Source organism: Thamnophis sirtalis, unplaced genomic scaffold (genome assembly GCF_051295495.1).
Source record: "Thamnophis sirtalis isolate CommonGarterSnake01/CBP01778 unplaced genomic scaffold, rThaSir2_p1.2 scaffold_3, whole genome shotgun sequence".
Taxonomy (NCBI): domain Eukaryota; kingdom Metazoa; phylum Chordata; class Lepidosauria; order Squamata; family Natricidae; genus Thamnophis; species Thamnophis sirtalis.
In genome coordinates this window covers 17,586,964-17,700,759 of record NW_028261383.1, presented here as the reverse complement: position 1 = coordinate 17,700,759, position 113,796 = coordinate 17,586,964, and the positions used below count along the sequence as shown (strand labels likewise).

The 113,796-nt window shown below is 44.6% G+C and overlaps 7 protein-coding genes across 12 annotated transcripts in view; 2 read left to right on the top strand and 5 right to left on the bottom strand.

Moving 5' to 3' along the window:
* Nucleotides 1–706: 706 nt before the first annotated feature.
* LOC148047323 (uncharacterized) lies at nt 707–8,871 on the bottom strand. Its single transcript, XM_087711591.1, has 6 exons — nt 8,737–8,871; nt 6,971–7,433; nt 5,805–5,913; nt 5,226–5,308; nt 5,000–5,126; nt 707–3,226 (listed from the first exon to the last, which is right to left on the bottom strand). The coding sequence occupies exons 2-6, from the start codon at nt 7,355–7,357 to the stop codon at nt 1,500–1,502; spliced, it is 2,433 nt and encodes an 810-aa protein (XP_087567717.1). The 5' UTR covers nt 7,358–7,433; nt 8,737–8,871; the 3' UTR covers nt 707–1,499.
* A 1,435-nt stretch (nt 8,872–10,306) lies between these two features.
* LOC106544321 (uncharacterized) lies at nt 10,307–18,169 on the top strand. Its single transcript, XM_087711599.1, has 6 exons — nt 10,307–10,389; nt 11,382–11,945; nt 12,416–12,536; nt 13,232–13,314; nt 13,626–13,755; nt 14,976–18,169. The coding sequence occupies exons 2-6, from the start codon at nt 11,499–11,501 to the stop codon at nt 16,298–16,300; spliced, it is 2,106 nt and encodes a 701-aa protein (XP_087567725.1). The 5' UTR covers nt 10,307–10,389; nt 11,382–11,498; the 3' UTR covers nt 16,301–18,169.
* A 2,325-nt stretch (nt 18,170–20,494) lies between these two features.
* LOC106544315 (E3 SUMO-protein ligase KIAA1586) lies at nt 20,495–31,750 on the bottom strand. The gene is made up of 6 exons (XM_087711375.1): nt 31,633–31,750; nt 28,219–28,803; nt 26,921–27,047; nt 25,943–26,025; nt 24,438–24,564; nt 20,495–24,086 (listed from the first exon to the last, which is right to left on the bottom strand). The coding sequence occupies exons 2-6, from the start codon at nt 28,624–28,626 to the stop codon at nt 21,925–21,927; spliced, it is 2,907 nt and encodes a 968-aa protein (XP_087567501.1). The 5' UTR covers nt 28,627–28,803; nt 31,633–31,750; the 3' UTR covers nt 20,495–21,924.
* A 3,808-nt stretch (nt 31,751–35,558) lies between these two features.
* Nucleotides 35,559–53,422, bottom strand: LOC148047322 (class I histocompatibility antigen, F10 alpha chain-like). Of its 2 annotated transcripts, XM_087711550.1 has the most exons (8): nt 53,249–53,422; nt 50,399–50,665; nt 49,236–49,511; nt 45,187–45,471; nt 43,512–43,601; nt 41,173–41,205; nt 39,885–39,917; nt 35,559–36,505 (listed from the first exon to the last, which is right to left on the bottom strand). In XM_087711550.1, exons 1-8 carry the CDS (start codon nt 53,313–53,315, stop codon nt 36,492–36,494), a joined length of 1,065 nt encoding a protein of 354 aa, XP_087567676.1. In that variant the 5' UTR covers nt 53,316–53,422; the 3' UTR covers nt 35,559–36,491. The 2 variants fall into 2 exon arrangements, with proteins under 2 accessions (XP_087567676.1, XP_087567677.1); XM_087711551.1 differs by lacking the exons at nt 35,559–36,505; nt 39,885–39,917; nt 41,173–41,205 and having other exon boundaries at nt 43,504–43,601.
* Nucleotides 53,423–63,321: 9,899 nt separating this feature from the next.
* LOC148047321 (uncharacterized) lies at nt 63,322–87,444 on the top strand. Of its 4 annotated transcripts, XM_087711399.1 has the most exons (6): nt 75,748–75,807; nt 76,257–76,855; nt 77,100–77,217; nt 77,334–77,401; nt 82,101–82,230; nt 83,773–87,444. In XM_087711399.1, the coding sequence occupies exons 2-6, from the start codon at nt 76,442–76,444 to the stop codon at nt 85,599–85,601; spliced, it is 2,559 nt and encodes an 852-aa protein (XP_087567525.1). In that variant the 5' UTR covers nt 75,748–75,807; nt 76,257–76,441; the 3' UTR covers nt 85,602–87,444. The 4 variants fall into 4 exon arrangements, with proteins under 4 accessions (XP_087567528.1, XP_087567527.1, XP_087567526.1 ...); XM_087711402.1 differs by lacking the exons at nt 75,748–75,807; nt 76,257–76,855; nt 77,100–77,217; nt 77,334–77,401; nt 82,101–82,230 and adding exons at nt 63,322–64,351; nt 64,606–64,720; nt 66,618–66,685; nt 67,956–68,085; XM_087711401.1 differs by lacking the exons at nt 75,748–75,807; nt 76,257–76,855; nt 77,100–77,217; nt 77,334–77,401 and adding exons at nt 63,322–64,351; nt 64,603–64,720; nt 66,618–66,685.
* Nucleotides 87,445–95,278: 7,834 nt separating this feature from the next.
* Nucleotides 95,279–103,289, bottom strand: LOC106539492 (uncharacterized). The gene is made up of 5 exons (XM_087711589.1): nt 102,764–103,289; nt 102,390–102,507; nt 102,208–102,275; nt 99,463–99,592; nt 95,279–97,870 (listed from the first exon to the last, which is right to left on the bottom strand). Exons 1-5 carry the CDS (start codon nt 103,166–103,168, stop codon nt 96,210–96,212), a joined length of 2,382 nt encoding a protein of 793 aa, XP_087567715.1. The 5' UTR covers nt 103,169–103,289; the 3' UTR covers nt 95,279–96,209.
* Nucleotides 103,290–105,973: 2,684 nt separating this feature from the next.
* Nucleotides 105,974–113,796, bottom strand: part of LOC106545240 (uncharacterized) — a 27,462-nt gene continuing 19,639 nt past the window's right edge. Inside the window, exon 6 of one of the 2 annotated variants that reach the window (XM_087711582.1) lies at nt 105,974–110,605. In XM_087711582.1, coding sequence (XP_087567708.1) covers nt 108,948–110,605 — 1,658 coding nt within the window. In that variant the 3' untranslated portion in view covers nt 105,974–108,947. The remainder of the gene's footprint in view (nt 110,606–113,796) is intronic. The other variant, XM_087711581.1, reaches the window with a different exon arrangement.

The window sequence follows — 113,796 nt, the reverse complement described above, 5'->3', positions numbered from 1 at the left end:
GCAATCTCAAAGGACCAAAAATGGGGGCCCCACTCCCCACACATGCACACGTGTCTCCCGTATGCGTCCCGCCCCCCATACACGGCAGAGACCCCAAAACAAGCTGGCCAGCGGGAGGAACACATGCATGTGCGCTGGAGATGAGCTGGGGCGATGGCTCCCATGCCTGCAGAGAGGGCTCTGCGTTCCACATTTATTATTATTTATTTATTAATAAAATTCATAGGCCGCCCAATCCCGAAGGACACATGTGGCACACGTGCCATAGGTTTGCCATCACAGGGATTGGTTCTCTTGCTTGAGGAGGGGACTGGACTGCAAGACCTCTAAGGTCCCTTCTAGCTCATTCATTCTGTTCTGTTCTAAGATCAAATTGTTGAAAGTGACTCTGGATCTATGGAGTGGTTTGTGCGTTAGTAGAAATCTTGACGTAACTCAATGTTATAGGGATGAATCAGAGCTACATTCATCCGATGTTACTACTTGAAGTGGTTGGAGAAGCTGAACCTGTTAAATGTCTGTCTGGACCCCGTGCTTCCAAACTCAGGTCAGATGAAACAAATTCAGGGTATCTTACAGCACACTTGTAAAACCATAATATGGCAAGTCCGAACACCCAAAACGAAATAGTCCAGAATTTGAGATGCTTAAAAAGGCAATTCTCTTGTTCTTTTAAACCACCAGAGGAAATTGTGAGCATCTCATCTTAGTGAAGTCAAAATCATTTCTCTTTATTTCATTCAATTTGTACGCCACCCAAAGATTCGGCTGGGATTGCAAGAAAACATAAAATTATAGAACAATAAAAACAAGGCAACAATAAAGCAAAAGATGGCAACAAAAACACACCCACAGCTGAACAAATAGCCAGATCTTAGGGCTTTTAGAAACACTAATGGGGTGAGAGTTACGACACCACCTTTCCTTATTCTGCAACTGGACTGGTCCCGGAGAGGATGAAATACTCAAAATTTGAATAAATGAGCAGGATTCTGTTCTAAGGTTTTCTTCAAGAAATCAAATCTTTCTGTATGGGCTACTATCAAGTTTACAAGCGTTTGGACGAATGCATGTTACAGTTGCATTGTCTTTATTGTTTTATTATTTTGATTTCCTGAGAATCTTGCCGAGTTGGGCAGTGTATAAATTGAATTCAAGAGTCAGAGGAAGAGCTTTGCATAGTTCAGGCCAAGAACAGACATAAGGATGGAACCAGTGGTGGGATTCAAATTTTTTTTACTACCGGTTCTGTGGGCATGGCTTTATAGGCATGGCAGAGGAAGGATACTGCAAAATCCCCATTCCCTCCCCACCCCACCCCACTAAACTGCTTTCCAGCTCTGTTCTTATGATCAGGGCAACAAAAGAAGATCAGCTGGGAGGAAGCAGCCTATTTGCCAGTTCTACAAACTACTCAAAATTTCACCTACCAGTTCTCTAGAACCAGTCAGAACTGGCTGAATATCACCTCTGGATGGAACCAAGTAAAACTAATATTTCTAGGAGTTCTCATCTGAGTGGATACTTTGATGAGAAACAAGGGAATTGCTCTTTCTAAAGCTGTTCCTATGGTCCAAGCAATCATATGGTTTTTCTCCTGCGTGGATCAGTTTATGAGAACGAAGAGATCTCTTTTCACGGAAGTGCTTTCCACACTCTGTACATTTATGTGGTTTCTCCCCAGTGTGGATCAGTTTGTGGGAATGAAGATATCGCTTGTCACGGAAGCTCTTTCCACACTCTGTGCATTTATAGGGTTTCTCCCCAGTGTGAATCCTCTCATGGAGAGTCAGGGAACTGTTTTGGCTGAAGCTCTTTCCACATGCCGCACATTTATATGGTTTCTCCCCCGTATGGGTCCTCTTGTGAGAAGTCAGATGACTGATGTCGCTGAAGGTCTTCCCGCAGTCTGCGCATTTATATGGTTTCTCCCCCGTGTGGAGACTTCTGTGCGATGTAAGCTGACCATTCCACATAAAGCTCTCCCCGCATTCCATACATTTATACGGTTTCTCACCCGAGTGGCTCCTTTTGTGGGAAATCAGGTTACCACTTTGCCTAAAGCTCTTCCCACACTCCGCACATTTATAGGGTTTCTCCCCTCGGTGAATCCTTTTGTGAGAAGTCAGTGATCCATTTTCCCGGAAGTTCTTACCACACTCCAAGCATTTGTACGGTTTCTCTCCTGTGTGGATGCTTCGGTGGGAAGCAAGGGAACCGCTCTTTCGGAATATTTTCCCACACTCCATGCACTTGTACGGCTTCTCCCCAGTGTGGATCCTTTTGTGAGACACGAAGGCGCTGCTACCCCGGAAGCTCTTTCCACATTCCAGGCATTCGTAGGGTTTCTCATCGGAGTGGCACATTTTATGGGAAGTGAGGCTGCTGCTTGTGCTGAAGCCCTTCCCGTACTCCATGTATTCGTAGGGTTTCTCCCCTGTGTGGATCCTTTTATGGTAAGTCAGCTGACTGTGCCACTGGAAGCTCTTTCCACATTCCAGACATCGATATGGCTTCTCCCCCGAATGGCTCCTGGTATGGGAAGTCAGGGAACTGTTCCTGCTGAAGGTCTTTCCACACTCGACACATTTAAAGGGCTTCTCTCCCGTGTGGATCCTCCTATGGTAAGTAAGGGAAATGTTCTTGCTGAAGCTCTTCCCGCACTCTGTACATTGGAAGGGTTTCTCCCCTGTGTGGATTCTTCGGTGACAAGTAAGATAACTGCTTTTTCTGAAGTTCTTTCCACACTCTGTGCATTTATAGGGTTTCACTTCTGCGTGGGTTATTTGGTGGGAACTGAGGGAACTGTTGCTGCCGAAGCTTTCTCCACCTTCCCTGCACCTATATAATAGCTTTTCTTCCACATTAATGCTTCCGCGGGTAGAGAAGGTCTGATTTGAATATTTTTTCATCTCCTTGCGGGGATATTTTTCTCCCATCGCGTGGCTCCTGTAAGGTTTGCTTACATCAAATCTGTCTTTGTAGGTTTTCAAGCTGTTCCCTGCACATTTTCTCTTCTTTTTTTCTCGATGTGTTTGCTCATCGAGAAAGTTTTGAGTGGGAGTACACTGGAAAATGGATTTTTTCTTTATTCCCTTGGTGAGTTGCTTCCTCTCCAAACATTTTGATCCCGTTTCATTGGCCAACTTCTTTTTATCTTCTTCTTCTGGATGATATGCATGGGATTGTTGGTTGTACTTTCTCCTCTCTCCTCTATGAGCTCTTTCTGAAGAGAAAATAGAATGAAAATATACTAAGAAAAGGTTAGAAAGATTAAACCGCAAACTATGGCTTAGCATTTTTCAAGGTTATTTCATGGACCAACATGAGGTAACCACTAAGGAAAACCAAATGCGCACAAGTTCTCGGGTATAAAATTGCACAGCAGGGACATGAGTAATTTCTATTTTTGAGTATGGTAGCAGAAAACATTTTTTAAAATTGCAATCTCATATAAACCAACACAGCTATGTCTGTTTGGCCAGTTCTAATCTCAATAAATGGGGACTGGAGGCAAAAACATACGAAGAATGGTTGTAGGAACTGGGTATGTCTAGTTTAATAGAAAGAAGGACCAGGGGTGACATGATAACAGTGTTCCAATATCTCAGGGGTTGCAAAAATTTTGTGCACTGCCAATAAAAAGGTCTGTGCATGTGCAAAACCTTAAAAATGAAAAATAATTTTTGCAATGAAAACGAAAAAGAAGATGGCGCCGTTGTAGGAAAACCGGCTCAGGGGCGTGGCAGGCCTGGGTCGCTGCCGGTTCCAGCAACCCAGGCCGCCAAGTTACTACCTGTTCGGCCAAACTGGTCCAAACTGGTAGGAACCCACCTCTGCATAATAATATATATGAATCTCAGCAAGTACAAATACAAAGTGCAGGTACTCCTCAACTTAAGACCATTTAGCAACTGTTCAAAGTTATGACAGACCCACCCCCCCCCCCAAAAAAGATATTTATAGCCTAGTTTCAAAGTTCCAATAGCCAGGCCTTCCCCTCAAGGCCATCTGAACGCATTTTGGGTGCTTGGTAACTTGTCCAGATTTACGGCCATTTGTGGTGTCCCACAGTCACATGACTGCAATTTACATTTTTGCTGAAAAACAAATTTCAGTGTTTTGGCCAAAAAAAATGCTCCATTGTAAACAATGGCTTCACTAAATGACTGCTGCTTAATGACTGCGGATTTATATCAATTTTAAACTGAATCTGTCAGAAGCCATTTGCCTAGTTCATGGCTGCCACCCAGTACAGAAGGGGGTGGAGAAAGGTAGAATGCCTTACTAGACACAACATAGAACTTTCTCCTGGGAACCAAGGGCAAATTGCTGGGAAGCAGAGGCAGATTTTTTCCCCTTGTTTTCCTCCGCGAAAGCTAGGTGTATCTTATACTCTGAAAAATGTGGTAAATATATTCTCCTCTTTGAATAAAATAATCGATTTAACCATTTCTGCGTTATCTTCCTTACTGTGGAAATAATAATAATATTATAATATAATAATAATAATAATAATGTATTTCTATTCACACCTAATAATCTTTATAAACCAGTTATATTAACAACGTCTGCTGTATTCTTTCAGATTGTTTGACCTGACAAGAAAAGAGACTCTCTTGGCCAGCCGGTCTCTATTCATGCTACAATCTCTTGGTTGTAGAGATGAAAAATTGAGTAGTGGGTTATTTTAAGCCCCAATTCTGGGCTTCCATAGAGAAAACCAGTACAGTTTCACCCATAATCTCAAAGCTCCCCATTAGTTGTGTGGAGAGGAATCATACAATGCACCCTTCTCCAGTGCGGCGGCAGCCAAAAAAGCCGACGCAATCCTAAGTTGCATTAACAGAGGGATTCAATCAAGATCAAGTGAGGTACTAATACCACTCCAGTTGTGTTCCAGAACATCAGCAAGCCCATAAGAGGCAGGTTGGCTCAATAGATGGTATCCAGAAATAATGAGTTGTGGGGATAAGGATATGGAGCAAAAAGTCCTTACCTAGAGAGGTGATGTTCTTTGAATTCTCCAGCATGACCTCCCCATGGAGGGCTTTCTGGTCAGCATCCAGGTAGGACCATTCCTCCTCAGAGAAATACACAGCCACCTCCTCAAAGGTTACGAGACCCTGAACATAGAAATGAAATGTCCCCATTAAAGGGCAGGCCAAGGAAAGAGGTTCAACGCTAAGAGTGGGAGGTCTTCAAAGGGCCAATCTCTCTCCTACCTGACTTGAAGATTCACCTGCTCTTTCAAAGATGGTGGAAAAAGGAGCAGATCCTACATACACCGTGGATGTCATTCCACTGTCTGTAAAGGAGACAAAAGCAGTGAAGACTTCAGAAAATATGGGGAGATTGTCAGGGTTCCAAGTAGCATCCCCACAGCAAACAAAACTCCGAGGCAGGCGATTTCCTCGAAGAATAGATTTATTGGATATGTCATATTGGCACAGGCTGGTGAAAACCGACTCCGATTATTCCCGCAGTTTTCACCCAATTAAAAGTAAAAATGTGTCACTTTCTCAAAACAATCATTCACATGGTCCAATCAGGATGCTGTCCAGTTGCTAGGTGACTCCAGTCCCTTCTTTCCGAGCTCCTGCAGGAATGCCCTTGATTCCCAAGAGAAAGTGTTGTGTTTTGACTAAAAACCCCTAACTATCTCTATTCCTGCCTCCCTATCCCTCTTCTCCAGTTTGTCAGCACTGAAGTCTCAAAATGGCTACAGTCAGACCAACTTCAGGTATATTGCACCAAAGAGTCCACGAAGAATGAAAGACGGAGTTTTGAAGGACTTTCCTCACCTGCTAAAGGGTCATCACAATGCTGATCTTCCCTGGGGAGGCCTCTGAGAAGCAGCCCTTTTCCTTCCTCTGGATTTTCCATGATGGTCTCCAGGAAGCTTCCCTGGACCTGTTGTATCCCATGACACAAATAATGAACCAGCGCACAAAATGAACCGGATTCTTCCATGCTCTGTCCTTAACTTTGTAACTTGATCTCTCGATATTCATCAATGAAGATGAAGGAAATAATGATCCCAAATATTTCTGGAATGAGATACGTTGCCTAAACAGTTAAACACCTCACATTACTTATGCTCAGAATCATGAGGTATAGTCCAGTGGTGGGATTCAGCCAGTTCGCACCTATTCAGGAGAACTGGTTGGTAACTTTCTAAGCAGTTCGGAGAACCGGTTGTTGGAAGAAATCTCATTTTGTTTTTTTCCACTTTACAGGGCTAATCCTGTAAGGAAGGCAGGAAGGAAGCATTCTGGTATTGTTTCTAGCCTCATCTTTATTGCCCTGCTTACAGAAACTGCCTCTCTGGTTAACCCTTATTACATTGTAACAGCTAAGGTGAAGCGCCCATCAACGTGAGTGATGTTGAGTTGGCCACGCCCACCCAATCACATGACCACCAAGCCCCACCTGCCCTGCTGGTCATTAGGGCTGAGAACCAGTTGTTAAATTATTTGAATCCCATCACTGGTATAGTCATACACTTAGGAGAAGCAACCTAGAAATAAGGAGAAATTTTCTGACAGAACAATTAACCAGCGGAACAACTTGCCTCCAGAAGTTGTAAATTATCCAACACTGGAAGTTTTTAAGAAGAATTGGACAACCAATTGTCTAAAATGGTATAGGGTTTTCTGCCTGAGAGAGGGTTGGACTAGAAGACCTCCAAGGTCCCTTCCAATTCTGTTATTCTATTTTATTCTATTCTATTCTCTATTCTATTCTCTATTTTATTCTATTCTCTATTCTATTCTATTCTCTATTCTACTCTATTCTCTATGCTGATCTACTCTATTCTATTATCTATTTATTCTCTATTCTACTCTGTTCTATTTATTCTACTATTCTATTGTATTCTACTCTATGCTGTGCTATGCTACGCTACTCTACTCTATTCTACTTCATGAACTGAACATCTCTGAAAGCTGAAAAGATGAAGTTCTCTCACCTGTGGTTCTTCCTGCTTCTCCTCCTCTGCCTGGCTTAAGAGGAAGCCTTCTGCCAGGGCCACCGCCTGGGGACTCGTCTCTGCTCCACACTCCCGGACCCAGCCCTCCATCTGCAGGGGCAGAAGGGCCAGGAGCTGCTCCAGGATCACTAGGTCCAAAACCTGAGCCTTTGTGCGTCTTTCGGGCTGCAGCCACTGACGGCAAAGGTGGTGGAGGTGGCTGCAAATCTCTCGTGGACCTTTGGACTCTTGGTACTGGATGCTCCTGAAGTGCCAGCACTGGACCTCTGAGCTGATGCTTTCCTTCTCCAGGATCTTCTGTCCAGTTCTTGCCCAGGTCTCCCCACCCTTTCCAGCTTCTTGATCTTCTGGGTGTTGTCCCTCCATTTTTCCCCCTCTTTCCCAGATCCAAATGTAGCCAACAGATCTCTTGGTTCTCCAAAGGCCTTTTCCTTCATGCCACCTGGATTTATGAAGAGAAGGAAGACAAGGTGCTTCAGATGCTACACCTGAGTGGAACCCAAAAGTCATTTCTAGACATTTCCACACTGGTTGGGGCTTTGACTCTGTAAAAACCCAGGGAGGTAATATCAGAAATATTACGAGGAAAGAAAAGATAATTTGGAGCCAGTCAGGAAGGATGACAGGTAGTCCTTGAAGCAATGGATGGAAATTAATCAAGGAGAGAAGTAAGGAGAAATTTCCTGACAGTGAGAACAATTAATCAATGGAACAACTTGCCTCCAGATGTTGTGAATGCTCCAACATAGGGTTTCCTGCCTGACCAGGAGGTTGGACTAGAAGACCTACAATAACTAAACTAAACTAAACTAAACAACTAAACTAAACAACTAAACTAAACAACTAAACTAAACAACTAAACTAAACAGCTAAACAGCTAAACAGCTAAACAACTAAACTAAACTGTCAGGATTCCAAATAACATCCAAAAGTAAATCAGAGTCCAAGGCAAAGTATTGCTCAAAGTTCCAATTTATTAAGAGAGCCATGTTGGCACATCTGGGAAAACCCAAATCTGAAAGCTTCCCGGTTTTCCTCACCCAATTGAAAGTTCAAGATCTTGCCCCCACACCCACAAGTCCACCCCATGGTCCAATCTCCCACTGCCATACCGGCAATTTCACCCATCCAGTTCCGCTCAGGTGCAGAAGAAACTGACCCATTGCTTCTTGTCCTGCCCTCAGGTGCCTTGGAGACTAGTTTGACTCCCTCTTCTTTGTGGCAACTCCTGAGATATTGGAAGACTGCGATCATGTCTCCTCTAGTGCTTCTGTTCATTAAACTAGACATACCCAGTTCCTGCAATTGTTCTTCATAGGTTTTAGCCTCCAGTCCCCTGATCGTCTTTGTTGCTTGACAACTTGAAAAAGTTGATGTTTGGGAAGCTTCCCACGACACCAACTGTGTGTGTGTTTACTGCAGTCCAAAGACCATTCTGAGTTTTTCCTGGTTGGGTGTTGCCATGCGAATCCCTTCCTCCTCATGGACTTTTCTCGGGAAATGGGGAAGGGATAGTGTGAACGGGTTCACCTCTTTCTGCATCCCCATCTCCGGAGATCTGAATATCCTTCCTGGTGGGATTCTTTTCTCTTCCCCCTTCTCATGTTCCCCTGCCTGGCTCCTGCCTGAAAAGGGGTGGTAGGGGAACCTGGAACCTAGGCTCTTCCCCTCCCGAGGTTCAGCAGAAGAATGAAGGGTTGGCACCTCTCCATCTCCTTCCCAGGCAGAGTTCCAACCACACTCACCCAGAGTCGTTTCTGCTGGTCCACCCCTGCTTGCCTCCGGCCTCTGTGGATGAGGTGAGAGAGAGCGCAGAGTCCTAGAGAGGCCAGACTCTCCCTGATATCACTCACTTCCTGTCTTGCTCTGACACATCTCAGGATGCAAAAGAAAGATCCTCTCACCTGGCGCAAAGGATCTGCACAGGCTCAGTTTCTTCTCTGAAGCTGGAGACAGCCAATCCCTGCCAGTGCTTGCAGAAGGAGCCCCCTGGTGGGCTCTCCTGGCAACGCAGAGGACCTCTTGCCATAGGGGAGTGCGCTTGGGGGGCTGGAGCAGGATGACGGAGTTGGGTAGAAAGAAAGTGAGAATAGAAAGCAACTTTCAAAAATCCCCAAAGTGCTTTTTTTTCAAGAAGCAACTGGACTTTCTGGTTTTTCGTTTAGCTTTTCATCCCCAGAAGCTCTTCAGCTCAGAGCTCTGAGCTCCTCGCTTCTTCATCTCTTCTCATCTCCCTTCCCTTCCCTCCCCTTCATCTCCTCTCCCTTGCCTCTCCTCTTCTTCATCTCTTCTATTCTCCCCTCCCTTCCCTCCCCTCCCCTCTTCCTCATCTCTTCTATTCCCTCTTCCCTTCCTTCCCCTCTTCTTCATCTCTTCTCCTCTCTCCTCCCCTCCCTTCCTCTCCTTCCTCTTCATCTTATCTCCTCTCCCTTCCCCTCCCTTCCTCTCCTCTTCCTCTCTTCTCCCCTTCCCTCCCACCCCTTCATCTCTTCTCATCTCTCCTCCTCTTCATAGCTTCTCCTCAATCTTCCCCTCCACTTCATCTTCAATTCCTTTCTCCTTCCTTCCCTCCTCTCTTCTCCCCTCCCTTTTTTCCTCCCCTCTTCCTCTCTTCTCCTCTCCTCTTCCCTCCCTCCCCTTATCTCTTCTCATCTCCCCTCCTCTTCATATCTCCTCCTCAACCTTCCCCTCCCCTTCATCTCCAATCCCTCTCTCCTTCCTTCCCTCTTCTCTTCTCCTCTCTCTTCCCTTTTTCCTCCCCTCTTCCTTTCTTCTCCTTTCCTCTCCCTTCCCTCCTCTTCATCTCTTCTCTTCAACCTTCCCCTTCCCTCCGTCTCCTCCCCTCTCCCCTCCCTCCCCTTCATCTCTTCTCATCTCCCCTCCCTCCCTTCCCTTCCCTTCCCTCCTCTTCATCTCTTCTCCTCAACCTTCCCCTCCCCTCCCCTCCGTCTCCTCTCCCCTCCCCTGCCTTCCCTTCCCTCCCGTTCTCTCCTCCCGTTCTCCTCTTTGCGTGCCTGAATGCTCCCCCTCCCTCTTTAAACAGTCCAATGCAATTATTTTGAGTTGGCATCTTTGTATGACGGCAGCGAATCCCTCTTTATCCTCCATCTCGCCGTCTGTTTCCCACCCATCCCACCATCCTGCGCCCCGGGTTGCAAGAGGTCCTTTGCGTTGCCTAGAGAGCCCACCAGGGGGCTCCCTCCCTGCCAGCATGAGGGTGGACCCTCTCCTACTTCAGAAAAGGAACTGAGCATGCGCTGGGAGGGAGTTGAGTGACATCAGGAGGAGCCTAGCCTCTCTAGGACTCGGCACTCTGCACTCCCTCTCGCTGGCCAGCAGGCGAAAAGGCTGCACGAAAGTCTTGCGGGGGGAGAAGAGATTCAGACGTGACTCCCAGGGTGAGTGCGGGGTGGGGGCTTTCCCTCCCCCCCAAACTTGGAAGCCCCCCAGGGGCCTCGCGCTGCACAAGGGAAGGAGACCCTGGCGGCCCCTCCTCCTCCTCCAAGGGCAGCCTTTGCAAGTCCAGGCAAGAGGGAAGTTCCCCTGCCGCCCCCCTTTCCATGCACGAATAGAGGATAGAATGGAGAATAGAATAGAAAAAAGAATAGAAAGAATTAGAATAGAAATAGCATAGTACAATAGAAATAGTATAGAATAGAGAAGAGTAGAGAATAGAATTAGAATAGAAACAGCATAGTAGACTAGAAATAGAATAGAATAGGGAATAGAGAATAGACTAGAATAAAGAATAGAGTAGACAATAGAATAGAGAATAGAATAGAGAATAGAATAGAATTAGAATAGAAAAAGAATAGAAAGTATTCAAATAGAAATAGCATAGAAGTAGAATAGAATAGAAATAGCATAGAAGTAAAATTAGAATAGAAATAGCATAGAAGTAGAATAGAAAAAAGAATAGAAAGAATTAGAATAGAAATAGCATAGAAGCAGAATAGAAATAGCATAGGGAATAGAGACTAGAGTAGAGAATAGAATAGAATGGAGAATAGAGAAGAATAGAGAATAGAATTAGAATAGAAAAAGAATAGAAAGAATTAGAATAGAAATAGCATAGTACAATAGAAATAGTATAGATTAGAGATAGATTAGAGTAGAGAATAGAATTAGAATAGAAATCTCATAGACGTAGAATAGAAATAAAATAGAATAGGGAATAGAGAATAGACTAGAATAGAGAATAGAATAAAATTAGAATAGAAATAGCATAGAAGTAGAATAGAAAGAATTAGAATAGAAATAGCATAGAAATAGAATAGAAGTAGAATAGAAATAGCATAGAAGTAGAATAGAATAGAATAGAATAGAATAGTGGTTTGATGTCAATCTTGGCAGATTTTAGTAATTTTGGAACCTTTTCTTCCTCCCCTAGATCTAGAAGCTGAAAGCCACTTGATGTTCCTTGTCTGGAGACCAAAAGACCTCCTAACCAAAAAGGGTGAATGGGCTTGAAGAATTTCTCCAGGGCTTTGTCGACGGTCCAGATCGTATGAATGAAAAGATCGTTGGAGTTCCTCAACCTCCATTGGCCCCATTGGGAACAATGCTGGAGTATGGAGAAGAAATGGAGGGACATTACTCAGTGGGCAAGGACTTCCGGGCAGGAGCTGGGCAGAAGACCCTGGAGGTGAAAGCCATTGGTTCAGAGGTCCGGTGCAGGCTCTTCAGGAGCATCCATTACCAAGAGGCCAAGGGACCCCGTGAGATTTGCAGCCACCTTCACCACCTTTGCCATCAATGGCTGCAACCATTGAGGAACACCAAAGGGCAGATGATGGACCTGGTGGTTCTGGAACAATTCCTGGCCATCCTGCCCGCAGAGATGCAGAGTTGGATCCGGGAGTGTGGAGCAGAGACCAGCTCCCAGGCAGTGGCCCTGGCAGAAGGCTTCCTCCTCAGTCAGGTGGAGGAGCAGAAGGGCCACGTAGAGTTGAAGGTGAGAACCTCATTTGGAGCAAACGTTCTCTCAGGGTTCCAAAAAGCACCCGAAATTAAACCAGAGTTCCAATTTATGAAGAGAGCCATGTTGGCATAGCTGGGAAAACCCGAATCTGAAAAGCTTCCAGGTTTTCCCCACCCAGTTGAAAGTTCTGCCCCAACACCCACAAGTTCATCACCTGGTCCAGTCTCCCACTGCCATGAAGACAGATTCCTCCCATCCAGTTCCTGCCAGGTGCAGAGACAAAGATGACCTTGAGTTTCTAAAGGGATGTTGTTATGGCTACATATCACCCAACTCCATATAATTCCCCTCTCCCATTTTCCCACAGTAGAAAGTAGACAGTAGAAAGTGTGGCAGAAAAGGTGGCTTGCAGGCATGACACGTTCCATTACTCGTTCCATCCCCATGGAAGCTTCAACATTGTGATCTGAAAGCAAGAAACCCTTAATTTCCTTTTGCTTCAGGTCCAGGCACCATCTGTAGAGGTCATTGAACAGCACAGGGAATGCAGGGATTTGTCAAATCCTCTTCAGGAGCTGCTTTTGGGAGGCGTCTCTAAAAATCGATGTCAGGACACTTCAAAAGGTAAAAGGAAGGTCCTTTAAGGCAGGGCTGTCAAACTCGATTTCATTGAGGGCCGCATTAGGGTTGTGTTTGACCAAAGGAGTGGGGTGGGGGGAATGGCCGGGGGGCGTGGCCAGCTCGATGCCACACGGGTCAAGGGCGCCGGTGGTGGCCCGAGCGCTTTGCCAGTGAAAATGGGTTCCCAAGCTCCATTTTCGGCTGCGACTGCCTCCTGCAACGCTCTTCCAGCTAAAACAAAGATTGAGAGAGCTGCACGCAGCTCTCGCAAGCTCCATTTTCGGCTGCGACTGCCTCCTGCAACGCTCTTCCAGCTAAAACAAAGATTGAGAGAGCTGCACGCAGCTCTCGCAAGCTCCGTTTTTGGCTGCGACGGCCTGCTCTCGCAAGCTCTGTTTTCGGCTGCGAAGGCCTCCTGCAACCCTCTTCCAGCAAAAACAAAGATTGAGAGGGCTGCATGCAGCTCTCGCGAGCTCCGTTTTTGGCTGCGACAGTCTCCTGCAACCCTCTGTCAGTGAAAATGGAGCTCGGGAGGGCGGCCTTGAGTTTGACACCCCTGCTTTAAGGCGTATGGTGTTGTCGGAAAAATCCAGCTCCCTCTCATTCTTCTACTCCTCTTGCTTATAATTTCTCCCTATCTTTTATTTAACTACTACCGTAATTTAAAAGCCTGCTTCCAATTTTTGTTTCTGTTACAGGGAACAGATCAACGCCACCAGCATTTTTAGGATCATCTCCTTTTTCTGGGGTATCCAAAAGAGCAGCTGGAATTTCAGCACAGGTATGGGGGGGGGTAAACATCAGGGGTGATGTGGTGGGGCAACACTGATTCAGGAAGGTTCAGATCTTAAGCAGGATGCACGCTAATCTACTCCACGAGAAAAAAAACAGCACTGAAAGTTCTACAGAATTCAGTCAACTGTATGAAACTTGCCCCAACTGTGAGAAGCTATAAGCTTGCTCCATTACCTTGCACATTTTTTTTAATACCCACTAGAAAATATTTTTAAAAATGAGCCCAATGAAGATTTCTTCTTTCATCGTTTGTCTTCTTGGGACTGCAAGATCATGGCAACCTCTTTCCTTCAGCAGGGCGCTGTGTCCTTCAAGGAGGTGGCTGTGTACTTCTCAAAAGATGAGTGGTCTCGGCTGGATGCCCACCAAAAAGCCCTCCATGAGGAAGTCATGCTGGAGAATTCTCGGAATGTGGCCTCCCTGGGTAAAGACCTTGCTTGGTCCTTAAATATTGCCTTGTATGTGTATGGAAATTCTCAAATTGTCCAGGCCATAGAATACAATAGAATACAACAGAAGTTGGAAGGGACCTTGGAGGTCTTCTAGTCCAAGCTCCTGCTTAGGCATGATATCCTACATCACTTCAGACCAGCGGCTGTCTAATCCTTCCTCCTTAAATGCTTCCAGAGTTGGAGCATTTACAACTTCTGAAGGCAAGTTGTTTTACTGATTACCGTATTTTTTGGAGTATAAGATGCTTGGAAGTATAAGACACACCTAGCTTTTGGGGAGAAAAACAAGAAAAAAAATTTGCCTCCCAGCAATTTGCCTCCTTGCAGCAAACAGCCAGTTTCAATTTCAGCACAGCCTGATTAGCACAAGCAGCTGATTGTCTGTTCGCCTCCCAACAATCAGCTGTTTCAGGCTGCAAGGTTTGCCCTAGCCTATTGCCGCCTCCGTGCACCCCTTTTTTGGCTTCCGCACACCCCATTGTCCACCCATTCCAGATGGCGGTTATCAGAATGGGTGGAAAATGGGGTGCGCGGAGGCCAAAAACATGGCACGCAAAGCCAAAAATGGAATGCAGAGGCCAAAAATGGGGCACGCAGAGGCAGCAATAGGCAATGGCAATCCCTGCAGCCTGAAACAGCTGATGGTTGGAAGGTCAATCCAACCGACAATCAGCTGCTTGTGCTAATCAGGCTATGTTGAAACTGAAACATGTTGTTTGCTGCAAGGAGGCAAATTGCTGGGAGGCAGAGGCTGATGGCGGGGCTACATTTGGTGTATAAGACGCACCCAAATTTTCACCCTCTTAGGAGGAAAACGGACATCTTATACTCTGAAAAATACAGTAATTGTTCTAACTGTCAGGATAAACTGATTCTGTTTAAGCTGTGGCTTTCCTTTTTCTGCTCTTCAAATACAGGTACAACAACAGTGGAAATTTCTTTACGAAGAAATCATGAAGATAAGCAGATTTTTTTTGAAGTTTCTATCCACTGATATAATAGACACTGTCCATTTCAATATTACATGTTAACTTAGTAATAACCAAGAATAAATCAAACTATTATATTTCGACCTGGGTTGAGAAACAAAGCTAAATTTCCAGCAGGAAATTCACAGTCAATTTCTATAGTTGCTCTTTATTTCCTTTCTCTGGCTTTATTACAATTGTCTTTCTCTCTTTTTTTCCTCCACGGCGTAAAGGGCAAGGGAATAAAAACTGCAAGGAAACCCTCCAAACTTGGATGCTGGAAGAGGGAAAGGAACTGTTTGCAAATCAAATGGAACCAAAAACGTCCGTGGACAGTTGCTTCAAAAACGGAAGGAGGCGGGGCTCTTCTTTTCCGTGGCCTCAAATTCAAGATTCGTTTGTCCAACCAAACCGCCATCTTAAAAGCAAGGGGAAATGTTTCGGGAAAGGGGGAGAAATATTGCAGGATACATCCGACGTAAATAAAGCTTGCAGAACCCCAGTCAAAGAACAGAAGAGTCAGTTCAAGGGGAACACGAAAGGTTGCCACCGTACTTTTGCCCTGTCCCTGCGCGAAAGAGTCAGCATGGGGGAAAAACCCTATAAATGCACGGAATGTGGAAAACACTTCAGCAATAGCAGTTCCCTGACGTGCCACAGAAGGATCCACACCGGAGAGAAACCCTATAAATGCTCGGAGTGTGGAAAGAGCTTCAGTAGCAGCAGCAACCTCACGGCTCATAAAAGGAGCCACTCGGGAGAGAAACCGTATCACTGTCTGGAGTGTGGGAAAAGCTTCAGCACGAGCAGCAGCCTGACGTCCCATAAAAGGAGCCACTCGGGAGAAAAACCGTACAAATGCCCGGAGTGTGAAAAGAGCTTCAGCACAAGCAGCAGCCTAACGTCCCATAAGAGGAGCCACTCGGGAGAAAAACCCTACAAATGCCCGGAGTGCGGAAAGAGCTTCAGTACAAGCAGCTACCTGACTTCTCACAAAAGGATCCACACAGGAGAGAAACCCTATATATGCACGGAGTGCGGGAAAAGCTTCAGCAACAGCAGTAGCCTCACTTCCCACAGAAGGAGCCACACAGGGGAGAAACCCTACAAATGCCTGGTCTGTGGGAAAAGCTTCCGGAAGAGCAGTAATTTCTCCTCGCACAAAAGGATCCACACAGGGGAGAAACCTTATAAATGCAGGGAATGTGGGAAGAGCTTTAGTCAGAGCAGTGACCTCATATCCCATAAAAGGATTCACACTGGGGAGAAACCCTACAAATGCATGGAGTGTGGGAAAAGCTTCAATACCAGCAGTAACCGTGCTTCGCATAAAAGGACCCACACAAGGGAGAAAATCTACAAATGGATGAAGGTACACGTTCACAAAAGCACAAGCATTTCTAAACGTAGAAGGATCCATACCGGAGAGAAACCATATAAGTGCACGGACTGCGGGAAAAACTTTAGGAAGACCACGGCTTTCATTTGCCACAAAAGGATTCATGCGGTGGAGAAACATTATAAACTCATAGAAGGTGAAATTGGAATATAAGACAATAGACGTTCTATTTTTTCCCCCTTTAGAAGAGATTTTAAGAACCTCAAGAGCCCTTTTCACAATAGAATTGCATATAATCCCTTGAAAATATATAAATAGCTTGTTGAAAATTCCTTTGGGAATTTGAGGTAAAATGAACATAATCACGTACATGTTTAAACCTAATATTTATTTAGATTTGGGGAAGACATTCCCTCATTTCTTTAATCGCATTCATTTAAATGAATTTCTGGGACGTTGAATGTTGTCTTTTGCAAGCCACCCTGTGAAACTTTGTAACACAAAACGTATTGATTCTAGGGAAGGTGGATTTAATTCAGCTCCTTTGTGTAATTGTCTTAAGAGTTACTATCCGAGTCCATTATACTGGCAGTAATAAGGTAACGGTTCCCCTCGCACATATGTGATAGTCGTACCCAACTCTAGGTGGCGGTGCTCATCTCCCTTCAAAGCCAAAGAGTCAGCACTGTCCGAAGACGTCGCCGTAGTCATGGGGCCGGCATGACTAAACAACAAAGGCACACGGAACGCTGTTACCTTTCCACCAAAGTGGTCCCTATTTTTCTACTTGCATGATTACATGCTTTCGAACTGCCAGGCTGGCAGAAGCTGGGACAAATAACTGGAGCTCACTTTGTTACCCAGCGCTAGGGATTTGATCCACCGAACTTCCGACCTTTCTGATCAACAAACTCAGCGTCTTAGCCCCTGAGCCACTGCATCCCTTGCATAAATATTGCACTGGCACAAATAGAAAACCCTATTGGTATGGAGACCTCGTTCTCTTAATGCTGAAAGACCTACTGGAAATACTAACTTGCAAATATAATGTTGAGTCATTTCTGAAAAGGGGAAGTTCAAATAACTGCAGTTAAAAATAGTGTTGTTTTGAGGGTGTATTAGCTTTCTCGGATATCACTTTAAGCCAATTCAGCAATAAGATGTTTAATATAATTTCAGATCAACCACTTGTGTTCTTGTCTGTACTCCCCAGTATTAGGCCAAGAGTATCTGCCAAGAAACCAAAAGCTAAAATTTTTCAGACATTGGGACAGGTTAAAAGAATCTTCATACCCAAACTAGAAGGAGAAATCCATAGCTAACTTGTAGCAGTTGCTTGTTACCTGCCTACATTTCAATTCGTGTCTGTTTCCTGAGCAAAAGCTCAAGGAAAGAGACTTTAGAGGACAGTGCCAAATATTTTTGGAATTGATTCTATTCCTAACATCATTTGTGGTTTAAAATTATGATCAAGTTTGAAGTCATATTCCGGTATAAGTAACATTTGTGTGTCTTTGGTTCACTAGTGGCAAAGAATAACATTTTAACAGTTGCATTTTATTTACAATTTGGATTTCTAACACCATCCAACCTTACAGCAACTCCAGGGGGCATATAGATAAGAATATATATTTTCATTTGTTATTAATCCTTTTTACTAACTTGTAACTTCTGTGTTGGGGAAGTCTCCTTTGAATTAAGGCTCATCACCCTTAGTCCAATATTCTTATTCGAAGAGTTCAAATGCACATTATATATACGGGGTTTGTTTTGTAATTATTTGTAGCAGAGTATTTGTAAGTATCAAACTTGACAACTTTAAGACTTGTGGACTTCCAACTCCCAGAATTCTCCAGCCAGATGGCTGGAGAATTCTGGGAGTTGGAAGTCCACCAGTCTTAAAGTTGCAAAGTTTGAAGACCTCTGTCCTAGATGGACCTAAGTGTTATTACCGTTCAAGTGTTTAATAAATGTGATCCCTATACTTTGTTTGAATTTATGTGGGTCCTATTTGATTCATTGAAAGAGGGAAAAATACAGATGCTGTTTTGGATCACCTGAGGAAGAGGGGAGATATGAAACTAACAAACATAAGAATTCATGTTTTTAAAAAGGATAAATAAAGGATAAAGAAAGTCCTATGATGTGTACAGAACTCAAAATGGGCAGGCTTGGTCAGTTTATCTTTTTCGCATTCAAAGAGTTCTTTGATAAGGTAAAGGTTCCCTTCGCACATATGTGCTAGTCGTTCCCGACTCTAGGGGGCGGTGCTTATCTCCGTTTCAAAGCGAAAGAGCCAGCGCTGTCCAAAGACGTCTCCGTGGTCATGTGGCCAGCATGACTAAATGCTAAAGACGCATGGATCGCTGTGAATAGGTGGTCCCTATTTTTCTTCTTTCATTTTTACGTGCTTTCGAACTGCTAAGTTGGCAGAAGCTGGAACAAGTGACAGGAGCTCACACGGCGCTAGGGATTCAAACCACCGAACAGCTGACCTTTCTGATCGACAAGCTCCGTGTTTAGTCACTGTGTCCCTATTTCTTTGATATTGCCTTCCAAAGCCCTGAACCTCAACACTGACCTTTTCAAAAAAAAAGATTATGTTGTATGTGTAAGGCACCTCCCACCCAATAGAGTGAAGTGACAGCACGAGGCTATTCTCAGTGCCTAAAAATTATGGTGGGAAATGAATACCAGTATCAGGTATCCAATAATATACTTAGACAACTTTTTTTCTCATGCTTTTTTAAAAATTACTTTTACCAATCTATTGTCCATATCGTTCTTCCACCTTCACTAATTGCTCTTATAATAACAATGATCTGTTCATAATTAGCATTCCTTTGCACCGAAACTTCTTGTGTCAGCGTTCCAAGTATCATGTAGAATTAAATCGGAGTCCAAGGCAAAACGATCCTTAAAGTTCCAACTTAATAAATCAGACATCTTAGCACATCTGTGAAATCCCAATTCTGGAAATTACATCAGAATCCCACCCAGTTAAAAGTTCATGATCTTGTCCCCAGATCCACAAATCCATCACATGGTCCAATCGTCTTCTTCCATGCTGGCATCTCCATCCAGCTGCTTCCGGTCAGGTGCCAAGGTACGGAGACAAAAGATGACCTTGGTCTTCTAGAAAAGAATGACGACAATACATTCCACAATCCTACTCCTTTCTATTCCCCCCTCCCAACTACTACACTAATGAAAAAGCATAATGAATTAAGAAAAAGTGTGGCAGGCCAAAGATCCTAACAGGAATATATTTGCAGGTCTGACATCTTGATTAATAGAATAGCAAAGTTTTTGTGAATTCCTGCCTATATCAAAGAGAGAGCGCAGACACTCTGTGTGTGTATGTGTGTTTCTTTCCATGAAGACACCCATGCAAGAATCCTTATAAATTGATGCTGCATAGAAAGAGCTTAAATAGGGATGCAGTAGCTCAGGGGCTAAGACACTGAGCTTGTTGATCAAAAAGGTTGGCAGTTCGAATCATTAGCGCTGCATAACGGAGTGAGCTCCTGTTACTCATCCCAGCTTCTGCCAACCTAGCAGTTTGTAAGCATGTATAAATGCAAGTAGAAAAATGAGAACAACCTTTGGTGGGAAGGTAACGGCATACTGGGTGGCTTTGGTCTTTCTCTGTAGCTGCCCCAGCCCTGTGGAATGATCTACCCGCAGAGATCCGGACCTTCCCACTCTCTCGGCCTTCCGGAAAGCCATTAAAACCTGGCTGTTCTGGCAGGCCTGGGGCTGTTGACACCAAAATACGGTCCAGCCCCATTCAGAATGGAGTGCATGATGTATTGTATTTTATATCTATTTTTCTTCCCTGTATTTTACTTTATTTTCTTTTTTTTTATTATTTTTGTATTGTAAGCCGCCCGGAGTCCTACGGGATCAGGCGGCATATAAATGTTATTAAACTTTAAACTTTTGGCATTTAGCCATGCGGCTACATGACCACGGAGACATCTTCAGACAGCGCTGGCTCTTCGGCTTTGAAATAGAGATGAGCACTGCCCTCTAGAGTCGAGAATGACTAGCACATACGTGCGAGGGGAACCTTTACCTTTTTAGAAAGAGCTTCAGATGGAGAAATAACTCTTGTGGTCCCATTTGCCACACTCATCACACTAAATGGACCCAGCTAAATGGTCATTCTCCTCCCACCACAACTAGTGATGGGATTCAAATAATTTAACGACAGGTTCTCTGCCCTAATGACGCGCTGAGTAGGCATGGCTGGGTGGGATGCCACACATCATCGAGAAGTACCTCGCCCAGCCCCTCCTCACCTCACTGCCTCGCCATATTTCGTGCATTTAATATTAAATGTCAGCATTCCAAGTAGTGCACCCATAGAAATTAGAACTCCAAGGCAGGCAATTTCCTCAAAAAACAATTTTATTGAATACATCATATTGGCACAACTGGTGGAAGCTGACTCAGTTTCCACGGCTTCCACCTAATTAACCTTATCACCCTTTCACCCAAGTCACTGATCACATTGTCCAATACAAGAGCTGGCCGATTGCTTGATTAAGTTCTTCCTCCTCTGGCCAACTACCTGTGAGAATGTCCTTGGGTTCCCACAGGAAAGCTTGGTTATTTTGGCTACAAAATCCCTTCTATTCTGGCTGACCACCCACACTCAACGTGTAGTCCTCAATGGAACTGCATCTACAGGGAGGGAAGCATTCAGTGGAATACCCAAGGCTCTGTTTTAGGCCCAGTACTCTTCAACATCTTCATCAATGATTTGGGTGAGGGAATAAATGGGGAACTCAGCAAATTTGCAGATGACACTAAGCTGGCAGGAATAGCCAACACTCCAGAAGACAGGCTTAAGATACAGAAGGATCTTGACAAACTTGAACATTGGGCACTATCTAACAAAATGAAATTCAATGGTGAAAAGAGTAAGGTTCTACACTTAGGCAACAAAAACGAAATGCACAGGTACAGTATAGGTGGTACCTTGCTCAACAGTAGTAACTGTGAGAGGGATCTTGGAATCCTAGTGGACAACCATTTAAATATGAGCCAGCAGTGTGCAGCAGCTGCCAAAAAAGCCAACACAGTTCTAGGCTGCATCAACAGAGGGATAGAATCAAGATCACATGAAGGGTTAATACCACTTTATAATGCCTTGGTAAGGCCACACTTGGAATACTGCATTCAATTTTGGTCGCCACGATGTAGAAAAGATGTGGAGACTCTAGAAAGAGTGCAGAGAAGAGCAAGGAAGAGGATTAGGGGACTGGAGACTAAAACATATGAAGAACGGTTGCAGGAATTGGGTATGTCTGGTTTAATGGAAGGAAGGACTAGGGGAGACATGATAGCAGTGTTCCAATACCTCAGGGGCTGCCACAAAGAAGAGGGAGTCAAAGTATTCTCCAAGGCACCTGAGGGCAGAACAAGAAACAATGGGTGGGAAACTAATCAAGGAGAGAAGCAACTTAGAACTGAGGAGAAATTTCCTGACAGTGGGAACAATCAGTGGAACAGAAGTTGCCTCCAGAAGTTTTGAATGCCCCAACACTGGAAGTCTTTAAGAAGATGTTGATTTGTCTGAAACGGTATAGGGTTTCCTGCCTAGGCAGGGGGTTGGACTAGAAGACCTCCAAGGTCCCTTTCAACTCTGCTATTGTATTGTATTCCACCTCTCTCCCTGTTCTGTGTCAACCCTGAAGCCTCCAAAATGGCCTCAGCTATGTTCACTTCAGGGTTGACATTTAAATAAGAATAAAAGAGGTACAGAAAACTAGATTTTAAATATTCATGAAAAACTAATACATAATACCTGACAAAAACTAATAAAACTGTTACGTCAGGTATTTCCATATTGCTTTTCGATTGGTGTCATTTGCAATTTTTACTCCATAATCAGCCATGTGATTTTCCCTTAACCATCTTTTCACCGTAGAAGTAGGATCCCATTCCTTTAGAGGTAGGCCGATTAGACTAATAGTCATTACGTTTGATATATCAGAAACAGTTAGCGAACTTCTCTTCTCTGAACAAATTATGTTCATGTTTGAAAAACACATTTCTGCTTCTATTGAACTTACAGCAACTGTCCTGACAATATTTTTAGCTCTTTGAACACTTTTAGGAATTGCGTAGTTCTGGGAATTTTCTAAAACGTTTTCCACAAAATCTCGATAATCATTAATATCAATTTGGTAATTAAAAATGTCATTAAATTCAAGCAATTGTTCTTCACCTGCTTTCCATGGGACTGCTACTTCTTCAATATTCCAGGATTCTGGTTCCAAAAATTTGAGAAACTGCAATTTAGTCCTGTCTTGAAACGGGCTGCAATCTGTTTTTAAATGTTCACAATCCATTCGTCTTTTCTTCAAATTTATTACGATGTTTTCTAGAAGTCTTTCCCGAGGAAGCCCAACAAACCGGTGATTTTTTACAAATTGTATATTTTTGAAGGTTTCCGAAGTAATTAATTCATCAACTTTTCTTTCGAAGGGACCCTTTTCCTTTCGGAGTACCTGAAATGCTGTAATAGAACTTCTCACAATTTTTTCAGCCTTTGTTATGTCCACATCTTTTGCTTGCAGTTCATTTGAAAGACGAGAAATTTCACTCAGAATATCAATCATCAATGCCAAATCGGTTATAAAATATATATTTTCAAGACGGGCAGCCATACCAAAGTACTTTTCATTTGAATGAAAACAGCGATGTAACGCTGGATAAGCGTGCCACACAGCTAGGGTTGACCTTAAACTACAGGCAGCCCATCTTGGTCCCAAAATACTACCAATTTTTATAATTTCAGTTCCAAGTTGTTCAGATATTTTGGTAAGTTCAATTTGGTTCCTATTGGATTGATGAAAAATAGTATACATCTTATCAATAAATATTTTAAAATGATTGACTTGCTTTATTTCCTTTATCGAATCATCTAACACAAGTTGGAGGCGGTGGTTTAAACAGTGCCAAATTACTATGTTTGGAAACTTTTTGGTTATCCTAGTGCTCACTTCAGATTTCCTCCCAAGCATAAGGCTGGCACCATCGGAGCAAAATCCTACTAAATTTTGTATAAGATAGTTCTCAGTAAGCCTAACTTTATTTAAACTTTCCATAATTGAAGAACATATTGTCTCTGCGTCTTGTTTTTCCAATTCAACGAGCTCAAGGAAAATAGTTGGTGATGTAACTGAATCCTCAACTTTTAAGAAAAGTATAAGAACTGGTTTGCAAGATATTGTTGAGGCTTCGTCAATAATCAAACATATTTTCAGATTATTTTCAATAATTTTAGCAAATAATTGTTTTTTAATTTCTTTTGCAATGAAACCAACTATGTTCACTGCAGTTTTACATGAATGTAATCCTATTCCCATATCTAATCCGTTTTTAATTTGCACTTCTATCTCACCTTCTATGTCTGAAATTGGTTTACATCTTTGTGCCAAGCTGTAAACTGTATTAAATACTCTACAAGCAGCTTGTACATTTTTTTCATTCGTCTTACATTTTGCCTCTGAAGCCTGCTCCATTTCTATTATCTTCTCTTTACAAATATTATGAGCTTTTGATGAAAAATGTTCTTTCATTTTTTTCCTTAGAGAAGCTTGTTTTACCTCTTTAGTTCTCCCTGCTGCCTCGATCTGAAAATATTTCCATTCTTTTGACACATGAATACTTCGCATTTTTAGGAAGTCATGTTTTGCACAATACTTGCAGCCCAACTTTTTGTTGGAAATTTCCATACCGTCATATTTCCCTTTGAAACTGTTATATTGTTGCATTGTCCAGCATTCAGGAAGACTGTTTTCAATTTTGGAGGTATCGTTATTTATTTCCGTAACTGACGGGCTGCTTTTTGCAAGTTGAAGGGGCTGCGCTTGTGACTGTTTTGTATCATCCAAGGCCAATTCTGATACAACTTCTTCCCTTCTTGGTTTCTTACTGATTTTTACTGAAAAATTCTGTGGCCTTTTCATCCTGTTGAAGTCAACTGCAAAAAAATTAAAAAATGTTTTAGTTTGGACTCGATTGTGCTTACCTGTAGTCCCTGTACATCTGAGACAGCGCAACTAGGCAAGCAGCCAAAGCGAGAAAAGGAGTGGCTGGGAAGGTTGGGGCGTGGCCAGCCAGTGGTGGGATCAGCTGTAAACCAATTAGAGAGGGCTGTAAAGCACTATGAAGTGGTATATACTGCATTTTTCGGAGTATAAGACTCATCTTTCCCCCCAACAGTGTGGAAATCTTGGTGCATCTTATACACTGGTGCAACTTATTGTCCAAAATATGTTAATTATACGCTGTTACTATTCTTGGTGTCTCAGCTACTAACAGGGAATCTTACCCACAGAAGTCACATTTCTGTAGTTTTCCAGCATGACTTCTTTATGAAGGGCTTTCTGTTCTGGATCTAGTTGAGACCATTCCTCTTTGGAAAAATACACAGCGACTTCTTCAAAGGTCACAAGATCCTGAGAAAGGAAGAAAAGCAACTTTCATTATTAACAGACGAGCCTCTTATGTTATTTTCTTTGGTTGACCTATTCCCAAAAGTTCACAGTGAAAAAGGGGGCTCTTTCTTTGCCAGATTCAAAATTGGGCAAGAATGAAGTTGATTTCCTACCGGTAGTAAGAAATTTTCAGTATACATACTGTATTTTTCAGAGAATAAGACACACCCTTTTCCCTCAAAAAAGAGGCTGAAAATCTGGTGTGTTTTATACAGAGTATAGCATTTTTTTGCCTCCAGAAACACCTCCCCCTTCACCAAAATGGCCGTGCATAGCCTTCAGGAGGCTTTCAGAGGGCTCCTGGAGGCTGGGGAGGGCAGAAATGAGCGAAAAACAAGCCATTTTGTGCTCAATTTCCCCCCAGAAGCTCCTGGGAGTTCCCAGGAGCATTCTATAAGCCTCCTGAAAAAGGGCTATGCATGCCCTTTTTTTGAAAAAACAAAAAACAGGCCCATTTTCACAAAAAAAACAGGCTGTTTTTGGGAGGTCTGCAGAGTGCAAAAACTTTTTTAAAAATTTGTCTCTTCAAAATCTTGGTGTGTCTTATAATCCATTGCATCTTATACTGCGAAAAATACGGTATTTTATGTATCACACCTCAATCATTTTGAGACGAAGGCTAAGCTTTTTTATTATTATTAAAAAGTTTTTTATTAAACATAAATCAAAACATTGGACAGTGTAAACCGTCCAGGCAGAATCTATGGCATATATGCTAAGATGTTCAGTTATACATTATAGCCACCCTGATTTTTTAAAACATTTGATCCATACCATATTTACAAAAAGGAAAAAAGTAACCTATTTCCAGCCCTGTTGGTTTGTGTTTATCTTGTACATTCTCGCATTTATCATTTCATACATAATTCTAGTCTCCATTCTATCAATCTTAGTCATTGTTATTTGAAGTCTTTCCTTTTTTGTTCCAACTATCGATAAAATTTATCCCAGATCTTATAATATTCTGATTCATCTTTATTCTTCAATTCCCATGTCAGTTTACCCATTTCAGCGCAGATCAAAACTTTCCTAATTATTTCCTCCTTCATGTGGAATTTCCCTGTTTTTCCAATTTTGGGCAAAGACCATTCTTGCTGCTGTGACAATATGTATAGTTAAAAAGATAACCCCCCTTGTTGTATTTCTTGTTGATAATTCCCAAGAGAAATAAGAGAAGAAGAAGGCTAAGCTGTGTGCCACATGTCAATCATATCAACCTAAATTTCTATATTTCATGATGCTGGTGGAAACGAGTGTAAAATCCCAGCTTCCCTAACAAAATGAAAACTCGGCAAACAGCCTCCTCTATCTCTTTTTTTGTTGATGTTCTTCTTCCTACCTGAACTGGAGGCTCAGTTGCTTTTTTGGGTTCACCAGAAAAGGGAGTGTGCCCCCTGGATTCCAATGACTTCTTGATATTCTCTGTGTAGGAGACAAAAGCAATGAAAGGATATTTTTTTAAAAGCACATCTCATTCAAAGAACAATACCCATGATGGTGAGCCTATGGCACCCGTAGCCATTTCTTAAGGGCACACAAGGCGTTACCCTGTCAGCTCCAGCGAAATGATTTCGGCCTTCATTTTCGGCTGTTTTTTGCCCTCCAGAGGGCAACATCCCAATGCGCAAACTGGAAGTTCAGGAATGGACTTCCGGTTTGCGCGTTGGGCCAATTCTCTCCCTCCAGAGGCTTCAGGGAAGCCTCCAGAGTCCGGAAGGAGAAAAACGGCCCCACGGGCAACCCAGAAGTCAGAAAACGGGCCGTTTCTGGTCTCCGGAGGGCCTGCGGGGAGGGGGGAGAGAACGGCCCAGAAAGCCCCTGGAAACTGGGGATGAAAAACGGGTCTACCGGGCCATTATGTGTCAAAAGTGGGTGGGTGGGGGGAGGTCACACGTGCATATACACATGGGGGTGTCACATAGCAATAGCAGTAGACTTATATACCGCTTCATAGGCCTTTCAGGCCTCTCTAAGCAGTTTACAGAGAGTCAGCATATTGCCCCCAACAATCTGGGTCCTCATTTTACCCACCTCGGAAGGATGGAGGGCTGAGTCAACCCTGAGCCAGTGAGATTTGAACCGCTGACCTGCTGATCTAGCAGTAGCCTGCAGTGCTGCATTTAACCACTGCACCACCTTGGCTCTTGCACATGCACATATGCGCACAGGGGTGTCACTCACACATACATGCACGGGTTTCCATGCACGCATTCGTGCAGGGGGGGGATGGACGCGTGCGCAAAATGGTTAGCCATCACTGTGCTATGCCCAGAAGGTTCCAAACAACTTCATGCAGCTTAGGAGCAGCTTCTCTTACCTGGTGAGATGAGCAAACTTGGCTTTTCCTGGGAGTTCTTCCAAATAGGCCGTTCCTGGGAAAGATTTGAGGGGTTGCTCTTTCCATCCAGATGTTGAGGAATGGCTCCCGAGAGAGGCCTCTGGGCCTGATAAGAAACACAGAGGGGGAAATAAGATAGAGCACCCAAAGAAATGAATTATTATTCTTTGCTCTTAGTTTATGAGGTGGAAAATGTCAAAGGATCAATTGTTCCAAATATGTCACAACTGGACATCTTCAAAAGAAAATCCCTTGTGTTAACAATGCCAAAAAGTTAAGAACATCAACATATAATCAATGTCCCAAAGATGCTTTTTCCGCAAGGACTTTCTTGGATTTTTGCCTTTGAAAATGTTCTGCAGATGGCGAGAATAGCTAAAATGTTTCCAAACTGTTCACCGGATTTTTGGAAATGTAGCCAGGCCCACGGAACATTCTACCATATGTGGTGGACATGTAAAACAGCAAAAATAAAATTTGCACAAGAATAATTAAAAAAAAAACCTGGCTGGAAGAGATAACTACACAATCAATAGAGCTAAAACCAGAATTATTTTTACTAGGGATAATTACAGGGAACTATGAGGAAAAAAATTCAATACTTATTATTATATGTAACCACTGCAGCAAGTATCACGTACAGACAAAATTGGAAGAACAAAAATATACCAACAGAGGAAAATGTGATTTAAAAAAATATTAAGAGTGCGCCGAGATGGACAGATTTACAAAAGAAATAAAAGATAAAGGAGAAACGGATTATTACTTAGTATGGAATTTATGGTACAAATAGCTAGAGGAAAGATGCGAAGAATAACAAAACATAAAGGGAAAAAAGATTAAGAAATCAGAAAACAATTATAAATCCGCATAAATAAATAAGGGCTCTCCGGTTCGCGGACAAATGCGCAATAGACATATGTGTGCCAACAAAACCGCGATGGACAAATGAGCGCCATCAAAATCGCTAATTGATTTTCAACAAAAGTGCGCTGACAAATGCGCACCAACAAAATCGTGTCATCAACAAATTGCGTCATCAACCCTAACCCTAATTTTTTTTCAATTTTATTGTGCTTGTCATCGCGCTTTTGAGGGCGTGATTTTGATGTCGCGAATTTGTGGGCACGATTTTGACGTCGCGTTTTAATCGGCGCTATTTTGTCGGCGTGCATATGTCTATCGCGCAGTTGTTGGGTCATGGGGCTCTCCATAGATGACATATATTAAGATGCATGTAAGACCCCCTTTGAGCTCTGAAGATGAAGTCCTCTCACCTGAAGCTTGACCTGCTCCTTCAGCTCCTCCGAAGGGCTCAGGAGGAAGCCTTCAGCCATGGCCAGCGCCTCGGAGCTGGTCTCTGCTCCACCATTCCGCACCCAACTCTCCATCTCTGGAGGCAGAAGAGCCAGGAACTGCTCCAGAACCACCAGGTCCAGCATCTCTGCCTTTGTATGTCTTTCTGGCTTCAACCACTGATGGCAAAGACAATGGAGTTGGCTGAAGAGACCTCGGGGACCCCCGGCCTCCTGGTAAGACACTTTCCTGAAGTTTTTACGCTGGATCTCCGAGCTGATAAAGTCTTTGGCTGGGTCCTTTGGCTCAGTTTTTATCCTGATCTGCCCAAACGGAGCAAAAGGAGGGCTTTGTCCAGCTTCTGCATCTAATGGGTGTTGTCTCTCCATTTCTTTCCTCTATTATCTAATCCAAGTGCAAAAAGATGCCAACAGCTCCTTGGATCTCCAAGACTGAGGATATGAAACGGGCCAATGGACTTAAATTGCACGAAGAGCCCTGGAGAAATCTCGGTGCGCAATCTGGCCTTCCTTACTTATGAGATAGTTTGATCCACAAACTTCTACCTGCGAGTTTGAAAAGAAAACAAGATTTCAGAATCAATGTTGTATTTTCAGCTGTTTTGTACCTCTTTTTCATTTCCGGGTGGCACGCAGAGCCATTTCTGAAGGCATGCGAGGCGTTGCCCTGTCAGCTCCAGCATGCTGTGTGCATGCTGGCAAGCTTATTTTTGGCTTTTTCTACCCTCCGGAGGCTTTCCTGAAGCCTCCGGAGAGCAAAAAACCATCCAATGCGCAAACCGGAAGTTCGGGAACAGACTTCAGATTTGCACATTGGGCCGTTCTTCACCCTCTGAAGCCTCCAGAGGCCTCCGGAGGGAGAAAAATGGCCCAATGGGCAACCCGGAAGTCCATTCGCGAACTTCTGGTTTCTGTATTGAGCCATTTTTCACCCTCCCCAGGCTTCAGGAGGCTTCCCTGAAGCCTGGGTAGTGTAAAAAATGGCTGAACGGGCCTACCAGAAATTCGGGAACAAACTTCCAGGTTGCCCTTTGGCCTATATTTTCCTGAAGCCTGAGGAGGGTGAAAAATGGCCCAACGCACCTCCCAGATGTCCAGAGGCTTCAGTGAGGCCTGTGCGAATCTGTGTGTGTGCGTCCGCGTATGCATGGTGGAGATTATTGCATTATGGTTGTGGGGCAGACGTGTGCCCTGCTCCCCCCGCTTTTGGCACACACACACCAATAAAAAGGTTAGCCATCACTGTTCTACTTGTTCCCAACTCTAGGGGGCGCGGTGCTCTTCTCCATTTCAAAGCCGAAGAGCCAGCGCTGTCAAAAGACGTCTCCGTGGTCATGTGGCCAGCATGACTAAATGCCGAAGGCTCACAGAATGCTGTTACTTTCCCACCAAAGGTGGTCCCTATTTTTCTACTTGCATTTTTATATCCTTTCGAACTGCTAAGTTGGCAGAAGCTGGCACAAGTAACAGAAGCTCACTCCATTACGCGGTGCTAGGGATTCGAACCACCGAACTGCTGACCTTTCTGATTGACAAGCTCAGCATCTTAGCCACTGAGCCACCGTGTCCCCTAATACATAACTAGATAACATCAACAATGCTAAAGGGATTCCCTGGTCGGTCTCCAGAAATACCTGTGCGGCTCCCCCCTGCCCCTCCCCCCTTGGAGTGGAATCCAGCATTTTGAGGGAAAGAGGGGGGTCCTTTCCACTCCCCCACACTCCCATTCAGGGACTGGGCAGGGGGAGATGGAGGGCTCCCCCAGAGCCCCTCCTCCTTCCTGGGAATGATGCTGTTTCTTCCAGGGAGGGGGCAAAGGAACACATCTGCTCTGAAACTGTTCTCTCTACACCACATACACGCAAAGGGACAGTAGGGAAATATGGGGCCAGGATTTCCCCTGCCTCTTGCTAGGAATCCAAGGACTGGATGAGACCCCCTTGCAGATCCTATTAGGAGGGTCCACCCCCAGAGAAGATCCTCCCCACTCAGCAGGCAGCAAGTCCTAGAGAGGCCAGAGATTAACCTTCTCCCTTCCAAACAAAACTGAAAATGGAAAATGATCCCATCAATAAACACCGAATTAAACGTCACAAAAACAAAAACAAAAAAAAAACCGTTTTAGACCCTAGAAAGACAAAGAGATTCTCCCAGAACAAGAAATAATAAAGAAGATACTGACAGTGTGTAGAAATGAATAGGCTGACTGTTGAGCTCAAAGAGAAGGGTGAGACGGAATATCACGAAATCTGGGACAGGTTAGACGAGGGAAAAAGGTCGGAACAGAAAAACACAGATAAGAATTGCAGAATATGGCATTGATATTGTACGATAGGTAGGAATTGGATATGAATATGTACTGATAGTAACTATATAATGAAAGGGATTCATAGGTAGGTAATAAATTGTTATTGCTGTAAGATCAAAAAACTCTACGACTATGCCAGAAATGTCGCACTATTAATGTTTATCTAATAAAAACCTTTTAAAAAAAACAGTTTTAGACCAAAACTCAGAAAGGGTGTATAAAATCACATGTTTGAATGTCAATCTTTCTAGCTAGCCAAGAAGTCCTGCTGAATGTCACTCATCTCGGTCCCCTCTCATTAAAAGCTTCTTTCTGGCAGCTCTGCTTAATTATTCAATTTATTCTTCCAAGTATCGGATCATTGAGAAACCTGAAAGAAATCCAGCAGGGGAGAATTTTCTCCCAACACTGGGGAGGCCTTTGGTGCCTCTACACTCTCTCTCTCTTTCTTTCTTTCTCTCTCTCTCTCTCTGAGTGCCCCTCCCCCAATCACGTGGGGTTACTGTCCTGTCCATCCCTCCCAAATCTTCTGCCTTTTGATTCCTTCCTGGCAAAGAGGCTGTGGTTTTCTGACCCACCACAAATAGCAGAAATACCTGTGTGGCGGGCTCCTCCCTCTCGCTCCCAGCATTTAGGGGGCAGGGAGGAGTCTTGCTTGCCTTTTGTAATGCAACCCTTCCCTCCCCCCTTACTCCCATTCAGGGTCTTTCTCAGGGAGGGGGGAGATGGAGGGCTCCTTCAGAGCCCATCAATCCTTCTTTCAAGGGGGGACGCAACACAGCTGGTCTTAGCTCTTAAACTTTCCACCCACACCAGGTGGCACGTCAGGGGAACATGGGGCCAGAGCCTTCCCCGTCCCTTACCAGGATTCCAAAGACTGGGTGAAGCCTTTGCAAGACCCCCTTGTGAGTCCCAGCATGTGGCTTTCCACCCCTATCCCCAGAAATGCCCCGCCCATTCACATTACCTGCAAGGCTTTCCTGCATGCAGGTTGTAGCGGAAGAGCCCAAGAGGGGGAGGGAGGGTCAAAGTCCTAGAGAGGCCTCCTTTTCAGCGACTTCACCCACCTGAAAAATCCCAAGGTCCAAGGTTTGAAACCGCTCACCCAACTGATCAGAAGTTCCCGCGAATGCTCCTTAAAGTTTCTTCCTCAAAACCTCTTAGGCCACCTTTGGCTTCCTCCCCCCTCCACCCCATTTCTTTCTTTCTGCACCTCCTGGCAGAGAGGAACTCCTTGCAAAACGGGTGGGAGGAAGGAGGCGGGAGGGCTCAGGAGGATGGGAGGAGGAGGAGCAGGGGTGAGATTCAGCCAGTTCAAACCGGTTCGGAAGAACCAGTTGCTAAACTTGTTCTGGACTTCGTGCAACCGCCTTCCTCCGCCATCCCTCTCCACCTACCACTTTCCAAATTGCATTGATAAGGGGGGGGGGGGCTAAGTGAGGGGCAGGAAGCTCTCCCATGGTTGCGGGGGGGGGGGGGGAGAAAGCAAGAGGAGCCCCTTTCTCCCCTCACTTCCCCCAGGAGCACTTAGGGACCCTCCTACACACACTTCCTCAGTGGGACTGCCCCTCCCCCAACCACGTGGAGGTCACTGTTCTGGCTGCCCTTCAGGAAAGCTTCTGTCTTTTGAGCCCTTCCTTTCTGGCTTCCCCCACCCCACCCCCCTCCAGCATTTTGGGGGCAGGGAAGAGTCCTGCTTGCTTTTGCAATGCAACCCACCCAGCACCTTCCCCCACTCCCATTCAGGGGCTTTCTCAAGAAATGGGGAGGGGGAGATGGAGATCTTCTCCCCACAGTCCTGCTTGTATTTTGCAACGCAAGCTGCCCCCCCTCCCACTCCCCCCAGGAAAGGGGATATGGAGGACTCCGCCTGAGCCCTCTCCCGTCCTGGGGATGATACTGTTTCTTCCAGAAACAATACGGCTGGTCTGAAACCCTGTTGCCTCCCAAATCCCCCTCCCCCCACCTTCTAGCACGTGCAGGGGAACATGGAACCAGGATCCTTCCCCTGCCCCTTGCTACGATTCCAAAGACTGGATGAGGCCTCCGCAAGACCCCCTCGCAAGTCCTGGCACGAAGCTTTCTCTCCCCTCTCCCAGAAGTGCCCCTCGGCTTCTCCCGGCAGCGGCCCATTTCCTGCAAGGCTCCCCTCCATTTCTGTCCTCTGCAGCGAAAGCGCCCAAGAGGGGGGGGAAGAGATGGCGAGGAGAGCCCGGTCTGCTCCACGCGCTCCAGTGAAAGGCAGCCCCCCACCCAACGCCACCCCCGCTCGCACACGTGCGCAGCCCCGGTGAGGGAGTCCAGGCATGGGAGGGGCGCCGCGGAAAGAGGCAGAGCCCACTTCCTTACCCGGGGTCTCCTTCCCCACTTCGCTTCTAGAGATCCGGACCAGTATTCTCAACCGCAGAGCCGGTGGATGCTTCCCCGCAAGCGCCCCCAAAGAGAGAGGGGAGAGAGACGCGGATGCTCCGAGCCGCAGAGACGGAATCGGTGGATCTGGATTGGGGCGGGGGGGAAGTTTTCTTAGAACTTTGGGATTGGGAGGGGCCCAGAAAAGCGGAAGGACCAATGAGAATTCTCCCTTCTGCCGCGTCATCGGTCTCTGGGAGGAGTCCCCCTTGTCCTCACCCACTGCAGGAGAGTTCCGCGCAGAGAGAGAAGCGGGGAAAGTGGGAGGGGGCGTCCCTTCAGTCTTTTGGGGGAGAGAACAAAGATAAAAAGGGGGTGGGTGTTGTTCATGGCTGCCCCGGAGGAGAGTGTGGACTTCCTTTTTGCCCCCGCCGGATCCTACCTGGAGTGGGGGGTGTCCCTCCCCCAATCACGTGGGCTCACTCTCCTGCTCGCCCCTCCCAACTCTCGTGGCTTTGGCAAAGGGGCTGCCGGAGGGGAGGTTTCACCCCACGCCCACTATTAGGCAAAAAGCAGAAATACCTTTGTGGCTCACCCCCACCCCTTATCCAGCAATGGGGGCGGGGGGGCAGGGAGAAGTCCTGCTTGTATTTTGCGATGCAAGCCTCCCCCCAGCTCCCCCTCAACGTGGGGGGGGGAGATGGAGGGCTCCCCCCCAATCCTGTTTTATATTGAAACGCAAGCCTTCCCCCTCCCCCCACTCCCATTCAGGAGTTCCCCCCAGGAAATGGGGAGAGGAGAATAAGGAAGGCTCCCCCAGAGCCCCTCCTCCTTCCTGGGGGATGATGCTGGTTCTTCCAGGGTCTGAAATTCTTGCCCCCCCCCCTACAAACACACGCACGCAAAGGGACAGCAGGGGAATATGGGGCCAGGGCCTTCCCCCGCCCCTTGCTAGCATGAGGACTCTGCAAGACCCCCTTGTAAGCACGAGGCATTCCCCCCCCCCGCGCGCGCCCCAGAAGTGTCCCTCGCCCTCACCCGGCAGCGGCTCATTTCCTGCAAGACTTTCCTGCACTTCTGTATGCTGCAGCGAAAGAGCCCAAGAGGGGAAGGAGAGCCCGATCTGCTCCACCCGCTCTAATGAAAGGCAGCCCCTCACCCGCGCTCGCACACGTGCACTTTATCCAAGGGCAGGGAGGGCACCTTAGGGAGCCAGTCCTCACTTCCCGTGTGTCTGCCCTTCCCGTGAGTTCTGCCCTTCCCCAAAGAGGGCTGATGGCCCCCTCCCAACCCGTCTCCTCCCGCCCTCCCGGGCCCCCACGAGGTCGCTCCTTACCGGGGATCTCCTTTGCTTCCAGAGATCCGGACCAGCGCCCCCACCAGCAGTATCAGGGGGAGCCCAGCAGAGTCCGCGGATGCTGCCCCCCAAGCGCCCCCAAAGAGAGTGGGGAGAAAGACACGGGTGCTTCCAGCCCCAGAGACAGAATCGGTGGGTCTGGATTGGGAGGGGGGGGGAGTTTTCTTAGAACTTGGGAATTGGGAGGGGCCCAGAAAAGCGGAAGGACCAATTAGAATTCTCCCTTCTGCAGCGTCATCGGTCTCTGGGCGGAGTGGACTTCTTTTTGCCTCCGCCGGATCCTACCTGGAATGGGAATGCCCCCCTCCCCCCAACAATCAGGTGGGATCACTGACCTGCCCACCCCTCCCAAATCTTCAGGTTTCACCCCCAGCGCTGTGGGGTTTTCTGACCCACCACAAATAGCAGAAATACCTGCGGTTCCTCTCCCCCCCACTTGGAGTGGTATCTTTTGTAATGGAAGCCTCCCCCCACCCATTCAGGGTTTTTCTCAGGAAATGGGGAGGGGGGAGATGAAGGGATTCCCCCACCCCTAGTTCTGCTTGTATTTTGCAATGCAAGCCCTCTCTCTCTCCCTCCAATCCCATTCAGGGGCCTTCACAGGAAATGGGATGGGTGGGGGGAGATGGAGGGCTCCCCCAGAGCTCTCTCCCAACCCCTCCCCGACTGTGGGGCTGCTGCCCGCTGCCTCTGGGGGATGCTGACCTTCCCCTCCCATCACCTAAGAGCGTGACCCGTCAAAAGCGCGTTCCACAAAAGCGCGGTCGACGAAATCGCGTATGTGACGTCATCACAACGCTAAGAGGCCCTCCTTCCCGAGTAGCCTCAGTCTGTACTCTCCTCACCTTTCCCTCCCCCAAAGGGAGCTCAGAGGCCCCTTTCAGGAACTCAATCAAATCACTATAGAGCTGGAAGGGACCTTGGAGGTCCTCAAGTCTGACCCCCTGCTCAGGTAGGACACAGGAGGAGGAAAGTGGGCAGGCAGATTTTGTCCTGAACCACAGGGATTATCTGTGGCTTGGTCTTCAGGTCCAACAAGTCCAATCCTAGAAAACCTCTTGGCCAGACAAATTCGGTGAATCTGTTTTATGTTTTATTTATTGACGAATTGGTTGCCTATCCAGTGCAGATACATATATTTGTTTCTCTTTTCGGCTGGATCATCATGCAAGCAGGATTAATCCAATAAAATCCATATAAATCCAATAAACTTAAATCTAATTCACTTGCATGAGCTGGTAGGTAATCTCCAATGACCAATAAATGCAAACAGACACCTCTTGTTTTCCCAGTAAAAACTGGATTTATTAAGAAATAAATAGATCACTTCTATCTAAACCGTATCTTGAAGTAAGAGAAGAACCTAAAATTCTTTCATCTTTTTCTTAAATACTGAGGTATAAGAATAGACCAATTCTCTCTCCCCCCTTTCTCTCCTTCCCCACCGCCAGAGGTGGGTAGCTCCCAGTTCGGTCTGGTTCCACCGAACTGGTGGGGGCGGCGGCGGGAGGCTACACCCATCCGCCCGGACGCTTTTGCGCATGTGCAGAAGCATTGCACGCGGACATAAGCACAGGCGCAAACATGAGCAAACCATTAGTAAACCGGTTAGCAACCCACCACATTCTCCCTCCCCCTCACACACACATACACACACATTTATTTTACATTATTTGTTCAAGGACCAGAGGTGGAAGGAAAGAACCCATGCTGCAGTCTCAACTCTTATATACAGTTTCCGTACAATTTTCATACAAGTTCCCCCTGAATTTGATATTCTTATTTTCCAATGCAGCACTTGTTAAAATGGAAGAGGAATTGACCTGAAAAACAGGGCTAAACCTGTTAAAGACGTATTTCTAATAACAGCCAAGTTACTCCTGGAGGTGGTCACAGGGATCTGGGTCAGAATAAGATTACAGAAGATTATATATGTTGCTTGAAAACTGGTAGGTATTCTCAAAAATCAAGGATAATCCAGGCTGTAACCTTTATCACACTTTTATGCTGATTCTTACGCCATCAAAACCAAAACCGACAGAAATTGAATCCAGCACCAGTGAAATACCCCCCCAGGGGATCACCAGAATCACAGAAGTAGAAGGAAGAAAATGAAGATGCACAGATCCACATCTAACCAGCCAGTCCAGAATCTTCCTGGGTTTCAATTGTGGCCTCCGCACAGCTGATGAGTTTCCAACCCAGGTAACCATTCACAAGTCATTCCACTATATCTGAAATTATAAATGATCCAGAAAAAGATAAGCTAGAAATAGGCAAACTACCAGGAAGAGGAATGAAAAGGGATCTAGAATAGAGTTGGAAGTCCCTTTAAAGATCATGTAGAAACACACACACCCAGCCCCCTTGTTCCGTACAGGTTCCACTAAAGCAGCTGTGAATATAATTGTCTAATAGTACTTCTCAACCTTAGCAACTTTTAAGATGTGTGGACTTCAACTCCCAGGATTTCTCAGCCAGCCATGGGGATTCCCGGGAGTTGAAGTCCACAAATCTTAAAAGTTGCTAAGGTTGCGAAACATTGACTTGCCCCACTGGCTGAAGGCTCATATAGTTAGGAGGATCTTGAGACCTAACTTCAATCTCCTTACATGTAGTTTTGACCCACAGGTCTTACCAACTGGGGCAAGAGAGAAAGTGTCTGTGTATCTCTCTCTGTATATCTTCCCCCCTCTTTCTCTCCATCCCTCCCGCCACCCTCTTCTATCTATTTAACTTTTCTTGCCCCAGTTTTTTTCTTTCTTCTTTCTTTCTTTCTTTCTTTCTTTCTTTCTTTCTTTCTTTCTTTCTTTCTTTCTTTCTTTCTTTCTTCTTATCTATCTATCTATCTATCTATCTATCTATCTATCTATCTATCTATCTATCATCTATCATCCGTCAGTCTATATCTATCATCTATATCTATCCATCCATCCATCATCTATCTATCCTCGTCTGTCTGTCTACATCTATCTATCTATCTATCTATCTATCTATCTATCTATCTATCTATCTATCTATCTATCTATCTATCATCTGTCTGTCTATATCTATCATCTATATCTATCTATCCATCCATCCATCTATCCATCCATCCATCTATCTATCCTCGTCTGCCTGTCTACATATCTATCTATCTATCTATCTATCTATCTATCTATCTATCTATCTATCTATCTATCTATCTATCTATCTATCTAGATTTGGATTTATTGGACATTTATAGGCCGCCCTTTTCCCTGAGGGGACTCAGGGCAGCTTACAATCACAAAGGAAAGGGAGTGTAGGACAGTACAAAAAGAAATGTGAACAAAAGTAAATTAAACAATAAGACTCAACATTCACTCAACATTCGGGAGGGGCGAAAATAGACTTATCCCCAGGCCTGACGGGCTAGCCAGTTCTTGAGGGCTGTGCGGAAGGCCTGGACGGTGGTGAGGGTACAAATCTCCACGGGGAGATTGTTCCATAGTGTCGGAGCCGCAACAGAGAAGGCTCTCCTCCGGGTAGTCGCCAGTCGGCACTGACTGGCGGATGGAATACGGAGGAGGCCAACTCTATCTATCTATCTATCTATCTATCTATCTATCTATCTATCTATCTATCTATCTATCTATCATCCATCCATCCATCCATCCATCTATCTATCATCCATCTATCTTTCTATCTATCTATATCTATCTATATCTATCTATCTATCTATCTATCTATCTATCTATCTATCTATCTATCTATCTATCTATCTATCTATCTATCTATCAGCCTATAGGCTACATCAATGTACAGGTTCAAACATATATTACCAATAAAATTCTAAACACACAATTTAAAATGAGAGTAGGTTAAAATACAATAAGGTAATACATCAATAGGTAAAATAGAATAAAATGACATGAAATTATATTTCTGTATCACCCCTACAATCTACCCCAATCCAGTCCACATATGCTGATCTCAGTCCGGCCATTTTAGTCAGAAATGGTGCTGTATTAAATGTCATTTTCAGATTATGGCCACACATGAGGTGGCAAGAGAATATAGGTTTGTTAGGATATTAAATTTAGAGGCTACAAATTTAATAGTAGCTGTAAAGTGTACAATGGGTCAGGACACACAGTTGCTGTCGATCGATTGGAGAATGCTGGCTCATGCATGAGACTATACGCTACGATTGGTTGCTGTGAGTGTAAAAGGGGAGTTTCCCTTTTCCCTCCGGCCTTTTTTCTTCTGTGTGTTCTGTATGCTGCTTGATTTACCTCACGATATTCCTGTGTAACTGACTATCTTATCTGCTGTAGATCTGAGTGTAAAATATATTTATTTGTATAAAACTACAAGTTGGGGACAGTGTCTCCGATTTCCTTTGGACGGCTGCTACGCAATTCTTTGACACTCGATAACCCCAATATCCTTTCTTCCCTCAGTTGATCGGATGGTTAAAATGGTGGTTTTCAGACCTACAGGATAGATGTCGGTCTCCCCACAGGAAACACGACTGGATGAAGTAATTCTACTACGGTATATTTTAAGGCTTGCAGATCGTTGCAAGTCTGAACCTACACATTTCCTGACTCTGCTTTTGACAGTTTGATCCATCAGGATGCATTTCTCCTTATTCCCCCCCCCCCGGCAATTAGGTGGCTGGGGGCTCCTGCATTTCTCCTTGCCTGATTGTTTCATCAGCAGCATCTCTTCCCCTCCTTCCATTACATTACATTAAAAAAAAATGGGCAGTCTGCAGCAGTTTTTCACCCGGCCGTTGATAATAGGATAGGAAGGTGTTGTGGCCCAGCAGGAGCCATTGGAGCTGCCACCAGACTCTGAAAGCGAGGGGCCCTATGAGTCGGCTCTGGAGGATGTGGAGGACCCTGTACAGGGTTCCGATTCCGAGCAGGGCGCAGAGAGGCTGGTTGGCCACCAGGAGGCGCCTGAGCCTTGGACCACTGGGGAGGAGACAAGGGAGAGTGATCCAGACGCCAGCAGTGAATTGTTCCTGGATGCCCGGCACCGAAGAGCTAATAGGCGTCAGGAACAGTTGCGCAAGTACAGGGGGTAATTGCACTCAGCTGGTGGTCATTAGGCTCCTCTCCAGACTATAAAGGACTGCTTGTGCACACGCCCCTCTTGCAGAAGTCAACGCATTGACTAAAAGTTGGAGAACTTTTGTAACTAGCTTGGCAGGCTGGATTGCTGCCAAGGCTTGTCTGAGTTGCTGCCAAGGTCCTTATCTGTTTGTTATGCTTGGCTTTCAGCCACCGAGGTTTTGGTTTCTTGCTAATAAAGTGCATTCCAGTTAAGCTTGTCTCGGCATTCGTTACTGGATGGAGGAGGGGGTCAGAACAGAAGGCTAACATGATTGCCAACATCCGATGACAGATATGGCACAAGAAGAAGAAAAAGGGCAATTTCTTTCTAACAGTGAGGACAATTAACCAGTAGAACAGCTTGCTGTCAGAAGTTGTGAATGCTCCAAGACAAGACTGGGCATTTTTTAAAAGAGATTGGAGCACCGTTTGCCTGAAATGGTATAGGGCCTCCTGCTTGAGCAGCGGATTGGACTAGAAGACCTCCAAGGTCCCTTCCAGCTCTATTCTGATTCTGATTCTTACATACCATTGCCAGAAGAGGAACATTCTTGGCTGTTCCCTGAAAATCAAAGAAGGAAGAATGTTAAAATGGTCAAAAGGAAGTAGTCTCCACTCTTTCTGACCCATCTTCTCCTATTTGCGTAGGAGAACACATTAGCTATTCTAATCTTGTCCTGTTTCTCCTAGGTCATCTTTTCTGGAGACCAAACTTCTCCAGATACTTTTAACTATCAGTATTCCCCCTACAAATTTTATTTTGGAGGACCAACTTGAGGGAGATCATTCTATAGTTTTTTCTTACTCCAGACACAACTTGAAATCCCATATCTTAAATACGGTAAAAATTAGCTGTTTCTCCCCCAGATTCAAGTATGGAACCTCTGTGGCTACATCACTAGCATTGATACATTGTGGGAGCTTAACTTGAAGAAGACAATTCTTCACTGAGTCCACCCACTGGAAGTTCTCATTGGTCTACAAATGGGGCAGTCTTCAATGGGACAAGAGCTCCTTTATGGGCTGGGAAGCTTATGATTCCTTCCCACAGAGTTAGTCATTTTTCTCTTTGGTTATATAGCATGCTCCCATTCTGCAGAAGGTAGACAGAACCAATCAGGTCACCTGGCCAAACTTCCTGCCCAGCATAGAATCCACTAAAAAATGATCACCCAACCTCTCTTAGAAGGCCGCTGGCAAAGGACTCACAATAACTTGTGGCAGCCGGTTCCACTGAGTGACAGTTTTTATAATCAGGAATTTCCTATGATTTAAATCCAGATCTTCCTTCCCAGTAGTTTTAATCTACTCTTTCTGCATGCTGGAGCAACAGAGAATAAACACATTCCTTCTCCTAGGGGCCACCCTCCCTTCAGAGATTTGAACACTGCTAACCCATTTCTCCTTGGTCGTCCTTTCTGGAGGCCAAACATCTCCAGATAACTTTAACTACCATATTTTTCAGAGTATAAGATGCACCTTCCCCCCCAAAAAGAGCATGGAAATGTTGGTGTATCTTATACACCAAATACAGTCATCTTTGGCTCCCAAAGCCCTGCCCCACATCCCATTTTTGCAAAAAAAACCAAAACAACAACAGTGTTGCAATGTAACTTCCCCCCCCCACTCCCAATTTGTGACTATGTGTCCAATTCTATACAGGTACAGCAGTATGCATTGTGATGCTTTGTCTGCCATCTTGGCCGATATGGCTCCCTCCCAATGGGGAAGGGCTTCCTGGGTATTTCCACGTTCATTTCCCAATCCTTGAGTACCGCGAATAGGCATTCCATGTCAGAGAGGCTGTGTTCACTTACTTGATGCAACTAGGTACCCCTTCCGCCGTATTTCTGAAAACACAAACAAAAAGTTACACCCAAATATTTTTAAGCCTTTACAAAGGGCTGTGTAAGTCAACTGTAAGGCCTGCAATGATATTCCTTTTAGAATTTGGTCTGCTACACTTTCTCTTATTTCATTATGCTGTTTCATTAGCATAGTTGATGGGAGGGGGGAATAGACAGGAGTAGGATTGTGGAATGTATTGTTTTCATTATTTTTTATAAGCCAAGTCATCTTTTGTTTCCGCACTTTTACACCTGACCGGAAACAGTTGGGTGAAGACGCCAGCATGGAAGAAGATGGTTGGACCATGTGATGGATTGTGGGTGTGGTGACAAGATCATGAACTTTTAACTGGGTGGAATTCTGATGTAATTTCCAGAATTGGGATGTGCTAAGATGTCTGTTTTATTAAATTGGAACTTTAAGGATCTTTTTGCCTTGGACTCTGATTTAATTCTACATGATACTTGGAATGCTGACATTAACATTTTATCTAAGCCTTAGAGCAGTGATGGCTAGCCTTTTTGTCCTCGCATGCCGAAATTGAGTGCGCGCCTGCTTCCACCCATAATGCAATGCCCCCTGCCTCCCTGCGCATGCATGCATGCACCCGGCGCTCCCCTACGAGACTACCCCATGTCCCGTTTTGGGCCTAGCAGGCCTCATTGAAGTCTCCTGGGACCAATAACAGGGCGTGAGGGGCACACCGCACCCCCCCATGCTCCTCCACCCCCCTGCCTGCCCGTGTGATGTGTGAGTCCTGGAAGCAGTTCATGACTGTGTACAAGCATATTCGGGTAACTCCTACAACGCAGCTAGAACCAACTATATTGGACTATTTCAATGACATGGAGAGGGGGGGATCTGCCGCTTGGGTAACAGTCTATCCTCCACATTAATCTACCCAAGCCACATGCTCTGGAGAGGACACTCCAGCTTTACCTCTTCCAGAGCACAGTCTTTTGAGACTGAAGGATGCCAATGCAATTATAAGTCATTGTACCTGACAATCAGTAAAAATCCACAGACAGTAAACCAATTAACTAATTAATTGGTTAGTTAAGCACTCAGCAGGCACTAATTACTTAGTTAAGCACTCAGAAGGCTAAGAACCATCAATCCAACTCTTAGCAGAACCAGAAGCTTAGAAGGCCAAGAGGTTGAGAGCATGCCTTCACTTGGAGAGGCCAGAAGGCTCATCGGATATGAGACAATCACTACGAAGGTGAGCCTTGCTTACAGCTTGTGGGCTGTCACCAACTGGAGCATCTCTTCAATTTTGCACTGGGTGGACCACGTCCAGGTGGGAGAGATGGTCCTGGAGGTACCTGGATGCCTTTTGGATCCAGAAGAAGCTTTGACAACTGCCCTGTTCTTCTACATCGCGGTTGTCAAACTCGTGGCATTACATTGCCGTCACATGATGTTTCACAAATTTTTTTCCCTTTGTGGAGCTGGGGTGGGCATGGCCTATGCGTTACGCATTTGGCCCATGTGCCGCCAGTTTGACACCCCTGTTCCAGTGGTGGGTTACAGTGAGTACGCCCCAGAACGGGCGTACTGGTGTCTGCTGGGAACACCAGGTACCGTTCCACTACGGTGCTCTGCAGGGCCCACCTGCCCTCCTTACCTGTATTTGGCCCAATCGGGCCATTTGCACATGCGCACGGAGCATACCATGCTTGCGCAACACTCTGCTGAGCAGCTGGAGCATCACAGGCAGTGGGTGCGCACTTGCGCACAGCGCATGTGGTAGACACCCAACCCCGTTGCAGCGTACCAGTTGCAACGTGATCCACCATTGCCCTATTCCAGATGCAAAACCAAACTGGTAGCAGAAGAGCTTTCACCATTGAGCAATGTCGGACCGGGGTACACAATCCCCAGGCTGTGGCCAGGTAGTGGGTAGCGGCCTGTTCAGAATCGGGCCATGCAAACAGCAGGCAAATTTATGCACCTGCCACTTGCATAGAACTATTTCTTCTATGCCACATCTCCCGGGCTGGTCCACAAAGCCAGAAAAATTGGAGACCACTAGTGTAGGAAACTCGGACAGAGATAAAACTGTATTACCGCTTGCTTGACCCTTTCTACTTAGGACTTCCAGGACTAATCCATGGGCAGATGCCATTCTCATGATTGATGGGGATTGCTCTGCTCATTAATCCATATTTAGAAAATGTTGGGTTAGATGTCATGATTTTCAGGCACTGCCCATTATAAGATAAGTGTTTTTCTCAGAGAGTAGGAGAAAGGCTGAAACTGCCACCGAGAAGCTTCTACCAACAGGAAGAAATCTCAGTTTACTTACTGGTGTAGAACAGGATCCCAATTACCAACAAGACAGCAGCAGCCAGAGCACCTAGGACACTGCCCACAAGGATCTCTGTTGCAGAGGAAACTAAGAAAAGAACAAAAAGTTACCCTCAGATAGAAAGTCTATATAGAGAGTGGTGAGGACAACCAAGAAGATTATAGGAAACTTGCTTCCTGGAGAGAACTCTGAGAATCTACCTTTGAAATAGTCATTCTTGGCTAGAAACACCTGGCATGGAGCCTAGCAAAATAAAACTCTGGTTCTGAACATTTCAGAGGAGCCTCCTCAAATATCTTGAGCCATGTGCTCCACAACAACCAGGCAGGAGGAAGGAAATGGGATGAAAAAGGTAGCTGTTAATAGAATAGAATAGAGCAGAGTAGAGCAGAGCTGGAAGGGACCTTGGAGGTCTTCTAGTCCAGCCTCCTGCTCAAGCAGGATAACCTATACTATTTCAGATAAGTGGCTGTCTAGTCTCTTCTTAAAAACCTCCAGTGTTGGAGCACCTACAATTTCTGTTGGCAAGCTGTTCCACTGATTAATTGTCCTCACTGTTAGGAAGTTTCTCCTTAATTCTAAGTTGCTTCTGTCTTTGATTGGTTTCCATCCATTGTTTCTTGTCCTGCCTTCTGGTGCTTTGGAGAATAATTTGACACCCTCTTCTTTGTGGGAGCCCCTCAAATACTGGAATACAGCTATCATGTCACCCCTAATTCTTCTTTTCTTTAGACTAGCCAACCCAAAACCTGTTCTTCATATGGTTTAGTCTCCAGGCCTTTGATCATCTTAGTTGCTCTAGTTTCTAGACGGAACCTAGATATTAGGTATACGGGAAGGACCAAGAACAGCACCCTCTAAATAAGTCTTAACATGCACTCCCTGGCATCCACACGAGAGAGATGGTATTCAGCAGGTTCTGACCAATTCTGGAGAACCGGTAGCAGAAATTTTGAGTAGTTCGGAGAACTGCCACCATCTGTTCTCTGCCTCCCGAGTCCCAGCTGACCAGGAGGAAATGGGGATTTTGCCGTAACCTTCCCCTGGAGTCGGGTGGGAATGGAGATTTTACAGTATCCTTCCCATGGAGTGGGGAGGGAATGGAGATTTTACAGTTTCCTTCCCTTGGAGTGGGGTGGGAATGGAAATTTTACAGTTTTCTTCCCCTGGAGTGGGGAGGGAATGGAGATTTTACAGTTTCCTTCCCCTGGAGTGGGGTTGGAATGGAGATTTTACAGTATCCTTCCCCTGGAGTGGGGAGGGAATGGAGATTTTACAGTTTCCTTCCCTTGGAGTGGGGTTGGAATGGAGATTTTACAGTATCCTTCCCCTGGAGTGGGGAGGGAATGGAGATTTTACAGTTTCCTTCCCCTGGAGTAGGGTTGGAATGGAGATTTTACAGTATCCTTCCCCTGGAGTGGGGAGGGAATGGAGATTTTACAGTATCCTTCCTCTGGAGTGGGGAGGGAATGGAGATTTTAAAGTTTCCTTCCCCTGGAGTGGGGAGGGAATGGAGATTTTAGTTTCCTTCCTCTGCAGTGGGGAGGGAATGGAGATTTTACAGTTTCCTTCCCCTGCCACATCCACCAAGCCACGCCCACAGAACTGGTAGTAAAAATTTTGAATCCCACCACTGATCCATGCACCCTCTCTTTCCATTGCAACTACTTACCAGGCTTCTCCCAGGAGAAATCCTGGGGATTCAGAAGACCGTCATGCTCCACGTGACATTTGTAGTGCTCCCTCTCCTTGGGGTCGATCTCAATGCTGAGCCAGGTGTGGTAGGTCCTGTCTGAATTGGGAGTGATCCCACCCCGGAAGGTCTCCTGCTCCAAGATTTCCCCACCTTTCCTCCAAGTGACGTCAACCTCTTTGGGGTAGAAGCCGTGCAGACGGCAGATGAGGATCTCCAGTCCGTCGTAGCTCCCTTTCCGGGTGACTGTCACCACTGGAGGTTCTGCAAAAATTGAAACATTCTTAATAACCAGCCAAATGATGGCTTCAGACTCCGGAGACAGGGTCTGGAGATGCAACAGAACTCCCGATTCCATCAACAAGGTCAACAGTGAAGGATGATGAGCCATGCAGTCCAATACCTTTGCCTGCTATTGCTTAAATATCAGAAGCAGGAATGGACCATTCCTGGTCCTCCATTTTAATATGCCATGGGAAGGAAGCCAGGATTTAAAGCTCCAGAGGTTTTTTTTTCCCTGCAGATTTTTTTATTATTTTTTTCCTTCTACAGCACCTTACAGTCATTACATCAACTGTTATGTCATCGTACCTGTACATGTATATAATATTTCGCTTCTATATTTACACACCTTTATACACAGTTCTATGTATATTTATATACAGTTTTTTGGCTTAATTAATTTTATTCTTGTTTTGCAGCCATTTGTACCAATTGTTCCAAATTTCATAATATTCTGACTCTTCTTTATCTTTTAATTCCAGTGTTAATTTGTCCATCTCTGCACAATCCAAAGTTTTTTTTATCACTAATTCGTCCGAGGGTGTATTATTTTGTTTCCAGCATTGGACAAATGCTATTCTAGCTGTAGTTAGCAGATGTATTAATATGTACTTAATTTGTCTATTTCCCTTTGATTATTCCCAGTAGGAAGATTTCGGGTTTGTATTTTATCTGTACTCCTGTAATTTCTTGCACCCATTTCCAAATTTTTGTCCAATATTTTTGTGTTTCCGGGCAGGTCCAAAGCTCCAGAATTTAAACTGCTCCCTTGCGGTGCTTAAGCCTTACTTTCTCCTACAAGTTATCCCAGAAGTAAATACAGGTAATCCACGGGTTACAAGCATTCTCTTAGCGAACGTTCGAAGTTACGTGATCAGCAGCTCCCAGTGTTTATGAAAAAGCCCCATGCCTACGAATCTTGAAGCAACACGGCAGTTGTTTGCCCTTACAAACAACGGCAAAGATTCTGCAGCCTTCGCCGGCACTTTGCAGGCCAAAATGGAGCTTCGGAGGGCAAGGACACCCCTCGGACCCTCTGTTTTGGCCTGTGCAGGTCTCACCCAGCACTTTGCCAGCAAAAATAAAGGTTTGGAAGGGCAGAAGGACGGGCCCGCCACTCCTCCCTGCCTGTGTAGTGCTGGGCGAGGCCTGCACAGGCCTAAATGGAGCTCTGTTTTGGCCAGCAAAGTGCCGGGGGAAGCCTGCACACACCAAAACAAAACTGCACAGGAGTGTGTGCGTCTGAGAGGTGGGAGAGGAGACCCCTTGTAGATCTTCGTAGGATAAGTGCCCTGGCGTGGCAGGTTGGGTGGGGGGAAAGCAATTGTGCAGAGCCTGAAGTATTTGGTTCCACCACAAAAGCGCGTAGGACAAAATCGCGCTCGACAAAAGCGCGCTGTGACGTCATCACAGCGCGACGAAAAAGATAGAAAAAATGTAAAAATAAAGCTAAAACCTTCCCCTAACCCCCCCAAACCTAACCCTAAACCTAACCCTAACCCTAACTCTTAACCTAACCCTAAACCTAACCCTAAACCTAACCGTTAAAGTAACGAAAAACGTAACGCTAACCCTTATCCTAACGCTAACGCTAACGCTAACGCTCTAAAGCTAACCCTAACCCTTACCCTTACCCTTACCCTAACCCTAACCCTAACCCTTACCTTTATGTGAATCGGCTTGCTTTAATTTAATTTTTATTAATTTTTATTTGAATTTTTCGATCTTTTTCGTCGCGCTGTGATGACGTCAAAGGCGCGATTTTGTCGATCGCGCTTTTGCCGTCCGCGCTTTTGACGGGTCACGGAAGTATTTCAGTAGGTCGGCGAGGCCTTGGGTGGCCTTAAGCAGGTAGCCTGTTCCATCGCTAGTCCCCGATGGCCTTTCCTACCCTGAAATACCTCATGTGCACTTAATGAACCACACATTTGATGAGTGAATGCGTGTGCAAAAGGAGGGAGTGATCCCATTCAAGGTACGAGGTTCACTCCCACGAATCCTCAGGTTACAAATGGAAATGGGTCGGCTCAATTACAGTCGTACCTCGAGGGCTCCCGGGGTACCTGTAATCCCCTTGTAGATCTCTGCATTTGATCCCCTTTTCTAAGTCTTCACACCCTTCCTGTATGAGAGGTCGGCGTCGCCCCTACCCGTCGTATTGTGGCAAATACGATTATTTCTGAGGAGAAGAGAACTTTGTGCAAAGGATTGGGCAATAAATTCACACGGTTGTCTGCACAAATTCTGGACTAGTCCAGGAACCCATGAAATGCGATTGAGAAGAATCACTTTTCAGTAAACTTATAGACACCTTGAATTGTAAAAAGACACAGAGGTCATCCAGTCCACCCCACTATCTAGCAAAAGCTACTGATAGAATAGAGTAGAATAGAATAGAATAACAGAATTGGAAGAGACCTTGGAGTTCTACTCCAATGCCTGCTTAGGCAGGAAACCCTATACCTGCTAAGGCAAACCTATGGCACGCGTACTACAGGTGGCATGCAGAACCGTCTCTGTGGCGACGCCAACTGTCACCCCATGTAGCTCTTCCATGAGTGCGCGCACACCTTCCACCGGCCAGCTGGTTTTCGGGTCTGCTGCAAATGCACGAAGGACACTCGCATTGTCAAGGTGGCGCAGTGGTTAAATGCAGCACTGCAGGCTACTTCAGCTGACTGCAGTTCTGCAGTTCGGCTGTTCAAATCTCACCGGCTCAAGGTTGACTCAGCCTTCCATCCTTCCGAGGTGGGTAAAATGAGGACCCGGATTGTTGGGGGCAATATGCTGACTCGGTAAACCGCTTAGAGAGGGCTGAAAGCACTATGAAGCGGTATATAAGTCTAACTGCTATTGCTATTGCTATTTTGGGGGTTTGGGCATGTGCATGCCTCCCCCACGCCATATTTTGGGCCCGAGAGGCTTCCTGCACCAACCAGGAAGCCAAAATGGGGCACGGGGGCACTGCGCGAGGTCCCCCGTTCCCCGTTTTTTGCCTGGGAGGCCTCCTGCACCAATGTGGAAGCCAAAACAGGGCTTCAGGGGACTCGAGGATGCCCCCCAAGCCAAAACAGGGTGCGGGGGCATCACACGTTCCCCACCGTGACACATTTTTGGCCTGGGAAGCCTCCTGCACCAACCTGGAGGCCAAAATGGGGGGGGGGCATAAGGTGCCCCCGCACCTCCCAGGCCACAAATGGGGCATGGGGGGTACACACATGTGCCAGAACCCCCAAAATGCAATGCAAGCACCCCCACATATGTCCCCATTGCATCCCCTACATGTGTCCAGTCCCCAGTGCATGGAGCTGGGGTGGGCTGATGGCTGGCGTGCCTGCAGAGAGATCCATGCATGCCACCTGTGGCATGCGTGCCATAGGTTCACTGTTGCAGTTCTAGGTTGCTTCTTCTCCCATCGTCAGGTGCTTTGCAGAATAGCTTTACTCCCTCTTCTTTGTGCCGCTGAGATATTGGAAGACTGCCATCGTGTCTCCCCTGGTCCTTCTCTTCACTAGACTAGCCATGCCCAGTTCCTGCAACTGTTCTTCCTACGTTTTAGCCTCTAGTCATCCCTCATCCTCTTTGTTGCTCTTCTCTGCTCTCTTTCTAGAGTCTCTGCATCTTTTCTACATCATGGAGATCAAAACTGGATGCAGAATTCCAAGTGTGGCCTTACCAAGGCCTTACGAAGTGGTATTAATACTTCACGTGATCTTATATAAGTTGTTACCACCACAACCCATCACCTTTTCTGAGAAGGGACTCCTTGCCGTAATTCAGGTATTTCTGTAGCCACTCCACGCAGTCTCCTTCCAGGAAATTCTTCCGCCCTTGGGTCCAAACCTGATCGGCCTCCCACCGCCGCTTGGTGACCTGGGCCCGCCAGTCAGCTGCTGTCCAAGTGAGGGTCTGTTTGTCCAGGCTGAGAAAATCTGCCCCATCATAGCCAAACTGAGATTTGCCATCTTTACGTCCGTCTTCTTGTAACTCACAACCGTGCATCCATTGCCAGGTGTGAAAACCTGCAAGACACACCTAGATGAAGTTTTCATAGGTCAGAGATATAATGGAAGGCTTGGAATATACCACAGAGATCATCTACAGGTCAGGAGTGGGCTGCTACCGGCATCACTGCTGTTTCGGCATGCAAAAAATGTCCATGCGCATTTATACCTGAAAAGGTCTGTGCATGTGCAGAATGTTAGAGAAGGGGGAAATTACATTTCTGCAATGGAGATTGTTCTGTGCATGTGCAGAACCAAAAATAAAGATGACGCAACCGACAATGGAACTAGTTCAGGTGCGTGGGCGGCCGAATTACTACCTACTCAGCCAAACCAGGCTGAACTGGTAGGAACCCATCTCTGCGACAGGTAATCCTCAACTTACAACCATTATAGAGCCCAACATTTTTGTCGCTAGGCAAAAAAGTTGTTAAGTTATTTTTTTTATTGCCCCATTTAGCGATCTTTCTTGCTCCGGTTGTAAAGTGAATCACTGCAGTTGCTAAATTAGTAACACAGTGGTTAAGTGAATCTGGCTTCCCCATTGACTGCTTGTCAGGAGGTCACAAAAGGGGATCATGTGACCCTCCACCCACCCAGGACACTGCAACCGTTTCAAATATGAGTCAGTTGCCAAGCATTTGTGCAACTAAAGAGCTGTGGTGGTGGCACAGTGGTTAGAATGCAATACTGCAGGCTACTTCTGCTGACTGCTGATTGCCAGCAGTATGGCAGTTCAAGTCCCACCGGCTCAAGATTGACTCAACCTTCCATCCAGAGGTGGTATTCAGCAGGTTCTGACCAATTCTGGAGAACCGATAGCGGAAATTTTGAGTAGTTCGGAGAACCGGTAAATATCAACTCTGACTGGTCTATTCTCTGCTCCTGAGTCCCAGCTGACTTACCCGGAGTGTGGTTGAAGCGGTTCCAGAGGCTCAGTTGGAAGTAGAGCTCCCAGCTGTGGGAAAGCTGAGTTTGCCAGTCCCAATACTGGGCATCGTCTTCCTCCACCTTTTGAATCCAGGGCCCCCGTGGCAAGTCCCTCCGGGAATCGCTATCGTAGTGGACAAACTGCTGATCATCCAAGTAGCCCACAATGACAAACCGGGGCAGGCCGTGGCCCAATTCTGACACGCCGGTGAAGAAATAGCGCAGGACGTGGGAAGTGGCGGCTACCGGGAGAAAAGAAGCAGGCATTCGGTGAGTATCGTTTCAACGGAGCTGAAAACCCCAAAGGGCGACTGTCAAACTGCAAAGCAATGATAAAAAGTTGAGGGAACTAGGCATGACTAACCTATGAGGAGAGAAGGAGGACATGATAACAGTCTTCCAGTACTTGAGGGGCTGCCACTGACTGATTCTCCAAACCACCCAGAAGCAATGGATGGAAGCTTGTTAAAGAGAAATTTCCCGACAGCAAGAACAAGTGCCGTATTTTTTGGACTATAAGACGCACTGGTGTATAAGACACACCACGATTTTGAAGAGGTAAGTAAGAAAAAAAGTTTTTTTGTCCTTCCTGTTCCCCATGGGCACTCTGCAGGCTTCAGCAGAGTTGGGAGAAGGCAAGAATGCTCCCCTTTTTGTGAAAAACGGGCTGGTTTTTGCCTTCCCCCAGCCCTGCTGAAGCCTGCAGAGTGCTGTTGGAGCTGGGGGAAGGCAAACATGCCTCCATTTTTGCGAAAATTGGCCCGTTTTCCACAAAAATGGGATGCGGGGGCCGGGGCTTTGGGAGGCCAAAAATGGCTACATTCGGTGTATAAGACGCACCAACATTTCCACAGTCTTTTAGAGGGGAAAGGTGCGTCTTATACTCCAAAAAATATGGTAATCGATGGAATAGCCTGCCTCCCGGAGTTGGGGTGCTTCATCACTAGAGTTAAGGGACTTCTGCTTGAGCAGAGGGTTGGACTAGAAGACCTCCAAGGTCCCTTCCAGCTCTATCCTGATTGATTGATTTAAAAAATAGACTAGACAATCATTTGACTGAGGATGGCATAAGGTCACCTGCTTTCAAAAAGATGTTGAGACTCTAGAAAGACTGTCCAAGTATCTGCTGGGGGGAAAAACCACCTGGAAGTTTAAAAAAAAATCAAGATGGCAACTAGAGTGACACAGTTAAAGCCGCACCCCTTTTACATCATCTTACTCTTATTGGCAAATAAATCATCAGCAGAATTTCTTCAAATCCAAACGCTTGCTTCCCATTTTCGAAATGTTCCCTTGTATCCAAGTAAAAGTGGGAACTTACTTTTGGTAGTTTTGTTGATACCACTAATACCAATAGCAATAGCAATAGCAGTAGATTTATATACCGCTTCATAGGGCTTTCAGCCCTCTCTAAGCGGTTTACAGAGAGTCAGCATATTGCCCCCAACAATCTGGGTCCTCATTTTACCCACCTCGGAAGGATGGAAGGCTGAGTCAACCCTGAGCCGGTGAGATTTGAACCGCTGAACTGCTGATCTAGCAGTAGCCTGCAGTGCTGCATTTAACCACTGCGCCACCTCGGCTCCATAAAGCTTTAGTAAGACCACACCTAGAATACTACATCCAGTTTTGGTCACCACACTATGAAAAAGATATTAAGACTCTAGAAAGAGTGCAGAGAAGAGCAACCAGGATGATTAGGGGACTGGAGACTAAAACATATGAAGAACGGTTGCAGGAACTGGGCCTGGCTAGTCTAGGGAAGAGAAGGACCAGGGGAGACAGGATAGCAGGCTTCCAATATTTGAGGGGCTGCCACAGAGAGGAGGGGGTCAAGCTATTTCCCAAGGCATCGGAAGGCCAGACAAGGAATAATGGATGGAAACTGAGCAAGGAGAGATTCAACCTGGAAACCAGGAGAAATTTTCTCACAGAACCATCAACCAATGGAACAGAATTTGCCTTTGGCAGTTGTGGGAGCGTCATCGTTTGCAGCTTTCAAGGAGAGATAGGACTACCATCTTGATGTTGGATAACCATTTCTCTGAAATGGTGTAGGGGTTCCTGCCTTGGACTAGAAGACCTCCAAGGTCCCATCCAACTCTGTTATTCTATTCTATTCTATTCTATTCTATTTTACCATCTGTCAGGAATGGTGTAGGGTCTCCTGCTTGAGTGGGGGGTTGGACTAGAAGACCTTCAAGGTCCCTTCTGACTCTCCTCTCCTCCTCTATTCCATTCTACCATCTGTCAGAAATGGCGTAGGGTCTCCTGCTTGGATAGGGGGGGTTGGACTAGATGACCTCCAAGGTCTCCCTTCCAACTCCATGAATCTGTTAAAAACCTCTGGTTCCAGCGCAAGGATCCGATCTTCTATCTATGTGCCAACATAGAGGGCATAGGGGAGGCAGCCGATCACATGAGAAAGAAGAAAGCCCCGCCCGCAGCGCTGGGAAATTCCAGCAGCAACGGATACCGAAAGCTGCGCATCAGCGAGAGGGGAGAAATCCTCCCTGTGTGTAGTCATGACCTCCCCACCCAGCGCGAAGAAGCGCCTCTCCCCCTCTCCGCCCCGCGGGCTTGCCGAGATCTCCTGGGACCTGTCCCTTGCCGCTTTGGGCAGCCTCCTCCGGCTTCTCCCTGCAGGTTGATCTCCAGTCCATGCCCGTCGTGTCCGGCTCCTCCGCTGGTGTTCCCAGTGTCGGGAAAGCAGAGTGGCTCCGCGGTCCGGATCCGCGACTGCTCTGCCAACGGACCCCCTTGGAAAGATTGGGGGGGGGGAGTTCTCGCGTACTGGGGGTCTCCCCTCCCCGCCCGCCACTCACCCGCCGTGCCCGCACCCAGCAGCAGGACGGCCGCCTCCAGCAACGCGAAGAGGGGCCGGCAGATCATGCGGAGCCCAAAGCCAGCCTCGCTGTACAGCGCCCCCGGGGGAGCCCTACTGTCAGCCGAGAGGGAAGAGCCAGCAGCTACAGGGAACTGTCGAAAGCGGAGGGCGAGGCGCCTCCTGCCCCGCGGGGGGTGGGCAGGTGCTGGGCGTGTCTTGGAGGAGTCTCCTCCCGCGGGTGGGAGGGCGAGCGAAAGTCCGAGGCTAGGAGCAGGGCAGGAATCTTAGAGACCCCGCCCTCCATTTTCTAATTCAGAGGTCCAGTGTTGGGCATCCACAACTTCTGGAGGCAACTTCTGTTCCTCTGATTAATTGTTCTCAATGTCAGGAAATTTCTCCTTAGTTCTAGGTTGCTTCTCTCCTGGATTAGTTTCCACCCATTGCTTCTTGTCCTGCCCTCAGGTGCTTTGGAGAATAGTTTGACTCCCTCTTCTTTGTGGCAACCTCTGAGACATTGGAATACTGCTATCATGTCTCCCCTAGTCCTTCTTTCTATTAAACTAGACATACCCAGTTCCTCATATGTTCTTCATGTTTTAGCCTCCAGTCCCCTAATCCTCTTTGTTGCTCTTCTCTGCACTCTTTCCAGAGTCTCCACATCTTTTCTACATCGTGGCAACCAAAACTGAATGCCGTATTCCAAGTGTGGCATTACTAAGGAATTATAAAGTGGTATTAACCCTTCACGTGATCTTGATTCTATCCCTCTGTTTATGCAGCCTAGAACTGTGTTGGCTTTTTTGGCAGCTGCTGCCCACAGCTGGCTCATATTTAAATGGTTGTCGACTGGGACTCCAAGATCCCTTTCACAGTTACTACTGTTGAGCAAGGAACCACCTATATTGTACCTGTGCATTTTGTTTTTCTTGCCTAAATGTAGAACCTTACTTTTTTCACCATTGAATTTCATTTTGTTAGATAGTGCCCAATGTTCAAGTTTGTCAAGATCCTTCTGTATCTTCAGCCTGTCTTCTGGAGTGTTGGCTATTCCTGCCAGCTTGGTGTCATCTGCAAATCTGATGAGTTCCCCATTTATTCCCTCATCCAAATCATTGATGAAGATGTTGAAGAGCGCTGGGCCCAAAACAGAGCCTTGGGGTACTTGGATGTTTGGTGGCCAACAACCGATGGGGAGCAGTCTTCAAGACTGAAGATTGACAGCAGAGGGAATGGGATTATTCTCTGTTGTCTGCACAGGGCAGGACCATTATATTAATACAGGAAGATCTCGAGTTACGACCACAATTGAGTCTAAAATGTTGGCTGGAACATCTTGTGGTTAGAGGCTGAAGACATTTCCTTTAAGCAGGCTTCTAACTGTTCCTTTTATGCCACGTCTTCATTCTTATGTTTTTAATCCATATTTTATTCTACTTTATTGCAACTGTCTCACTTAGCAAGGGAAATGTTGGGCTCAATTGTGGTCATAAGTTGAGGACCAACTGTACCTGGTTTTTGCTGATAATGGTGGGGAAATTAGTAGGAAAAATACTAACACAAAACTGCAAAAACAGATCCTCTCCAATACGCATAGGAAAACTAAAAAAAAAAATGAAGAGAAAACATGCTGAGAGGCTTTTTTTTTTTAAGAAAACCTGACACAACACCACAACAGTTGAACAGGAAATGCTGCCAGCATAGACTACACTTTGAAAAGACAACAGCTGCAGAGGATTGGTTTAAAAAAAAAATCTAGATTTTTTTCTCTATACGCATTACTTATGCCTGATCTTTCATCGTCCACAACTGGTGTGTGGCCCAAACGCCTGCTTTACTCTTTATAAGGCTCAACCCACAATCACTGTTTTTTTGCCAAAATAAATAAATGCTGGTGATAATCCGATGCCTACAACACCTGTATTTATGAAATAACTCTTTTGCCTTTTTTTTCCAGAATTCCTCAAGACAGTGAAAAGTGCTTTCCAGGTGTTTGCCACGAGGGACACACCTTCGTTCCCACTGCTTCATTATTATTTTTTTCATTTCCCAACATTTGAGAACCTAGAACATCAGAGATGGAAGGGACCTTGGAGATCTTCTAGTCCAGTGTTCTCCAACCTTGGCAACTTTAAGACTTGTGGACTTCAACTCTGGGAGTTGAAATCCACAGGTCTTAAAGTTGCCAAGGTTGGAGACCACTGTTTTAGTTCAACTAGTTCAACTTTAGCTCAAGCAGGAGACTCTATAAAATTCCAGACAAATGGATATCCAGTCTCTTCTTAAAAACCACCAGTGATGGAGGACCCATCAAGAGCCGAGAGTGGCACAGTGGTTAGGGTGCAGTACTGCGGGCTACTTGAGCTGACTGTTATCTGCAGTTCAGTGGTTCTAATCTCACCGGCTCAAGGTTGACTCAGCCTTCCATCCTTCCGAGGTGGGTGAAATGAGGACCCAGACTGTGAGGGCGATATGCTGACTCTGTAAACTGCTTAGAGAGGGCTGAAAGCCCTATGAAGCGGTATATAAGTCTAACTGCTATTGCTATTTCTGAAGCCAAGCTGTTCCACTGATTGATTGCTCTCCCTGTTAGGAAGTTTCTCCTTCGTTCCAGGTTGCTTCTCTCCTTGGTTAGTTTCCATCCGTTGCTTCTTGTCTTGCCTTCTGCTGCTTTGGAGAATAGCTTGACTCCCTCTTCTTTGTGGCAGTCCCTCAAATATTGGAGCGCTGCTATGATGTCTCCTTTTCATTGGACTAGACAGACATACCTGGTTCCCGCAACCGTTCATCCTGTTGCAACCGGTACACTGCTCACGGGGCTGAGCATCCTAGTCGGGCATGTGCGCACACACCACTGCCCTGCGACACCCAGCTGCTTGGCGGAGGTCGCACAGGTACCGCATCCTGTGCACGAATGCGCAATTAGTCCGTTTGCGTCAAAAACCGGTAAGGAACTCAAAGGGGTGGGTGGGCCAAACAAGCCACCGTTCCGGTTACAGTGGCCACTGCTCCCAGCTACCACCGGTATGGCCGTACCAGGCTGTACTGCCTAGAACCCACCACTGATTCGTGCTTGCTTTTTTGTTTTTAAAAGACTGCCCTCTTTCTCTTAATTCCATGTCACTAAAACGAGCAATCAATTATAAAATCCAACTGACTCTCTCCAAAAAATCAATTAAGACTATAGTCCCAAGGTTGCTTTCCCAAAAGGAAACAGGACTTTCTTGTATTTTCTTTCCCTTTAAAAGCATTTTGCTTCTCATCCAAGAAGCTTCTTCAGTTCTGACTGACCGGTGAGAAATAGGAGGGTTTATATTCTTTGCAGTCTTTTCCATTCTCCAAGAATGTTTTCAAATAGAATAAAACAAAAACAAAATCCAGTTGCCTGTCGAAAAAAGCACTTTTGAGGCACCTGTGATCTGGGTGAATGAGAATCCGCCTAGATCCAGGATGGCAAACCTATGGCACGCGTGTCACTGGTACCACATAGGGCCCTTTTTGGGGGGCATGCAAGCTCTTACCCAGCTCAGCTCTGCCACACACGCCTCTATTGTTTTTGGGTCTCTGCTGCGCATTTGCATTGTGTGGGGCACATATGGGAGATGTGTGCCCATGCATGGGGGTGGGGGCCCGCGCTTGCACGCACTGGGATCGTGTGAGCATGTGTGAGGGGGGGGGGGAGAGCAGGGGGGTGCAGCACAGCCTCCCCCCTTGGTCCGTTTTTGCTCCCAGGAGACTGCAGGGAAGCCTATTAGACCCAAAACGGAGCATGGGGGTGTCATTACGTGCACATACACAGGGGGCAGGGGGAGTGTGAGGGATCATGTGTATATGCACAGGGCAGGGGAGCATGGGGGAATCAAATGCACATGCACAGGGGGGTGGGCTGCATACATTAGTTTATGGGTGCAGCCTAGTGGTGGGAGTCAAAAATTGTTACTACTGGTTCTGGGGGAGGGGGCAGCTTGGTGGGTGTGGCAGGGGAAGGATACTGTGAAATCTCCATTCCCTCCTGATCAGCTGAGACTCAGGAGGCAGAGAATAGATGGGGGCGAGGCCAGCCAGAGTTGGCATTTGCCAGTTCTCCAAACTACTCAAAATTTACGCTACCGGTTCTCCAGAACTGGTCAGAACCTGCTGAATACCACACCTGGTGCAGGCGCGCTTGCACTTTCGCCCCACGGCAACAAAAAAGTTAGCTATCACTGCTGTGGATGTTAAAAATATTGGGTTGAAAAAAAGGAAACACAAACAAGCCAGCATTTTTTTAAAAAAGGAGTTTAAACATAATCACCGTTCTTTAAAGGTTGCCTATGAATTTTAGTGCAGCAAGAAATGGTGGCAGATGTACAACAGGGAAAGGACACTGAAAACGTCCCTCGGAAGGAATTCCCAAAATTTCTCACCCTCAGCAAAAGACAAGCTCTGTTGTTTTCCAAATCAGATGCAGATATAGATTCAAAGGAGGAAGAGGAAAAGGAAAAGGAGAGATTGGAAGCCCAAAGCCATCTTTGAACATGGAAAGCCCTTGTCTTTGCCTTTGAAGGTAGTCCTTGAGTTACTGCACCGGAGTGTGCCTATTTATAGCCACAAATAATTGCAGTTGTAAGGTGGATCATCACATACCATCTTCCCCACTGAACATTAAGCATGCTTATTAACCAAATGTTTGCTATGGAGCAATTTTCCTTACAAAGAAATGGAAATAAATGCAGGGTTTTGTGACAGTCGGGGATGTTGGCAAGTCAGAACCACGTCACAAGTATCATTTTGGCAGAGGGGACCGTCGCACAAAGATCGCTTCTTTAGCCCAGGATAGCCACGAGAACTTTATGATATCGCGTAATGCCATCAGAATAACATAGTTGGAAGGGACCTTGTAGGTCATCTAGTCCAACCCACTGCCCAATAGGAGACCCTGTACTATTTATGAAAGGTGGCAGTCCAGTCTCTTCTCAAAAGCCTCCAGTGAAGAGGCTCCCACAACTTCTGAAGGTAACTTCTGTTCCACACGTTGATTGTTCTGTCAGAAAATTTCTCCTTATTTCCAGGTTGAATGTCTCCTTCACTTTCCATTCATTATTCTTTGTCTGGACTTCAGGTGCTTTGGAGAATAGCTTGACCCATTCCTCCCTGTGGCAGCCCCTCAAATATTGGAACACTGCTATCCTGTCTACCCTGGTCCTTCTCTTCGCTAGACTAGCCATGCCCAATTCCTGCAACCTCTTCATATGTTTTAGTCTCCGGTCCTCTCATCATCTTGGTTGCTCTTCTCTGCACTCTTTCTAGAGTCTCAAAATCTTTTTCATAGTGTGGTGACCAAAACTGGATGCAGTGTTCAAGGTGTGGTCTTACTAAGGCTTGATAGAGTGGTGTCACAAATCACCAATGGTAAATCTTCTGGTTAGGTCAGTGTGCTGTCGGAAATCCTTGCCACACTTGGAGCAATATGATTTCTCGCCGGTGTGGATGCTGTGATGGGAGGTGAGGCTCTTTTTCTGACTGATGCTCTTCCCACACTCCGGGCATTTATATCGTTTCTGTCTCGTGTGAATTCTCTGGTGGGTGAGGAGGTTGGATTTGTCGTAAAAGCTCTTTCCGCACTCTAAGCAGACAAATGGGCTCTCGCCCATGTGGATCCCCTGATGGGATGTGAAGCTGGTGATTTGGCTGAAGCTTTTCCCACACGCAAGATGCATGTACAGTTTCTTCCCAATGTGGATTCACTGGTGTCTGATGAGGTGCGGCTTATCATAGAATCGCTTCCCGCAGTCTGCGCAGGCATACGGCTTCTCACCAGTGTGGATCATTTGATGGGAAGTTAGGCCAAAACTCTGGGGAGAACTCTTCCTGCACTCTGATAGTTTCTCCCCAATGTGGATCCTCTGGTGTATGATAAAGCTGGATTTGTCATAAAAGGCTTTCCCGCACCCCGAACACCAATAGGGCCTCTCACCAGTGTGGATTCGTTGGTGGGATGAGAGGCTTGCCAGCTGCCTGAAGCTCTTTCCACACTCCTGGCATTTGTATGGTTTCTCTCCTGTGTGAATCCTTCAGTGGACATTAAGTTCTGACTTGCAGTTGAAGCTCTTCCCGCAAAGTTGACAACTGTGTGTCCTCCGTGCCTTCGCCTTTTCATGTTGAATTGGGATTTTGGGGATGTTGCTCTCTCGGCAGTAAGGGTCTCTTGGGGCCTCCACTGGACATCCTTCTTTCTTTACGGATGCCGCGTGGTTTGTATGGGACTTATCTGTTTCCTGATGTTCATTTTTCTTTGAATGTTGTCCATCATTGGGTTCACCATTCCATCCCCGTTCTGCCAGAATAGAGAGAAAGGAGCATAAAGAGAAATCTAAAGAATGCCAAAGATAATTTAAAAAAAACATGCCCAAGGAAACATTAAACAGCTCTGGAGGCTAAATTGTACTATGAACAGCTAATGGAACTAGATATATTTACCCTTACAAAGAGAAAGTTTAGAAGAGCAAGAACACTTGGACACATAGCATTTCCCAATGCTTTCGAGCCCTCTCAAAGCAGTTTACAGAGTTAGCCTCTTGCCCCCAATAATCTGGGTCTTCATTTTACTGACCTCAGAAGGGTGAAAGGTTGAGCCAACCTTGAGCCAGGTGCGATTCGGACTGCCAAATTGTGGGCAGCCGGCAGTAGCCTGCAGTACTGCCCTCTCACCACTGTGCCACCACGACTCATATCAAGAGATACGATAACACTCTTCCAATATATTAGGAGTGTCACAAATAAGACTTATTCTCCAAAGCACCAAGGTGGAAGTTACCAAGGAGGAGAAACAACCTGGAATATTTCCTGACAGTTGATTCCTGATGAATCAACAGGACACGTTACCTCCTAGATTTACAGTATGGATTCTTCATTGCTGGACATTTCATGAAAACATTCAACCATCATTTGCCCGGGATAGTATGAAGACTCCTGTCTTAAGCAGGGGGTTGGCCCAGAATACCTTCAAGATCCATTAACAGAGGGATATGATAAAGATCACGTGAGCTACTAATACCACTCTATAAAGCCTTAGTAAGACGACACCTAGGATACTGCATCCAGTTTTGATCACCCCACTATAAAAAAGATGTCAAGACTCTGGAAAGAATGCAAAAAAGACCAATCAAGATGATGAGGGGACTGGAGGCTAAAACATACGATGAAAAAGTTTCCTGAACTTTTGGTTTGCCCTAGGGCCTTTTTTCATCTTCCAGAGCCTTCAGGAAGTTTCCCTGGAGCCTCAAGAGGGTGAAAAACAGCTGAAAATGAAGGCTGAAGTCAGCTGGCCAGTGCACGCATGAGCTGATAGGGCAACAACTCGCGTGCCCTAACAAATGGCTCCATAGGTTCACCATCACAGCCCTAGGGAGGTAAACCTGGTGAGATCCAGATGAAGGGCCTTCTCTGTGGCAGCTCCCTCTTTCTGGAACATCATAGCAATAGCAATAGCAGTTAGACTTATATACCGCTTCATAGGGCTTTCAGCCCTCTCTAAGCGGTTTACAGAGTCAGCATATTGCCCCCAACAACAATCCGGGTCCTCATTTTACCCACCTCGGAAGGATGGAAGGCTGAGTCAACCTTGAGCCGGTGAGATTTGAACAGCCGAACTGCAGAACTGCAGTCAGCTGAAGTAGCCTGCAGTGCTGCATTTAACCACTGGGGCTCGATCATCTCCCCAGAGATTAGAATGGCTCCCACTCTAGCACTTTTCCGGAAGGCGTTGAAGACCTGGTTCTGCCAACGAGCCTCGGGAACCCACAGCACCATGGATCCCCTTAAATGGCACCTGTGAGGTGCTGTAGTTGGGGTGGCGGTGATTTTATTTTTTTAATGTATTATATAACTCTTCTTTTATTAGTTTTACATTTGTAAGATGCCTTGAGTTGCCATGTGCAAATAAGGGGCATATAAATTGTCTAAAATAAATATTTTGGAAATTATTTATTTTGAAATTATTTATTCCTTACAGAGAAACAAAGAATTAAATTTTCCGGTTTTTATAATGGCGATCAAACAGCACTAAAGTAGTTTAGGCCTCCGTTCTCTGCAAACAGAAGCCTGTACCAGATCCGGCCCAAGAGCCCTCGCAAGCCGATGAGACTTTGGGGCAGCGAAATAGCCGTTCTTTTTTTTTTTTTTTTTTTTTTTACATCTGTAGAAAATGTATCAATCGATTACAGATCCTCCACGGTCAACAAACATAACTCATATTAACTTAAGCATTATTATATATCCATTTTCATTTGACTGTAATTATTATTTAAAAATATTAATACAAGTAATAATCTTGAACAATACCTGCCCACACCAGTGGGAAAAGAAAAAATCAAAAAGAAAAGGTTAAAAAAAAAAATAGAACAAAAAAAAAAAGACAAAAACGACAAAGGACAAGGCAGGAAATAAGAACAAAACACAGGTATCTATTATAAACAAGAAGAAGTATATCAACTGGTTACAACATGCTTTGGTGCTTCTCTTCCATTAACTCATATTAATTCAAATATCTTAGCTCAAATGTTTACCATATTAGTATCATTATACCTCCAGTTTTAATTACCTATAGTTATTTAAACATCCTTCATCCTTAGCTATGCCAAAGAATTACTCCATAACACATGCTGACATTTCATTTACTTACTTATAAAGTCCTCTATTTACATCAAATCCTCATATCCTATTTAGCCGTTCTTGAAGCCTCCCAACCTTTGCAGTCTCAGCACGAAGAGCGTTTACAAGCCAATAGGAGGCTTCAAACAAGGGACTTCGCTCCAAAGTCTCATAGTTGGGATCAAGGAATGGGCCGAGCAGGAGTCCTGCCTGCCAGACGGACACTGTGGAGCAGCTGCTCCAAGGTACACCAGGGAAGAAGAACTTTTTTTCAAAATTGTTTCAGTTCTCACAGGTCTCTGCTCAAATTAACCCACCCCAATAAATCTTACCTGATTATTCCTTAACTCAAAACAGGCTTTGATTGAGATTTGCAGATATATAAATACTTGTAAAGACAGAGATATTTTCAAAGCTTTCAAGACTCATGAATATAGAAATCATCCTGTCTATATCACACCACTGTAAACATGCAAACATAAAACATAATGGAATTTCGGAAAAATTCAAAAAAAGATTCACCTTGTACACTTTGATCTTTTTCTCTAACCTTGTTATCATTTTAATTTCTATTTTGCTTTGAAGTTAATAATTGGCAGGAGAATCAAGATTCCTGTGAACTGTTCCAAGTGATCAATGTTAAAGATGGAACGGAGACATTTGGAATTCGAATGGAACTAGAAACCATCCAGACACTAAAGAGTCTGGATGGCCTGGGAGGGAGGCATATTGCAGCTGATGCTCAATGGAAGCTGTTTTTTTTCAAATATGGATTATTAAAGGTTTGTGTGACCAACTGTAGAAAAAAAATAGATACAGAAAGAAAAATGAGATGTTACTTCCACTTTTTTCCATCCAACAGAGGCTCCTGGTCCTCCTCTTCTGATTGCCTGACAGGATTGGACCCTTTTGAGGCCTCCTCCAATCTCTGCCCAACCTTCAGGGCGGCTGCTGTTGAGGGAAGCGAGTTCAAGTCCTTCAGAGAGATTTTTCTTCATCTCCACAGACGGTTCCTGGACAGGAAGGGGAAGAAGATGGAGAAAGTGCTGCCTCTAGAGATGTCATAGCCATTTTCGGGCACTGAGCCATTGAAAAAGGCCCTTTCCTTCGACTCCCAAGCCCATCATCCACGCCCTCCCCTTTCCCCTCAGACGCGCTCTTCTTTCCCGCCCTTTCTACAATCTTGGGACTTTGCGGCAAATCCACCAGGGGGCGCTCTCCGCGAAAAGAAGGGAACTTCAGGCGCTTCCCCATTGGTCCATGGAAGGCGAACGTCAAGGCTGGCTTTCTAGGGGAGGCCGGAAGGAAGTGACATCAGAAAGGCTTTCCGCTCTAGGACGCCTCCCTCGCTCTGCTTAACCCCTGGGGGTCCGCAGGGGGTTGCGAGGAGTCTGGCAGGGGGAGGTCCAGACGTGACCCGGGTGAGGGACGGCACTTTGCGGTCAAAGGGAGGCGGAGGAGGGAGGGACCCGCGCCCGGCGCTCCTCCGCCTTCAACCCCGGGTCCTATGTTCCCCAGCCGCCCTCTCAATGCAGGAAGAAGCGGGGATCCCAGGAAGGCTGCGGGGATCCGGGATCCCTTCCCGCCCGTGTCCGGGAAAGAGCCCGAGTGGGAGTAGGGGAGGGTCGGCCCTGCGGAGACCCAGCAGGAGAAGAGAGAAGCCGGGCGGGGAGGAGGCAGGATTCGCACTAGGCTCCCCGAGGACCCCATCCTGTCTTCGGAGGGGGAGAGAAGCGGGGCGGCCACTCCAGCTGCCTCCTTCCCGGCCTTGCGCTGTGATGAGCATTCGGGCAAGCTCGGTATTCGGGCAAGTTGGTTGAAGCTTGTTCAGTGGCTGAATTCCCCTTTCTAATTCTTGGCTTTTCTTTTTCTTTCCATCTCAGATACAGAAACTGGAAGCCATTTGAAATCTTTGCAAGCCAAAAGTTTCTCTTGGGGGAAAAAAAAGAGAATAACTTTCAGGGATCCGTCCTGCAGCCCTAGAAATGGTCCCGTGAAGGAAAAGGCATCTGGAGACCCACCAGAGTCCTTGGACCCATTTGGAGTTGCTCTGCAAGACAGAGAAAGGATGGAGACACAACCTTTTGCCAAGGAGGGAAGCGGAAAAGGCCCTTCGGCTGCTCAGCCTGGGAAGGGGGGAAAGCTCTGGACAAGGACTGGGCAGAAGATCCTGGAGGAGGAAACCATCCTCCCTTCTGAAGTTCAGCCCTGGAACTTTATCCAACACTGGGAGGCTGAAGGTCCTCGAAGCTTTTGCAGCCGACTCCATGACTTTAGTAGGCGATGGCTGAGATCCGAAAAGCACACCAAAGCCCAGTTGCTGGACCTGGTTGTTTTGGAGCAGTTCCTGGCTCTTCTGCCCCCAGAGATGGAGAGCTGGGTACGGGAGTGTGGAGCAGAGACCAGCTCCCAGGCAGTGGCCCTGGTGGAAGGCTTCTTCCTGAGCCAGGCGGAGGAGCAGAACGAGTTGCAGGTGAGAGACTTTAGGGAGCTCAGAAGGGAATAGAGAATGTGTCTGAATACTTCACCCCTCCTTCCCAAACTTCTCTGCATTAATAATATGTGGTAATGTCCCATCAATTCTTGTAGGACATTATTCCATTGTTTTCTCACTCAACAACAATGATGGATATTTGGGGCTTTGAGGTTGTGTTCCGAATATAAGAATCTACTTTACGTCGTGTGATACATTAATTCTGCTTCTTTTTTCCTTCCTCCTATTAGAAGTCCTACAATGTGGAGATCAGAGATCCTGAGGGAAGGAAGAATCCATCAAATCCCTCTCAGGAGCTGTTTTTCAGGAGGATCACTTGGGAAGATCAAAGTCAGGACACCCCAGGAGGTAATTGAAGATCCTCCGATTACCCATCTGTCTTTCCTTTGCTCTCTCTTCTCTTCTGTACAATACCTCCTCCTATTTATACTTCTCCACGCTAACTGCATCTACAGATAATCATCCAGCGACCCTCTTAAGGTGAGCCTCATTCTCCTGGGAAAGGAGGAGATTGACGTCCACCTGAAGGGAATTTGCTGAGGAATTTGCGGGTTTTCTAGAAGACATAATCACTCGACTTCATTCCCAGTTAAATGCCGGCACGGTTGCTGTTCCAGTGGAAGCCCTTGAGGCAGGTTCTTGCTCTGTTATCTGGGAACGGTTTGACCCTGTCACTCCTGAGGAAGTGGACAGGATCCTAGAGGGTATGCGTACAAGCACCTGTGTTTTAGACCCATGTCCCCCCTGGTAGGTGACAGGTGGGTGGACTCTGGCGGTGATTAATGCTTCCCTGCAGGAGGGGGTAGTGCCCCAGCACTTTAAGGAGGCTGTGCTCCACCCTCTTCTTAAGAAGCTATCGCTGTATTCCAGCCTGTTGGATAATTTTCGACCTGTGTCCCATTTTCTCTTTTTGGGGAAGGTGGTTGAGAAGGTGGTTGCATGGCAGCTCCAAAGATTTCTGGATGAAAGGGATTATCTGGACCCCTACCAGTCAGGATTCAGGGCTGAAAACCACATTGGTCACGCTTCTGGATGTTCTCTGGCAAGAGCGGGATAGAGTAGCGCATCCATCCTTGCCCTACCTAACATCTCGGTGATTTTCCATACCATCGACCATGGTATTCTCCTGGGGCGGCTTCAGGGGATGCAAGTGGGAGGCCTTGTGCTATCCTAGCTCACTTCCTTCCTCTGCGGCTGCTCTTAGTCAGCGTTAATAGGAGGGGAGAAATCCAGCCCTCATCCACTGCTTTGCAGTGTTCCACAGGACTCAATACTCTCTCCACTCCTGTTCAACATTGATATGAAATCGCTGGGTGAGATAATTTGTCAGCACCTACCAAAATATCATCAATATGCTGATGATACTTAGCTGTGTGTTTGAGTGGTGGGTTAAGCGATGCTGTGTTCTCCCTCTCGCAGTGCCTGGAGTTTTGAGGGGCTGGATGGGGAGCTACAGGTTGAAACTAAACCCTGGGAAGACCGAGTGTCTCTGGGTTTGGGGTTCGTTGGCCAAGGGAGAATCGCCACCACTGGTCTTGGATGGGCTAGCACTACCCCAAACCCATCAGAGTGGACAGGCAGGGAATGCGGGTCCCATCCCCTAGGGCAGTGATGGCTAACCTTTTTCCCATCGGGTGCCAAAAGCAGGGGGAGTTCAAGGTGGGGGAGTCGTGCTAGGGCATGCCCACACCTATAATACTATGTGTGCAACACTCCTCGCACATGCCCGTGTGACCCCCCATCCTCCCGCTATTGGCTCGCGATGGACCCATTTTTCACCCTCCCCAGTTCCAGAGGTGTAGCATTTAGGGTCCCGAGGCTGGAGATGAAAAGAATGTAATTCACTCACGGATAGCTGAACCAATAGAAGTTTATTGAGCATCCAGAATTGACATGAGAATCAACAGCAAGATTATTAATCATGAAACATTCTTACAGTGTTTTCAGCTTCTTTGGCTCTACCTACTTTACGTTTTATATCATTATTGGCTAACAAGTCTCCAAGGCACAATAATTGGTTAGTCCTTACATCATTGGTGTTTGTGAGAACTTTCACGTTATTATAGCTGAATAAATCAAATGTTATCAAATGAGTGAATAAAATGTTGCAGGTTATACTTTAATACAGGTTTTACATTTGTAAGCTGCCTTGAGTTGCCATGTGCAAGTAAGCGGTGTATAAATTGTCTAAAATAAATAAAATAAATATTTTGGTAATTATTTATTTTGAAATTATTCCTTACAGAGAAACAAAGAATGAATTTTTTTCGTTTTTATAATGGCGATCAAGCAGCGGTTGAACCTCCAAATCAAGTAAGAAAGGGAAAAGTTATTAGATTTGTATTCTTGCCTTTCAGAAGTGAGGTGGGCATGCAGAATGCTCTCCTTCTATTCCTCCCACTTTTTTGGGGGGATTGGATTATTTTTCTGTCCTTCCACAAAATGGACATCAGAATAGCAGGTTGAAGTGGCTGTCAGCCAAGATCTCTTTCTCTGGTTATCTTGTTCTGCTGGGTCCTCCATCTTTGTGTTTACCAGAAGCACTTCTTTTAAAGTCCTTCAGGAATTAGAAATAAACGTATCACATCGGCAGGAACTGCTCGACCCCTGTTCTTTTTGTAATTTATTGACATCATATGGTACAGATTAACAGAGTTGGAAGGGACATTGTAGGTCATCTAGTCCAACCCCTATACCATCTCTTACTGTTGGCAGTCTAGTCTCTTCTTGAAAGCTCCCAGTGATGAAGCTCCCACAACCTCTGAAGGAAATTTATGTTCCATTGGTTGATTGCTTTCACTGTCAGAAAATCTCTCCTTATTTCAGATTGAATCTCTCCTTGTTCGGTTTCCATCCATTATTCCTTGCCTGACCTTCAGGTGCTTTGGAAAATAGCTTGACCCTCTCCACTCTTAGGCAGCCCCTCAAATATTGGAACCCTGCTATCATGTCTCCCCTGGTCCTTCTCTTCACTAGACTAGCCATGCCCAGTTCCTGCAACCATTCATCATGTTTTAGCCTCCAGTCCCCTAATCATCTTGGTTGCTCTTCTCTGTACTCTTTCTAGTCTCAAGGTATTTTTTACACCATGGCAACTAGTACTGGATGTAATGTTCCTAAGTGTGGTCTTACCAAGGCATTATAAAGTGGTACTAACACTTCATGTGGTCTTGATTTTCTATCTCTCTCTTAAAGCCTATGATTCTGGGTTTGGGGTTTTTTTTTTGGCAACTGTAGCACACTGCTGGCTCACATTTAAGTGATTGTCCACTAGGACTCTAAAATCCCTGTTCCACTTACTACTTTTGAGCCAGGTATCACCTATTCTATGCTAGTGCATTTGGTTTTTCTCTCCTAAATGTATCACATTACAATTCTCACCAATGAATTTCATTTCGTTAGAAGGTACCAATCTGTCGATCCTTCTATATCTTAAGCCAATCTTGTGGAATGTTGTTATTCCTGTCAATTTGGTCTTGACTGCAAATTTGAGGAGTTCCCCTTCTATCCCCTTGTTTAAACCATTGATGAAGATGAAAAGACCTTGCAAATCCTCCTGTTCTGTTCTTTTTTCCGTTTTCAGGAGAGTCTGGTGTCCTTCGAGGAGGTGGCTGTGTATTTCTCTGAGGAGGAATGGTCTCAGCTGGATCCTGACCAGAAAGCGCTGCATTCAGAAGTCATGCTTGAAAACCATAGGAATGTGGTCTCTCTGGGTAAGAGTTTTCGTGTCCCCAATCGGAGACTTCAAGAAGACAGATTATAGTTAGTTTTTATTTTAAAATCACTAATCAGTTACCGTATTTTTCGGAATATAAAATGCATTGGCGTATAAGACGCACCAAGGTTTTGAAGAGGTAAATTTTTTAAAAAAGTTTTTGCCCTCCCCAGCTCCCAGGAGCATTCTGCAGGCATCCCAAACCATCTGCACCCTCCGTTTTTTGTTAAAAATGGGGCATGCAGAGAGTTTGGGAGGCCTGCAAAGTGCTCCTGGGGAGGGCAAAAATGCAACGTGTGTGGCTTGATGTTCTTAAAGAGTAAGGCTTTTATCTATCTCAAAACCACTTTTCTCTACGCCCCCCATGGCAGGGCAGGACTAAAAAGCTCTCTCCGCGCTTTATTGTTTTTCCTTTTCCCTCGGACTGGCGGTGACAGTGAGTGCTTGGCCCAAGGAGCAGCAGTCGGCTCGCTTCTTTTCTTCAGCTAGGAGGGAAAGACATGCAGGCTGCTGCTATGCTTGGCTGGGAACAGCCCATTGGATGAGAAGGGGTGGGGATGGATTAAAGGATCCTCGTGGTGGCACCTGGGAAGCAGAAAGGAAACAAGGCTGCCTCGTCTCTCTCACACACCCACACCAGATCCGCCCGGATCTGTCAGCAAAGAGATACGGTAGCTGGGCTCAATAGCGGCAGTAGCAATAAGCACTGCATGACAGATCCAGAGAGATTTGCAGGGTGGGGGTGGAGGAAGGGAAGAGAACAAATCTCCTCTGCCCAAAGACTTTTCTCAGGACCCTCAACCTCCACTTTCTCTCCGGATAAAGCTATTGGCATCGTTGGGATTTTGGCTAGTGAAAGAAGAGCGGGATGGAAAGGAAACTTTGGAATGCGGCAGCTGCCAGGCTCCAGGAGTTCGGCGCTCCTTTATTCCGAAGTTTCCTTTTCATCCCACGCTTCTTCCATTAGCCAAAATCCCGACGATGCAAGTAGCAATTTTCCAGAAAGTGGAGATTGAATGTCCTGAGAAAAGTCTTCATGCAGAGATTGGTTCTCTTCCCTTGTTCCAACCCCCACCCCAGTCTCTCCGGATGTGTTATGCAGTGCTTATTGCTACTGCTGCGATTGCACCCAGCTACCGTATCTCTTTGCTGCATGACAGATTGTGTGTGTGTGTGTCAGATCTGTCATGATCTGTCAGAAAGAAATTCACTGTCAGCATTCCAAATATCATCCAAAATTAAATTAGATTTCAAGGCAAATCTTCCTTCAAAGTTCCAATTTATTAATAGGGACATGTTGGTACATCTGTGGGAACCCGAATCTGAAAGCATTCCAGTTGAATGTTCAAAACCTTGCCCCCACACCCACAATTCCATCACATGGTCCAATGTTCCTCTGCCCCGCTGGCATTTCCACCCATCCAGTTCCGGTCAGGTGCAGAGGTGGGGAGACAAAAGATGACCTTGGGCTTCTAGAAAGGAATTTTTTATTTTGAAAACACACATTCTACTCCTTACTGTTTTCCCCTCCCTATTCTCCACTAATGAAACAGCATAGAAAAAATAATAGAAAGTGTGGCAGGTCAAAGATCTTAAAAGGAATATGACTGAAGGTGTGACATTCACTTGACTTTGTACAGTTTGATCTTTTTCTCTAACCTTCTTATCATTTTCATTTCGCTTTTGCTTTGAAGGCAATAATGGGCAGGAGAATCAAGATTCCTGGAAACTCTTCCAAGTGATCAAAGCTAAAGATGGAATGGAGAAGTTTGGAATTCGAATAGAATTTGAAAGCCATGAGAAAAACCAGTCAAATAATTGGAGTCAGGAAAGCTCATCTTCCGCTGATGCTCTAATGCAACATTTTCTTGCCCAACAAGAGAAACCATTTGATTTTGTTACAACTCAAAAAGTGATTGACACAAAAGAGAAGCCATGTAAATGTTTGGAATGTGGACAAGGTTTTAGAAGTAGTGGGCATCTTACTTGCCATAAAAGGATCAGCTCAGGAGAGAAACGGTATAAATGCATGGAGTGTGGAAAGACCTTTGCTCAAAGAGGTCATCTTACTTTCCATAAAATGATCCACACAGGGGAGAAGCCGTATAAATGCATGGAGTGTGGAAAGACTTTTGCTCGAAAATGTACTCTTACTTCCCATAAAAGGATCCACTCAGGAGAGAAACCATATAAATGCATGGAGTGTGGAAAGACTTTTGCTCAAAAATCTCCTCTTACTTCCCATAAAAGGATTCACTCAGGAGAGAAACGGTATAAATGCATGGAGTGTGGAAAGACCTTTGCTCAAAGAGGTAATCTTACTTCCCATAAGATGATCCACACAGGGGAGAAGCCGTACAAATGCATGGAGTGTGGAAAGACCTTTGCTCAAAGATGTCATCTTATTCGCCATAACATGATTCACACAGGAGAGAAGCCATATAAATGCATGGAGTGTGGAAAGACCTTTGCTCAAAGAGGTAATCTTATTTCCCATAAGATGATCCACACAGGGGAGAAGCCACATAAATGCCTGGAGTGTGGAAAGACCTTTGCTCAAAGACGTCATCTTATTCGCCATAACTTGATTCACACAGGAGAGAAGCCATAGAAATGCGTGGAGTGCGGAAAGACTTTTGCTCAAAAATGTCCTCTTACTTCCTATAAAAGGATCCACTCAGGAGAGAAACCATATAAATGAGCCGAGGTGGCGCAGTGGTTAGAGTGCAGTACTGCAGGCCACTAGCTGAGTGTGATCTGCAGTTCAGCGGTTCAAATCTCACCGGCTCAAGGTCAACTCAGTCTTCCATCCTTCCGAGGTGGGTGAAATGAGGACCTGGACTGTGGGGGCAAGTTGCTGACTCAATTTGCTAAAAAATTTGTAAACCGCTTAGAGAAGGCTGACAGCCCTATGAAGCGGTATATAAGTCAAATAAATAAATAAATGCATGGAGTGTGGAAAGACCTTTGCTCAAAGTGGTCATCTTATTTCCCATAAGAGGATCCACACAAGTGAGAAGCCAAAGAAATGGATGGTGTGGAAAGACCTTTGCTCAAAGATATCATCTGAGTTGCCATAAGAGGAGCCACACAGGGGAGAAACCATATAAATGCATGAATTGCAGAAAGACATTTGCTCAGACGTATGGTCTTAATTTCCTTAACATAATCCACACAGGAGAGAAACCATGTAAATGCATGGAATGTGGAAAGAGCTTTGCTCACAATAGTAATCTTATATCTCATAAAAGAATCCATGCTTAGAAGAAGCTATATAGCAATAGCAATTCCACTTAAGAGTTATATACCACTCCACAATGCTTTACAGCAGTCTCTGAGCAGTTTACAAAATCAGCATATGGTCCCCAGCAATCTGGGTCCTCATTTTACCCACTGCAGGAGGATGAAAGCTGAATCAAACATGACCCTATCAGAATCAAACTCCTGGCTGTTGACAATTAGCCTATAGTACTGCATTCTAACCACTGACCCACCATGTCTCTATAGATTTTTATCCGTATGTATATTGTGTCTTTCGGATCCAAATGAGACAAGGTTGAATCCAACTAAATGACATTTAATGTGGAGAAAAGTAAGATTTTATACCTGGGCAGGAAAAACATCTCAAAAATAGTAACTGTATATCTTTGGAGTCCGAATGGATGATCACTTATGCATGAATCACTTGTGTGCAGCAACACCCAATAAAGCTAATACAACCCTTGGTTGTATAAACAGAGACATAGAATCATAATCACATGCAGTATTAGTACCGTTGTCAGCCTGGAAGCCACTTTTTTCTTTGCAGCTTCGAGGCTGCCATATTTAGCTCCTGGGAAAGTGGGAGGGGGCATTTCAAGGAGCGGTGGAAGATTAGTCACAAAAAATTCCTTTCTCTGGGAGTCAAGGATGATTACCCTGCACCTGGATGGCAGATATATTGGGGGTTGCCTCCAGTTTGGGTCAGCACATTACAAAAAAGATGTTGAAACTTTGGAAAAAGTGGAAAGAAGAGCAGCTAAGATGATTGAAGGCCTGAACACTAAAACAAGAATCATTCCAGGAACTGGGCATGGCTAGTCTTGTGAAGAGAAGAACCAGGGGAGACAGATTAGCAGCCTTCCAATAATTGAGGGACTGCCACAGAGTGGAGGGGGTCAAGCTATTTCCCTGGGTATCTGAAGGCCAGACACGGAATAATGGATGGAAATAGATCAAGGAGGGATTCAACCTAGAAAGAAGGAGAAATTTTCTGATGATGAGAACAACCAATGGAACGTTGTGGGAGCTTCATCACCAGAGGCTTTCAAAAAGAGATTGGACTGCCATTTCTTAGAAATGGTGTAGGGTCTCCACCACTTCTGATGGAGGCTTGGACTAGATGATCTTTGGACTACCAAGGTGGTGCAGTGGTTAAATGCAGCACTGCAGGCTACTGCTAGATCAGCAGTTCAGCGGTTCAAATCCCACCGGCTCAGGGTTGACTCAGCCTTCCATCCTTCCGAGGTGGGTAAAATGAGGACCCAGATTGTTGGGGGCAATATGCTGACTCTCTGTAAACCGCTTAGAGAGGGCTGAAAGCCCTATGAAGCGGTATATAAGTCTACTGCTATTGCTATTGCTATTGCTACATGACTGACCACAGTTTTACTTTTTTGGGGTTATTATTTTTTCAATGCCCTAGAAGTGATTTTCGCATAGTTGTGTAAATAAAAAGTGCTGCTTGAACTCATTTATTAAAACATAGAACAGTTCTAGTGTTGTGGAAATGCCTTTGTGTCTGTTCCAACCTTCCTCCACACAGGGAGTATTAAAGCAAGTAGTGTTAACTCTCAAAACGACTCTAGCTGAAGCCATATTTTTCTTGCTTCACTTCTTAGTTGCCATACTAATCAGAGCCAAGAGCCAAGGTGGCGCAGTGGTTAGGGTGCAGTACTGCAGGCCACTTCAGCTGACTGTTATCTGCAGTTCAGCGGTTCAAATCTCACCAGCTCAAGGTTGACTCAGCCTTCCATCCTTCCGATGTGGGTGAAATGAGGACCCAGACTGTGGGGGCGATATGCTGACTCTGTAAACCGCTTAGAGAGGGCTGAAAGCCCTATGAAGCGGTATATAAGTCTAACTGCTATTGCTATTGCTATCAAGGGAGGGGGGAATTTATGGAATGCTGAAAAGTTCATCACTGCTTGCTTGGCTAACGTGACCTGTTACACGAGATGGGTGGACAGTATCGTTTACTTATACCCAAAATGCGGGAATTATTCCATTTTGCTTTCACTGTTGACCGTGCAGATATGATATACCGAATCAACCGGATTTTTGAGGAAGCCAAGGTCTCAGAGTCTTGAATTGGTTGGGAACATTACTCGGAACCAAGACAAGTAGCTTTAAGGGAAAGCAGTGGTAGGGAAATGTGGATGCCTATTAAGTTCTCATAACTAGGCAGCCTGCTGGCCAACCAAGGCAGTCCCTGATTTATTAAGTAACCATTCAAAGTTACACGCTAACATTGGAAATGATTCATCAAGAAGGATGATCTTTGGAAAGCAATGGGAACGAAAATAACAAGAAATTAAGAACAACTTTATACATACATACATACATACATACATACATACATACATACATACATACATACATGTTACTTCAGTCCGTCCTGATGAAACACTCAGAAATGCAAAGGGGAAGTTTCCCTGGAATATCAAGATACCAAAAAGAATCCAATCTGCCAATAAAGGAGAAAATGTGTAGCTCGCGGTTGAAATGAGGGGTCCTTGTTGCTCTGTGACTTGTTTTGTTGTAGACATTTCATTACCCAAACTAGGGAACATCATGAGTGCACCCATCAACCTCAGAGGACACTAAGGATCCCTCAATCAAACTACCATCTGCTGTGTCAAATTAAGATCCGGGTCAACCAATATGAATGTAGAAGCAGGGAACCTTTTTCGGTCAAAGACCTCTTACGATCTGATGGAATAATGACAGCTGTCAAAGTAGAGTGTGTGGAAAAAGCTTCTGGGAGAACAATTTGTTTTTCATAGAAGGGCCAGAATGAAAAGAAGCAGAAAAAAATGCATGAGCAGAAGATATTTTTCAAGCATTAGGGCCATATTTTTTTCTATGGTTTGCCATAACATTAAGGTAACTTAAAATTAACAGTTGTGTAGTTACTTGCTAAACATGCATAAAATTCTCTTTCTTGCATGAATAAAAATTACTAACACAGTAAAGTTTCTGGATGGCCTGGGTGGGAGGCATATTTCAGCTGATGCTCAATGGAAGCTGTTTTTTCAAATATGGATTATTAAAAGTTTGTGTGACAAACTGTAGAAAAAAATAGATACAGAAAGAAAAATAAGATGTTATTTCCACATTTTTCCATCCTTTTTCATTTTGTTTTGCTCACTGGAGCTAATCTCTGTGTGTCACTGTGAACTCCAAATCTGGTCAAATGTTTTCATAATGGAGCCTTCCGATTTTCTTGTTTTGCTTTTTCATTTCCTTTTCCTCTTCTCATTTATGGTCTAAATGGAGAGCCGAGGTGGCGCAGTGGTTAAATGCAGCACTGCAGGCTACTTCAGCTGACTGCAGTTCTGCAGTTCGGCTGTTCAAATCTCACCGGCTCAGGGTTGACTCAGCCTTCCATCCTCCCGAGGTGGGTAAAATGAGGACCCAGATTGTTGTTGGGGGCAATATGCTGATTCTGTAAACCGCTTAGAGAGGGCTGAAAGCCCTATGAAGCAGTATATAAGTCTAACTGCTATTGCTAATGATATATCCTTGCCTTAAATTCTCCAAGGGGCCTTAAGCTTCCTAGTCACATTTCTTGAGGTGAATTTTCTACTCAATACCTATGTAAAAATATGTTTTTCCTCATGATAGTTTAGCTTGATATTCCTTTTTCAGGATCTTCCTTTTCTTTCATCAGAAGAGGCCGGTGGGGTCTCTGCCCTTTCTTCTCCCCCTTTGCTGAGAAGCAGAGCGGATAAGTTGATAAGGGCAGCTGTATGTATTGAATTAAATAAATAAAAAAATAAATCCTTTTCCTAATTGTGGCCTTTCTGCCTGTGCACCATCTGCCTCCCCTTCAGGCCGGAGTTCCCAACAACCGCAAGACACAAGCTGTTTCCAACAGAGGCTACTGGTCCTCCTCTTCTGACTGCCTGACTGTTTCTGACAGGATGTGGACCTTTTTGAGGCCTCCTCCAATCTCTGCCCAGCATTCAGGGCTGTTGGCTGTTGTTGAGGGAAGTTAGTTCAAATCCTCCAGAGAGATTTTTCTCCACCTCCACAGACGGTTCATGACAGGAAAGGGAGAAAGATGGCGAAATTGCTGCCTCTGGAAACGACATAGCCACTTTCGGGCAGTCAGACATTGAAAAGAGCCTTTCCTTCGACTCCCAAGCCCATCATCCATGCCCTCTCTCTTCCCCTCAGACGCGCTCTTCTTTCCCGCCCTTTCTACAATCTTGGGACTTTGCGGCAAATCCACCAGGGGGTGCTCTCTGCGAAAAGAAGGGAACTTCCGGGGCTTCCTCATTGGTCCGCTGGAAGGCGAACGTCAAGGCTGGCTTTCTAGAGGAGGTCGGGAGGAAGTGACATCAGAAACGCTTTCCGCTCTAGGACGCCGCACTCGCTCTGCTTAACCCCTGCGGCTCCGCAAGAGGCTGAGAGGCTGCGGAGAGTGTGGCGGGGTGGTGGTGCAGACGTGACCCGGGTGAGGGACGGCATTTCGCGGGCAAAGGGAGGCGGAGGAGGGAGAGACCCGCGCCCGGCCCTCCTCCGGCTTCAACCCCGGGTCCCATGTTCCCCAGCCGCACTCTCCATGCAAGAGGAAGCGGGGATCCCAGGAAGGCTGCGGGGATCCGGGATCCCTTCTCGCCCGTGTCCGGGAAAGAGCCCGAGTGGGGGGCGGGGAGGGTCGGCCTTGCGGAGGCCCAGCAGGAGAGGAGAGAAGCCGGGCGGGGAGGAGGCAGGATTCGCACCAGGCTCCCCGAGGGTCCGATCTTGTCTTCGGAGAGGGAGAGAAGCGGGGCGGCTTCTCCAGCTCCCTCCTTCCCGGCTCTGCGCTGGGATGACCCACTGGGGGCTCCGGGCAGGTTGGGTGAAGATTGTTCAGTGGCTGAATTCCACTTTCTAATTCTTGGAGTTTTTTCCCCATCTCAGATGCAGAAACTGGAAGCCATTTGAAATCTTTGCAAGCCAAAAGTTTCTCTTGGGCAAAAAAGGAGCGAAGAACTTGCAGGGATCCGTCCTGCAGCCCCAGAAATGGTCCCGTGAAGGAAAAGGCATCTGGAGACCCACCAAAGTCCTTGGAAACATCTGGAGTTGCTCTGCAGGACAGAGAAAGGATGGAGACACAACCTTTTGCCAAGGAGGGAAGTGGAAAAGGCCCTTCAGCTGCTCAGCCTGGGAAGGGGGGGAAGCTCTGGACAAGGACTGGGCAGAAGATCCTGGAGGAGGAAACCATCCTCCCTTCCGAAGTTCAGCCCTGGAACTTTATCCAACACTGGGAGGCTGAAGGTCCTCGAGGATTTTGCAGCCGACTCCATGACTTTAGTAGGCGATGGCTGAGATCCGAAAAGCACACCAAAGCCCAGTTGCTGGACCTGGTTGTTTTGGAGCAGTTCCTGGCTCTTCTGCCCCCAGAGATGGAGAGCTGGGTACGGGAGTGTGGAGCAGAGACCAGCTCCCAGGCAGTGGCCCTGGTGGAAGGCTTCTTCCTGAGCCAGGCAGAAATGCTGAAGGAGCAGGTCAAGTTGCAGGTGAGAGCTCAAAAGGAAATAGATTATGTGTTTGAATACTTCACCCTCTTTCCTAAACTTCTCTGACATTCATAATATGTGGCAATGTTCCACCAATTCTTGTAGGACATTGTTCCATTGTTTTCTCACTCAACAACACATTAATGGATATTGGGGGCTTTGAGGATATGTTCCGAAGATAGGAATCCACTTTATTTCGTGTGATGTACATTTATTCTGCTGCGTCTTTCCTTCCTCCTATTAGAAGTCCTGCCCCGTGGAGGTCAGAGATCCTGAGGGAAAGAAGAACCCATCAAATCCCCCTCAGGAGCTATTTTTCAGGAGGATCCCTTGGGAAGATCAAAGTCAGGTCGCCTCAGGAGGTAATGGAAGATCCTCCGATTACCCGTCTGTCTTACCTTTGCTGTCTCTTCTCTTCTGTACAATACCTCCTCCTATTTTGTTAATTACGCATTTTGAAATTATTTATTCTTTACAGAGAAACAAAGAATGAAGCTTTCTGGTTTTTATGACGGAGATCAAATAACGGTTGAGCCTCCAAATCAAGTAAGAAAGGGAAAAGTTATTAGATTTGTATTCTCCCTTCAGGAAGTGAAGCAGGTGTGCAGAGTGCTCTCTCCTATTCCTCCCCCCCCTTTTTTTGGACTGGATTATTTTTGTGTTCCTCCACAACATGAACATCACAATAGCAGGTTCAAGTTGCTGTCAGCCAGCATAGCTTCCTCTGGTTATATTGTTCTGTTAGGTACTCCTCCAACTTTGAGTTTACAAAAAGCAATTTTTTCAAACCCTTTCAGAATTAGGAATAAATATATCACAGTGGCAGGAACTGCTGGACCTCCGTTCTTTTTGTAGTTTTCTGCCATGCCACCTAGTGAATGGCAATTCACCGGTTGTTGTATTCACCACGTTATTTAACACATGGTTACTACACAGAATAGTTTCACCCAACAGTGTTTCCGGCAAACCTGAATCAGCTATCATAGTTCGAGTCATGGCCTGTAATGTTTGCCCCCTTCGTTCTGCAAACAAGTTATGTTGTGGCCTATAAGGAGCAGAACATTTGTGCTCAATACCAGCTGATCTTAACATAGTTTGGAATTTATAGTTGGTAAACTCGTCCCATTATCAGTAACTACAATAATGACCTTGGCTTTCATCTTTCTCCCCGCAAGCCTCAGCCAAGGTGGCGCAGTGGTTAGGGTGCAGTACTGCAGGCCACTTCAGCTGACTGTTATCTGCAGTTCAGCGGTTCTAATCTCACCGGCTCAAGGTTGACTCAGCCTTCCATCCTTCCGAGGTGGGTGAAATGAGGACCCAGACTGTAGGGGCGATATGCTGACTCTGTAAACTGCTTAGAGAGGGCTGAAAGCCCTATGAAGGCGTATATAAGTCTAACTGCTATTGCTATTGCTAATTAAAGAAAAGCTGGAATGTTTCTATTTTGTTTTTCATTAAATAGCAGAAACTGTATCTTGAATAATGATCCATGATACTCAAAACATAACAGGCACCTCCCAAACTGAGTTTCTTAGGTCCTATTATATCAGCAAAAACAACTTCCAGGGGTTCCTTTGTTTTAAAACCATTCAGTCTGTTTGCAGGAGTAACTTTGCTCTTCTCCCGATTGCAAACATTGCAGTTTAAATATTTAATGCATGGTTTTAGTTTTACTCCCCCTGCCAACTTAACAGTTTGTTGCAGCATCTTGTAATTAATGTGCCCCATGCGTCTATGTAGTAAATGTATGCATTCATCATGGGTTTCACATTATCATAAACTGAGTTAGCCATCTGGCCATCCGGTTTAACATAGAAACCATTTGTTAATTTGGCAGTAACCCTATTGCCTTCTTTTTCAATTATACAGTTATCTCCCCTAAAGGTTACTACATAGCCAATATTAACTAGAGCCCTTACTGATAATAAATTAAATTTCAGTTTAGGTACATATAACCTGGGTAACTCCTCCTTTAGGAATGAACAACATGCATTACCTTCACCAGCCACCTTCACCTTCCATCCATTTGCCAAACATACACGTTCCTTGCTCGTGGTCATGTCTACAAACCTTTTTCTATCTCTAGCAATTCACTGTGATGCTCCACTATCAACAACCCACAAATCATGGTTTACAGGTGCATTGCTAGACATAGCCAAAGTAGACATAGCTAAGTTGACATTAGCATTTTTTCTAGCTCTTCCGGCAGGCCCTGGGCTGTTGAACCCATGACTGAGTTCCAGCCCCGATTAGATTGGGTGTATGTTGTGGTCTTTTTTAATCTATGTTTCTGTGTTTTTAACTTTTCTATTTTTTAAATGTATTGTTGTAAGCCGCCCGGAGTCCTTCGGGATTGGGCGGCCTATAAATTCATTAAACATTAAACATTTTATTGTTTTGCCTTTTTACAGAATCTAGCTATATGTCCCTTAGCCCCACAAGAATAACATTTTCGAACAGTATAGGCGGTAGAATGTGACTCCTCATGTTGTGGTGGTTTCTCTCTCAGTTGTTCTCTTTCCATCCTTCTCCTTGACTCTTCCAACAGTCGTGCAGTAATGTCAGTCAATGTTAGTTCATTTCGGGTTAGGACTTCAAGGGAAGATATAAAGACTTCATAACTCTCATCCAGTGAGGAGAGTATGATATAAACTTGATGTAGCTCAGAGAAAATTAGTTCTTTTTCATGTAGCTCCTGGAAAACCCCTTTCATAAAGGTTAAATTTATTAAATGAGCTAACATATCTCCACCTTTCATAAGACAGTTTGCGTGTAAGATGTATGTGTGCACCTACAGTGTCACGTACATAAATCCTCTTCAAATTTTCCCAACATCTTGCAGCAGAATCTTCTCCATTAATATGTATTAACTGTTGGTCATTCAGTGTTAGACCAATAATACACAACGCCCATTTGTTGCATCACTGAAAATCTGCTATCTTCCTGGCATCATCATCGTTATCTGGATTCCAAGCAGTTACATCCAGTGGATTCTGTACAGCATCCCATAAACCTTCCCTATGCAGGAGTAGACTGCATTTCATAGACCAGGAAACATAGTTTGTTCCATCCAACCGGGTTATCATTGATAGACTTGTTGATGGGTCGCTCACCATCTTCTCCAAGATAATGCAATCACTAAATAAACAGCTGCCTGTATGCGGTATTGCGTACCAACACCAACTCTTCTTTAGCTACGTCTGGTACACTCTGAGCCCATAACCAGTGTTAGGTAAGCTCCCTGTTGGGAGAGCGCGTACGTTCAGAGAAGAGTTGTTAGAGTTGTGTTGGAGAACACACAAATCAGCATACAGAGACACTGCAGTTTTAAATAGGCTTTTACTTTCGTGGAAATAGAGGTATCAGAGTCCATCAAACAGTCCAAGTCATACATGGAAAAGACAGTCAGTCATCAGTGTCTTTCAGTTAAGGGATAATCCAAATAACATAGTCCATAAACATAAAAACAGTCCGGTACTCAAAGTTTGCTAGGCCTGACACCCTGATCACTAACAGCACCCCAGTACTTCATTATTCCACAGACATAGGAAAAGCAAACAGATCACAGATCAGTTCCTTCAGGTTCAATCAGTCTTCAGTATCTCAATATCTCAATGTTGCAATCAATTAAGTTTATGATCCACAAGATCATAATCCATAATTGTTGTAATCCATAAAGCCCGCTGAGTCCCGACTCTTTAATACTCCAATTTTTCACATTATCGAAACTAATCCCAATAATCCACAAAGTCAGTCCACACAGGTTTTCCTTTATATAAATGTTCAACGAAGACAAGTATTTATAATCCACAAGGCCCTCTGAATTCCCTATCTAATTTTTTGGTGTTCCACAATGTCAAGATAAACTCAAAGTCTTCTTCTTCCCACATTCTCAAAACATTTTTATCTTCCATTTTTCCCTTTGAACATTCAAAGGTATTTATAATCCACAAAAATTCAAGGGGATTCCTTTTATGCATCTACCACCTATCTTGCTTTTTTCACAATAGTTTCCAAAAACCCTTCTTTTTTCAATCTGTCTCTAAACACAGTTCTTAAAACAAAGTGTATACATTCAGTCTGGTCACTTCCAAAATATTCCTTGTTAGAATGGAATGGAATAGGAATAGGAATGGAATGGAGAGTTTGAAGGGACCTTGGAGGTCTTCTGTTGCATTAGGGTCCTGAGGCTGAAGATGAATGAAAGTAAACCAATCCACTGATAGCTGAACCAACAGAAGTTTATTGAGCATCCAGAAGAATCACAGCATTAAGCATTCCACGGAAAGCAGAATCAACAGCAACTTATTAATCATGAGACATCATTTTTATAGTTTCTCAGATTCTTAGTCCTCACCTACTTTACGTGTTATTACATTATTGGTTAACAAGTCTCCAAGGCACAGTAATTGGTTAAGTCATTACATCATTGGTGTTCATGAGAATGTGCATGTTCTCACACACTAAATGAATCAACTGTTATACGTTCAAATAAGTGAATGTTACAGGTTATACTTGGTATCATCCCGTGTCCTTGTTCATGCCTGGGAACACTGCAAGCAGCAAAGAATCGCTGACAAGCAAAGAATTGGTGCAGCTTGCTGCAGTTTGTACTTACACATGTAACCACAGTTCTAAGGACCATCCAGATGATTTACTGTAATAACCCTACAGTCTTCTAGTCCAACTCCCTGCTTAGGCAGGAAACCCTACACCACTTCAAACAAATTGTTAAACAATCTCTTGTCTATTGTGTTTGGCCAGTAGATGTCACCTATGGTTTGGCTTCTTTCTCTCTGAAAGATTGTCTAAGCAAGAACGACAATCTTTCTGAAAATGTCTTTTCTTTCTGAAAATGTAAGAGCTGAGCTGAGAGATTCCTCAAAGTTCCAATCTATTAGAGAAGCTATGTTGGCGAATGTGGAAAAACCTGAATCTGAAAGTTTCCAGGATTTCCCCACCCAGTTGAAAGACCCTGCCCAGCACCCACATGTCCATCACATGGCCCAGTCAGACCCCGTTCCCAACTGGAGATGTTCGTCAAGCACACCCATCCGTGTGCCGGGCAAGTGCAGGGCAAGTTGTCCTTGACCTCCTGAGAAAGGAATTTTATTGGGACTACATATCATTTATACTCCATACAACCCCTCCTCCCATTTTCCCACAGTAGAAAATATGGGAGGCTTGAAGGACCAATGCAAAAGATGGCTTCCAGGGTTGACACACTTATTTTTTCCACGTTCAGGGGAGTCTGGTGTCCTTTGAGGAGGTGGCTGTGTATTTCTCGGAGGAGGAATGGTCTCAGCTGGATCCTGATCAAAAGGCGCTGCATTCGGAAGTCATGCTTGAAAACCATAGGAACGTGGTCTCTCTGGGTAAGAGTTTTCTAGTCCCCAATTAAAGACTTCAAAAAGACAGATTATAGTTAGTTTTTTTTAATCAAAAAATAATTGATCAGATATCGTCTCGTGGGAGGGTGAAGGATGTGTCCTTGTACTCCAAGGAAGGAAAGAGTCAATGTCTCTGTGCTTAGATTCTTTTGGGCCATTTCTTATCTGTATTCCATTCCATTTCTATTTGAACTTATCTGTGGGGACTGAAAAAAATGAGGTGTGCTTTTATGTATTCTCTGGAGGTCATGTGAGAAGAACGTGTTGTCATTTGTCCTCTGAAACCTCCAAAATGGTGCGAGAACAGAACTTTCACTCTCGGGTCATGGAAGAGCATTCTCCCAATCCAATTCAAGGCCAAAGTGTGACTCAGAGCATCCTAGGGTTCAGGTAATCCCCGAGTTACGACAGTCTATTAAGCGACCATTCAAACTTATAACCTAGCTCACTGCCAAGTACTTAAGACTTACTCTGGAAATTACAAATGTTGCAGCACCACAGTCGTCATTCACACTTACAAAGGACAGCAGAGATGTTGCGGCTACCTTTGCCCTATCTATACCAGCTTTACACCTGATGGTACTTACGTTGTGACAATGTAGCAAGCCGTCAGTTCCTTTGCCTGCTTCGGTGCATTTGAAGAAAAAGGAGGCCTAAAGTTGTGAGATCAGTAGTGGGACATCTCGCACTACTGATTTCATGTGATTTTGCATTACAGTACTTTAGGTCTCTGTTCTCTGCTAACCAAGGCCTGCACGAGATCCAGGGCAAAGTGCTTTGCAAACAGAAGGAAGGCCTCTTTCTTTTCAAAGACTGTGGCCCTGGATCTCGTGCAGTCCTCAATTCTTAAAAGAACACAGGCCTAAGGTACTGCAGTGCGAGATCATGCAAGATTACTAGCCTGAGATCTTGCACTACTTATCTTGCACTAAAGAGTTTAGGCCTCTGTTCTCTGCGAACTGAAGCCTGTACCAGATCCAGCCATTCTTGAAGCCTCCCAACTTTTCCAGTCTCAGCACGAAGAGCATTTAAAAGCAAATGGGAGGCTTCAAGCAAGGGATTTTGTTCCAAAGTTTCATAGTTGGGATCAAGTAATGGGCTGAGCAGGAGTCCCACCTGCCAGAAAGAGCTGCTCCAAGGTACACCAGGGAACAAGGAGCTTGTTTCAAAATCGTTTCCGTTCCCACAGGTCTCTGCTGAAATTAACTCACCTCAGTAAATCTTACCATTTCTCCTTATTCCTCCTTGGATGTTTTCCCTGATTATTCCTTGACTCAAAACAGACTTTGATTGAGATTTGCAGATATAGAAATACTTGTAAAGACAGAGATGTTTTCTAGATATTTTCAAAGCTTTCAGGACTCATGAATATAGAAACCATCCTGTCTAAATTACACCACTGTAAACATGCAAACATAAAACATAATGGAATTTTGGAAAAATTCAGAAAAAAAATCACTTGACTTTATACAGTTTGATCTTTTTCTCTAACCTTGTTTTTATGTTCACTTCTCTTTCTCTTTGAAGGTAATAATGGGCAGGAGAATCAAGATTCCAGTGTGATCAATGTTAAAGATGGAACGGAGACGTTTGAGATTCAAATGGAATTAGAAACCCATGACAGAAACCAGTCAAATGATTGGAATCAGGAGAGCTCCTCTTCCACCAATACTCCGATGCAAGACTTTCTTGCCCAACGAGAGAAAAGAAGGAAAAAATATATTGGAAAAAGTGTGAAGCAAAACAAAGCTAAATTACAAGTAAAAAAACACAATTTGAGCCAAAACAAAGGAGAAGATGCTATAAGAAGACACAACGGACAAAATTACAATGGGACATTCATTCCTTCTCTTGGAAATATGTTCTTTACATCTCAAAAAGTGATTGACACGACAGAGAAGACTTATAAATGTTTGGAATATGGAACATGTTTTAGAACAAGCAGACAACTTACTTCTCATGAAAGGATTCGCCCTAGGGAGAAGGTATACAAATGTAGAGAGTGTGGTAAAAGGTTCAGAAGATGTAGTAATCTTATTTTCCATAAAAGGATCCACTCAGGGGAGAAACCATATAAATGCATGCAGAGTGGGAAAACCTTCACTCGTAGCAGTGAACTTACTATCCACAAAAGGTTCCACACAGGGGAGAAGCCCTATAAATGCATGGCATGTGGAAAGACCTTTGCTCTGAGCAGTAGACTTGCTATCCACAAAAAGATCCACACCCAGGGGAAGCCATATAAATGCATGGAATGTGGAAAGACCTTTGCTCAGATCAGTAATCTCAGAAGACACAAATGTATGCACATAGGGGAGAAGCCATTTAAATGTATGGAGGGTGAAAAGACCTTTGCTCAAAGTGGTCCACTTATTTCCCATAAGATGATCGAAACAGGGGAAAAGCTGTATAAATGCATGGAGTGTGGGAATACCTTTACTCAGAGCAGTGGACTCACTAGACACAAAAGGATCCACACAGGGAAAAAGCTGTATAAATGCATGGAGTGTGGGAAAACCTTTACTCAGAGCAGTGGACTCACTAGACACAAAAGGATCCACACAGGAGAAAAACCGTATAAATGCATGGAGTGTGGAAAGACATTTGCTCAAAGTGGTACTCTTATTTCCCATAAGATAATCCACACAGGGGAGAAACCATATAAATGCATGAATTGTGGAAAGACATTTGCTCGGCGCTATCAACTTACTTCCCATAACAGAATTGACATAGGAGAGAAGCCATATAAATGTATGGAGTGTGGGAAAACCTTTACTCAGAGCAATGGACTCATTAAACACAAACGGATCCACGCAGGAGAAAAACCGTATAAATGCATGGAGTGTGGAAAGACCTTTGCTCTAAAAGGGACACTGATGATCCACAGAAAGATCCACACAGGAGAGGAACCATATAAATGCATGGAGTGTGGGAAAACCTTTACTCAGAACAGTGGACTCACTAAACACAAAAGGATCCACACAGGAGAAAAACCGTATAAATGCATGGAGTGTGGAAAGACCTTTGCTCAAAGTAGTAATCTTATTTCCCATAAGATGATCCACACAGGAGAGAAACCATATAAATGTATCGAATGTGGAAAGAGCTTTGCTCAGAATAGTAAACTTACTTCTCATAAATGGATCCACACAAGGAAGAAACCATATAAATGCATGAATTGTGAAAAGACATTTGCTCACAGCTATGAACTTACTTCCCATAATAGAATCCACACAGGAGAGAAGCCATATAAATGTATGGAATGTGGAAAGAGCTTTGCTCAGAATAGTAAACTTACTTCTCATGAACGGATCCACACTCGTGAGAGAGTATATAGCAATAGTAATTTCACTTAAGAGTTATATACCACTTCAGCATATGCTTCCCAGCAATCTGAGTCCTCATTTTACTCCCCTCTGCAGGATAAAAGTCTGAATCAACGATGAGGCTGTCAGTATCAAACTCCTGGCTGTGGGGAATTAGCCACTGCCCCATCATATCTATAGATTTTTATGTATATGCGTATTGTGCCTTTCTGATCCAAATGCCACAAGGTTGAATCGAACAAAATGAAATTTAGTGTGGAGGGAAAAAAAGGTTTTACACCTGGGCAGGAAAAACGTTACATAGAATGTGGCTCAACTGTGAAATCTTGGAGTCTGAATGGATAAGACACGTGTGTGCAGCTGCAGCCCAAAAAACTAATACAATCCTTGATTGTATAAACAGGCAAAGAATCAAAATCACATGAAGTATTAGTCCTGCTCTATAAAGCCTTAGTAAGATCACACGTAAAACACTGCATCCAGTTTTGGTCATCAAACTGCAAAAAAGATGTTGAGGCTTTGGAAAAAGGGCAGAGAAGGGCAGCAGGCTGATGAAAGGACCTGGAGACTAAAACATAGGAAGAACAGTTGCAGGATTTTGGTTTGGCTAGTCTAGAGAAAAGGATTGGGAGTGGCATGATATCAATATTCCAGTGTTTGAGAGGCCACGCACGCATGAGCATCAGCGAAAGAGCAGCTGCCGGGTGTGCATGCTCATGTGGGAAGATGATATCCAGTTTCTAGCGTGTCCATGCGCACCGGCTACCTGGTGTCTAATTTCTGGCACACATGCATGCTGGAAGACCAGCTCCCGTGCCCAAAGACATGGAGAGGAGATCCTGGCAGTCACTTCCTAGGGGAGCTGAGCTGTCAGCCAGGACAGGCGGGCTGGGGCTTCCCTCCTTCCCCGACTGAGTGGGCTTCCTGCATGGCCCAAGCCCTCCAGCCCTTGGCACCAATGTGCATCTGCTGTCCAGAGCGCTTGGCCAGCTTGGGCGCACCCGAAAGGCAGCAGCAGTGGCGGCAGAGGGGGAGCAGGAGAGAAAGTTAGATTGCATAGTCAAATAAAGGGAATAAAAGATCTAAGGAACAAAGATGGGAGGAAAATTAAAAAGAAAATAAGATTAAAGGTTCGGATGCAGGTAAGAGATGATGGATAAGGGAAAATATAAAAATATTTGTATGAATAAATTTCAATAATGTGTATTAATATCAGAACTATACAGGTTGGATTATTATGTTAGTGTGATAGATATCAGGATGATAATTTAATATAAAAGAAAATGAAGAATTGGGAAAATACACTGTACTACTAAATATGTATAAAAATATGAACAACAGTGAAAGGTTAGAACTTAACAATGGGCGATTAGGGAAATATTTATAAATATATATTAATCTAAGCATGTATATTAATAATAGAATTATATGGATTGAAGAACTGGAAAGAATATTAATAGAAATACCCTAAATGTATAAATGATTGTGATTGATACTAAAACTGTATTATGAGATATTGAATAATAGAAGGATGGAAGTTCGATTTAACTAAATAGGTGGAAAACATGTCTTTGAATATTATAGCGATATGAAAGCCAGGTGGGGGTGGGGGGAGTTAAAATACGGATAGAAAATAGTGGGGAATAATAATTATATACAAAAGGATAAAGATGGTTCAGAAATGATAGGTGATAATAAAAGGCATATATAAATATTATGAAATAATGGAAATGAAAGGTAATATTTAGGAATAATAACACTGTTTATGTGTACTGAAATGCATGTTACTCAGTTACCACACCATTCATGCACTGATATGTGTAAAGAATATCTATGTATAAATAAAAATGTAATGGTTGTTTGTTCAATCCCCCAAAGTTCTTCACCAATTGCTTTGAAATTTTGGCACAACGTTGCATTCAAATGCGTGAATGTTTTTATATACGTATATTACATAGATGTAACACCTGTGACAGGTAAAAACATGATTTTCTGTAAAAACATGATTTTTGAAAACCAGCTCCATCTGGTGAACGTAAAAGCAACACAGCTATATTAAATATTTCATGATTCCATTTCAATGTTTCCAGCACCATCTGGTTGACGTAAAAGCAACACACACTATACTAAATATTTCATGATTCCATTTCAATGTTTCCGATTACATTGTTATATTGAATTTTCATAGATCTTGATTTATTTTCATTTTGATTTAATTATTTCGTGTGACATTGCGTTGTGTCGTTTACCATAGTGTTCATTTAGTGAGTGTAGTATATTCGGAACAGTTGGCTCTCTCTCCAGCTTCGTCCCGACGGTCCCTTTATATGTGTGGCTGGGCTACGGCCGCACCCTTTCCCCTTTCCGCCCTCCAGAGGAGGCAGAGGTGGAGCGTCTACTCAGCCCGGCTGGCCGCACATGCTCTCCACCCCCCCTCACAGCGAGCCAACTACGGCCTCGCCAAGGCAGCTCCAGTGGGACGGCGTCGTCAGCCTGAGGTGCAGTGGGGTTGGGGCGGCACACCGAGGACTTCTCCTCCAAGATCCTGGACGTCTCACTCTCCTGGGCCACCGACTTGGGGGAGCCCGAGCGCAGCTCCTTCGAGGAGAAGCTCAACAACTTCCCCGAGGTCGACAGCCCCGGTGCCGTCTCCCCCAACCAGCCTCGCCCGGCCCAGCAGCCCCGAGTCCTGACCAACGGCAGCACCCACCCGCCTTCCCACTACGCCCAGACTGGGCCACAGCAACGCGTGGCCGGGAACAGCTAGTAAAAAATAAAAATTTGATTGAAAAAAAAAGAAATGGGGAAGGGAGGGGGAAGGAAAATAGACCAGCTATCAATCGAAACAAAAAGGTTTCTTGTAGGAACCAAGGTCATCCTGACAGATGGCAGCGGAGTGGCAGCTACCTTCATTGGACAATGCTCTCTTAAGGGGAAACTGCAGGAAGTGAGTTGATTTTCGCTAGCTCTGCCGGTATGGTTTATGCAATAAACATGTTATTTGAGGAATCTACTTGCCTTGGAGTTCTCTTGGTGGATGCATTACTTGGAACCCTGACACAGAGTTGCAGTCAGAAATGCATTTAGTCCTGAATCCCTTACTATTGTTTCAGCTTTTTTTTTACTTTGCTTAATATTGTTGAAATCTGCCTTTCAACCTTGCTTCACATTATGTATTGCGAGTAACAACAGAAAGAAAACCATAAAGCAAGGGTCCTCAAACTTTTTTTAAAATAGAATTTATTTTTATTTTCAAAACAAACACAACACCTAAAATCTTCCTTCTTTACATACTGTATACAGAAAGTGTATAAGAGCCAAGGTGGCGCAGTGGTTAAATGCAGCACTGCAGGCTACTGCTAGATCAGCAGGTCAGCGGTTCAAATCTCACCGGCTCAGGGTTGACTCAGCCTTCCATCCTTCCGAGGTGGGTAAAATGAGGACCCAGATTGTTGGGGGCAATATGCTGACTCTCTGTAAACCGCTTAGAGAGGCCTGAAAGGCCTATGAAGCGGTATATAAGTCTACTGCTATATTGCTATATTGCTATATCAGTTGGTTACAAAAGGTTTTCGTGCATCTCTTCCACAGTCATGAAACATAATTCATATAAACTCAAATATTTTAACTTAAATATTTATACATGTTACCCTTATACCTCCATTTTTATTTGACTATAATTATTTAAATGTCCATCATAAAATATACCAAGTTTTAATACATAACCACATATTGGCATTTCATTTAATATTTCTAAAATCCTCCAATAGCAGTGAATCCTTATGTCCTATTCTAGCTAAACATCCATAATATTTAGTAACAAACTTTTCTAATCCTCCTTTCCAGATACCTGTTTGCTATTTTCATCCAGTTTCCTTATATTATACCCATACATATATATAGGTTGTCATTATTATCCCTCCTTTATTTGACTATATCCTGTATCATAACATTTCCCCCTAATAATCAAAACTTAACTGTATCTAACTTAGTTCTTTTTTATTAACCTTTGTATATAATCCAAAAGGATTTTTAATCTTCCTTTCATGGGTACCATTCAATATTCATATCCAATTATTACTTATCATAACACAACACATTGTATACTTTATCATTATCAATTATTTATTTAATTATATCTATTATTACTACATTTCACTAAGTTTAACTAGTTTTAAGTTATATTCTTCCATCTATCAACCTGTATCTTTCCAATAACAAAACCATCTCATATCTTCTGCCATTTGTGGTACCAATCCTCTAGTCATCTTCTTGATCAGCTTTGTATGGACTTCTCTTAGCAACTCCTTGCTTATAAGATCTCTCATATAATCTTGGTGCCCTCTTTCTGTTTCCTTATTCAGTTTGTCTTTGATTGTCAGCAATATTATCAAAACTTTTCTAGTGGAATTTCTTTCTTTAAGTCCATAGATTCTTTAATTTTATCTTCTTCTATATCTTGACCTTTGAAATAGATTTCCTCTCCATTTAATTCCTCTTTCTGTATTCCATTCTTTCCATTTTCAGGAACAAACCAATTACCATAGATATCAGCAGGTTTAGTCTCTTTATATTCATTTTCCACTTCGGTATTTTGAGTTTCAATCACCCTGTTTTGCATTTCCCATGGGGGAAGGTCAATTCCCCTCAGACAATCAGTAAAGCAGGATATGTTACACTCGTAGTCTCATGAGTAGGAGTCCCCGGCTTCACTGTGTGTAATTTAGAGAGAAAATGCTAAATAGCCTGAATTGCACATTAGCTAAACTCAATTTGGTCTTACTAAAATAAGAGCTAGGGCAGGTTCAAGAACCATCCCTTCGAAATGGGCAGCCTGTAACTTAAAGGGAAAGCATGGCTATGAAGAATTTTGGGATTTCTGCTTGCTTGAAACCTGTCTGGAAGCTCACAGAAGAGATATCTGATATTAATTGGCATGGAAAATTTGATACTGGAAATTTCTTTCCAGAAATTGTACTCTGGTTGCTAGACCTTCATGGTAGAAAATGAAATATCCTAGGTAATATTGAAAAGGCAGAATATTTTTCTGGATGTGAAAAGGAAGAAGCATGTTTTAAAAGACAGAATAGCTGCCTGCAGCTTCCTATCCATCCCCCTTTGTCAATGAATCATTAAACTCTGAGCTAGTCCAATTTAAGCTGGTTGTTAACTCAAGGATTCTTTTTCTTTGAAGAGCGAGTAGCAGGAAAAGGAGGGGGGAAGTGCGGCTTTTCTGCTCCCTTTAACATTTCTTTTCTTTTTACCCTTCTGTCTGAGCAAGGAGGGGCTAATGGGTGACTGCTCATGTAGCTTTGCCTTTCATTGTTTTGGTTTTCTTAGATTTTCTTTTCTGCTCTGAATATAATTTTGATTTTGTTATTTCTGGAAAGTTTTGAGGTTTAAGATGTTAAATTAAACCTATATAAAAAGAAATGATTTTGAAAGATTTTGTTTGCATTGGTACGTGTTTAACCTACTTCATGAGAATTTGCTTCCATCTGAATGGAATCTGAACTTAACTCATATTTTACTAAAAGCAGAGAACTGACACAAAAGTCAGATACAAATATATTTCAGAGCATGGACCCAAAGTACTTCATTTATCTTCATGTAACCTTTGATACTTTTTCTCATTTTTATTTGGGCTACTCGTCAGAAAGGAGAAGCCACTAAACATGTTGTTAATCACTGTATTCGAACATTTGCTGTCATGGGCTACCTTCTATGTTAAAAACAGACAATGGCCCTGCATATTGTAGCCGCTCCTTTGCCGATTTTTGTGTCAAATGGCAAATTGAACATCTTTTTGGCATATTTATAATTCTACAGGACAGGCCATAGTGCAGTGGGCAAATTTTACATTAAAATCTGCTTTGGATAAACATAAACAAACAGGAGGGATTCCTATAGGTCTCCCTGGTAAACAGGAATTTGTTGAATAAAGTTCTGTTTACTCTGAATCATCTTAGTATCACAAAAAATATATCACAAAATTTTTTATCAACTCCAATAGATAATCATTTTGGAAGTAGAATGAGTCATCCCCAGCCACAGGTCATGTACAGATTATTGCCTAATCCCGAATGGCATGGACCCGTTCCTTTATTAACATGGGGACGAGGATATGCTGCTGTGCTTGCTCCTACAGGTCCAGGTGTGGATCCCTGCTCAGTGTGTGAAACCGTGGAAGGATGGCGTGGCATCAAGGACTGAAAAACCCGATCCTGGACTTTTCACTCAGCCTGCAGAACCCTCAGCAGGATCGGGACCGAGCACTTTGTCAGAAACATCAAGTGACCTGAGGACAGATTAAGGCCCTCTCTGCAGTCTAAAAAAAATTGTTACAGGGTAAGGACATGCCACAGACACCAGATAACTTTTTAGTAGCAGCATTTGCTTGTTTAAATGCTAATTCTATACCTATTATTATAGGGTGTATTCTTTTTATGTGTATCTTTCCCCCTGGAATGGCTACAGTGACTTTGCAAGATGGAATTCCAGAGCAAGGACTTTGGGAATGGAATTCCTATATATGGGATGTGCAAAATATCTCTCGATTAATAAACAAGACAGATTGCTGGATCTGCATGCACATTCCCCCACAAGCCAAAGGAGGACCTTTAATACATGCTATTCCTTTTAATGAAACTGGATGGAAACAACATCCTTGCATCCTTGGAACACTACAAAAAGACTATGTTGATTATTCTATCTTAGCTATTGGTAGCAAGATTCAAGAAGTAGCGGCATATTGTTGGGAATTCATCAACCATACTAGATACGCATCTGTTGATGTTGTAAAGTATCCCTATTGTAACACATTTGTTCTTAACACCACTATTGAGAGACCTAATACCTTTCTGAATGCCACTAAAATGGAACATCTTCATAACTTCACCTCTTTTACATGTCAAACAATTAGCAGGGAGTGGTAATCAAACAACTAACATATTAGGTGACATTTGGATGTTATGTGGTAGGCGAGCATATCAGCGTATCCCTGCATGGTGGTACCTTGGGATATATTGCCCCCTCCATAGTAATATCTGATCATCAACCTAAAGGACGGTTACGGAATCGTAGAAATATAGAGGTTCAAAATCCCATCAATCATTATACTGATACCATGCTAGCAAGGGGTATTATTCCTCTTTTAGGAGTTATGATGAATTATAGAGATTTACATATTTTATCAAATTGGACTACTGCTTTATTTAATGCTATCATCAAATCCTTAACATTAATAAATAAAGAAATGTCACAAATTAGAGAGGAAGTTTTAGATGTTATTTTAGCAGCCAAGGGTGATGTATGTGCTTTAAAGTTTAATCCATTCACATTGTTGTATGTATATTACTGATTATAAAGCAAATATTTCAGCCACCATTGAACACATGGAAAACATGATTGCAGATAATCCAATTGGTTCCAATATCCCGCAATCCCCATGGGAGTGGTTATGGTCTTGGCTCCCAGATTTTGGATGGGTGCGACAAATAGTGCTTTGTTATTTTAGTTATCATTGCTTTAATTTGCTGTTGCTGCTGCGTGCAATGTTTGCCTAGTTTGTTGATGGTGTTTCAAAGAATTTGGCCCTCCAGATCTGAAATTATGTATGCATACAAATTATTAAAAAATAAACATTAAAATAAAAAAGGAGGACATGTGGAGATGATTGCCTTTTTCAATGGCTGCCAAACCACGTTGAGAATGCAAATATCAACACAATAATCCTTCCTTAATTAGTGTGAGCCTGAGTAATGCAACTCAGCACAATTATCATTAACCTGATCCTTCCTTAAAAAAGATGAGACAACATGTGGCACGTAGGCACATTCCATCGTTCACAACATCTGGTTGTCTATTAACCTTCTCAAACATAGCTGGACTTTGCCTAGCTAATCCAATCAGTACAAGGATACTTTGATCAATGTATTAGTTTCTGCCACGTAAACTGTTTTTATGACAATAAAAGGACAGCTCTCACAAGCTGTTGGGAGTGCCTTCACAACCTTCTTCCTGCCTGCGTGTTTTTTCTTCATCGCCACAACAAATCACAATCATTTATACATTTAGGGTATTTCTATTAATATTCCTTCCAGTTCTTCAATCCATATAATTTTACTATTAATACACATGCTTAGATTAATATATATTTATAAATATTTCCCTAATCGCCCATTCTTAAGTTCTAACCTTTCACTGTTGATCATATTTTTATACATATTTAGTAGTAGTCTATTTTCCCAATTCTTCATTTCCATTTATATTACCATCCTATCTATCATACTAAAATAATAATCCAACATGTATAGTTCTTATATTAATACACATTGAAATTTATTCATAAAATATTTTTACTCTATTTTCCCTTATCCATTATCTCTTACCTGCATCCAAACCTTTAATCTTATTTTCTTTTTAATTTTCCTCCCATCGACCATGGTATCCTTCTGCGACGACTGCGGGAGGTGGGAGTGGGAGGCACCGTGTTGCGGTGGTTCTCCTCCTACCTCTCGGACAGGTCGCAGTCGGTGTTAGTGGGGGGGCAGAGATCGTCCCCTAGGCCCCTAACTTATGGGGTGCCTCAGGGCTCGGTCTTATCCCCCCTACTATTCAACATCTACATGAAACCGCTGGGAGAGATCATCCGCAGGCACGGGATCAGATACCATCAATATGCGGACGATACTCAACTGTATCTGTCCGCCCCGTGCCAACTCAATGAAGCGGCAGACGTGATGAACCGAGGCCTTGAAGCCGTTATGGACTGGATGAGGGTTAACAAGCTTGTGCTCAACCCAGAAAAGACCGAGTGGCTGTTGTGTTTCCCTCCCAAAGATTCCACCAATATTCCATCTCTCAGGCTGGGGGGTCAAATTCTATACCCCTCAGAGAGGGTTCGCAACTTGGGAGTCCTCCTGGATCCACAGCTATCGTTTGACCACCACTTGATGGCTGTGACCAGGGGGGCATTTGCCCAGGTTCGCCTGGTGCGCCAGTTGCGACCCTACCTGAATCTGGAGGCTCTCACAACAGTCACCCGGGCCCTTGTGACCTCTAGGCTGGAATACTGCAATGTGCTCTACATGGGGCTGCCCTTGAAGAGCATCCGGCGACTTCAGCTAGTAGAGAACGCGGCCGCGCGAGTGATTGTGGGTGCACCTCGGTTCACCCACATAACACCTATCCTCCGCGAGCTGCGCTGGCTACCTGTCGAGCTCCGGATGCGCTTCAAGGTGTTATTAGTCACCCATAAAGCCCTTCATGGTAGTGGATCTGGATACTTGAGAGACCGCCTTCTGCCAATTACCTCCCTGCGACCAATAAGATCACATAGATTAGGCCTCCTCCGTATTCCATCGGCCAGCCAATGCCGGCTGGCAACTACAAGGAGGAGGGCCTTCTCAGTAGTAGCCCCGACCCTTTGGAACGAGCTCCCCGTGGAGATTCGTACCCTCTCCACCGTCCAGGCCTTCCGCACAGCCCTTAAGAACTGGCTAGCCCGTCAGGCCTGGGGACAAGGATAGCCGCCCCTCCCGAATGATGAATGTATGTTGCTTACTATTTTATTATATGTTTTTATGTCAATGTCTGTATTTCCCCCTCCCTGGTTTTTATGTGAGCCGCCCTGAGTCCCCTCAGGGAAAAGGGCGGCCTACAAATATTAATAAATCATAAATCATAAATCATAAATCAATCATCTTTGTTCCTTAGATCTTTTATTCCCTCTATTTGACTATGCAATCTAACCTTCTCTCCTGTTTCCCCTCTGCCACCACTGCTGCTGCCTTTCTGTTGCGCCCAAGCTGGCCAAGCGCTCTGGACAGCAGGCACACATTGGTGCCATGGACTGGAGGTCTTGGGCCATGCAAGAAGCCCACTCAGTCGGGGAAGGAGGGAAGCCCCAGCCTGCCTGTCCTGGCCAACAGCTCAGCTCCCCTAGGAAGTGACTGCCAGGATCCCCTCTCCATGTCTTTGGGCATGCGAGCTGGTCTTTGAACATGCATGTGTGGCAGAAACTAGACACCAGGTAGCCGGTGCGCATGTTCTTCCTATGTTTTAGTCTCCAGGTCCTTTCATCAGTCTGCTCTTCTCTGCCCTTTTTCCAAAGCCTCAACATCTTTTTTGCAGTTTGATGACCAAAACTGCATGCAGTGTTCTACATGTGATCTTACTAAGGCTTTATAGAGCAGGACTAATACTTCCTGTGATTTTGATTCTATGCCTGTTTATACAATCAAGGATTGTATTAGTTTTTTGGGCTGCAGCTGCACACACGTGACTTATCCATTCAGACTCCAAGGTCGCAGTTGAGCCACGTTCTATGTAATGTTTTTCCTGCCCAGGTGTAAAACCTTTTTTTCCCTCCACACTAAATTTCATTTTGTTCGATTCAATCTTGTGGCATTTGGATCAGAAAGGCACAATATAAATATACATAAAAAATCTATAGATATGGTGTGGCAGTGGTTAATTGCCCACAGCCAGGAGTTTGATACAGACAGCCTCATGGTTGATTCAGCCTTTCATCCTTCTGAGGGGAGTAAAATGAGGACCCAGATTGCTGGGAAACATATGCTGATTTTGTAAATTGCTCAGAGAGTGCTGTAAAGCATTGTAAAGTGGTATTTAACTCTAAATGGAATTACTATTGCTATATACCTTCTCACGAGTGTGGATCTGTTTATGAGAAATAAGATTACTATTCTGAGCAAAGGTCTTTCCACATTCCATACATTTATATGGCTTCTCTCCTGTGTGGATTCTGTTATGGGAAGTAAGTTCATAGCTGCGAGCAAATGTCTTTCCACAATTTATGCATTTATATGGTTTCTCCCCTGTGTGGACCATCTTATGGGAAATAAGATGACCACTTTGAGCAAAGGCCTTTCCACACTCCATGCATTTATACGGCTTCTCTCCTGTGTGGATCTTGTTGTGGATAGCGAGTGTCCCCTTCAGAGCAAAGGTCTTTCCACACTCCATGCATTTATACGGTTTTTCTCCTGTGTGGATCCGTTTGTGTTTATTGAGTCCACTGCTCTGAGTAAATGTTTTCCCACACTCCATGCATTTATATGGCTTCTCTCCTGTGTGGATCCGTTTGTGTTTATTGAGTCCACTGCTCTGAGTAAAGGTTTTCCCACACTGCATGCATTTATAGGGTTTCTCCCCTGTGTGGACCATCTTATGACAAATAAGATGACCACTTTGAGCAAAGGTCTTTCCACACTCAATACATTTATACGGCTTCTCTCCTGTGTGGAACTTTTTGTGAATAGTGAGTGTCCCGTTCAGAGCAAAGGTCTTTCCACACTCCATGCATTTATACGGTTTTTCTCCTGTGTGGATCCTTTTGTGGTTATTGAGTCCACTGCTCTGAGTAAAGGTTTTCCCACACTCCATGCATTTATATAGCTTTTTCCCTCTGTGGATCATCTTATGGGAAATAAGTGGTCCACTTTGAGCAAAGGTCTTTCCACCCTCCATACATTTAAATGGCTTCTCCCCTATGTGCATACATTTGTGTCTTCTGAGATTACTGATCTGAGCAAAGGTCTTTCCACATTCCATGCATTTATATGGCTTCCCCTGGGTGTGGATCTTTTTGTGGATAGTAAGTCTACTGCTCAGAGCAAAGGTCTTTCCACATGCCATGCATTTATAGGGCTTCTCCCCTGTGTGGATCTTTTTGTGGACTGTAAGTTCACTGCTACGAGTGAAGGTTTTCCCACACTGCATGCATTTATATGGTTTCTCCCCTGAGTGGATCCTTTTATGGAAAATAAGATTACTACATCTTCTGAACCTTTTACCACACTCTCTACATTTGTATACCTTCTCCCTAGGGCAAATCCTTTCATGAGAAGTAAGTTGCCTGCTTGTTCTAAAACATGCTCCATATTCCAAACATTTATAAATCTTCTCTTTCATGTCAATCACTTTTTGAGATGTAAGGAACTTATTTCCAAGAGAAGGAATGAATGTCCTATTGTAATTTTGTCCATTGCGTCTTCTTATAGCATCTTCTCCTTTGTTTTGGCTTAAATTGTGTTCTTTTACTTGTAATTTAGCTTTGTTTTGCTTCACACTTTTTCCAATATATTTTTTCCTTCTTTTCTCTCGTTGGGCAAGAAAGTCTTGCATCGGAGTATTGGTGGAAGAGGAGCTCTCCTGATTCCAATCATTTGACTGGTTTCTGTCATGGGTTTCTAATTCCATTTGAATCTCAAACGTCTCCGTTCCATCTTTAACATTGATCACACTGGAATCTTGATTCTCCTGCCCATTATTACCTTCAAAGAGAAAGAGAAGTGAACATAAAAACAAGGTTAGAGAAAAAGATCAAACTGTATAAAGTCAAGTGATTTTTTTTCTGAATTTTTCCAAAATTCCATTATGTTTTATGTTTGCATGTTTACAGTGGTGTGATATAGACAGGATGATTTCTATATTCATGAGTCCTGAAAGCTTTGAAAACATCTAGAAAACATCTCTGTCTTTACAAGTATTTATATATCTGCAAATCTCAATCAAACTCTGTTTTGACTCAAGGAATAATCAGGGAAAACATCCAAGGAGGAATAAGGAGAAACGGTAAGATTTACTGAGGTGAGTTAATTTCAGCAGAGACCTGTGGAAACGGAAATGATTTTGAAACAAACTCCTTGTTCCCTGGTGTATCTTGGAGCAGCTCTTTCTGGCAGTTGGGACTCCTGCTCAGCCCGTCCTTGATCCCAACTTATGAGACTTTGGAGCGAAATCCCTTGCTTGAAGCCTCCCATTTGCTTTTAAATGCTCTTTGCACTGAGACTGGAAAAGTTAGGAGGCTTCAAGAATGGCTATTTTGCTGCTCCAAAGCCTCATTGGCTTTAGAGCTTTGGCTGGATCTGGTACAGGCTTCAATTCGCAGAGAATAGAGGCCTAAACTCTTTAGTGCACGATAAGTAGTGCAAGATCTCAGGCTAGTAATCTTGCAGGATCTCGCACTGCAGTACTTTAGGCCTGTGATCTTTTAAGAACTGAGGACTCCACGAGATCCAGGGCCAAAGTCTTTGAAAAGAAAGAGGCCTTCCTTCTGTTTGCAAAGCACTTTGCCCTGGAACTCGTGCAGGCCTTGGTTAGCAGAGAACAGAGACTTAAAGTACTGTAATGCGAAATCACATGAAATCAGTAGTGCGAGATGTCCCACTACTGATCTCACAACTTTAGGCCTCCTTTTTCTTCAAATGCACTGAAGCAGGCAAAGGAACTGACGGCTTCCTACATTGTCACAACGTAAGTACCATCAGGTGTAAAGCTGGTATAGATAGGGCAAAGGTAGCCGCAACGCCTCTGCTGTCATTTGGAAGTGTGAATGACGACTGTGGTGCTGGAACATTTGTAATTTCCAGAGTAAGTCTTAAGTACTTGGCAGTGGGCTAGGTCATAAGTTTGAATGGTCGCTTAATGGACTGTCATAACTCAGGGATTACCTGTACCCTAGGATGCTCTGAGTCACACTACGTGAGGCCTTTGACCTTGAATTGGATTGGGAGAATGCTTTTCCATGACCTGAGAGTGAAAGTTCTGTTCTTGCACCATTTTGGAGGTTTCAGAGGACAAATGACAACACGTTCTTCTCACATGACCTCCAGAGAATACATAAAAGCACACCTCATTTTTTTCAGTCTCCACAGATAAGTTCAAAGAGAAATGGAATGGAATAGAGATAAGAAATGGCCCAAAAGAATCTAAGCAAAGAGACATTGACTCTTTCCTTCCTTGGAGTACAAGGACACATCCTTCACCCTCCCACGAGACGATATCGGATCAATTGTTTTTTGATTAAAGAAAACTAATTATCTGTCCTTTTGAAGTCTTTAATTGGGGACTAGAAAACTCTTACCCAGAGAGACCACGTTCCTATGGTTTTCAAGCATGACTTCAGAATGCAGCGCCTTTTGATCAGGATCCAGCTGAGACCATTCCTCCTCCGAGAAATACACAGCCACCTCCTCAAAGGAGACCAGACTCCCCTGAACACAGAAAAAATAACAGTGTCAACCCTGGAAGCCATCTTTTGCATTGGTCCTTCAAGCCTCCCATATTTTCTACTGCGGGAAAATGGGAGGAGGGGTTGTATGGAGTATAAATGATATGTAGTCCCAATAAAATTCCTTTCTCAGGAGGTCAAGGACAACTTGCCCTGCAATTGCCTGGCACACGGATGGGTGTGCTTGACGAACATCTCCAGTTGGGAACGGGGTCTGACTGGGCCATGTGATGGACATATGGGTGCTGGGCAGGGTCTTGAACTTTCAACTGGGTGGGGAACATTTTGGAAGTGACCAGACTGAATGCATACACTTTGTTTTAAGAACTGTGTTTAGAGACAGATTGAAAAAAGAAGTTTTGGAAACTATCGTGGAAAAAGCAAGATAGGTGGTAGATGCACAAAGGGAATCCCCTTGAATTTTTGTGGATTATAAATACCTTTGAATGTTCAAAGGGGAAAATGGAAGATAAAAACGTTTTGAGTATGTGGGAAGAAGAAGACTTTGAGTTTATCTTGACATCTTGGAACACCAAAGAATTAGATAAGGAATTCAGAGGGCCTTGTGGATTATAAATACTTGTCTTCACTCGTTGAACATTTATATAAAGGAAAACCTGTGTGGACTGACTTTGTGGATTATTGGGATTAGCTTTGATAATGTGAAAGATTGGAATATTAAAGAGTGGGGACTCAGCGGTCTTTATGGATTACAAATACTAATTGACAGAAGATAAATATTTTCCCTTTTCTCCTGTTTTTTTTTATTTTTATTTTTCTCTTATTCCTAAGAAGGCCTGTGTAGATTGATTTTGGACTAACTTGCTATTGTGGAACATTGGAACATTTAAATAGCAAAACTTACAGACATAGTAGGTCTTGTGGATCATAAACATAACTGATTGCAACATTGAGATACTGAAGACTGATTGAACCTGAAGGAACTGATCTGTGATCTGTTTGCTTTTCCTATGTCTGTGGAATAATGAAGTACTGGGGTGCTGTTAGTGATCAGGGTGCCAGGCCTGCAGTCATATTCTTCTTCGAGCTTTGGCCTGCCATACTTTCTAATATTCTATTATGTCTTTTTTATTGTGGGAAAATGGGAGGGGGGATTGTACGGAGTAGATGCTATGTAGCCAAAACAAAATTCCTTTCTAGAAAGCCAAGGTCATCCTTTGTCTCTGCACCTTTGCACCTGACCGGAACTGGATGGATAGAAATGCCAGCATGGCAGTGGAAGATTGGACCATGTGATGCGCTGGTGGGTGTGGAGCAAGATCTTGAACTTTGTGTCAGAAATGGTGAAGATTTTCAGTGAATGAAAGATTAACAATGGTAAAATTAGTAGAGGTGATTAAAAGACAGAAAAATTACAAAATAACAGGCCCTCAAGGCCTGCCAGTAGAAATCTACAAAGACTTACCTTACAAGATACATTGAGTTTGTAAATGTTAGAGGTATATAATGAAATGTTGCTAGAAGCTAAGATACCAGATACATGGACAGATGCTAGTATAACCTTATTCCAAAAGAAGATTTATAATATTTGTTTCAATAATAGCTGAAAGACTTAAGAGATTTCTGAATGAATTTATACATCCCAACCAAAATGGTCTTTGTTTTCCAAGGCATCTGAAGGCCAGACAAGGAATAATGGATAAAAACTGATCAAGGAGAGATTCAACCTAGAAATAAGGAGAAATTTTCTGACAGTGAGAACAATCAACCAACAGAACAGTTGCCTTGAGAGGTTGTGGGAGCTTCATCACTGGAGGCTTTCAAGAAGAGACTGTACTGGCATTTGTCAGAAATAGAGTAGGGTCTGCTTGAGCTAGATGACCTACAAGGTCCCTTCCAACTCTGTTCATCTTTACCTTCCGATAAATTACAAAAAGAACGGAGGTCCAGCAGTTCCTGACACTGTGATATATTTATTCCTAATTCTTAGGAATACAAGTATGGTGGACTTGTATAGCAGAGATGGCTAAAATATCAGCATATCTCAAGGACCATTCAAATGAGAGATATAAACTGGAGTGGACAAGATGGATTGACTATACTCAAAATAAATATGGGACTAAGAAATTCCAGATAGCTTACGACTAAAGAAACAAGGAATGATATAATCTATTTAGAGCTAGCCTAGCAAAGAGGAGTTAAAGCTCAAATGAAAGATGATACTAACTTTTTTTTAAAAGTTTATCTAAGAATATCTTTGTTAAAGATTTATACCCTGTATTGGTTCTGGGAAGCTGGGGGGTGGGGGGGAGGTTGGGTGGTGGTGGTTGGGGGGGGGGTTGGGTAGGGTGAGCGAGGTAAACATTTGTAAAAGTTTATTTTTCAAAATTTTCAATAAAAAAAATTGCTTCTTATGAACTCAAAGTTGGAGGAGTACCTAACAGAACAATATAACCGGAGGAAGCTATGCTGGCTGACAGCAACTTGAACCTGCTATTGTGATGTTCGTGTTGTGGAGGAACACAAAAATAATCCAGTCCAAAAAATGGGGGGGGGGGAAATAGGAGAGAGCATTCTGCACACCTGTTTCACTTCCTGAAGGGAGAATACAAATCTAATAACTTTTCCCTTTCTTACTTGATTTGGAGGCTCAACCGTTATTTGATCTCCGTCATAAAAACCAGAAAGCTTCATTCTTTGTTTCTCTGTAAGGAATAAATAATTTCAAAATGCGTAATTAAGAAAATAGGAGGAGGTATTGTACAGAAGAGAAGAGAGCAAAGTTAAGACAGATGGGTAATGGGAGGATCTTCAATTACCTCCTGAGGCGTCCTGACTTTGATCTTCCCAAGGGATCCTCCTGAAAAATAGCTCCTGAGGGGGATTTGATGGATTCTTCTTTCCCTCAGGATCTCTGACCTCCACGGGGCAGGACTTCTAACAGGAGGAGGGAAAGAAGAAGCAGAATAAATGTACATCACCCGAAGTAAAGTGGATTCCTGTATTCGGAACACAACCTCAAAGCCCCCAATATCCATCAATGTGTTGTTGAGTGAGAAAACAATGGAACAATGTCCTACAAGAATAAGTGGGACATAACCACATATTATGAATGTCAGAGAAGTTTGGGAAGGAGGGGTGAAGTATTCAGACACATTCTCTATTCCCTTCTGAGCTCCCTAAAGTCTCTCACCTGCAACTCGTTCTGCTCCTCCAACTGGCTCAGGAAGAAGCCTTCCACCAGGGCCACTGCCTGGGAGCTGGTCTCTGCTCCACACTCCCGTACCCAGCTCTCCATCTCTGGGGGCAGAAGAGCCAGGAACTGCTCCAAAACAACCAGGTCCAGCAACTGGGCTTTGGTGTGCTTTTCGGATCTCAGCCATCGCCTACTAAAGCCATGGAGTCGGCTGCAAAATCCTCGAGGACCTTCAGTCTCCCAGTGTTGGATAAAGTTCCAGGGCTGAACTTCGGAAGGGAGGATGGTTTCCTCCTCCAGGATCTTCTGCCCAGTCCTTCTCCAGGGCTTCCCCCACTTCCCAGGCTGAGCAGCTGCAGGGCCTTTTACACTTCCCTCCTTGGCAAAAGTTTGTGTCTCCATCCTTTCTCTGTCCTGCAGAGCAACTCCAGATGGGTCCAAGGACTCTGGTGGGTCTCCAGATGCCTTTTCCTTCAAGGGGCCATTTCTGGGGCTGCAGGACGGATCCCTGCAATTTCTTCCGCTCCTTTTTCTTTTGCCCAAGAGAAACTTTTGGCTTGCAAAGATTTCAAATGGCTTCCAGTTTCTGTGTCTGAGATGGAAAGAAAAAGCCAAGAATTAGAAAGTGGAATTCAGCCACTGAATTCCCTTTCTTACTTGATTTGGAGGCTCAACTTGCCCGGAGCCCCAAACGGCTCATCCCAGCGCAGGGCCGGAAAGGAGGCAGGGTCGGGCCCTCGGGGAGGCAGGGTCGGGCCCTCGGGGAGCCTAGTGCGAATCCTGCCTCCTCCCCGCCCGGCTTCTCTCCTCTCCTGCTGGGCCTCCGCAACGCTTACCATCCCCTCCCCCCACTCGGGCTCTTTCCCGGACACGGGCGGGAAGGGATCCCAGATCCCCGCAGCCTTTCTGGGATCCCCGCTTCCTCTTGCATGGAGAGGGCGGCTGGGGAACATGAGTCCCGGGGTTGAAGCCGGAGGAGGGCCGGGCGCGGGTCTCTCCCTCCTCCGCCTCCCTTTGCCCGCGAAATGCCGTCCCTCACCCGTGTCACGTCTGCACCACCACCCCGCCAGAGTCTCCGCAGCCTGTCAGCCTCCTGCGGAGCCCCAGGGGTTAAGCAGAGCGAGGGACGCGTCCTAGAGCGGAAAACGTTTGTAACGTCACTTCCTCCCGGCCTCCTCTAGAAAGCCAGCCTTGACGTTCGCCCTCCAGTGGACCAATGGGGAAGCGCCGGAAGTTCCCTTCTCTTGGCGGAGACCGCCCCCTGGTGGATTTGCCGCAAAGTCCAAAGATTGTAGAAAGGGCGGGAAAGAGGAGCGCGTCTGAGGGGAAGAGAGAGGGCATGGATGATGGGCTTGAGAATCGAACGAAAGGCCCTTTTCACTGCCTAAAAGTGGCTATGCCGTTTCCAAAAGCAGCAATTTCGTCATCTTTCTCCCCTTCCTGTCAGGAACCTTCTGTGGAGATAGTGAAAAATCTCTCTGGAGAGGAGGCAGTTGGGACACAGAAAAAAGGCCACAATCAGAAATATGATTTTAATTTTTTTTTATTTCTTTAATTCAATACATACAGCTGCCCTTATCAACTTATCCGCTCAGACTCTCAGCAAAGGGGGAGAAAAAAGGGCAGAGACCCCACCAGCCTCTTCTGATGAAAGAAAAGGAAGATCCTGAAAAAGGAATATCAAGCTAAACTATCATGAGAAAAAAAACATATTTCTGCATAGGGATTGAGTAGAAAATTCACCTCAAGAAATGTGACTAGGAAGCTTAAGCCCCTTGGAGAATTTAAGGCAGGGATATATCATTAGACCATAAATGAAAAGGGGAAAAGGAAATGAAAAAGGAAAACAAGAAAAGCGGAAGGCTCCATTGCTATGAAAACATTTGACCAGATTTGGAGTTGACAGTGACGCACAGAGGTTAGCTACAGCGAGCAAAACAAAGTTTAAAAGGATGGGGAAAAGTGGAAGGAACATCTCATTTTTCTTTCTGTATCTATTTTTTTTCTACAGTTTGTCACACAAACTTTTAATAATCCATATTTGAAAAAACAGCTTCCATTGAGCATCAGCTGAAATATTCCTCCCTCCCAGGCCATCCAGACACTTTACTGTGTTAGTAATTTTTATTTATGCAAGAAAGAGAATTTTATGCATGTTTAGCAAGTAACTACATGACTGTTAATTTTAAGTTACCTTAATGTTATGGCAAACCATAGAAAAAAATATGGCCCTAATGCTTGAAAAATATCTTCTGCCCATGCATTTGTTTCTGCTTCTTTTCATTCTGGCCCTTCTATGAAAAGCAAATTGTTCTCCCAGAAGCTTTTTCCACACACTCTACTTTGACAGCTGTCATTATTCCATCAGATCATAAGAGGTCTTTGACCGAAAAAGGTTCCCTGCTTCTACATTCATATTGGTTGACCCGGATCTTAATTTGACACAGCGGATGGTAGTTGGATTGAGGGATCCTTAGTGTCCTCTGAGGTTGGTTGGTGCACTCATGATGTTCCCTAGTTTGGGTAATGAAACATCCACAACTAAACAATCAAGTCACAGAGCACCAAGGACCCCCCATTTCAACCATGAGCTATCAATGATTTGGATGAGGGAATAAATGGGGAACTCATCAAATTTGCAGATGACACCAAGCTGGCAGGAATAGCCAACATTCCAGAAGACAGGCTTAAGATACAGAAGGATCTTGACAAATTAGAACCATTTAAATATGAGCCAGCAGTGTGCAGCAGCTGCCAAAAAAGCCAACACAGTTCTAGGCTGCATAAACAGAGGGATGGAATCAAGATCACGTGAAGTGTTAATACCACTTTATAATGTCTTGGTAAGGCCACACTTGGAATACTGCATTCAGTTTTGGTCGCCACGATGTAGAAAAGATGTGGAGACCCTAGAAAGAGTGCAGAGAACAGCAATAAAGATGATTAGGGGACTGGAGACTAAAACATATGAACGGTTGCAGGAAGTGGGTATGTCTAGTTTAATAGAAAGAAGGACTAGGGGAGACATGATAGCAGTGCTCCAATATCTCAAAGGTTGCCACAAAGAAGAGGGAGTCAAACTATTCTCCAAGGCACCTGAGGGTAGAACAAGAAGGAATGGGTGGAAACTAATCAAGGAGAGAAGTTAGAACTGAGGAGAAATTTCCTGACAGTTAGAACAATTAATCAATGGAACAGAATTGCTATTGTATTGTATTGTATTGTAAAGAAAGGAATGAAGCAGTCACAACCATCATTCCTTGCCATTGTGCTTTTGAATGGCTACTTAATAAATTATTGTAAAACAAGGACTAGTAAGGTTGTCCAGTAAGCTGGCTAGCTAGGCGAACTTAATATGCATCCATATCTTCCTACCACTGCTTTTTCTTAATAAAACTACTTGCTTTAAAATTCCATATGTGGACAAATCTCGGAAGCGATGCAAATTTATTCATATTTCCAGAAATCTAGAAGTACAGGTATTCTGAGTTCCAGCAGCACTTTTTTCACACAACTGTGTAAACACTGGAAAAAAGTGCAAACTGAGTAGATAGTGTGACCAGGCAGCTGTGAAGCCAAACAAAATTCTGGTTTGCCTGACCAGATGTATCACCATCAAGAAAAAGAAGGAACTAACGTATTATGTAGGGCTTTAGTCAGATATCATTTGGAATACGGTGAGCAGTTCTGCAGACCTCGCTAAAAAAAGATATTGATAAGACAGAGAGTCCAGAGATGGGTCACATGAGGAAAGATCACAAAATTAGGACAAAGAGCCTATGTGGTACACTTTCTAACTCAACCTATAACCCCGTTCTCCTTATGGCCCGCATGCTGGATACAGCCCACTGAAACCATTAATCTGACCCGTGCGGGACCACAAGGCAGCCCCACCATTGCCCCACTCACCCGCTGGCATTCACCCACCTTCTGAAGGCCCAGGGAGGCCAAAAATGAACTGCACAGAGGCCCACTGGACCCTCCGCACAGCCCATTTTTAGCTGGCAGAGGAGGCGAAAACTGGGCTGTGCGGAGGCCTCTTCCTCATCCCCATTTGCCCTTCTACCAAACTTTTCTTTCCTTTCCTAAAAGTCTTGAGGGGCTTAAATAGTGGAAAGGAGAAAGAAAGAGACACAGAGAGATATGGAGGGGGGGGGGAGAGAGACTTGTTGATTGTAAGCTCCTTGGGGCTGAGAAGAAGGGGCTGCAGTTTCCCCTTAATTAAGAGAGCAAATATTTCCTCCCCAGGTGTCACCAATCACCTCGTCCAATGAAGGTAGCTGCTACTCCTCTGCCATCTGTTAAGATGACCTTGGTTCCTACAGGAAACTTTTTTGTTTTGATTGATAGCCGGTCTATTTCCTCCCCCCTCCCTTTCCCATTTCTTTTTTTTTCAATCAAATTTTTATTTTCTATATTCTTTATACATATCAATGCATGAATGGTGTGGTAACTGAGTAACATGCATTTCAGTACACATAAACAAAGTGTTATTATTCCTAAATATTACCTTTCATTTCCATTATTTTATATTATTTATACATGACTTTTATTATCACCTATCATTTCTGAACCATCTTTGTCCTTTTGTATATAATTATTATTCCCCACTATTTTCTATCCCTATTTTAACTCCCGCCCCCGGCTTTCATATAGCTATAATATTCAAAGACATGTTTTCCACCTATATTGTTTTTCATATTTTCTTAGTTAAATCAAAGTTCCATCCTTCTATTATTCAATATCTCATAATACAGTTTTAGTATCAATCACAATAATTTATACATTTAGGGTATTTCTATTAATATTCTTTCCAATTCTTCAATCCATATAATTCTACTATAAATACAGATGCTTAGATTAATATATATTTATAAATATTTCCCTAATCGCCTATCGTTAAGTTCTAACCTTTCACTGTTGTTCATATTTTTGTACATATTTAGTAGTACAGTCTATTTTCCCAATTCTTCATTTCCATTTATATGAAATTATCATCCTGATATCTATCACACTAACATAATGCAACCTGTATAGTTCTGATATTAATAGACATTATTGAAATTTATTCATACAAATATTTTTACTCTATTTTCCCTTATCCATCATCTCTTACCTGCATCCAAACCGTTAATCTTATTTTCTTTTTAATTTTCCTCCCATCTTTGTTCCTTAGATCTTTTATTCCCTCTATTTGACTATACAATCTAACTTTCTCTCCTGTTTCCCCTCTGCCACCACTGCTGCTGCTTTTCTGGTGCGCCCAAGCTGGCCAAGCACTCTGCACAGCAGATGCGCATTGATGCCATGGGCTGGAGGGCTTGGGCCATGCAAGAAGCCCACTCAGTCGGGGAAGGAGGGAAGCCCCAGCCCGCCTGTCCTAGCCGACAGCTCTGCTCCCTTAGGAAGTGACTGCCAGGATCTCCTCTCCATGTCTTTGGGCACGGGAGCTGGTCTTCCAGCATGCATGTGTGCCAGAAATTAGACACCAGGTAGCTGGAGCGCATGCACACGCTAGAAACTGGATATCATCTTCCCGCACGAGCATGCACAGCGAGCAGCTGCTCTTTCGGTTTCTGGTGCTCATCCATGCGTAGCCTCTCAAACACTGGAATATTGATATCATGCCACTCCCAATCCTTCTTTTCTCTAGAGTAGCCAAACAAAAATCCTGCAACCGTTCTTCCTGTTTTATCTTCAGGTCCTTTCATCAGCCTACTGCCCTTTTTCCAAAGCCTCAAGATCTTTTTTGCAGTTTGATGACCAAAACTGGATGCAGTGTTTTACATGTGATCTTACTAAGACTTTAAAGAGCAGGACTAATACTTCCTGTGATTTTGATTCTATGCCTGTTTATACAATCAAGGATTGTATTAGTTTTTTGGGCTGCAGCTGCACACACGTGACTTATCCATTCAGACTCCAAGATCTCACAGTTGACCCCCGTTCTATGTAATGTTTTTCCTGCCCAGGTGTAAAATATTTTTTTCCCTCCACACTAAATTTCATTTTGTTCAATTCAACCTTGTGGCATTTGGATCACAAAGGCACAATATGCATTGCCCACAGCCAGGAGTTTGATACTGACAGCCTCATGGTTGGTTCAGCCTTTCATCCTTCTGAGGGGAGTAAAATGTGGACCTAGATTGCTGGGGAGCATATGCTGAAGTGGTATATAACTCTAAGTGGAATTACTATTGCTATATACTTTCTCATGAGTGTGGATCCGTTTATGAGAAGTTAGTCTAGAGCTGCGAGCAAATGTCTTTCCACAATTTATGCATTTATATGGCTTCTCCCCTGTGTGGATCCTTTTGTGTCTTCTTAGGTCACTGTTATGAGCAAAGGTGTTTCCACACTCCATGCATTTATACGGCTTCTCCCCTGTGTGTTTAATCTTATGGGAAGTAAGATTACTACTATGAGCAAAGGTCTTTCCACACTCCATACATTTATATGGCTTCTCTCCTGTGTGGATTCTGTTATGGCACGTAAGTTCATGGCTGCGAGCAAATGTCTTTCCACACTCCATGCATTTATACGGCTTCTCTCCTGTGTGGATCTTTTTGTGGATAGTGAGTGTCCCGATCTGAGCAAAGGTCTTTCCACATTCCATACATTTATATGGCTTCTCTCCTGTGTGGCTTCTGTTATGGGTAGTAAGATCATAGCTGCGAGCAAATGTCTTTCCACAATTCATGCATTTATATGGTTTCTCCCCTGTGTGGACTATCTTATGGTAAATAAGATGACCACTTTGAGCAAAGGCCTTTCCACACTCCATGCATTTATACGGCTTCTCTCCTATGTGGATCTTTTTGTGGATAGTGAGTGACCTGATCAGAGCAAAGGTCTTTCCACATTCCATACATTTATATGGCTTCTCTCCTGTGTGGATTCTGTTATGGGAAGTAAGATCATAGCTGCTAGCAAATGTCTTTCCACAATTCATGCATTTATATGGTTTTTCCCCTGTGTGGATCCATTTATGAGAAGCAAGAGTACTATTCCGAGCAAAGCTCTTTCCACATTCCATACATTTATATGGTTTCTCCCCTGTGTGTTTAATCTTATGGGAAGTAAGATTACTACTATAAGCAAAGCTCTTTCCACACTCCATACATTTATATGGTTTTTCCCCTGTGTGGACCATCTTATGGGAAATAAGGGTACCACTTTGAGCAAAGGTTTTCCCACACTCCATACATTTATATGGTTTCTCTCCTGAGTGGATCCTTTTATGGGAAGTAAGTGTACCACTTTGAGCAAAGGTCTTTCCGCACTCCATGCATTTATATGGTTTCTCTCCTGAGTGGATCCTTTTATGGGAAATAAGATTACACCATTTTCTGAACCTGTTACCACACTCTCTGCATTTGTATACCTTCTCCCTAGGGCGAATCCTTTCATGCGAAGTAAGTTGCCTGCTTGTTCTAAAACATGTTCCATATTCCAAACATTTATAAGTCTTCTCTTTTGTGTCAATCACCTTTTGAGATGTAAGGAACTTATTTCCAAGAGAAGGAATGAATGTCCCATTATAATTTTGTCCGTTGTGTCTTCTTATAGCATCTTCTCTTTTATTTGGGCTTAAATTGTGTTCTTTTACTTGTAATTTAGCTTTGTTTTGCTTCACACTTTTTCCAATATATTCTTTCCTTCTTTTCTCTCGTTGCATCGGAGCATTGGTGGAAGAGGAGCTCTCCTGATTCCAATCATTTGACTGGTTTCTGTCATGGGTTTCTAATTCCATTTGAATCTGAAACGTCTCCGTTCCATCTTTAACATTGATCACTTGGAACAGTTCACTGGAATCTTGATTCGCATGCCCATTATTACCTTCAAAGCAAAAGAGAAGTGAACATAAAAACAAGGTTAGAGAAAAAGATCAAACTGTACAAAGTCAAGTGATTTTTTTTCCTGAATTTTTCCAAAATTCCATTATGTTTTATGTTTGCATGTTTACAGTGGTGTGATATAGACAGGATGATTTCTATATTCATGAGTCCTGAAAGCTTTGAAAATATCTAGAAAACATCTCTATCTTTACAAGTATTTATATATCTGCAAATGTCAATCAAAGTAATTCGTAATTTGTAATTTAATAAACTTATATGCCGCCCATCCCGTAGGACTCCGGGCGGCTTACAAATACAAAGATAAAACAAAAATAAAAAAATAGGGGAAAGACGAGAACAATTTAAAAGGAACACACTATACACTTGACTAAGCTGGGGGCTGGACCTCATTCATGGGTCAGCAGCCCCAGGCCTGCCAGAACAGCCAGGTTTTGGTGGCTTTTTGGAAGGCCGCGAGAGTGGGAAGGGTCCGGATCTTTGCGGGTAGATCGTTTCACAGGGCCGGAGCAGCTACAGAAAAGGCTCTCCCCCGAGGGGCCGCTAGCCGGCATTGTCTGGTCAACGGCACCCGGAGGAGGCCCAGCCTGTGAGTTCTTATTAGCCGTTGGGAGGTATGTAGCAGGAGGCGGTCTCGCAGATATCCAGGTCCAAGGCCATGTAGGGCTTTAAAGGTAATAACCAGCACCTTGAAGCGCATTCGGAGACCAATAGGGAGCCAGTGCAGCTCGCGGAGGATAGGTGTAACATGGGTGTATCGAGGTACACCCGATATCACTCGCGTGGCTGCATTCTGGACCAACTGTAGTCTCTGAATACTCTTCAAGGGCAGCCCCATGTAGAGCGCGTTACAGTAATCAAGCCTTGAGGTGACGAGGGCATGAGTGACCATTCGAAGTGCCTCCTGGTCCAGATAGGGCTGCAACTGGTGCACCAGGCGAACCTGGGCAAAAGCCCCCCTGGTCACAGCCGACAAATGGTGTTCTAATGTCAGCTGTGGATCCAGGAGGACACCCAAGTTGCGGGCCCTCTCTGAGGAGCTCACCCCCAGGCTAATAGATGGAGAGTCTGGACTATCCTTGGGCGGGAACATCAATAGCCACTCGGTCTTGTTTGGATTGAGTGCCAGCTTGTTTACTTCCATCCAGACCCTAACAGTCTCCAGGCACTGGCACATCACTTCCACTGTTTCGGTGAGTTCGCACGGGGCGGACAGATACAGCTGGGTATTGTCCGCATATTGGTGGTATTTAATCCCGTGCCGGCGAATGATCTCCCCCAGCGGCTTCATGTAGATGTTAAATAGGAGGGGGGACAGGACCGAGCCCTGTGGCACCCCATATGTAAGGGGCCTAGGGGTCGACTTCTGTCCTCCAACCAACACCGACTGAGACCTGTCTGAGAGGTAAGAGGAGAACCACCACAAAACGGTACCTCCCACCTCCCCCAGTTGTCGCAGAAGGATACCATGGTCGTTGGTATCGAAGGCCGCTGAGAGATCAAGAAGCACAAGGATAGAGGAATGTCCACTATCCCTGGCCCGCCAGAGATCATCAGTCAGCGCGACCAAAGCAGTTTCGGTGGAGTAACCAGGCCTGAAACCTGACTGAAAGGGATCTAGATAGTCTGCTTCATCCAAGGACCGTCGGAGTTGAAAGGCCACCACCTTCTCAACAACCTTCCCGACAAAGGGGAGGTTGGAGACTGGACGATAGTTTTTAAGGATAGCTGGATCCAGAGAAGGTTTCTTAAGGAGGGGTCTTACCACCGCATCCTTTAAAGGCTGCGGGAAAGATCCCTCCTGTAGAGAGGTGTTAATAATCTTCTGGAGCCAGCCTTGTGTAACCTCCTTGCTGGCCGAAACCAGCCAGGAGGGACACGGGTCCAGTAAGCAGGTGGAGGCACTCACCGCTCCCATGGCCTTGTCCACTTCCTCAGGAGTGACAGGCTGGAGCTCGCTCCAAGAAATCCGATCAAGGCCCACCCTCGGCATCTTGGCAGGTACTGTGCAAGTGGAGTCCAGGTCCGTCTGAATCTGAGCAACTTTGTCCGACAGAAACTGAACAAATTCCTCAGCTCTTCCCTGTAAGGGTTCCCCCGCATCCCTCCCTTTCAGGAGGGAGCGAGTTATCCTAAACAGGGCAGCCGGGCGAGATTCTGCGGATGCAATAAGAGTGGAAAAATTAGCATATTTTGCCGCCCGTATTGCCACTGAGTAAGTCCTAATAAAGGCTCTTAGCTGTGTTCGGTCAGATTCGGAGTTACTGGCCCTCCAACGTCGCTCTAGGCGTCTCTTCTGGCGTTTCATCTCCCGGAGCTCCTCGGTAAACCAAGGAGCCCTCCTGGATCCACTGCTGCGGAGAGGCCGCAAAGGCGCAATCTGGTCCAGAGCCCCAGCTGCCGCTGTATTCCAAGCAGCGACCAAGGACTCTGTCGGATTGTGGGCAAGGGAGTCAGGTATCTCCCCAAGCTCCGTCTGAAATCCCAATGGGTCCATCAGGCGCCTGGGGCAGAACCATTTAATCGGCTTCACCTCCCTGCAGTGAGGGAGTAGTTTCCGAAATTCCGAAAAGTCTGTTTTGAATCAAGGAATAATCAGGGAAAACACCCAAGGAGGAATAAGGAGAAACGGTTAGATTTACTGAGGTGGGTTAATTTCAACAGAGACCTGTGGGAACAGAAACGATTTTGAAACAAGCTCCTTGTTCCCTGGTGTACCTTGGAGCAGCTCTTTCTGGCAGGTGGGACTCCTGCTCAGCCCGTTCCTTAATCCCAACTATGAGACTTTGGAGTGAAATCCCTTGCTTGAAGCCTCCCATTTGGTTTTAAATGCTGTTTGGCGCTGAGACTGGAAAAGTTGGGAGGCTTCAAGGATGGCTATTTTGCTGCTCCAAAGTCTCATTGGCTTTAGAGCTTTGGCTGGATCTGGTACAGGCTTCAGTTCGCAGAGAATAGAGGCCTAAACTCTTTAGTGCATGATAAGTAGTGCAAGATCTCAGGCTAGTAATCTTGCATGATCTCGCACTGCAGTACTTTAGGCCTGTGTTCTTTTAAGAACTGAGGACTGCACGAGATCCAGGGCCAAAATCTTTGAAAAGAAAGAGGCCTTCCTTCTGTTTGCAAAGCACTTTGCCCTGGATCTCGTGCAGGCCTTGGTTAGCAGAGAACAGAGAC

Coding starts and splice junctions, on each gene's coding strand:
- LOC148047323 (XM_087711591.1), bottom strand. CDS start 7,357: ATGGAGGGACAACACCCAGAAGATCAAGAAGCTGGAAAGGGTGGGGAG. Junction 5,309..5,804: donor TTGTGATGACCCTTTAGCAG/GTGAGGAAAGTC, acceptor TCTCCTTTACAG/ACAGTGGAATGACATCCACG. Junction 5,127..5,225: donor CAGGTGAATCTTCAAGTCAG/GTAGGAGAGAGA, acceptor TTCTATGTTCAG/GGTCTCGTAACCTTTGAGGA.
- LOC106544321 (XM_087711599.1), top strand. CDS start 11,499: ATGAATGAAAAGATCGTTGGAGTTCCTCAACCTCCATTGGCCCCATTG. Junction 12,537..13,231: donor ATGTCAGGACACTTCAAAAG/GTAAAAGGAAGG, acceptor TTTCTGTTACAG/GGAACAGATCAACGCCACCA. Junction 13,315..13,625: donor CAGCTGGAATTTCAGCACAG/GTATGGGGGGGG, acceptor TTCCTTCAGCAG/GGCGCTGTGTCCTTCAAGGA.
- LOC106544315 (XM_087711375.1), bottom strand. CDS start 28,626: ATGGAGAGACAACACCCATTAGATGCAGAAGCTGGACAAAGCCCTCCT. Junction 27,048..28,218: donor AGGAGCAGGTCAAGCTTCAG/GTGAGAGGACTT, acceptor GTTTCTTATCAG/GCCCAGAGGCCTCTCTCGGG. Junction 26,026..26,920: donor AAGTTTGCTCATCTCACCAG/GTAAGAGAAGCT, acceptor TCTCCTACACAG/AGAATATCAAGAAGTCATTG.
- LOC148047322 (XM_087711550.1), bottom strand. CDS start 53,315: ATGATCTGCCGGCCCCTCTTCGCGTTGCTGGAGGCGGCCGTCCTGCTG. Junction 45,472..49,235: donor GGAGTCCCTTCTCAGAAAAG/GTGATGGGTTGT, acceptor CAATTTTTGCAG/AACCTCCAGTGGTGACAGTC. Junction 43,602..45,186: donor TTTCTCCTGGGAGAAGCCTG/GTAAGTAGTTGC, acceptor TTCTTTTCTTAG/TTTCCTCTGCAACAGAGATC.
- LOC148047321 (XM_087711399.1), top strand. CDS start 76,442: ATGGAGACACAACCTTTTGCCAAGGAGGGAAGTGGAAAAGGCCCTTCA. Junction 77,218..77,333: donor AAGTCAGGTCGCCTCAGGAG/GTAATGGAAGAT, acceptor TATTCTTTACAG/AGAAACAAAGAATGAAGCTT. Junction 82,231..83,772: donor TAGGAACGTGGTCTCTCTGG/GTAAGAGTTTTC, acceptor TTCTCTTTGAAG/GTAATAATGGGCAGGAGAAT.
- LOC106539492 (XM_087711589.1), bottom strand. CDS start 103,168: ATGGAGACACAAACTTTTGCCAAGGAGGGAAGTGTAAAAGGCCCTGCA. Junction 99,593..102,207: donor CGGTTGAGCCTCCAAATCAA/GTAAGAAAGGGA, acceptor TTCTGTGTTCAG/GGGAGTCTGGTCTCCTTTGA. Junction 97,871..99,462: donor TAGGAACGTGGTCTCTCTGG/GTAAGAGTTTTC, acceptor TTCTCTTTGAAG/GTAATAATGGGCAGGAGAAT.